This window comes from Erigeron canadensis, chromosome 6, assembly GCF_010389155.1.
Source record: "Erigeron canadensis isolate Cc75 chromosome 6, C_canadensis_v1, whole genome shotgun sequence".
Taxonomy (NCBI): Eukaryota; Viridiplantae; Streptophyta; class Magnoliopsida; order Asterales; family Asteraceae; genus Erigeron; species Erigeron canadensis.
This window is the reverse complement of record NC_057766.1, coordinates 7,773,614-7,917,792: the sequence shown is the minus strand read 5'-3', so window position 1 is coordinate 7,917,792 and position 144,179 is coordinate 7,773,614. Positions and strand designations below refer to the sequence as shown.

General features: G+C 33.6%; 12 protein-coding genes and 2 pseudogenes across 16 annotated transcripts; 4 read left to right on the top strand and 10 right to left on the bottom strand.

The window, feature by feature from the left end:
- Nucleotides 1–11,270: 11,270 nt before the first annotated feature.
- Nucleotides 11,271–22,375, top strand: LOC122605427 (uncharacterized protein At3g49140-like). Its single transcript, XM_043778379.1, has 10 exons — nucleotides 11,271–11,466; nucleotides 11,558–11,771; nucleotides 17,723–17,825; nucleotides 17,920–17,987; nucleotides 19,028–19,207; nucleotides 19,293–19,406; nucleotides 19,971–20,291; nucleotides 20,886–21,038; nucleotides 21,763–21,858; nucleotides 22,124–22,375. Exons 1-10 carry the CDS (start codon nucleotides 11,375–11,377, stop codon nucleotides 22,223–22,225), a joined length of 1,443 nt encoding a protein of 480 aa, XP_043634314.1. The 5' UTR covers nucleotides 11,271–11,374; the 3' UTR covers nucleotides 22,226–22,375.
- Nucleotides 22,376–23,155: 780 nt separating this feature from the next.
- LOC122604251 lies at nucleotides 23,156–24,915 on the bottom strand (annotated as a pseudogene).
- Nucleotides 24,916–26,649: 1,734 nt separating this feature from the next.
- Nucleotides 26,650–28,054, bottom strand: LOC122603994 (protein SAR DEFICIENT 4). The gene has a single exon (XM_043776872.1). It carries the CDS (start codon nucleotides 27,967–27,969, stop codon nucleotides 26,953–26,955), a length of 1,017 nt encoding a protein of 338 aa, XP_043632807.1. The 5' UTR covers nucleotides 27,970–28,054; the 3' UTR covers nucleotides 26,650–26,952.
- Nucleotides 28,055–28,885: 831 nt separating this feature from the next.
- LOC122605224 (cytosolic enolase 3) lies at nucleotides 28,886–36,929 on the bottom strand. Of its 2 annotated transcripts, none has more exons than XM_043778132.1 (14): nucleotides 36,827–36,929; nucleotides 36,417–36,667; nucleotides 34,531–34,685; nucleotides 34,259–34,433; nucleotides 34,097–34,168; nucleotides 33,873–33,992; nucleotides 33,613–33,693; nucleotides 33,455–33,531; nucleotides 33,279–33,382; nucleotides 32,948–33,046; nucleotides 32,753–32,838; nucleotides 32,207–32,293; nucleotides 30,120–30,317; nucleotides 28,886–29,147 (listed from the first exon to the last, which is right to left on the bottom strand). In XM_043778132.1, exons 2-14 carry the CDS (start codon nucleotides 36,534–36,536, stop codon nucleotides 29,079–29,081), a joined length of 1,443 nt encoding a protein of 480 aa, XP_043634067.1. In that variant the 5' UTR covers nucleotides 36,537–36,667; nucleotides 36,827–36,929; the 3' UTR covers nucleotides 28,886–29,078. The 2 variants fall into 2 exon arrangements, with proteins under 2 accessions (XP_043634067.1, XP_043634066.1); XM_043778131.1 differs by having other exon boundaries at nucleotides 36,759–36,919.
- Nucleotides 36,930–45,081: 8,152 nt separating this feature from the next.
- On the bottom strand, nucleotides 45,082–50,266 carry LOC122603432 (THUMP domain-containing protein 1). Its single transcript, XM_043776131.1, has 7 exons — nucleotides 50,132–50,266; nucleotides 49,905–50,024; nucleotides 47,797–48,231; nucleotides 47,138–47,277; nucleotides 46,694–46,814; nucleotides 45,870–46,010; nucleotides 45,082–45,376 (listed from the first exon to the last, which is right to left on the bottom strand). The coding sequence occupies exons 1-7, from the start codon at nucleotides 50,195–50,197 to the stop codon at nucleotides 45,293–45,295; spliced, it is 1,107 nt and encodes a 368-aa protein (XP_043632066.1). The 5' UTR covers nucleotides 50,198–50,266; the 3' UTR covers nucleotides 45,082–45,292.
- Nucleotides 50,267–56,636: 6,370 nt separating this feature from the next.
- Nucleotides 56,637–60,498, top strand: LOC122605105 (T-complex protein 1 subunit eta-like). The gene is made up of 15 exons (XM_043777984.1): nucleotides 56,637–56,755; nucleotides 57,097–57,131; nucleotides 57,237–57,272; nucleotides 57,354–57,467; nucleotides 57,547–57,786; nucleotides 58,039–58,202; nucleotides 58,285–58,378; nucleotides 58,456–58,575; nucleotides 58,705–58,821; nucleotides 58,938–59,033; nucleotides 59,133–59,222; nucleotides 59,370–59,409; nucleotides 59,863–59,900; nucleotides 59,976–60,053; nucleotides 60,294–60,498. Exons 2-15 carry the CDS (start codon nucleotides 57,129–57,131, stop codon nucleotides 60,315–60,317), a joined length of 1,254 nt encoding a protein of 417 aa, XP_043633919.1. The 5' UTR covers nucleotides 56,637–56,755; nucleotides 57,097–57,128; the 3' UTR covers nucleotides 60,318–60,498.
- A 2,345-nt stretch (nucleotides 60,499–62,843) lies between these two features.
- LOC122605106 (T-complex protein 1 subunit eta-like) lies at nucleotides 62,844–66,493 on the top strand. Of its 3 annotated transcripts, none has more exons than XM_043777987.1 (15): nucleotides 62,844–62,964; nucleotides 63,183–63,222; nucleotides 63,351–63,386; nucleotides 63,468–63,569; nucleotides 63,658–63,897; nucleotides 64,154–64,314; nucleotides 64,423–64,519; nucleotides 64,598–64,717; nucleotides 64,801–64,917; nucleotides 65,034–65,129; nucleotides 65,230–65,319; nucleotides 65,410–65,449; nucleotides 65,862–65,899; nucleotides 65,975–66,043; nucleotides 66,289–66,493. In XM_043777987.1, exons 2-15 carry the CDS (start codon nucleotides 63,220–63,222, stop codon nucleotides 66,310–66,312), a joined length of 1,233 nt encoding a protein of 410 aa, XP_043633922.1. In that variant the 5' UTR covers nucleotides 62,844–62,964; nucleotides 63,183–63,219; the 3' UTR covers nucleotides 66,313–66,493. The 3 variants fall into 3 exon arrangements, with proteins under 3 accessions (XP_043633922.1, XP_043633920.1, XP_043633921.1); XM_043777985.1 differs by having other exon boundaries at nucleotides 62,845–62,964; nucleotides 63,468–63,581; XM_043777986.1 differs by having other exon boundaries at nucleotides 62,845–62,964; nucleotides 63,180–63,222; nucleotides 63,468–63,581.
- A 1,771-nt stretch (nucleotides 66,494–68,264) lies between these two features.
- Nucleotides 68,265–70,501, bottom strand: LOC122604250 (sulfite reductase 1 [ferredoxin], chloroplastic-like). Its single transcript, XM_043777140.1, has 5 exons — nucleotides 70,235–70,501; nucleotides 69,694–69,828; nucleotides 69,474–69,590; nucleotides 69,219–69,377; nucleotides 68,265–68,795 (listed from the first exon to the last, which is right to left on the bottom strand). The coding sequence occupies exons 1-5, from the start codon at nucleotides 70,499–70,501 to the stop codon at nucleotides 68,589–68,591; spliced, it is 885 nt and encodes a 294-aa protein (XP_043633075.1). The 3' UTR covers nucleotides 68,265–68,588.
- A 7,432-nt stretch (nucleotides 70,502–77,933) lies between these two features.
- On the bottom strand, nucleotides 77,934–82,299 carry LOC122604325 (sulfite reductase 1 [ferredoxin], chloroplastic). Its single transcript, XM_043777213.1, has 8 exons — nucleotides 81,981–82,299; nucleotides 80,859–81,641; nucleotides 80,466–80,762; nucleotides 80,083–80,280; nucleotides 79,365–79,499; nucleotides 79,145–79,261; nucleotides 78,891–79,049; nucleotides 77,934–78,468 (listed from the first exon to the last, which is right to left on the bottom strand). The coding sequence occupies exons 1-8, from the start codon at nucleotides 82,170–82,172 to the stop codon at nucleotides 78,262–78,264; spliced, it is 2,088 nt and encodes a 695-aa protein (XP_043633148.1). The 5' UTR covers nucleotides 82,173–82,299; the 3' UTR covers nucleotides 77,934–78,261.
- A 4,303-nt stretch (nucleotides 82,300–86,602) lies between these two features.
- LOC122605504 (zinc finger protein ZPR1-like) lies at nucleotides 86,603–94,590 on the bottom strand. The gene is made up of 16 exons (XM_043778458.1): nucleotides 94,383–94,590; nucleotides 93,708–93,752; nucleotides 93,396–93,436; nucleotides 92,827–92,908; nucleotides 92,640–92,684; nucleotides 92,142–92,198; nucleotides 91,405–91,464; nucleotides 91,177–91,304; nucleotides 90,320–90,563; nucleotides 89,388–89,454; nucleotides 89,093–89,163; nucleotides 88,902–88,991; nucleotides 88,644–88,752; nucleotides 88,310–88,401; nucleotides 88,031–88,136; nucleotides 86,603–86,973 (listed from the first exon to the last, which is right to left on the bottom strand). Exons 1-16 carry the CDS (start codon nucleotides 94,494–94,496, stop codon nucleotides 86,870–86,872), a joined length of 1,455 nt encoding a protein of 484 aa, XP_043634393.1. The 5' UTR covers nucleotides 94,497–94,590; the 3' UTR covers nucleotides 86,603–86,869.
- An 8,549-nt stretch (nucleotides 94,591–103,139) lies between these two features.
- Nucleotides 103,140–110,130, bottom strand: LOC122603184 (phenylacetaldehyde reductase-like). The gene is made up of 6 exons (XM_043775822.1): nucleotides 109,936–110,130; nucleotides 109,357–109,526; nucleotides 107,862–108,053; nucleotides 106,961–107,123; nucleotides 104,697–104,883; nucleotides 103,140–103,465 (listed from the first exon to the last, which is right to left on the bottom strand). The coding sequence occupies exons 1-6, from the start codon at nucleotides 110,045–110,047 to the stop codon at nucleotides 103,309–103,311; spliced, it is 981 nt and encodes a 326-aa protein (XP_043631757.1). The 5' UTR covers nucleotides 110,048–110,130; the 3' UTR covers nucleotides 103,140–103,308.
- A 3,540-nt stretch (nucleotides 110,131–113,670) lies between these two features.
- LOC122602682 (E3 ubiquitin-protein ligase RFWD3-like) lies at nucleotides 113,671–122,514 on the top strand. Of its 2 annotated transcripts, XM_043775270.1 has the most exons (14): nucleotides 113,671–113,974; nucleotides 115,027–115,102; nucleotides 115,180–115,269; nucleotides 115,351–115,395; nucleotides 116,186–116,266; nucleotides 116,521–116,617; nucleotides 116,733–116,791; nucleotides 118,012–118,080; nucleotides 118,857–118,961; nucleotides 119,087–119,223; nucleotides 119,321–119,360; nucleotides 119,629–119,691; nucleotides 120,473–120,666; nucleotides 121,865–122,514. In XM_043775270.1, the coding sequence occupies exons 1-14, from the start codon at nucleotides 113,679–113,681 to the stop codon at nucleotides 122,331–122,333; spliced, it is 1,821 nt and encodes a 606-aa protein (XP_043631205.1). In that variant the 5' UTR covers nucleotides 113,671–113,678; the 3' UTR covers nucleotides 122,334–122,514. The 2 variants fall into 2 exon arrangements, with proteins under 2 accessions (XP_043631205.1, XP_043631206.1); XM_043775271.1 differs by lacking the exon at nucleotides 118,012–118,080.
- Nucleotides 122,515–128,447: 5,933 nt separating this feature from the next.
- LOC122605812 lies at nucleotides 128,448–132,780 on the bottom strand (annotated as a pseudogene).
- A 1,061-nt stretch (nucleotides 132,781–133,841) lies between these two features.
- On the bottom strand, nucleotides 133,842–135,833 carry LOC122604249 (pentatricopeptide repeat-containing protein At1g08070, chloroplastic-like). Its single transcript, XM_043777139.1, has one exon. It carries the CDS (start codon nucleotides 135,831–135,833, stop codon nucleotides 134,004–134,006), a length of 1,830 nt encoding a protein of 609 aa, XP_043633074.1. The 3' UTR covers nucleotides 133,842–134,003.
- Between the last annotated feature and the right edge of the window lie 8,346 nt (nucleotides 135,834–144,179).

The following is a 144,179-nucleotide window of genomic DNA, read 5'->3' as shown; positions in this document are numbered from 1 at the left end:
GTACCAAGTGAAATAAAATATTGACAATTGACTTCATCTTTTGATGGGTGAGAGATTGAAGATCTTTACACCTAGATGTTTTAGATTAGGTATAAATGTATACAAAAGAAAAAGGGGTTTACCCGAAAAATGCATAGGGACTTTACAGACCTCCGGCCACATATTCACGAGGAAACATTCACAAGTGCCCCATCCTTTGACCCGGTTAGCAGTCTTGTCTGAGGGTCAAACCAGGTAGCAAAGTAATATATATCAAGAAGAAAACAGTAAAGTGTAAGCACCTTCAAGGTAGTCTAATAGTTAATATCATGGACATCTTTACACGAGGTTATACGTCCAAATCCTTCTAGGTATAATCTTGGAGGTGGCCATGAAAAGTTCAGACATGGTCACTGGATACCCCAGTTAGTGTGTACATCTAAGTAAATAGAAAGACTCAGGTCCCCAGTAACCCTCATCCGTTTACCCATTTACGCAATAAGTTAAGTGTCACTTAAAGAAAAACCCCGAGGCTGATAAAATGGGCAGAAACATGTAAGAGCATATTTTTGTCTAAATGGGTAATAGTGTTGCACAGGCTATGGATCAAAATTGTGTACAATGGGTCATCCCACAAACTCATCTTTTCGTTGCTTATCTTTAAGATGATATCTTATGCTCTATTAATCTGGTATGGATAAATAAAAAATTATTATGATTATGATGTAACTGTTGAAATAGTTCGATTTGAGGATTTAATAGTTAACAGGGAAAACTTTATACCACCATTTATGAGGATTTATGTGCTTGTATAAAATATGGTGGCATTCGATGCATTTGACCCGTATAATGCAAACAGAATCCAATAAGTTTCGGATTAACTAAATAGCATATCAGAAAATGAAAAACCGTATCCATTTTACCTGCACTAAACTCAAGTCAGTCTGGTTATTTGGGCGGTACTCCGGTGTTCCTAACGCCCTCTGTTTAACATGTTTCGATCTTTATATTGCATTTAGTTTAACCATCTAATCCTTTAGAGACAAACTATAACCGGGATCGACCCATAAATAACTCAAAATAGCCACTTCTAGAAAAGTAAAACACAGTAGTCTAACTGTGGCAGCAGATGGCGCGGACAGGGGATAATACCCGCAAATTGTAAACACGGAACATTCATTTATTCTTTAATATAACATTCACTCAACTATATAAAAATGGGAAGAAAAACTAAGATAAGAAGAGAGATCAAACCTGAGGAAGTGACAATAGGAAGTTTATAATAAGGCAGAATTCAAGAGTGTCTCACTGTCAGGAAAAAAATTATCAAACAACATATTGCATAACAATACAGTGTCCAATAATAATATAAACCGAAAAAAAGTGTTTGGAGAAAACCATTTAGAAGTGGATAGATTGGAATAAGGCTTCCAGCATTGGACCTATTTAACCTGTTTCCTTTTGGCCAACCTTTTTGACTTTGCCCATTTGAAAAGAATAAAAACACAAGAGGGAGCCTGGGTCAAAGCACTGTTATAGAAAACCAAACTCACACTAAAAACCCAACAAAATTAGCAATATCAGTACAAACTGAATTTATATACCTAATAAAGTTACAAAGCCTTGGAGTGTTGCGATATAACCCAAGCGGCTAAGCTTACTAAGAATGCACCCTACATATACACTACTTGATAGGTATTTCAAACCAGTAGCAAACTGCAAATACCGTAACAAAAAGACCCCAAGACTTGAATTGATAACTCTATACTTCCCAACCATTAAATACCCAACCCATAAGTAAATGTTGCTAGTAGGTAGCTTAATCATCAGCATGACAACCCTAATTATTTTTTTTGAAAGTTAACTTTTATTCACAACGGCCAAAACCACCAAAAGTGGTCGGCACTACTATACAACCAACTTATACAAACTGAAATTTACACCAACTATCCCATGTTAAAGAACTATGCTTTGATCTATTACAATACCATTAATAACTATATGAACGTATATCTTGAAAAATCTTCTCCACGCAAATGGTCCCATTTGCAAACCTTTTATTATTTCGGGCTTTCCAAATACACCAACAAGAGACGATTAAAATACCTTTTGTCACCATCTCCGTACCTTTCCTTTGCCTGGGTTGCTCCTGAAACTCGTAGATATCTTTCAGTGAAAAAAAGAACAACGGGGGCAACTTACACCATATACCCACCCGGTGCCAGATCTCCATGGAGACATTGCACAAACAGAACAAATGCTCACATGTCTCGTCTTCCTGATCACATAACCCACACAAATCAGAACCAAAATGAATGTTTCTTTTCTTCAATGCTGAAATGGTGGGGAGCCGTTCCAATGCGGCTCTCCACATTAAAAGATTGCATTTCTTAGGGACCCATTTAACCCATGTAAACACGACCCGATTACTGAAATCCTTATCTTTGTTCAGGAACTCCTTGACAACCTTAACAGAAAAAATCTTATCCCTCCTACCGATCCATTCCCATTTGTCTCTATAACCGATTGAACAGATGATCTCCACCTTGTCTTTAAGAGTAAGATACTCCACTCGATTATCGTTACTTAATCGGCGTGTATCAATTTCTCCAAGTACCTCGAGACCCCTGTTTGTTATCTTTTCATTCACAAAACACTTCTTATTCTTTTCCAATTTAAAGATTCTAGGGAATTCCTCTTTAAATGGAACGTTACCGGCCCATACATCTAACCAAAAACGTATACGAGAACCATCACCATATACACCTTTTAGCATATTATTCAGTTCGACTCCTGAAACTTTCACTTTTGCAATAGATTTTACAATCGACATCCAAACTCCATTTACCTTCCTGTTGAACGGGAGAGGGGTCCAGCAGCTTCTCGTATTGTGGATAGCATCAATGACCCTCCTCCAAAGACCATCCGGTTCATTCCTGTACCTCCACAGCCACTTTGCCAATAACGCAACTTTAGCCTCCTCTAGTTTACAAAGACCCAATCCACCAACTTTGATCGGGGAGGCCACTACATCCCAAGCAACCCAATGGATCTTACTTGCATCCGATGATCCACCCCATAAGAATAGTTGTATCAGAGCTTCCAAACCCTCTATCACTTTCAGCGGAGCCTTGAAAAGAGAGAAATGATAAGTCGGAAGACTTTCCATCACTGCTTTGATAAGGGTCACACGTCCACCTAGTGATAAGCACGAGGCTTTCCACCTAGACAATTTATTCTTGAAAATCTTGATGAGGAAATCCCAATTTGTAATTCTGTTCATGTTGCATCCAATTCGAATACCGAGGTGAACAAAAGGAATAGTACCAGCATTACAAGAAACTACCGCTGCTGCTCTCTTCACTTCATCTCCTTCGACCCCCACCCCATACAAAACTGACTTCCCCATATTGATCTTAAGACCGGAATAGATATGAAAAGTTCTAAGAATCCGGGCCACCTGTTTGAAATTGTCATCTGACCATTCCCCCACAAACGTGCAGTCGTCTACATAAAGCAAATGCGAGATTAAAGGCCCGTGGTTTGCCATTTGAAGCCCTTTAAAGGTACCACTGCTACAAGTTTTCCTCATCATACTGGATAATGCTTCCATAACAATCAGAAACAAAAAGGGTGAAATCGGGTCACCTTGGCGCATTCCTTTTGTACATTGGAATTCAAAAGTCGGTGACCCGTTCACAAGAACAGCGGACCTGGCAGATGCTAAAATCCCCATAATCCAATCGCACCACTTAGTAGGAAAACCCATTTGGCGCATAATAGAAATTAGAAAATTCCAATTCACATGGTCGTAAGCTTTATTGAAATCCACCTTGAGGATGAAAGTCTTCCTATTACTTTTCTTAGTCCACGCAATGATCTCATTGAGCATGAGCGGGCCATCCAAGATCAATCTGCCTTCCAGAAAAGCGGATTGATTGCTACAAATAATCGAGCCCAAGACTTTCTTGAGCCTGATCGCGAGGGCTTTTGAAATTGCCTTACTTATGACACCAATAAGTGTAATGGGCCGATAATCATTCAAATGGCCTGGGTCCATAACTTTGGGGATTAGGGTTATAAATGACGACCCACACCCCCTATTTATTATCCCTTTATCATGGAAAGACTGAAAAATATTCACGAAGTCACCTTCAAAGAATCTCCAAAACTTTTTAATAAACTTAAAAGTGAATCCGTCAGGTCTAGGGGCACAATCATCCCCGCAAGAGAAGATAGCTTCTCTTATTTCATCGTTCGAAAACGGGCCCACCAGATCTTGTGCTTCCTGTTCCGTTAGCCTGCTGTCCAATTGACAGTCAATGGTGGGTCTCACTTTCCAATCTTCCTTGAATCTTTCCCTGAAAAATTCAAATACATGTTTCTTGACCAATTTCGGTTTAGTTATCCACTCATCATTGACAAGCAGCCCTTGGATAGCATTACTCTGTTTCCTGTTATTAATTAAACCGTGGAAGAAACGAGAGTTTTCATCTCCATCCACTGCCCATTTGCAACGTGATCTCTGCTTCAAATCTTTGACTTTGTGACCCTCAATCTCATCGATTTTTTTCTTACATTCGGTACGTGTCCATGCATCTTCTTCACTCAACTCATTCAGCTCTAGTTGTAAATCCAATTCCTCCAATTCTTGTTTACAGACCTCTATCTCCTCTTCTTCTTTACTGATTAGATCGTCCCTCCATTTTTTTTATATGAGCTCGAAGCCACTTGAGCTTCATAAAAGTTTCACATCTGGCTCCCCCCTGAATTCAAATTCTTCCAGCGCCCTCCCCACCATCTCTTCGCAGTCCGGCCTATCCAGCCAAGAATTAAAAATTCTAAATGGTTTGGGTCCAAAATTCAGGTCCACCACTTTCAATAGCAGTGGATTGTGATCTGAGTGAAGTCTAGGCATTGCTCTAAGACAAGCTTCAGGCCACATATCGATAACCTCTCTACTAACCAGAATTCTGTCTATTTTGCTCAGCTTCTTCCCTCTTTGGTCCTCCTTAAAGTAAGTAAATTTGTTACCTTTCATCTCATACTCATGCAATTCAGAGTCGTCAATAAAGTTATTAAAATCCCTAGCACAATTATGTCTAAACTCGATCCTTTTCTTTCATCCGCCGTTCTGACAGAGTTATAATCTCCCATCATAAACCAAAAACCTTGCTTTCCCCTTTTAATGTCTTTCAACCTATTCCATAACACTTTTTTCTCACTGTTTCTTTGTGGAGCATAAACATTGACCACATACACAGCCTCAACAAACCCCCTAACCACACCTTTTATCATCAGGAAGTTATCCTGTTTGACACACTCTAGTTTTTTAAATACACTAGGTTCCCAAACGCTAACTAAACCACCAGATCTTCCAGTGGGTTCGACAACCTCAAATTCCATGGCACACTTTCCCCAAAACTTCCGAATTATCTCTTCCTTTACACCCCCACTCTGAGTTTCCTGAATGGCGATGAAAGAGACCTTTTCTTTGTGTTTTATCCCATTTATCCAACTTGCTTTATTTACCCCCCCAATTCCTCTAATATTAATCGATAAACAATTCATTTTGAAACCACATTATTACCTTCACGTTCGCCTATGATTGTTATTCTGACCTTATCTTTGACTGAGGAGAGGTTGGCACCCGCATCCTTGCTAACTTCGATTGTTGCATCTACCTCCATCTCTAACTCGTCCGTCTCTTTGGTTGTTGTATCTTTGCTGCCATCATTATCATGATGAGGATTTGTTTCTATTGCATCTGAAATCCCTTGTGCCTCTTTTTCAATCGCCCCAACTGGGGAAACATTTAGGTTTAAACCTTCTTCATTATTATCAGCTTGAGAGTGTGTATACCCGTTGACCCCATCTGCTTGATTATTTAAAGGCCCATTAACTTCTTTGTTTCCATCCTTGTTATTATTTACTTCCATTGGGCCCAAAAACTCATCCGAAAAAAACGAGCCCATGTCTCTAGGCCTTTTTCTCGGTCTCATAGGTGAGGAAATAAAATTAATTTGAAAATCCTTTTGGGAAATTCCTTTAGTACCCTTACTCCTTGCACGTGACCTTGATTTAAAATTAACATTAACAAAACTTTTTTAAACTCTCTGCCACTGACTGTATCAACGTACCCAGAGGAATGTTCCCCATGCTCATCATTAATGACTTTTCCTCCTTTCCCATGCATAGACTGTCCATTTCCTTCTCCTGCGTTTGTCACCCGTTCATCTTCTTTAGCCGTTTCCGGTGATCTACCGGCGTCACCATCATGCGACCCCTTAGAATTTACCCGGCCACCTCCCTTGATAGCGTAATTTGGGACCCAATCTACAGACTTCTCCCTTATCCATACCCTGTATTTCTTATCCCGCCATTTCAGTGACACCATCTCGTTGACAGCTCCACCTTCACCAACCAGGACTCCCACCCCTTCAACTGTTTTGTTCAAATCTGCCTCAGTAGTGGTAGAGGCATGCACGACCTTACCAAATCTTCCTTCTATTTTGTTAAACAATTCAGCGGTTGGCAAGTGCAGTGGCATGCCATAGATACCCAACCACGCTATCCTTTCGAAAGGCAACGATTGACCAGACCATTCCTCCACTTTCGTGAACCAGTTCCTCCATTTATTGATTTCATAGATAAAAGCCTGGGCCTCCTCACGACATTTGAAGATGAGCATCATATCTAGACCTCCAAGATATCTTAACTCGAGATCTTGCACTCCCAAATTCCCCCCAAGTGAACTGATGGATGACAGAATTTCAAAAGACGAACATTTTGCCACCAAAGATCTTCCATGAAAGTCCGACATAAATTTAACGTTGGTGTCAACAATGATCTCCTTTTACTGTGAACCACCACCTCCATTTCCTTTCACAATATCCCTGAATGAAACACCCCCAACAGTACCGCTAAAAACACCACCAGAACTAAAGCGATATGGTTGGGGATATTTTTGCTTGAAACCCTCCTTCCTGCTCGGGCCCTTGGGGACCCTGATACCAGCCTCTTCGTTCTCTAAAGCGTGTTTTGCCACATTAATAGCCAGTGAGTGTTTACCCAATTTAGCATTCTTCAACTGTTTTTCAAGATCTTGCCAATCTTTAACCCCTTTAAAGCTTACAAACCCGAATCTCAAACCGACTTTGCTTCGTCTTCTTGCTATGTAAACTCCCCCTATATCCCCGAAGCACTTCAGGGCAGACGCCAGATCCCACGGCCTGCAACCGTCAGGAATGTTGGTGACGAAGAACTTCACCAATTGAGATCTCTTTTTACCATTGATACTGTTCTTGAATCCTTCATTTAGACGTGTTTTCCTGTTGATTACCTCTTCCCAGCCTTCTTCGTTTTCCCAGCTCTCTCTTTCAGAGTCCTCTCTCTTTCCACTCTCTCTCTCACACATAGTTAAGCTATTAAAGAGAAATGGTTTAAATGAGTCGAAAGGAATAAACGCATGACAACCCTAATGACCCATCAACTAAATATCAAGAGAATCATTAACTATAAATAATAATAATCTTAACTTTCAAAAAAAATAATAATAATAATCCATTCGACCCCCATAGTACAAACTTCTAACTACAATAAATTAAGGGGCTTGATAATTAGACCCATAAAAAAAACCATTTGTATCCAAAATTCAACCTTTGACTAACTTTTCATAATAATTATTAACTTTTACTAATTTTTTAGTTAGATATAATAAAAAGTAATGATTATGTTTTTTTAAAGTAATGATTATGTTTTTATTTATCTTTAACCAAAATTAATATTTTAATGTTTCATTTTTTTCCCCCATAATTTATGTATCAACATGATAACATGAAAATATAAAAATGTAAGGTTTATTTTAATCTCTAATAATAACAAGATAAAAGTACAAACACTAAAATAATTAAAATAATTAATAAAATAATAAAAGTACAAAAACACTAACTTAATTAATCAAATATATTAATAACACCACTCTCACGACGACAAAGACTGATATATAGATCTAGACGCGACCTATACATGATTTCCCATCCGGCTGCACACGGGCCATGGTGAAATGTCCAATATGGCGTGATAACAGACATTGGGTACTCGCCTGGTAACTCTACCATGACAAAATGTGATTCTCCATTTACAAGGGCAATTGTAAGAGCTCTGTGATGTTGAACATCTTCCGAACCACACCAAAACGGAAAAATCGTCGTACTGCCTCTCTTGTCTAAAGAATGGACGATCACACCAAGCTTATTAGCAATTAAAACACCTGCCTCGGGCATTTTCATCCAATGTTCCGGTGGACAAGGGGAACCAAAGAAACACAGGTCTTGATACATTGAATTTATATCGATAACGAAAATCCTCGAGTATAAATCATATCGATTTTGCTACTCTTCTCTCATTTGTTGCCGAATGTACTCATAAAAATTGTCTTCATTAAGTCCAAGACCGACAACTAATGCTCGATATCCACAATTTCCATCACCGAAAACATTTTGTATATTCGTAATGTATGGATGAAATACTTGTGGAATATCGTCCATTAAATTTGAACCACACTTCAGTGGCGCTTTATTTAAGTCCAACATGTGTGGACCCTCAAACTCATATAGGACCTCGTTCAAATCTATATTTGGCTCCTTGTTCAAGTAAAATTCAAATGTACTTTGTCTGGCAGGCTCCCTAATCGGCTCAACAAAATCAGGCATGGTTGAACAACTAAATCTCGTTGAACAAAACTCGGTACGCTTTTTTTGTTGCGATTTCTTTGGTCGTCCACGAGTTTTATTTTGAACTCGAGGTTCCCAAATGGCAGTTGTATCTGGACTGAAAATATTCATCAACTTTCTTAACCAACTTTTTTTCCCAACTTTGGACTGCTTGTTGTAGTTTTATTTAAAATGTTGCAGTACATCATCACAGCTAACATCGTCTTTTTGCGTAGATGATGGTGAAAGATCTAGCTTCCTCCAAAAAATGTCAATCGAATCCAAAGTAATATATTCACCTATATTTATATATAATTAAGTATTACTTCATTTAAAATTTTGTAATAAATAGTTTAAAACAATAAATTGCATGTAAATGAGAGTACTTACGTGAACTTATATGCATTGAAAGTTCGCACGCACATGGTAACCCATAAGCAGTGCGAAGTCGACAACCACAGTCTCCTTTTTGTTACAATGACAACACCAAGTGAGTATGCCAACTTCTGTACCCAATTGACTAATTCTTCACGAGATCCGAACACCTACAAACGAGTTTACATGTGTTACTTTTAAATTTTGAGAAGTTTAACAATGATAAAAATTACATATTAATATAATATAATAAACTTAAAAACAATTATTATAATAACAAATGCTTTTATTAATAAAAACTCCATATAAACATATGAAAATAATGATAATAAATGCATATAATAATAAAAGATTTACAATAATAACAAAACTAAAACATGAAGTAATAAAAATAACAATAAAATTTTTTGATAAAAGTTATACCTCATTAGTGACAAATTCGGGTGTTCTAATAAAAAAATCATCTTCACCACTTGAGTCATATTCGGTAGAACCTGACTTCTAAAAAAACCCAGCATGGTATAAGTTATTATAAAAATTATAACAAAAATATAATATCTAAAAAAAAGAAGTGTTCATATTTAAAATAATATTTTGATTGATGTTTTAGCTAAAAAATAGAAATAATGTTAGATAGATTATAAAAAAAAAGTAGTAAAGTTTAATCCCTTAAAAAAAAGCCTTCCACAAAAACCTTCCTATTCCCCATATATAATAACTTCTTAACCCTAAAAAACACAAAACATTTCTTCCCTAGAAAAAAAGCCTCCACTCTCTCTCCCCCAAAAAATTCCGGCCGCCACCTTGCTCTCCCCCAACCCCGGCCGCCACCCTGCTCTCCCCCAACCCTAACCGCCACCCTGTTTCTCCCCCAACTCCGGCCACTCTCACCTCGGTCGTCCCTTTTTTTTCTCTCCCCTAAGTGGTGGTTGTTCGATCTGAAAAAGGGTGGCGTTTAGATTTGAAAGTTGCGGTCGTTGGTGGTTGATGAAAGTGGCCGTCGTTGGTGGTTGTTGACGAAAGTGGCGGCGGTTGGTGGTTGCGTTTGGTGGTGGTTTATGAAAGTGTGGTGGTTTAGATCCGAAGGTCGCGGTGGTTGGTGGTGGTTGATGAAAGTGGCGGCGGCGTTTGGTGGTTGTGGATGAAAGGGTGGCGGTTTAGATCTGAAGGCCGCGGTGGTTGGTGGTGGTTGATGAAAGTGGCGGCGGCGTTTGGTGGTTGTTGATGAAAGGGTGGCGGTTTAGATCTGAAGGTCGCGGTGGTTGGTGGTGGTTGATGAAAATGGCGGCGGTTGGTAGTGGCTGCTGAATCTGGCGGCGATTCAGGGTGGCTGGAGGTGGTCGAGGGTCGGCAGCTAGACAGGTGATTTGCGGAAATATATATATATATATATATATATACAAAGATCAAGTTTGATATCGCCAGAAAATAGAAGCTTGCCGGATTTTTCACCGGAAAAAGGTTGCTTCACTGGAAAACAGATGCTTACCAGAATTATGTTATTATTAATTTGTTTTGTGGAAATAATAGTGTTAATTCACTATTTATAATATATCTTATTTGTTGGTTAATACATGTATATAATTTTATTTTCTAACTGTATTGTATTGTTTCAAAATTCTAATTAAATTACATCTCTTTTCAAAACAAAATTATGTTTTCCATAATTTGACTGCCTGGGATAAAGTTAGACTATTAAAATTTTTAATTCATCTCTCTAACTGTATTTAATTTTATTTTCTACTGTTAATTTCATGTTTTGTTTTTTTTTTTTTGAACATTGAAATTAACTTACCAGCAAGTTGTTGAAAGCCTGAAAGTACAAAGAAGAAAGATGCATACAAGATAACTAGGAAATAGTTTTTCATGTTTTATATTTAATTAATTTAGAAAACAAAAACCTACAAAAGTAAAAAGTTTTCAAAATATAAATTTAAATTAAATTAAAAGCAAAATTTAGTTTGACTTTTAGGTACAAATAACAATCCCTTAAATTAATGAAGCAATAGTAAGAAATTGAATACTGTAGTTTCTTTAAATTCAGGTTCAAACCAACAACTCAATAAAGGTAATTGAAAGACATCGATTGCCCAATCAATTTTTAAATGTATTCAATTGTCCAATAAAAATGTTCCACGTATGCTGAAAAAATTGGGGGTATTTCTGTAAAAGTAAGGCTCTCAGATATCAGGATAAGAGAAGTGCGAGAATCGGATAAAAAACAGGAACCACAATAAGTATCTCCTCCGACGACCACCACTTACCGGAATCTTTCTTACTCCGACAACCACCAACTGAACACGGAAATGCTGGTAATTGAACCGGCAACCGCCTTCTATATCCAGACCGGCCGTCATTCCCGCCTTCTCTCACACTCTCGCAGCATCATCATTCCTTGGTAACTGCCTTACATGCTATATATATATATATATAAAACTAATTTTGCTTATGATGAGCTTAATTTGAGTTTATATTTTTGTTATATTTAGCAATAATAAGATTACGTCAAGGAAGAATTTGTTCAAGAATAGAATTAGGGCTTCAGCAGCTAATGAGGAGGAGCAATCGGTCGTTGGTCCAGTGAAACAAGCGAAGAAGCCACAGCGGTATCATCCGTCTGAAGATATTTCGGATTCCGAAGATTCGGATGAGAATGGAGATGCTATTCTTGGACCTGCTGAAACTAGCAGGACTGTTATTGAGGTATTCTATTTCCATTACCAGAACTTACTGTTATTTTATTGAAATAAAATACTCCAGATCTTGACCCTTAGATCATAGTTAAATTGATGCGCAAATTTTCACGAAGCAATTGATGTACGATGAATTTTATGATGCGCCGTGATTTTTGCTGATGTGAAACCTATTCTTTTATTTGTTTTACTTTAATACTTGTTTTATTTTACCTAAAATCTCTCTCTCTCTCTCTCTATATATATATATACATGTGAAATGATCATTTGAAAACTAAAATTTGTGTGAAGACCAAACTGACCATGTGATTTCAAACTTAACACAATGTGTTTATAGTTACTCACCACCACCGTCATCTCCGACCACCACCACCATCATCTCCGGTCACAGTCGCTCTCTCTCTCTCTCCCTGCTTCTCCTCCTCCGGCGACGCCATGGCAGTAAGGGGAACGCGTGTTCCGTATCAAACCACCACACTATCTCTTGGATCACCGCCCATCATATCCAAACCATTCCCATATGCATCTTGCTTCCAACCCCTTTATAAATGCCTCGAGGGCGGCGACCGAGAAGGGCGAAGACCCCCTGAACGGCGCAACCATTCGATTAAGGGCTTCTTCCGTATAACAATTTCCGGCAATGGTGCTAGTGGTGGTGAGCAGCTATAAACACATTATGTTAAGTTTCAAATCACAGTGTGTTTGGCCAGTTTTCTGGTTTTCACACAAATTTTTTTTGGTATAATAGGGTAGAAGATACCCCGGGTTAGCTTGTATTACACCAAAAACAATTAGAGTTCAGGCGATATGACTCAAATACCATATCGACAATACACAAGGATTTAACGTTGTGCAACAACCAGCACCAAAAGAAAAAAACAAAGGCAAACAAAGCCACTACCAAAACCTCATCTAGACCCTATGTACATACAAAACAATACATAAACGCCTAGTCAACACTATTTGTCCTTCAGCAAAGACAAAGGGATCTTCCATTCTGTAAGTGCACCTTCCATGTGAGCTGACTTCATGTAACGAAATGTGAGTAGTTTAAGTCTCACAACCTCGACAATCTCCTCACCAACTCGCATAGCAGTCTTCTTTTGTTGTTTAAACAGCCTTTCGTTTCGCTCTTTCCAAATGTGATACACTGAGGCTGCTAGGATCAGTCTAGATGTTATTAGTCTAGATGTTATTGCTTTGAAAGATTTAGATTTTGCAGAAGAAAGTAGATTATCCACGATCACATCCCAAGTCGATGAGACATAGGGAAGACCAGCTTGAAAAATAAGTAAATAACTTGTTTCCACACCTGCTTAGAATATAAACAATAAAAAAAAAGGTGGTTATGTGAATCAGCTTGTGTTTCACATAATGGGCACACAAACACCGTATTAGAGGGCATGTGTTGAACGTCCCATGGCTTCAACAAATCCTGAGTTTTGAGCTTCCTTTTGAACACTAGCCATAGTACAAAGGCATGTTTCGGGATACAATATTTATGCCAAACCAAATCAGTCCATGCAATCCTTCGATCTCTTGTCCTTATATCCTCCCAAACTGTTGCAATCGAGAAGGGTTTGACGTTTCCGTTTCTGTCTTTCCACAACACTTTGTCTTGAATGTTATCTATAAGAACCGGAGGCTTAAGATTCTGAAATCTAGCATTCCAATCCAATGGCCACCGCCATTGATCTAGAGCAACAATTTCAGAAACTGTCGAGTTGAGTTGAAAACCAGAACTAGCAATCATACGAGGGGTAATACCATCTATGAGTGGCCCAAAATCAGACCAAATACCATACCATGCAGATGTACTTCGCCCATTGCCAAGCTTATGCCAAAAGAATTTACGCACAACTGGTCTAATTTGTAACAACTTCCTCCAACTCCATGTCATGCTCCCTTTTGGCTCTACATCTCAAATATTCTAACCTCTTAATTTATAGGTATGGATCCAACGAACCCATAAGGACTCTTTAAGAGTAATAATGCTCCACATATGCGAAGTTAGTAAAGCAATATTAAACAAGTCTAACCTGCGAATGCCAAGTCCACCCTCATCCTTGGGAAGACAAACCAATTCCCAAGCCACCTTAGCTTTACCTCTGCAGATCCGGCCTTGACTCCAAAGGAATGATCTTAAGATCTGTTCAATCTCTTGAATAACTCTACCAGGTGACATAAAAACCGAAGACCAGTAGACATGCATAGAAGAAAGTACAGACCGAATGAGTTGAAGTCTACCTGCAAAAGAAAGAAATTTGTTCTTCCAATCTTCAACACGCCTTTTTACTCTATCCACCAACTCCTTGCAGTCTCGATAAACCAATCTAGTGGATACTAAAGGAACTCCCAAGTATTTGACCGGTAGTCGCCCCTCTTCAAAAGGTAGAATTCCCAAAATATCCGACTTGACATTATTAAGGACATTACAAAAATAAGCCGTGCATTTTTGTAAACTTGGTGCCAGACCAGAAGCATTCTTAAACTCCATAAGACCATCCATAATAACCGATGCTGAATTCAAATCATCATGTAAGAAAATGAATAAATCATCCGCAAAACAGAGATTGATTATATCTGAACACTTTTGGTGATAAGTAAATCCCCCGGAATCACGTACTCTACGGCTCTACGCTGCAAAATCAAAGTAAGAATCTCCATGATTAGAGTAAACAAGTAGGAGAAAGAGGATCCCCTTGCCTGAGACCCCTTTGTCCTTTGAAGAAACCATGTAGCGAGCCATTTATACTAATAGTAAAAGAAGTACTAGAGACGCATTCCATAATCCAATTAATCATTCTTTCCCTAAATCTGAATCCCATCAAAATACAATACAAGAATTTCCAGTCCACAGTGTCGTATGCTTTATGGATATCTACCTTAAATGCACAACGGTGGACTCCTCTATCAAGGTGGTAATTATGCATAAATTCTTGGGTAAGCAAAATGTTGTCTATAATTCTGCGACCCGAAACAAATGCTGATTGATTAATGCTAATGATATCATTCAAACACCCTTTTAAACGGTTAGCAATAATCTTATGCATTTAAAAATCACATTGCATAGTGAAATCGGTCGAAAATCAGTAATGCACGTAGGAGATAATACCTTGGGGATAAGAGCAATAATAGTATGGTTAATCTCTTTTAACAATCTCCCTGTTCAAAAAAATCGCGTACAGCAAGTGTAACATCCACCCCGACAACCTCCCAAGCACCTTTATAGAAAGCCGCAGTAAACCCATCTGGTCCTAGAGATTTGTCTTCCCCCATAGAAAAAATAGCTTCTTTAATTTCCTCATCCGTATAATGTCTCGAAGCATATCATCAGCTTGGACATCAGTAAGCTTTTGACTGAATAAACCGTCAACATTGAGTGGCATAGTAGAACCAGCTTTACCAAGGAAATCAGTATAATGATCAACAAAAGCCTTTTGGACGCTATCACCGTCATGTTTAACACCCCGCAGATCAGTCACCGTATCAATCCTGTTTCTAGCAACCCTACTTTTAACGGCTTTATGTAAATACGCTGAGTTGCAATCTCCAACTCTTAACCAGTGCACTTTCAACTTCTGTTTAAGAAATCTTTCTTCTGCTAAGGAAGCCTCGTTATAGGCATTAAGACAGGCCAAATGTTCATCTCGAAGTAAAGCATTTGTTGGGTCTTTGTCTATAGCTCGCTAGGCCTCATCTAGCTCCTCTCTTAATTTGGTAACCTTATTGTGAAGATTACCTTGGTCAAACATCAAGCGCCTAAGCGGTTTCTTTAATGCACGTAATTTAGAGACCACCCTGTACATATGAACCCCTTTTACCTGCTTACTCCACCCACTTAAAACCAAGTTCTTGAACCTGCCATCGTGAACAAGAAAATTAGAAAATTTAAAATGTTTTGGTTTTGACTTTGACAACATGGGAAGCTTTAGAACAGCCGGTGAATGATCGGAGGTCCTATAAGGTTGAAAAACCGCATTAGCACCAACAAAATCATCGAACAATGCAATATTTGCTAAAATGCGGTCCAACTTTTTTAGAATACCAAGGCCCCCTCCCGGTTTTTGATTCCAAGTAAAGTGAAAACCGGACATATTCACATCCATAACTTCAATGTCTTGTACACAATCATTAAACTCGCGCATTGCAATGCTTGAACTAGACGGTCCAACAGTCAGAATCCTCAAGTTTTAGTGCAACATTAAAATCCCCCATAAGAACCCATGGTTTGTCTTTAATGAACTGTTTATGGACCATCAAATCCACCCATAGACTACGTTGTTCAGTGTACCTATTATGAGCTTACACAAACGAGCAGTACAACATCTTCTTATCCGACTTAAAAAACAGTTGAGTATGCATAGACTGGTCTGACTGAGATAGAATCATAAGATCTATAGCATCAGGATTCCAACCCACCACAATACGTGACCCTTTATGACATAAATTATCATTAGAAGTCCACATCCAATTCCGAAATACCTTAGAACAAATATTTTCAATATGGTTAGAAGCTACATGAGATTCCAAAATTGCACAAACTGAAAGTTTATTTTCAGAAATCATCAAACGCACCTCGTTCTGTTTTGGGGTTTGGTTCATACCCCGTATATTCCATGACACGATGTTATTCATTGGAAACCGGTGACTTGGGAGTGCTTGCCCCCTCAGATTTCTTCGTATTATCCATATAATCTGCCGTTTCCTCAAACACAACTTCCACCTCACTCTCGTCATCTACCTCTACAGATTTCTCTTTCACTTTAGGTTGCTCATTATTAGAATCATCATCAAGAATAACCTCAGCATTATTACCAGCTAATACCTCATAAGAGTTATTAACAGGGATTGAAGCTTTTGATGTTGAAGCAGAATTGGTTCCAGAAGCATTCGAGTCCTTAGGTGGTTTCCGTCTATATACGAACTGGGGTTCGGTTTAGTAAACCTCATACCTTCAACATGTTGTGGTTGCCTTTCATTACCATTTTTCTTTTTACCTTTTCGACCAACCACAGTAAAACCCTCATTATCAGCCTTTTCATGTCCATCTAATTTTTGAACTATTATCTTTTTTGGGCAGTCTCTATCAGAGTGACCAAAAATCTTGCAGTCACCACACCTCGGAGGTTTCCACTCATACTCCACTGTAACAATTTCCATTGAATGCCCCTCTCCATTGAGTCTTGGAATAGCTACAACCACTTCTTTGCACAAGTCCTTCTCAGAATGAATTTCAATTAAAGCACGAGCGAAACTATTCCTACCCCACGAATCCATACACATATTAGTATAGGCATCAAGCATCTTAGGATTTCCAATTTTTGTTGCTAGCATACTTAAACCGTCCTCTGTATAGGCTACTAGAGGCACATTATGCAATTTAACCCACACCGGAACACTAGTAATATCCTGTTTTGTCAAACAAACATTAGGAGACAGATCGAATCAACCAAGGTCCCTTTTCCAGAACCTGGTTCAAGCCCTCCTTGGAATCAAATTTAAAAAAGAAGAACCCAGTGGAGTTCATCATTACCTTCTGAAAACCATACTTCGCCCAAGTATTTTTGACATAAGTTTCGACAATAGGAAAGGCCAATCTTGTACCAAGAAAATATCCATAAAGGGTGTTGGCAAAACGACTATTAACCTCTTCTTATTGTTTCAAATGATCACAACCCACACACATATATATATATACCCTACTGTTATATATACACATAATCCGTAATTGTTTGAAAAAAATGCTGTGTTCGTATGTGGATTGACAGTTGGCTTTTATGCTTATGTTGTATCTAATGTAAATCGGAAAACCAGAACCCTTGGGTTCTTTCTCATCTAGAAGCATGTAAGCTGAGTTATCAAAGATAGAATCTTTTGGACGACTACAAATTGCGGATTATGATGTCGTCCATATCGTTAGATGTAAGATATTGATTGCAAACTTTTTATATCTGTCAGGTTAACAGCAAAGCAATGCTTATGTTCTCAGGGATGGTAGGTGATGGTGTCCATGAAAATATATTCTGGCCAGATTTGCCATATGTAACGGATGAACATGGAAGTAAGTTATCTTGCCTATGATTCTCAAATACTTCTTTTCCTTTTTCTAAGTAAAATCTTTTATTTAATTAACTTTCTGTTATGATGTTTCTTAGATGTATATTTTCAAGTGAAAAATGATGAAGATATTCTCCAAACTCTTACCTCTGAGGATATCCTTGTGGTAAGGAATATGAAATTTAAAAATTACTAGAACTTCAGATCTCACTAGACTGTGGAATTGTATCCAACATGCTTCATAACGTTGAATGCCCCTGTGAGATCAAGGTGAGGAAACTTGTGACTCGGGATTGGATTTTTTTGTTTTGTTTTTGGGGGGGGGACAGGATTTTTTTTGAAAATCGACTTCGTTCGGGGATCTGTATTATAAGTACATTTCGTATCATCTTTATTACGAAGTATAATAAATCATTTCCCTAGAGGAAAATGATTTATTATAATAAAGTCTGTAATGTGATTGACCATTTGAATTTGGCTTTCTTCGGCAATCACTTTCATAGACGCAACAGTCAGACAGTCAAATAATGATACTGGAAAAGCGCAGATCTGCAACATGCTTCGCTTATCTTACTATTTATATGACTTTTCCACCCTTTACAATCCTCTTCTAGAAAGATTCACCTTTCTCAATTCAACACAACAGGTTCCCAACTTAATAAAACAACAGTCATATCTATCAAACTTCCTGTCCTCATCCCATGACTAATCTAAATTTACTTGAGATGGTATACGTTAGGGTAATAATTACGTTACTTCCATCTTAGTGTTCTTTCTTCACTATCTCATTATTCTTTCCCAATGGAAAATGTTTGATGTTTCTAAATGATAAGCCTAAAGATGTGTCTAACAAAGAGTAGACACATGGCAAAATCAATGTGGGGATTACGAAAGAGAAAATGTGTAATACATTTGTCAACAAATGAATAGAGTAGACATATTATTAAGCTTCTTTTTTAAGCATATGTATCATTACTGATATAACAGATGACTATATAGAATTCTTTTTTCCTTCTAAGTAACTATTTGTTTTGGATCTGTGATGCTATATACTTCTTGACCACACACAACGCTCCTAGTATCTGGATTAGAATTTTTGTACAAAAACGCCTACCACCGAGCACAGTGTTTTTTTTAGAGTTGGTGCATCTAAAGAGTGTAGATAATTGTTGTTTACAAGTTAATTAATTAATAAACTCAATGCAGCAAGTCATAATAGGCTTAGATACAACTGAAATGCTCAGTGAGATGGAGTTAATAGGCCAAGCAGAATCTGATTACGATATGGAGGAAATCGAAGATAATGATAGTGGGACGGATGATGATGACACTGATGACGATGGCGACGACGATGATGATGACGGCGAGAATGGTGGCTATGAAAATGTGACAATCTTATTTTGTTTCACTTTTTCTCTCACTCACGATGACAGTTGCTATAATCTTTCTTTGTCATGCCTAATTGCGGTAGGAATGGGTTTCACTCCTAGAAGATGAGGACGATGATGAGGATCCTGGCGATTGGGCAAAGTTAGAGACCATGCGTTCATCTCATCCAATGCATTTTGCTAAACAGTTGGCACAAGTAAGTTATTCCAGGCAGTTTTCCACTTAAGTGTTACAGTATTGCCACATATATGTCTGGATAACATGGATACGAGTGGACCAATTCGGGTCATGTTTTATTGTTAATGGTCAACAGGTTTGCTAAAAGCAATTGCTTAGCATGAAGCACTTTGAATGTTGTCGAGATTGTAGATTTTGTGCATAAAACCTCCTAAGTAACTTTATTTCAAAAGATTATAGTAATCTTATTATCGAGACAAATGTATTTTGGTAATAAAAATCTACAAACCGTATATTTATAAAACAAAAGTAGAAAGTGTGGACAAAACTTGTTTTAGGTCAATCGAGGTTGAGCAGTTATCTATATATGCATCTTGTGCTATATTAGTAGTAAGATTATCTGTCAATGACCCGTAATCTAGTTGGCCTATTTTACCTATCCCTGCATCATGGAGTATATATAAGTCTACTTTCATGTTGGAGTCAGTTATAAGCACCTGTCCGGCATTTGTTTTTATTGGCTAACTTGCTATTATATATACTGGCTTTTGTTGTTTTTGAGGTAACTTTTTCTCTTCCTCAGTTTGTATTAGATGATCCAGTAGACTACATGGATCAGCCTCCTGCTGGTCTTGCTATTCAAGGCGTCCTTAGACCTTCATTTGTTGAAGAAAGTTCGGTGATGAACAAATATATGCTTGACGATAAGTCTAATGATGAAGAGACAAATCAAATTTCTGAAGGCCAAGAAGAAGAAGAGTTGGGCGTTATCAATGGCCATAGGCATGAAGATGGTCAAGATATCGAAGAGGGTTTGCAGAAAGATCAAAATTTAGGAAATGGAACTTCATACTATAAGTTGGAGATTGTTAAAATTCATCTGATCTCAGCACATGGAAATCAGGTATATTTGGAAATCGACTTCAATTGATTAGTGTAATTGTATGCTTCTTTTTCTTGCATAAAGGGGAATGTACCCCAGGAAATGTAGTTCTTTTGACTTACAACGTTCATCTAAGTGCTTCTGAAAGAGATGCATTAGAGTTAGAGGTCAAGTTCGGTAACATGCCACAATAAGTATATGTAAATGTGGGCTAATAACCAGCGGGGTTGTGCTGATGCATAACACTTTTTTCTCCAGTTTTATCTCAAATATAAAAAGACGTATCGTTATGATATAAAAAGTCGTATCATTATGATAGTAATTTGCCTTTTGCAAAAAAAAGCGATTTTTAGGTTTTGTACATTGACTACACTTTGGATGACTTATCCCTTTTAGCTAAATATTTTATCTTGACCAGTGTGGCTCAAATCTTGATAGAGGTAAATGAGTTCAAATTGCAAAATATAACCAAAACAGATACTAGTAGTGGTCATTAAAAATTCTAAGCTTCTTTGCTTGATGGAATGAATCTATTGTATTTGAGTGCCTTGATTTATTGTTACATAAGAAATACCAGAAGAGTGACATTTATATTGTTTAATGTATGTTCTATAGACTTTAGTCGAAGTCGAAGATTTTAGGAGGGCTCAACCTGATGCAATAGCACATTCGGCTGCCAAAATAATATCCCGTCTAAAATCTGGTGGAGAAAAGACTACCCAAGCCCTTAAATCATTATGTTGGAGATGTAAGGGTCTTCAAGTGGAGGTAACATGTACTCACTTTGCGTTTTTTTTCTCTTCCAACATTGTAGAAGATTGGCAAAATGGACTGATTTGGTTGGATTGGGTTGACATTCTACAAGGGTCTGGTCTTCAAACAATTTTTGGTTCATGTTAATTTTTTTTATAGATAGAGCTTCCGGTCTTCTCTCATCGGTTTTGGCTTTGCCTTGCCGTCGAGAATAATTTTTGAAGGGTAAAGCCTATGCTGGATATCCTTTTGGAAGCAGCCTCTCTACCTTTGGGTAGAGGTAAGGCTGTCTACATCTTACCTCCCCATACCTTGCTTTTGCCGGGAGTGGGTACCGTTGCCGTTGTCATTGCCAATGTTCAAGTTTTATAAAAAAAAACAATAGTTAATGTGTTACCTTAATTGTAGAAATAATTTTGTTATAACTACAATTTGAATCGTAAAATAGAAAATTTTAGGAAGTTGTATGCGTAAAAAATACACTTTGGCAACTTCCAAATCTTTTTGAACCAATTTGACCGTTCCCCATTTTTGCCAATGTGTTTGACTTGGTTATCATCAAAAACAACCTGAACTGATCTAGCTAGAAGAGAATCTGTATATGTGCAACTTGATATTTATATATGATGTCTCCTATAGAAGTATGGTTGTTCTATCCAGATTTCAATTGTTCATTTTGATTCTGATTGCTGCATATGAGATAAATCATAATGTTGGGTAACCTTGCAACTAATGACAGGAGGTAGCTGTTATTGGAGTGGACACCCTGGGATTCGACGTAAGAGTGTGTTCTGGAAGACAAATTCAGACATTACGATTTGCATTTAAGAAACGGGTAATGACCACCTTCTCCTGAATGCAGGTTATATATAATTATAATAAATAATAGTTTTCTGTAAAATCCTCTAATGTAACCAAAAAAAATTAATAAACCTAAACTAGATATTTTTGTTTCTATTATGAAAGTGAGAGCAATCAGCAGCTTCTCCTGAATGCAAGTTATAAAATTAATATAGTGCTAGTATAATCTTTTTGGTGTAACAAACGAAATATGTATAATGTCGGGTTTGCGACCGTGTAACATCTTTGTTGCATGACAGGCCTCTTCGGAGTATAGTGCTGAGAGACAGTTGAATAACTTGCTATTTCCAAGAATCTCCAAGCAACAGAAGCAGAAAGAAGCCCGGCAAACAGAACTCTAATCAAGGGGATATAACAATTTCGCAGGCAAATGTTTGTGCTTTTTATGTACATAGCAGGCCATTTTTTCTGCGCAGTTTCAGTCATTCTTTATTATCTAATAGATTGTAAGTTTAACACTTAACAATCATTTAATTCACCCTTTCATAGTTCCTCTTGTGTTCAATAAGTAAGCATTGAACACAAACCTTGTTGCAAATTACATGACCCCCCCCCCCCCCCCCCCACCCCCACCCAAAGAATTCACTCACATTACTTGCAACAAATAAAATGGTCTGTTATCAATATCAACCATTGAACACATATAATCGGTCATAACATGTTGAGTAATATGTTGGAAACTTGAAAAATTTATTATTGTGAATTAATGGTGGTTTATATATCGTCATTAGGTTAATCTATTGTGAATACTTCATGACTTAAGTGCATAAATCTACTATCTATCTATATAAAGCCATCGCATGGATCGTTTCTTAAATGAATCATGAAAGCATAAATAAATTTTAATAAATCAAATTATGGTGCGTCTATTTATTATCCGGATATTTATTATGGTTACAATTGCTAACAATACATGTCAGGTTTGTGTGGGAGACATTATTACGATCACAAATGCAGAGTCCCTTTATTTATCAGGTTGTACAAATTCTTCTTTCATGATAGTTTCTATCAATGGGACGCTGTTACCCTAAAAAAGCTCTCCAAACTCTTTCTTTCTCTCTCCCGGTCTAATCCTTTGCAGGTACGTTTTCTATATCTATACATGTTTTTTTTTGTTTTTTTTTTTTTGTGTGTGTATGTGTATAGTTTCTTACCATGGATCTGCTGTTCAAAAAAATTTTCTTACCATGGAAAACAGAAATACTAAATCTAAGCACTAGACTCACACGATTATCAAGTTTGATGTGAGACCACCATACATCTATGATGATCTATGTAGTCTTAGTGTGTGCTGTTGTTATTCCAAACTCAAATGGGTATAATGGGTCATAATGTGGTCCCCAACATACATCGGTTGCTGATCAACATACTTAAACCAAGTACGAGCTAGCTTTCCTATGAAACCATAGTCACCAAATAGGATATCTGTGATACCAAGGCCTTCAGTTCCGGGCAGCCAAGCAGCTACAATCGCATCTATGGTGTCAATAAATGGCTATACCACCACTGGCCGCCCAGTTTTTAGGACCGCCACACATTTTACAAAGCTACACACATTTTTAATAGTGCTTTGAGCCGACTCGGAGATTGTCAGGTTTGAATTGTCTCCAAAAGTCTCGGCATATGGAGGCTCTCCTACCCAAACTATAGCATAGTCAAAAGAGTTTTAATTTACAAAACTTGTGTTGGGATTTTCATTGTATACTACTTTAGTGTTTTGATGAACGGTACTTTTGACAGCAGAGAGGATTGTGATACCAGCGGTGATGTTTCCCGAAAGTCCTTGACACTCAATTGTCCACCCGCCACATTAATAACCAATACTGTCAACATGTGATCCTGCTACTAGTATCTTTGATGTTTTCTTAGGGAGTGGTAAAAATGGCTGCACTGACAATTTACCGTTTTTCAGTAACACAAGCGATTTACCGTTTTTCAGTAACAATGGCTTGCCTTGCTAGGTCTTTGTGTTCCTGACATCCTAGGTACTTGCCCATGCTGTAATCAGCCAACGGTGTTTCAAACAGACCCATCGTGAACTTCACCCTTAACTTTTTCTGAAATGCATCATCTACTCGACTCATGGGTATGAAATTATTTTTTACCAAGTAATTCAGACCATCAATAAACTCTGTAGTTAATTGGGATATTGACCATGCCAATCCCAGCATTCATTCCAGCTAAAATGGAATATGTGTAATTAGCATGTGGAGTGGTGATCCTCTCAGGTGCTTGCCAATCTGATATGACAAAACCGTTAAATTTGAGTTTGTTTTTAAGATAATTGGTAACAAGGTTACGCTTAGCGTGCTTTATAACCCCGTTCCAGCTAGAGTAGGAAGTCATTATTGTAGCTACACCCTTGAGAATGGCATCATTGTATGCTGGCATGTGTATCCCGAATAGTGTTTAGCACAGGATGCAACTTTTTGTGTTCCGTTGACGAAGGGATTACCCTTTTTTGAGCCCTCATGGATATGTCCTTGTAAACCTGGTATGATTTCGGTCAATAGTTAACAATTTCAGGATCTTCACTGTAGCTTTCGTAACAACGACCCCACCTGCGATCTCTACAGACTGCAATACAAGGTGCAAAAGCATACTGTATGCCAGTGGCTCTAACTTCAAGTGCTGTAGCAGCTCCAATTTTTTTTTTTATACTAAAATAGCATCCTTGGTAACTCCAAGACCAACATTATGAAGGAAGATTGTAGATTTGTAAACATTGTTATGACCATGGATAGCATCGATTCTGAAAATCATTGGGATTCCTAGATGGGTCGATAACGAGCCCATCGGAAAATCATTGACCATGTTGAGCCATGCCTCCGGAGTTGCCTGCTTAGATGGAACACTTCCTCCTCCACTCAACAGACTCCCTATCAGATGCTTCTTCATGACCTCATTGGATGCAATTGATCGTTCAATTTGAGTTATTTGGCTTTTGAACAATCTTTTCCTCCAATGTCATTCCGTTCATCAAGTCATTTATCCTAATTCCCAACGGTTGTTTTGGATCTTTGTATAGCATAATAGCATATAGTTTGGATTAGCCATTGAAGCCCAACAACAGATAACCATCAAGAAAATCGAACTTCTAACATGAGAGCTCCACCCTTTTACAAATGTACACAAACAGGATGTTTTTTTTTTATGGAAGAGGACGGTACCTCTAAATATTATTATTCACCAAAGAAAATTACGAGATTAATCTAACCCTATTAATCACCCTCATATATGTGGGAAGTGAGATCGAACCCAGATGGATCCTACTAAGGTCAAAGACCTTACCAACCCCATTGATCATAAAGACGTAATATTGATCAGTTATGATGACTGCAGGTTGCTTTAGGTGGCTGAGATCGCTAATTGTGAAGTAGTGAATGTGCAAGAGACAAGTTACTGAAATTTCTAGCTAGGGGCATCCAATAGGATTTGATCATGTGTGTGTGTGTGTGATTTTTTTAATTCCGTGATGTGTTTCAATAACATTATGATGCTTTTCGCTATTTGTTAAAGCCTACGGGTTATTTTGTTTTGGTCTACATATAGCTGTTGGTTGGAAAATTAGACTCCTCTTGACGTACGCTTGTCATTTCGGGCTATTTCAATGTGAAAGTTCCTGTTTCGTTTGATGTTTATAATGTTTGCTATATTCTCTCATTAATTTGTTGTTTCGATTATCGCGGATTACATGGACTCCCAAAGATATATGGAATGGGTCTGGCTAACAGTATCACTACATCTTCAAGATGAAAAAAACCCATATGTAATTATGTATATATCACAGTGAAAGTGAAGATCTGTAAGTGGTCTACCATAGTGTCTCTATGTCTTTTTAACATTCCACCTTTCCTGATGATACCACTGTCAAAAAGCTACTCAGATTATGAAGTATGAAAGATCTTGAATAATGTTATTAAAATGACTCGAGCACTTATTTTTGCAGAAAATTCAAGGATACAAGATCATTTAAATGGATGTAGATTTCCGTAGAATTTAAAAAAAAAGTTTGGTTTTGATAATACAGATGGAAAATAATTCACAATAAAATGTTTAAAGTCGAAGCCATGTCACACGTATATCCCCTGAAACAACCATTTTGTGGAGCATAATTTAACAACAAAGCAACAACTAAAATGATGAATAGCACAGGAAGAGCGATGTTTTATATGAAAATATGATTAGATACCTACATAAAGAAGGAACAAGACCTCAAAACAAGATTGTCAAGTTACTCTTAAAATGAAGAAATGACAAATGAAAAGAACAAGAATGCATATCTCCTGCTATGACTGCAAATCATACAGAATACATCAGAATGGTTTCCAAAATCTACTTCAAAGAATCTTCACAGTTTCCTTTGGGTAAAATGAGTCTTAACAAAGGCGGAACATTTAACCTATATACCAAAAACGGATTGACTTGGGTTATATGTTATCTCTAAAGGGTCACATAGAAACACTAAAACAAATTAGCTATTAATGAAACAGACAAAATGGGTCAAGTGGGTCAGAATTCACTAAAAGGGTATTCAAATGCATACAATTTCTCCTAATGTGTATCTTGACTTCAGGTTGGATGCAGGCACACAAGTTTACGACAATAAAACAAGGATAAAATATTTTCATCTTTTGGTGTAAGACTCTCTTTATTATTGTTGTATTTAAACACAATATATCAAGCTTGTTACATTCGTTTTGTATATAACTAATGGGATCATCTTTGGTATCTCAAGACCGGAAAAAATAAACTGCAGGGAGAGTTAATAGCTTAATATGAAGCACTCTCATTCAAAACAGAATCAAAAGAAGAAACAAACTACCCACTGCAGCTGGAAAAGTTTTGTTTTCTTTATTATTCACCTATCCATATATTTCTCGATTACATCACGCCAACAACATGAAACGAGTGTGTGATTGAGCTCTCCCCCTAGTACATATATATAAGTATATAACTAAATTTGGGGAATCAATTGCGTTTGTAAGTAGACATACAAATTCACCTGCTTATTTAAATGGTTGCATATCTGTGAGTGCGTAAACTAACATTTGTATATGTGAAGTGTCTATGGTTTGCCTGCAACGGTTTCATATGCCAACTGAGCACTCAAAAGATCAACCACCGCCGACCCAACCGATACAAACAGAGTAATCTCCTTATCGTCTCTCCTCCCAATTTTCTCCCCCTTAGTCAACTCCACAAGATCACCTTCAATCTCATCTGTCTTCATCACACCTCTTTCAAACGCCCCGACCAACTCCCCAGCCTCAACCATAGCATGCTCATTATCAACAAAAACCCTCCCTCTCGTCATAGCTTCATCATCACACTCCCTCATCGACGGCTTATACGACCCAACCAAATCCAAATGCGCCCCGGCCTTCAACCACTCCCCCATAACCAACGGCGTCTCACTATTCGTAGCACAGCTCACTATATCCGCTATCCTAACCCCAGACTCTAAATCCTGACAAACCTCAAACCGTACCCCATCCATTCCACTTTCCTTTCCAAAATTTTCAACCAAATTATCACATCTCCCAACATTTCGGTTCCATATCATCACATAATTGATTTCGGGCCTAATCGTTAAATGGGCTTTAATCAAATGTGGCGCCATGGAACCTGCACCAACCATTAACAAAACTTTGGAATGTACATTGGACAGATAATGTGACGCCAGAGCGGATACACAAGCCGTTCGGCGGACAGTTAGTTCGGTTCCGTCCATTGAAGCTAGAGGTTGGCCAGTAACCGAGTTAAAAATGAGATAGCTAGCATGAACACCAGGTAAATTTAAAGCGGAATTATCGGGATGGACGGTAACTAACTTGACACCGATGTAAGGGAAAGTGGTTGGAGATTCAGACCATGCCGGCATCAAAAGAAGATTGTTAGTAATATTAGATGATGATGATGAGGATGTTTGGTGGGAGTGTCGGATCGGAGATTGGATGACGGAGGTGGTGGTGGGGATAGATGTTTGGAGGTGGTTGATTAGGGATGTGTACGGAAGGACTGATTGCGTCGTGGTTGCGTCTATGAAGATTGGTCCGGCGGATGGGTTGATTACTGTCGCCATTTTGGTTTGATTAAGGTAGGGTACGACTGTAGCAGATATTTTTGTTTTTTACTGAATCGATGAGGACAACGTTGACTTGTACCCAGATTTTTTATGACACTTGAAACAAAACCACATAAATATATTCCCAAATATGTACTAACATCCAAGTTACTTTACCTTTTTCCTTTTCTCTTTCTAGGGTTGAGCTTAGTTTTCAATACTAATTATGGATTGTTTTGAAATTAATATAAGATTATTAACTATGGATGTATCTAACTATGATAAAATGTCTATGTTATATAATGATCTCGTAAAATGTCTATGTAATGTAATGAAATTTTAAATCCTGATTATTGGATGTACACAGATATATGTATGACTACCATATAAGCTGTCACATGTAAGCACTGTTGTAAAACTCACCGAGTAAAGTACTCGCTACAAGGTAGAGTGTCGAGTCGGCCGATTCCTCCGAGTACTCCCTGACTTGACCACTTTCACCCCGAATACTCACCGCATACACCCGAGTACTCCTAACTCACTTGTCAACCGACCTGGGAGCGATTAGCGACTTCTGCAACCTTGCATGTAAGTTAAGTTTTTTATTGATGAGATGCATCTAATAATTAGGATTTAAAAGTTCATTACATGACGTAAACATATTATAAGATTTTTACATAACTTAAACATTGGGTCTTTTTTTTTTACTTTTTGTGTTGGTATACACATTGAACAGTTTAGTTTCCAAAGTTTGTAGCGTGTCAATTTGAATCACAAAGAAACACTCACATTGCAATTTTTTTCTTGTGGCAGGATATCCCACCAACCTGGTATCTATAACAGAAAAATGTAATTTGTCAACAATCACATATTCAAGACTTCTCCTAACTTTGGAAACTAAAATGTAATTTCAAAAGATTCGGAATCATAGCTCTGTAAGAAAATTTATGTGGTAAATACATTAGAGAGACATAACAATAGTTTAGTTTCCAAAGTTACAATCACACTTACAATCCATCTCTCAAATATTTCTACAAAATTGGTAGTGCTTTCTATGTAAATGAATAATAATTTAGCGGTTCTTTTACTTCTTTCTCTTTGCTTCATTTTCTTTGGGAAAAGAGGGATCATGACTGCCTCCAATCATCACCAACATAACTAGCTTGATCACCAAGTTCTTCCTCGATTCTGATCAACTGCATAAAAAAATCCAATGACTATTACTCATTCGCACCAAAAAAAAAACTGAAAGAAGTCAAATGAGTGAGTTTAGCTTCATATTCAAGAGTGAAAGAATCAATTATAACATACAAAGGATATTACAAATTTCCTCCACGAATTTTTTTTTTAAAAGATCACATTACATTTACTGATTTACATTGTCTTATCTTTCTGAAGCGCCCTTTCATTTTGTTAACTCTTTCTAGGTTTTGCATATTCCCCACTAATTGTTAAGTTTTCTTAACATCATGTAGCAACGGGATTTATGGTAATTGATTCTTAGTCAATCCGACTTACTATCAACGGAAATGAGTAAACGACACAAAATACCATTTTGGGTGGCAAACTTCTTTTCACACATACTGTCATTAAAATACATGCGACCTTACTATTTTTCTTTTTGTGGAATATGTTGATCAACTACAAAATATGGGGAATAAGAGATTATTCAACAAACTATTTGCAACATATATTAACGGGCAATATGGTCACCAAAGATAAAATTTGGCAAAAAGAGAATATTTGAACAATATTTGGGAAAACATAAAAAGGATTCCATTAGTCATTTTGGCACAAAAGGTTAATGAGTTAACTATTTTAGTTCTGCATCCTGAAGCAAATTAAAGAATCTAACGGGATGAACACATGAATTTTCTTCATATTTGGCTTATGCTTTACCCCAAACAGGTTGAATGGCTTAGTCAAAAACATTACCTTTTTAACTAAAAAGGAAACAGCACAAACGGGCCGAACAGGTTGTATATCCCGTTTGATAAATTAGCATATTTGTATATTAAAATAAGAAGGATAAAAAGTGGTTGTTCTCCCAACCTGTTTTGACCAAAGCAAGATAATCAACCTTTTTGAAATATAATCCAACACGAACGCGTCGACCCACCAATGTGGCTACCTCTAGAAATTATTAATCTATAAGATACAAGTCATACCTGATTGTATTTGGCTAATCGTTCGCCTCGGCAAGGCGCGCCTGCTTTTATCTGACCTGTGGCAAGGCCAACCGAGAGATCAGCAATGAAAGAATCATTGGTTTCTCCACTTCTTTGGGATATTACAACCCCCCATTGTGCATCCTTTGCCATTTTCACAACTTCAATTGCTTCTGTCACTGTCCCAATTTGGTTTATCTGCAATCCACGACAGCACTATCATATACTATAATGGATGCAAAGATGCCACATATACACATATATGTTTTGTTGGCAGACGATGCTTAAATCTTTTCTTTATTTTTAACATCATCGGTGTGTATGCTCTAAATACCAAATAGAAGGATATCCTCCATCACATCTTAAACAGATTAACGAGGTGTGTCACAACATCATAAAAACATATAATTTCTATCAATAATTATCAAGATAAAATTTAAGATAAGTGTTGTTACCGATACGTATCATTTTTTGCTATTATATCACTGGGATAACTGTTATAATGGAAAAGTCAAGAGTCCACCTTATTTAGAGTCCAAAAAGGGTCCATTGATTTTCTTTCATCTCCTGAAATTCCAACCACCTCCTACCACCACCACCATCATCTCCGACCACCACCATGATTTTCCGGCGACGGCGACCACCGCCACCACGACTTACACATATGTAACGAACCTGATTCTCGCCGGAAAAGTCACCGGAGAAGATGGACGCTCTTACACATGTGTAAGTTAACTTACACATGTGTAAGTTATATGGACCCTTTTTGGACTCTAAATAAGGTGGACTCTAAATAACCTGCCCCTATATAGGGAATAACCTGCCCCTATATATATATATATAACTTCTTTTTTTTTTGAACAGAAACTTTACAATTAAATGCCTAAATAGTCCTAGAATACCCCATGATAAGATTTGAACCTTGGTCTTAAGAGGCAAGAGTCTACCAAGTGGGCTAATCCCACATTGGCAGAAATTTATATAACTATAGCCTGAAATCTAAAGCATGCATCTAACTTAAAACAAGACTTGTGAGTACCCACTTTTAAATATTGCTATTCTATGAATAAGACCAAACAAAACCATGCAAACTCAGAACGTGACATTAGACGTGGCAGCTTATATGGATTCCACGTCCAACCCAACCGGATACATATATAATATTTGATAATTGTTGTATGGAAAGAATAGATGCATTTAAAGCTATATACATACTATAGACTTTAGGTTGTAGTTTACAACATTTCTAAGCACTTAAGTCATTTAGAAAACATCTATCATAATTCTTACTCTTAATATATATATAGAAGTCTTAATATATAGGGTAACACTTCGGTAAGAACACTCTTAAAATAAGAACGGTGAGAACACTTAAAAACATCATTTTGATGCATTAAAAGTCCATAAAACTAACATAGTGCATAACTAATTATCATTATTTAAGTGTTTAACAACACATTGATCCGTCAAAATCGAAAAAATCACGTTTTTGTTGGATGCATCATTTTGATGAATATGCATCCAAGATGGATGTACAAAACAAAAAACATGATTTTCTCGATTTTGACAAACCAATGTGTTGTTAAACACTTAAATAATGATAATTAGTTATACACTATGATAGTTTTATGGACTTTTAGTGCATCAAAATGTAGTTTTTAAGTGTTCTCACCGTGTTCTTATTTTAAGGTTGTTCTTATTTGATTGTCCCTCTTAATATATATATATATATATAGAGAGAGAGAGAGAGAGAGAGATGTGATCCTTAAGTGTGATAAGAATGTAAGATGAATAAATAAAAACAATCACCCTTAGATTAGACACAGTTAACTATCTTGGGAGCCATTCTCAAGAGATCTACCATTTTTTGGTGCAAAACCCAAAAAATATAATTCCTTATTTAATTTTCCAAATTATCCTGACCTTGCTAACACTATCTTGGATCACATTTGTTCATATGCATGCAATTACTCAATAAGTAAAGCTTCAACCAAAGATTCAACCTTTTTAGAGCAATTGCTTTAAAAGTACAAGGAAATGAATGTTATAGCAAATTCTTTAGAAAACTTTTTTAGATCAGCATCTACCTTAAGAAGAAGGGCATTACAAGCATGTTCATGGATGGCTCTTTCAATACGCTTGGAATTTGACATGAGCAAGCCATCTCCCACAACCTACAAAAGATTAGGATGTCATTCCGGCATAGGAATATAAAAATAAATAAAAAGAGAATTAATAAACATAAAAAGATGAAAAAGGGCACACAAAACTTAATTAAGCTTCTTAAGCACTCGGTTAGCAAAAATTGAGTAGTTAATTAAACCTTAAAGTAAGGGTCACTGGACCAGCTCACATTAATGTATGCGTTAATCTTCCCACAACAAACTAATTTGTAGAAATAAAAAACCTAGTTTGATCATAAATAAGTAAGCGCGCACAGATGCGAATATGTATGGTCTTTCCATGTAAACAAAACATCCTATCATAGTATACAACTATACATACATACATGGGTTTGATATTAATAATGATTCGCATCCATGTCAATCTAACGATTACACAAGGCATAAGCAACCAAGACCGGCACAGACCAACAAGATTAGAGCCAACATGAAAACAAAATGTGAACAAACCTGGCAGATTCCAAGCCCAGAAAAGTATTTGACTTGTTCCCAGTCCTCCATATCAAATGGATCTTCAATCGACACAATAGGATAGTCTAACACCACCAAAAGTAAGATAATTAAGCATATTTATAAAAAGACATGTACTTTCATCAGGTATCAACACAAAGTGGCAAACCTATCTTCAAATAGTCAGTCATATACCATTACATAGTTCTTTATACATCTCAACCATATCTTCTCCTGACTTGAAGTTTTGTCCAGACCTATTAGGAGATTTGTAATCTAAATCATACTTTGTACCTGACACAAGGTAAACAATATATGTCAAGTTCTTAAAAGCAAAAATAATCATGCATAGACAGCAACTTACTATAAAGTTGAGTTATATCTTTATCGGTCGACAAAAAAATGATGCAAGTAAATTGCAATGAAGGAACAAAAATATACTACAAGAAAGCTGTTATTAATACATGTAAAATGTTTAATATTGCACTAGACGAGGCTTACAATTAGCTAAAGCAGTAAACATTACCTATGCAAAAATCAGTAGCAGCAACATCCATCGCAATCTTAATTTTATCGTTATACCCTGTTCTGTCTATGGCCTCCTTAACAAGCTCAAGTGCTTCTCTACAGCTGCAAAATCATAGCAACAACTTTACAGATAGAACTTTCAGAGGATCACACCAAAATGATGAAAGACTATGCCTTGATATGTCAGGAGCAAAACCGCCATCTTCACCAACATTGCATTGATGTGCACCATATTTCTCGGTAATAACAGCCTGCTTATAAAATGAGCACAGATAAACAATAAAGTCCTAAAGTTACCATATATGATATAAGACATCCATGTAATTAATCACCTTCAAGTGATGATACGTCTCAGATCCCATCTGCATTGCCTCTTCAAACCTCCTTGCTCCGATTGGAAGAATCAATATGTCCTAAATTAATACATAAAAAAACAGAGCAAATCTTTTATATGTTGGTAGGTAGGTTGTTATACGTGTAGATATTGATGTCATCTAATTGAAGACACTAGAAACCAAGATGTATGTGGCACGATGAGAATGTATTGTAATAGAAAGAAACAAAAAGAAACAGGTGAGAGTGGGAGGCCTACTCTTATAGCCAAATTGTTGGCAGCATGTTTGCCACCACTTATTAAAGTGAAGGCAGGGACAGGAAGAAGAACATTGGTTCCTTTGCCAGAAAGATCAGCAATATGTTTGTAAAGTGGAACCTGCAAACGTACAATCCCTGATTATAATTTTAGGGTGGGGGATAAATATGATATGAATATACAAGACAAAGACATGGAGTATGCATGTACAGTGCGTGATATACCTCCTTCTCGGCAGCACCAGCTTTGCAAGCAGCAATAGAAACAGCTAAAATTGCATTTCCACCGAGTTCACCCTGAATTATAATATTAAAAATGAGAATACATGAATGGGAAAAGAAAATTCTAGTAGAGAAACAGAATTATGAAAAAAAAAAAAAAAAAACCTTCTTCTCAGTCTTGTCCAAGTCAATCATGGCCTGATCAATTTGATTTTGAAGGGTAGGATCCATGCCAATAATAGCTTCAGATATCTTATCATTTATATTTCTAACGGCTCTAGTAACACCATTACCCAGATATGTCCCTTTGTCACCATCACGTAACTCGATAGCCTCATACCTTTCATCATTAAATCAATGTACAATTGATTCATAGTCATAAAGATAGAAGAAACTTAATAAAATGGACGAAGACGAGATCAGAACAAAAAACGTACAGTCCAGAGGGGGCAGCGCTCGGAGCGGAAGCACGAAACATTCCTTTATTAGTGTACAAATCAACTTCGACAGTTGGAATCCCTCTGCTATCAAGTATCTGCCTAGCTTTCACTTTTGTTATTACAGATTGAACCCCTTTCTTCATATGATTTGACTGCATTCACATCAAATTATATATAATTGTTATTATTATTATTATTATTATTAAAATTTCCTAACACCAATATTTATTTTATTTAAAAATCAAGTTTACGACAGAATAAGTTAAGGCGAGAGTGGGGAATTGGAAGAATAAGTTCCTGTCTTATGCAGGAAGAATGCAATTAATTGCTTTAGTCTTACCCTCTATGAAGGTGTTTTGGACCTCTATTTTTCTTATTCCTAAGCATATTGTGCATGAAATAGAGCAAATATTCAAAGGATTCTTATGGGGTCAGGGAGAATTATCTAGAGATAAGGCTAAAATTGCATGGAAAACAGTTTGCCAGCCTAAAACAGAAGGGGGTCTGGGAATAAAAAGCGTAAGTGACTAGAATGAGGCTCCGCTGGCTAAACACATTTGGAATATTGCTAGTAAGAAGGATAGTTTGTGGGTTAACTGGGTAAGTACTATTAAGGGATAGCTTTGTGGGTTAAATGGGTAATTACTATTAAGGGATAGCTTTGTGGGTTAAATGGGTAAGTACTATTAAGGGATAGCTGGATGTGGAAGACCTTACTTGAGCTTAGAGAGAAAGTGAGGCCTCATATTTGGCATCAGGTGGGAAATGGAAGGAATACATGTATCTGGTATGACTGGTGGAATAGTAAAGGACCACTCTGCAGATTTATTAGTCGAAGAAAAATGTTTGAGGCTGGTTTTGACCCTGCAATGACTGTTAATAACATGATGGATAATGGTAGATGGATGTGGCCACATGAGTGGATCACTCAGTATCCGGCTCTCAATGACATACCAGCTCCTGTCAATACTGAAAGGAATGATAAGTGGTTTAGAAGAAGAATGATGGGAATGAGGTTGAGTTTACCGTTACTAAAGTATGGAAGGATCTCAGGATTGTTGGTTCTGGTGTACATCGGAGTAAAGTTGTTTGGTACTCATAAGGTGTGCCTAGCCACATGTTCATTCTATGGATGGCCATACATGGCAAATTACAGGCTCAAGATAGGGTAATGGCATGAAGTAATGACACTACTATGAAATGCTCCTTGTGTAAGGAGTGTGCTGATTCCCATAGCCACTTGTTCTTCCAATGCAGATTTTCTAAAGAAGTTTGGGAAGACATGTTTCAGAAATGGTCTGTTAAGGGGATACAGGGAGATTTAAGGGATATTGTTAGGTTCATGGCTAAAACCAACTGGGTTGGATCAGTGGTTGGAACCCTTGCTTCTAGAGACAGAGGTCATGGGTTCTTTCCTCATGCCTAGCAAGGCTGGAGGTCCTTTTCTACCTTTAGTAGGGGTAAGGTTGTCTACATCTCAACCTCCGCATACACAGTCGAAGAAAGTATTGGGACCCAAAACCCATGGAAGACGGCATTGGGAGTTACTTTACTTTGTTAGGTTCATGGCTGATAAGTAATGCCGTGGCTAATGTAGTAGGGAGGCTAATACTTAGTGCTTCAGTGTACTACATCTGCAGGAGAGGAATAAGAGAATATCCACAAGTGAAATTACAAGTCCAAAATTTATGGTTCATTGCATTAGGCAAACTAAGACTAAAGGGATTAAGAGTTCATTAAGGAATACCAGAATTGGGGAATCCAACCAAATTTTGTTGAAAATGTTTGGTGTGACTGAAATCGGTTAATTTAGATTACTAATTATTAGTATAATAATAATAAAGAAAATAAAAAACAAGCAAGCAAGGAAGGAAGAGAGATACAATGAAGAGAACTGGATCAGGAGTTTTAGCCCTAACAGCAGCATTCACGGCATCTTCTATTTTACGTGAAAGCATGTGTTTCTCTAGATACTCCTGCACCGACGATGATGATGACGACATCTCCTTTCTCTTATATTTCTTGATTTCAAATTTCAATTTCAGTTTCTCTCCCTCTGCTTGATTTCTTTCTCTCTTCGATTATCAAATTAATATTTTGCGGATTAGAGCTGGCATAACACCTCCGACACGACCTGTTCAGAAAACGACACGATTAGACATCTCCTGTCAATGAATATGTGTGTGTGTGTGAGAGAGAGAGAGGATAGCAAATTATTTTCCAACCTTTATATTATCAAATGATTTAGACCAGAAATAACTGCTTTGTTACCAAGCCGTTGTAACCGACTTACCTCTTAATTGGTGTCTAAACGAGGGAGTGGTGGCCGGATATAGATTCAGGGATTTAAAAGTACGTGGGTAGAAGAAAGGGATGTGAATTACGATATTAGGGATCTCCTATACTTTTAAATTCTATTTTTATATTTTATTTTCCATTAAAAAATCCGGATATTTTTATATTTTATATTCTATTACTTGCACCCCTCCTTCAAAAGATATATAGATGCTGGACCACCAAGTATATATGAAACCAAATGATTTATAAAGAGATTTTGATTTGTACAAATTGTAGAGTGTACTATACTATGTGCAAAATGTGTGTATATCTATATTTCTGAAGTGTAAAAGTCATCACCAAATGTTGGCCCAAGTCACGGAGTACACAAACATGTAAATTAATTTACATTATGGTATTTGATACTCATATTTTTATGATAATAGAGTTCTAGTCTCTAATTGACAACAAAGTGAAATTATGTTTTTGATGAAATGGTTAAAAAGGAACAATAGATAATATTATATCATTTTTCTAATCATCAATATTAATACAAGTTTTCACACCTCCTGAACTACGATTGGGAAATTTAAGTTGATTGTACACATTTTGTCTATGCAAAAAAAGAGTTTCCCATGCTCGGTCGAATGTGTTGCTAGACCATAGTGGATGAGTAGGAGGTATCGGAAAATCTCCTTGAAGTACGAATCTTACAAAATGGTTACCATTGACAAGTGCAATTACCCAAATATCATGCGGTTGCGAATTTGGTGGGCTACTAAAAAGTGGTAAAAATGTTGCCTTTTCGTTGTTGCTTAAAAAAACTACATTATACCTTGAAGCAATGAGTAACCCCATGAATAACATTTCCATCCAATGTACTTCAGGTGCAAATCCCTCCTTAAAGTAATTCAGTGCATACTAAATTGCTTGTGCGCCTTCTTTGTTAAACATATGCTCGTATGTTGTATCATGCACATATAACTCTCCCAATAAATCCATTCGAATTTGACGCCATGTCTCCTGATGATGACCCATACATATAGTTGTCGCTCTAAATCCACAATTTCCATCCCCCAATACATTCTGCACATGTGTGATATATGCAAGAAACATTTCAAATCCTTGGTTAATTAAAAAAGTTGTATTGTTCATGGCTGGATCTACATCGTACGGTAGAACTAGACACATATAGGCATTTTGATCTTGATCTTCCGGTTCTTCATTTAAATCGAAAAAGTTGGTAGAAGTAACACCAACAATCTCGAAAAGAGGCATATCAAACTCCAATGTATTGTAAGTAGCATCTATCAATAAAATATCGAGATAAGCAAGCCATATTTTTAGTGATATCGGATGTACCCAAAATAATTCTTCCAACTTGTTGGTTGAATCATTTGTACGATACTGAAAGTGATATTTCTTTTCTTGTAAAAAATCAAAGACAACTTGAATTGGGGTTCGACCGTCATGGTCAGCCAATCGTACCATTTGTTGGGCATTATAGATGGTATTGTTTGTAGACACATTATTCTCATCTAATACCTTCAGTGTTGAAAGAATATCATGTGCTTTCATATTCTGGCTAGTCATTGTTGCAACTAAACTAGTTTCATGACTAGTCAACCTTTGTGCAAATTGATAACCCTTCATAAACAGTGCAGGTTCATGATTATGTTCATGACATTTCACTGTTAACACCCATACATCATTAGTTTTATAATACTTTCCCACTAATTCAAATTTGCAATCAATTTTTTTGGTTTGAGTGTCTCTAACAACAGGATTAGTACTTCTAGACACACACCGCCACGATCACATATAACTACAATTTTAGAACAATAATTACACTAACTATAATATAAAACAATCTACATAAACAATAATTACACTAACTATAATAAATATAAAACAATCTACATAAACAATAATTACACTACAATAATATAAAGTATTAAGATAAAATAATGAATAGTTACTATAAATATAAAACAAGTATTCTTGACGTATAATGTAAAACAATCTACATAAACAATAATTACACTAACTATAATATAAAGAAGATGAAAGACAATACATACCTGGTCGGTTAAAAATTCTGATTCATTCGTCATTTGTTTTCTATTAAACAATCTACATAAACAATAATTACACTAACAATCTACATAAACTATATGATCAACTTTATCGACCTTCTTTTCTACTTCTGGTTTTTTGGTTGGATTAGTTTGTATGTTTGTGTAGAAATTATACAAAATATATAATAGTTGAAACATTTATTACAAAGTATATTTATTACATAATAAATAGACTGTCAAAATATCAAACGAATCTATCACTATTTTGTATAAAATCAATGTCACTTTATTAAAAACATATTTATTACTTAATTTATGAAAACTGAATGAAGTATTGTCCTCACTTTTCCTGTAGAACCTGCAAAATCATATCATTATTTTGTATAAAACTAATGACAATTTCTAAAAGTGCATTTGTTTTTAACTCGATTTGATTCTCATAAATGTCACCTGACATTTCATACAAATGTATAAAATTAATGACCGACAAAGTTATACAAAGTTATAGGCAATGTTTTAAAAGATTGTTTCATTAATGTAACAATAGAAATAGAGATGTATATGTCACTATCCTTAAGTTTTGTCCTCATTATTAATTTTATAAACATGACAGAAACAACTTTCTCCAATGGTCCATTTTATCTTGTGGTCCATATGCCATATTTATGTTGTCTTAGCCTCTTTATTTTCATTTTATACTATATAACATGACATCAAGCTAGGAGACCGGTCAGTATCTTGCCCTCTTTATTTTTATTTTGTACTATATAACATGACATCAAGCTAGGGGACCGGTCTATATAAGATGACATTAATGGTGTTGTAACGTTAGTTCGACACCTACATATTGTGTATGAGCTGATAACACTAATGGCAACGACCACAATGATCTAAATGATCGTTAAAAAACAAACTTTTTCCTTATTTTAAATTGTCAAACAATAAAATTGTTAAATCGTTAAAAACACAAGTGAGCCAGTTTAGTTGAATTAAAAACTTGAATCCCAGCCGGTTAATTTATAATATTAAAATCTAGGTTATCTAGTCTAAGTGCCTAGTTCAACATAAGCACTAACCGTTTAAACCAAGCATGTGCATTAGTTTAAATGTATTCACTTTGATGCCACAACTACATATCAACGAAATAATCATGTAAGTTTTCAGTTTGTTGATTCCACTAATGTTTCAATTTGAAGTTAATGTCTCATGCACTTACAATGTCAAGATACGCCCATAATTCTATCTATGATTTCAAGTCTTACTCAATTGTAATATTTAATGTTCTTTAATATTGAATCATAGAGATATGTCGTATTATATTAAATACATTTAAAACTGAATTGGATCAAGTGGTTGGAGCTCTAGTTTTTAGTAGAATCTGAAAACAGTCTCTCTATCTTTGAGATAGGGTAAAACTGTCTATATCTCAACCTCCCCATGCACCATTAAAAAAGATATTGGGACCCAAATACCGTAGAAGACCGCATTGGAGTTACTTACTTTTTTATAGTAAATAGTAAATACACTAGAAGTTGTACCTCTTGCCGCGGGTACGAATTCTTTAACGTAGTATTCAAATGAAAAAGAAAGTTCCGTTATTTAAAACACGTAAGCCTAATAAGAATTATTTGTTCAAAAGCATTTAAAGGTATTTGACAAAAAGAGTTGTTATCATTTTTAATTACAGCGAAGCTGTTATCATTTTCAATAACAACCAAACTACAAATTTTAATATGCTAATAGGTATCATAATACTATAAAAAAATAGGCAACTATAAAAAAATGAAGGTTAAAACCATATTACAATCGATCGAACTATTTAGTCCATCCCTAATTGATGAAACTTAAGACTTAACAAATTACAAATCTTAAGTTAATTTATATGTTTATCAGCTATTAATTACTATGATATAGAGTTATAAATACATTGAAAAATATTGTATTTTAAAAAGATAAAAGATATGCATTATGGCTCATTCCGTTGTTTATTTTATTTTATTTTAATTACAATTTAAAATCACTACAATATTAAATGAAAGAGAAATTATCACAAATCGTCCCTGTAGTTTGCTCGATTCGCATTTTCATTCCTGTACTTTTTTTTATCACTAAGTGTCTCTAGGCTTTTCCAATTCATTGCCAAACATCCCTACTACAAACGTTCGTCCCTTTTTAGCCGTTAAGTCCCTCACGTGCTTGCCACGTGAGGGTAAAATTGTCCACCTACATTAAAAACAAACCACAGGGACTATTTATGATAATGATATAAAATACCCTTCTTCCTCCGCTTTCTTCTCCCTTTTTTCAACCACCACCATCACCATCACCATTCTTTCTTTTCTTCCAAATACAATAACAAATCCACCAGTTATATCACACAGATATACATATATTTCTTATAAAGCGATTCATCACTAATGAATAAATGATTAAATGAATACACATACATATTTGGAAACACAAGTTACACTTTACAGTGGTGTAATAATTGATTAAATGAAGCTGAAACAGGTATATTGTATGCACCATTACATGAGAACTATAAAAAAAATAAAACACTAAACCTACCTAAGGATAAAAAGTATGATCCATAATTCGATCAATTACCTAACGTTTCCAATTATATAAACTCAAATACTAATTTATACGAGTATACAACTGACTCATTTTGTTTTGAAAGAAAAAAACGGACCCATAAACGACCCACAAGTGAAAATTAAACTAACACACCATGCTATATCGAGCCAAAACCCGGCAAGTCAATCCGCCGACGTATGTATCTATCCTGGTTACCGTATTTTCCCGACGAATAAAACATATTCCCATGTAAAGGAATAAAGGGGTTGTTTAATAAGGTATATGGGAATGGGTTATGAATCGGGTCGGGTATCTTGCACCACCGGAAAAGTCGCCGGAAACTGAGATCCACCACCGCACTTCATCATCTTCACCGTATATATATACATCTCAAATCCAAAATAAAAGAAGAAGAAAAACAAGATGACGATGATGATTAAATCTCTAATCAACAGATGAAGAAAAATAAGCAATACAAAAACACAAATCTATGTGTTGAGAAAAAGAACATAAAAACAAAAACGGCGATATTGATGGTGATTAAAGCTTTAGAATAGTAGTATAGTAGTATGGATAGAAATAGATATTTAGATTGGATGGGATAGGGTTCTGTGAATTTAAAAAGTAATGTAGGGAAGAAAATAGAAATCATTTATTTATAAAGAATGTATTTAATTTTTATAAAGAATGTAACCTATCAAGAAATAGTCCATGTGATTTGTTTTAGTGTAGGTGGACGATTTTACCCTCACGTGGCAAGCACGTGAGGGGCATAACGGCTAAAAAGGGACGGACGTTTGTAGTAGGGACGTCTGGCAATGAATTGGAAAAGCTCAGGGACACTTAGTGATAAAAAAAAAGTACAGGGACGAAAATGTGAATCGAGCAAACCACAGGGACGATTTGTGATAATTTCTCTAAATGAAAATTAGTTGTATGTAGAATCCAAACCTCATTAAAACCCAGTTTATTTCTCACCATATGTCTATGGTGATAGAAATTAGAAAAATTATCACAAATCGTCCATGTGGTTTGCTTGATTTGCATTTTCGTCCATAAACTTTTATTTATCACTAAATGTCCTTGGGCTTTTCCATTTCATTGTCGGTCGTTCTTCCTACAAACGTCCGTCCATTTTTAGCCGTTAAGCCCCTCACATGCTTGCCACGTGAGGGTAAAATCATCCACCTATACTAATATCAAACCACAGGAACTAAATCTCGATTCTCGATATATAGGATCATCAAATTTAATATAATTATATAATAGATATATGTATATGTATACATATAAAATCACAGCACACACGCATCTCCCTCAATACATTTTCTGATTCCAACCACCCCACCGCCATCTTTACCAACACCCCCGTCACGCCGTAGCTGCCGCACCACCTAAAGTTCACCACTTCGTCGCCACAACCCCCCAACACCACTCTTTCTTGATTTTTTCGGTATCTAGTAAAAACCCATCTTCTCATTTGCTCAAAATATTTAGTATCCTTTAGTTCAATAATATGTTTAGATAATATGTTCAGATCTGTAATATATTCCGATCGTGTGGTCTAAACTTTTTCTGGCGATGGTGACCGGAAATGGTATCCGGCGACAGCGATTATTACTAATTTTCTAGTTTGATTAGAAGTCACCATCTCTGAGCTTGATATCTAGTATTCAATGTTGGCAATGGCGACTATGGTTGTTGGGTTGCGGTCACGGTGGTGGAGATGGCGGTTGGCCGTCATATTCGTGGTGGAGATGGTGGTTGCTTGCATGTCTCAACACCAAATGGACCACCAGAAACTTCACAAAATATATGTCTAATTAATGGTAACCGTTAATAAAGTCAGTTTTGACATTGATTTCTTGGTATCGTCATTGGTCAAAATCTTGTTTTGACTCATCCAAGAAACTAATAAAAAAAGTAAAGGTTTTTATGGTTAAAAAAGTTGATTTTTTTTCTGAAAATTAAGGTATAGACATGATTTGTAATATGGGTTTTCATTGTTTTGTGAAAATCAATGGGAAATGGTATTATACTATCTGTTTCTGGGAAATGGTATTGTTTTGTGATATGGGTTTTGATTGTTTTCTGAAAATTAAGGTATAGACTTAATTTGACTTTTATTTATAGCAAGGTGAGATGTGAGATTGTTTAAGAAGTTGAGATTGTAAAACAAGATGCAATCTTTTTCCCCCATATGTTGGCAACCTGTAATTGAGAAGAAAGTAAAATAGGTTTTAGGAAATAATAGAGATATAAGGAAGGAGAAATAGCCCATGTGGTTTGTGTTTATTGTAGCTGGACGATTTTACCCTCACGTGACAAGCACGTGAGGAGCTTAACGGCTAAAAGGGGACGGACGTTTGTAGGAGGGACGACTGGCAATGAAAAGGGAAAGTACAAGGACATCTAATGATAAAAAAAAGTACAGAGATAAAAATGTGAATCGAGCAAACCACAGGGACGATTTGTGATAATTTCTCTAGAAATTATGTGGCTTGTCTACTACCCCTTTGACTCTCTTTATATAAAGATTTCTCATTTTCTTTTAACTATCTTATTACTGAGTATATCTTTACTTTTAACTTTTTCTCCAAATTTTTGTATTTTATGTTTAGATGTTAACCACTTACAAAGGAAAATCTAATAGTATAATTGATCATCATCTTCTTTATATCCATATATATATATGTATGTATCAATATCTATCAGTCCTACTTGATTTCAGTTATATTCCTTCACCATTTTTTACAATCTTGGTTAAACATCCCATCTTTTTTACCACCACCTAACAACGTTGCCGCTGCCACGTCATAACCATCACGTCATAACCAGATTCTTCTTACAATTATTTGAGCCGTTGTTGTTAATGATTACTTGTATAATATAGTTGTACATGTTATTTGTTGTTTGTTTGAAGTGGTCGGTGGAAGACGGTGACCGGCCCGAAGTGATGAAGTTGAGACGGTAAGTAAGTGGTCGGCAGAAGGCGGTGTCCAAAAGGAGGTGATGACGGCGGCGATGGTGTAGATTCCTACCAAAAAGCCCTCAATATAAGAGAGTTAATTACACACAATTAAAGTGGCTTTTATTCTGGCAATAAGAAAGCTTTTGTCTCCTTTTTATGCTTATTACTTTTTTTTTTGTTACCGTGGTCCGTGGTGGTTGTTACTGGCAGTTAATGGAGATCGGTGGTTCTTCCTATTGATTATTCCCGGAGAAGTTAAACTGCGGTGAAGGAGGCTGGTGTTGATTACTGACGACGGTGGACGTTGATGGCTGTTCCCGGTGTATATGTATATATATATATTATGTATGTTGTATATGTATATAAATATGCCATAGAAGTTGTACCTTCTGCAAAGAAAGTGGTAGATAGTACATCATGCATGAGTAGTTGTAAAAAAATAGTTGGTTTTTAGTATATAGGTTAATTTAAAACGTAAACTACACGGTTTATGTTTCCAATCATGTGCTTTCAAATGTGTTCCTTTCCCTTTAATGGTTTGTTTTTTTGGCATTTGTGCATCATGACCAATATAAAGCAACTAAAAGGTAAGACACATGACCAGCTAAATCGAAAAAGATTGGTTTGGTCCGACCAACGTGACGGTTTAATTGAAGACATATATGTTTTCGATTAAACTGCAGAAAAGGTAAGACATTTGTCCAGGTTTTTTCCGGTCATTAAGAGGTTTCCATTCACCATAACACAAAACAGCCTTTGCTAATACATTACGCCAAACATATCCCAGACACTTTATCCAAGCAACTTTAACATTATAACTATAATAAAAGGAAAAACAAAAACCCGAAGGCTCCTTCTACTGTTTTGGTGATGTCAACTGCCTCAAATTATATTTAGCCAATTCCTTGTACTTCTCAACTACACCGACGCAACAAACAGTCTGCATTGACATGACAAAACACACCCATTTAGCATGTCAATGTTAAAAAATTGAAACCATCATCATGAAAATTGAAAGAATTTCTGATCCTACTTATTTTTTTCTAATATAAATTACTTGCCCAGCATCAATGTTACAAAATTATCTTGTAAGGCCCGTGCTTATAGGGCGTCCTCATGCTCCAAGACGCAAGACACCCTAGGCAGCGAGCGTCCAAGAGGCTGCGTCCTCTAGGTGGGCGTTGTTTGGAAGAAGTTGGAGGACAGAAATAGGTGGGGTCGAGCAGTTCTCTTTTTCTTTAGTAATGTACAGGTGTATGTATGTATTGGTTTATGATTCACTGAATTGCCAAAAATTTTGGTTCTAAAAGTTGTTATGCAGATTCACAAAATGACAATGACTACTAAGAGCAACTAAAATTGTGCAAAGTATTTGTTCATTAATAAGATGAAAAAAAGAGTAAGACTTCTGAGAGAGGATTGCATTTGGTTACCTTGGCAATTTGGACCACAATAGTCTTTTCAGGATTAGTGAGATCAACTTTGTGAGGTTCTGGAACAGATTTTGCAACTGCATTGATAATTTTCATTCTATCAAGGCCACTGTTTGCACGGGCCTCACATAGCACTGCAAACTGAAGAAAAGGAGAGAAAACAATTTAGACAGCAATTTGACAGTAGGTTGCTATAATAAATAAACAAGTATTGTTCAAGTCCAAACACGTAGATGAAGAAGCAGAGAAGAAAGGTGGAATAAATAATAACTAGATGTTGTAATTGCAGGTAGCAAGCCAATTAGTTATAGATGGGTCAATCTGTGTTGTGTTTAATCTCTGATGGGTGAAACAAGCGAAATCAACTTGATTAGCCAAAAAAGAAATCGGTGAAAATTGGTGGACTTAGATTATGTTTATTATCTAACGGGTAAAAAAGTGAAACCAAAATGCATAGATAAAAAATGGATTATATGGGTCGAAAACATCAAACATTGCTTCCCCAAATGATATCTTTACTGCATAAAAATTCCTAGATCATTTTAATCATAAAACTGGACTACTTTGTGCACAGAACAAAAGATTTATACGTAAACTATGTTGGGTCAAGCACAACTTGCTACCACAACTTACCTGATTTCACCTGTTATCCAACCCACCTGACCCGCCCATTTCATCACTTATACTCTTGACAAAACCAGCACTCAAAGTCAAATGAGTTTTTTCAAATGCGTACCATAGAGTCCGAGTACCATATACACAGATATGTAGATAGATATCGATCTACCTTTTGAAAAATGCATATACAAATGACTTTAACAAACCTTAGATGGCGTTTCTGGTTCCGTAGGGAAGTACTGGGCAATTAAAGGTTTAATTGCTCTAGAAATTTCTTCTTCTGATGCATAGCACGTGACTTCAATAGGCAGCACTCTTAAAATAAACCTGAGAATCCATCAACAGCAAGTGGCAAGTATGCTTAATTTACTTATGAATGTGTTGAATTCTGTTATGTTGGATCCTAGATATGTCAATAGGAAACGTTCGACTAAAAAAAAGGGAAGTAGAAGTCCCAGTGTGCACTTTAAATGCATACCTCATAACAGGCTAGATACAACCATATACTTTATGTGAATCATATTTAGCACATTAATTTTTATTAAAAACATTTAAAAAGTGGGAAAAAGAAAATGTTTGCACGTCGACCAAACACAGCCCGTTTCGACAATAATGATTAGTGTTAAATAAACTCACTAATGAAACATCACCTGGCCATGTGTTTTCTTGTTGCGGCAGCAGAGGTTATCATACGCTGGGCAATTTCTTTAGGTGTTGGATCTTTATCTCTCTTCCGCATTTGAACAAAGACTACACCATTGCACCCAGAATCCAGGTAGCTGAAACGCCTCTGTTATAAAAATAAAAATTAAATGAACATATATGTAAATTGTGGTTTTATGTTTGACAACAATTGTTTCTTTAATAAAAGATACAATTAAAACTTCATATCAAATATATAAATTGGGACTTTTTACATTGAAGAATGACTTGTGAAAGAATATACTTACAGTTGTTTAAAACTAGCTTTTGCCAAGAAATAATACATACGTATCCCAGTTTTGATCCAAATACTCCATCTATTCATAAAAAGTAATCATACTTATATAAAGTTGGTGTACGCTTGAGTTCATGAATTACTAGTCTGTTAACATGAACAAAGGATGGATGATCTTTTAATACTTTCTTAAAAAATGGTATAGGAGGCTTCAACCATTAAACATGCACTTTGGGGACTTTCGACGATTTTCCTCTTAGTTGTGTTTAGTTTACTTCACCAGTTTTAACAGTTAAAAATAAGAACGTAATATTGTCCTAAAGTAAGTAAACTGGTCAAAACTGCCACCCCCAATTGATATTATAAGCTCACCTTGCTTTTGTCTTTCAACTCTTCAAGTTCAGCCTCAATTAACCTGTCCACAGACTTTTCCTCCACCTTGATCTTTATGACTTCCTCAAGTTTAGGCTCATCTTTTTCTAGGCGTTGTTTCTTTTCTGGTTGCCTATCATCTTCAAAGTTTTCATTTTCATGATTTTCATCACCATTTTTACAAACTTTTTCTTTCTCATCTGACTGGTTCTCAGAACCAACTACATCACCATTGTGAGCAGAACTTTCATTATTTGCATCACTCGGCTTATCAGAAGCTACTAGGACTTGGTCCTTTTCAATGTTCTCATAATCATGGTCATCATCTTCTTCAGAATCAGAATAAGTGAACTTTATCTTTTTATTTATGGGTTTATTAGGGATCACTGAGTGTGTCACATCTGATTCATGTCCCTCGATTAGCTCTTCCAAAAACTGCATATATAACAAATGCAATGCCATATTTATTCTTTTGTACAATATTCATATCAGAATAACAAGTGAGTTACAAAGAGTAAAAATCCATGCAAGATTTATAACAGGGAAATATTACTCATGAAGTTGTAGAACTCTTGTAGATAACATTAATAAGACCTGAGACAATTATAAATGAGGGGGTGCTAGGGTGAAGGTTTTCTACCAATATTGACTATTGTGATTTGAAGTCATAATGATCAGTTTTATTGTGTTCGATAAAGGTGATTCTTTTTTTTTTTTTTTTTGAACGCGGAGCGCCATTCTATTCTACTCCTACTGTCAAATTACACGTATGCGTGGAAACCATGACTCTCGAAAAATCCCTATTAATCCACCCTCACAAATGTGAGAAGTGGGACTCGAACCCAGGTGGATCCTCCCAAGGGCAAAGACCTTACCAATGGGCCACCAACCCCATTGGCATAACTGATTAATAATATTAACATTACGTATATACCCTACTGTTGCACCACGCTACCATATAATCATTGGAATTATATGGGAAAAAAAAATTAACTAACAAAGATGTTAACAAATAATTTGATACAAACCCATCCCATAATAGGCTCGCATCATGCCCTAAGCTAGGTGTAGAACTCACTCCTAAAAGCTAGCTCTAAGGAGGAGGGGACACCTTGACTAATAAACCACTAACCAATCTCATACTTGGCTGATGTGGGATCACATCATAATTTTATATTATTTCAAAAAAAAAAAAAAAATTTAAAAATCATACTTCCATTTCGAAAGTGCCAACAAAATATAAGAATATCCGTTTTGGTCAAATTATCTGTTAAACCATCAGAAGTTGTCAATCAACACCAACAAGGAAAGTGATTATCTTATTTGACAATCCAATATCACATAATCAGTTTTACAACCACATATGCAAAATACTTTTGTCTGGAAATTGAAAATTGATTTACAGATGGGGACAACAAAATGCAACTGAAAACAAAATATTGATAATATAACAATTACCACCATTCTATCATAACTGGTCATTTCAGAAAAGCAAGGGGAAAAAAAAAGTCTTTTATATTTTTTGGACGGAACACGCCACATGGTAGTATCAACACCCTCTTTGATGGGTCAGTAATCTATGCAACTTATGCAAAACACCCCTTCTAAATATAAAACTAGAAAATCTCCGTTTGAGCTTATTTTTGTTTAGTGTCGTAAAACCTCGGTCAACTCAGCCGAGTAATCAACAATTACTCACTAGAAGGTCCGTAAACCGTATGCAAGTTGAGCCAAATCTCCAAAAAAGATCTTTATGGTCAAAACTCTGATAAAAGAAAATTCGGTTTGAAGTACTTAACAACTGCTTTAACATATTTCTAGGATCCTAAGAGCAATTCTAAGCTCCTACGAACATGTCAAGCATACAATTTCGAAATTTACACACACAAAAATGTCAACCGGAACACTCTCCCAGTAGTCCCCGCCTACGCCGATTAATCACTACAAAGTAGCTAACTGCTCGAATACCACTTATCGAGTTTCACAACCATGTCTAAAAAGCTAATTTTGTCATACCATATTGAAGGAACTAATTAAATAATAAACAATTAAAAGTTAAAGGAAGTATATGTATATATATATATATATATATAGATACATATACATACAGAATCAATAACTTGAACAGCTTCTTGAGAGGCCTGACGCTCTCGACCGCCATCACAAGTAATGAAGAAACCTTCAACTCCAGGCTTCAATGGGTACGAACCTTTCTTCTTCACACTTTTCTGTTACCAAATCAATCATCATCAATATCTCAAACATATATATATATATATACATACAGTCAATACATAATAATATATATAGAGAGGGAGAGAGAGAAACAAGATACGTTATTGGGACGGTAATGGTTCTTCCTCTTCTTATTATTGTTAGTATTGTTGTCGTTACCACCCATAATCTTTTTTTTTTTTTTAATTATTTTTTTTTGTTTTTAGGGCTAACTGGGTACTGAAACGAAGGCAAAAAAAAGCAGCAGCAGCTGCTGATGGGGAGAATCACCCCCTCACTCTACTACAAGATTACGGGTATGTGCAACTACAATCCCTCAATATTCTCATACACCCAATGCTTACCCCCCAAATATTATGGGGTGTTTGGTTATGCGTTTAAAAAGCGGATTTTGCGTTTTGAAAAGACATGTATGTACATGTTTTTAAAACTGTGTTTTTATAGCAGATAAAAATTTTTTTAGATTATTTGTATTTTACAAACGTAATAATCAAATAATCACTTCAGAACATAATCGCAAACACCCTCTAATACTCAATTACTCATGCTAATCTTCTCTATTATACATACATTCATCGTTATTGTTTTAACGGATGTTTGATTTTCTTATTTATTTGAACAGCTTCCATTAAATAGAATATGCCCCTACGCCTTAGCTATCATGTAAAGCGACAACCTATTCAAACCAAAACAGCGTAAGTCAATTTTTTTAAACCGGACCTTATAGATCCAACACTAAGTAAAAATCTAAAGATACACCCCCAATCCCCCCCCCCCTCCCCAAACAAAAAAAAATGAATATAGCTAACAGGGAACGATCCCGTCTTCTGAAATAAAACATAGATGTCTCACTGGTTCATCTTTAGATGATTGACTTGTTTTTTACTCATTATTATTATTATTATTTGTTAGTTGATAATTAGTAATAAATGAACTCTTAAAAGTTTCTACTCGCGTAAAGGTATCCATTTCAAATTTTATAACGCAATTGTTTTAAAAAGAGTTAATTGCAAGATTGGTCCCTATAGTTTGTACGTTTTAGCAATGGGGGTCCTTGTGGGGTCGAAAGTACATAAATACCGACATACGTGCACACTTGACGACCACCTTTAATGGATCCGTCAAATTTGGACCATTTTTGCAAAAAATTCTCAATATAGGGACCCCCGTTGTAATGATTCTCGAACAAAGACCCTCTTTGCTAAAATGTAAAAACCACAAGGACCAATCTTGTAATTAATTCTTTTAAAAATAATGTAGTTGAAATGTTGAATACCAAATTAGTAATTAGTTCATATACATGACACCATGTATATAACTTTTATACTATAGTTATAGTTGTGTAACCACATAAAAAACGGCGAGATGTATTATGTTGTAGTCAACTGTGAATCTGTGATACCAATTTATGGTAATTTGTATTTGTTTCAATGCTTAGAGCTAGTAATTGACATATCTACATAGTATATAAATTGAAAAAAAAAGTTATGTGTATTGTACTTTTGTAATTGTGTGGAAGATATGCATTAGAAATTATATATGTATGATCTGATTGATATATATATACTAACAAGTCCATTAAAAATCATAGAATCTGGATGTATTATTGATTATGTCAAACGAATTTTAACCATTTCTTACTAACTAAAATGGCTTAATAGAACATATCCACTGTAGTATATCCATAAAAATTAAAATGAAAAAATAAGTAAGAAATGAAAAATTAATGAATCCCCGATTACCCATGGGAAACCTGTTACCCGATAATTAATAAGTAAACAGAGACCCGTCGGGTCCTGATCCGGGTCTAGGATGGATATTTATTAACGGGTCCAGGTCTGATATTGCTTAAACCCGGACCATATCCGACCCGTTGCTATCCCTACTTACAGCCACATAGTTGCATATATTTAGGTACATCATCAACTCATCCATTATATTTGTTTTTTAATCGGATAATTGGAATAACTTTTTTATAATAATTAATATTATTTTTTATGATCTTCACAAAAACAGACGGTTATTTATAACAACCTATACTAATGTCGACTAAAAGCTTTAAATATACTAAATGAAGAAAAACTATCCAAAAAATGTAGAACAAAAAATGTCTATCTCTTTATATAACTAAGAGAAGATATATTTTTTCTTAGGTGATACTTCTCTTTTTGTGCCAACTAGGCTTTTTTCCTAGGTGTCATTTTCTAATAATTTTAAAGTTTTTTTTAGATATATTGAAATTTAGATATATATTTTTTATAATGCTCATGTGACACTTCATTTGCCACGTCATCATTTGCATACGTGGACATTTTTTTTTTAATTAATCTTAAAAGCAAATTAAAAAAGTCAAATACAAGATTAGAACTCATGACCTCTTACTTTTAATATTATGGACAAACCACTTGATCCAACTTAATATTTATTTATATTTTGCAAACTACGGTAGATATTTATTGAATTTTAAAACTAATTAAAAGATATTGATAATATATTGTCGATCTTTGTAACTAATCTCTTTCTATCTTCCTTTGTATTAATTATCTTTATACGTGGAATATAATATAGTTTAATATAATAAGACTAGATTATATTGATAATTACATCTAATATTTTACTAACCGATTATATTATCAATGTTAAATTAGATATTTACTTTATCAATTTCACACATATATTTTTGATATTTAAATCTATATTTGTAACTTATCTTCATATAACTAAGATTCTGTATTTTGATAATATATGAGCGCAAAGATGTTTATATATTCTTTAGACCGCGTCTTTTTATTAATTCAATGATAATTATCATTGTGCTATTCTAAAATAAATAAATAAAATAATGATTACTGTTTTAAGTGAGATTATTTTTTATATTATATTTAATATATATAGATCATAGAAAAAGAATTTTATATTTAACATATTTGGTATAAGTATATATTTGCATCAGTTGTAAATTAATTATTTTTTATATTGTCATAATTTATGAATAATAATATAATTATCAGTTATTTTTTTATTTACGTTTTCAGTCAGTTTCGCACAACGTGCGGGTTTAATCTAGTTTATATACATATAGGATATATTTGTAAATTTGTGTATTTATTTCTCATTCTTTTCCTTTCTTTGCAACTTAAGAATATGAATAACTTATCCTTTTCTTTTTTTAAAAAAAAATTATTTTTTCATGTAACTAAAGAATGTAAATGAAATAGTTATATATATATTTTTTCTTTCACTCTCATTTCTATCCCTCTCATTTCTTTTTCACTTATTTTAAACTTAACAATACAGTGATAAAGTTAAAAACAATTTTATAGGTAAAGTTGGGAGATATTGATCATTGAATTAAAATTAAGAGTTAAAATTCAATAATCATCTTTAAATCTTAACCCTTGATTTTAATTCAATGACCAATATCCACCAATTTTACCTATAAAATTGGTTTCAACTTTAGAGGATTTCTATTTGAGATTTTTTACTAAAAGGAACTTGATATGTAATCAGATTCATTTATATTTTTTTTTATTGTTTTAACAGGTTTTTAAGATAATAAAAAAACTACTAAAAATCGTCATGTATTTGTTTTTAGTCTTACACCAAGAGGCCTATGTTATCAATTTCGGTGAAATTTCGGTGGTATTTTGGTTTTCGGTGGTGAGACATAATTTCGGTTTTGAATTTCAGTTTTTATATCGTTTCCGAAATTTTCGGTGGTTTTGACCGAAATTTGACTGAAAATCAACTATCTAAATTTCGGTGAAATTAGTGATTTTTTTGGTGTAATTTTTTTTTCTTCTGCTTTAGGCCTAACTTAATAAAATAAATGGGTTGCTTTTTTCTTTTTAATAGCCCATATTTCAATTAAACCCATGAGTAATAAAACCCACCAAAAAAAAAAACCACCTAAACCTAATTTCTCATAAAAACCGATCGGATCAAGATTCAAGCATCAACAGCAGTAGCGACTTCAATCAGACTTCAAGCAGCAGCAACATAAACATCATTTTCTATCTTAATTTCTATTTTATGAAGTAGCAGCAACATAAATAACAATCAGCAACATAAATAACAATCTACGATTATGTTTTTCAGTTTCATGTAGACGTTCTGTTTTCAGTTTTTGGACTTCTGTTTTCTGCTTGCTGAAGTCTGTTTTTCAGTAACTTGAATTCTGTTTTTTAGTTCGAGTGTTTTCAGCAATCTGTTTTCTACATTCTGTTTTCAGCAATGTGAATTCTGTTTCAGCACTTCTAGATTTTATCTTTTACTCTTATATATACATATATATAATATCATAATCACCGAAATACCACCGGAAAAAATGATATTTCGTATACCGGTCCTTGACCAAAACACCGAAATTTATGTTCTTAACTACTTAGCAAGAGACACCAAACAATTTGTGATACATAAGCTAGCCCTAGAACAATGCTCATAACTACAACTAGAAACGGGTGTAATGAACCAGAGTGACAACAAACTTCCAAGTTACAGCCACATCACCGAGTAACAACGAACTTCCAAGTTATAGCCACATCACCTGGATAATTCAATGGGCAAAAACTAATACCATTTCATGGTACAGGTTCACCACGTGAAATAATCTTAGCCACTTCACCTTCTCAACACCGTCGTTGATAATTTTTAAACCCAACATTATTATATATATATATATATATATTGTAGATACAGGGTAGGGATGGCAACGGGCCGGGTATAGGCCGGGTTTAGGTAATCCCATAACCGGACCCGATTAAAATACACCGTCCTAGACGCGGACCCGACGGGTCCCCGTTTAATTACTAACTGTCGGGTAACAGGTTTTCTCGCGGGTAATCGGGGATTTGTTATTATTATTATTATTTTCAAATTAAAGATTCATCTAAACATTTGGATGATGCAAAATGTTACTGGGTAACTTCGGAGCAAACTTAATAAATGCATTATGATTTATGAACTTCTGGTTACAGTGTAACATCGACTTCGATAAGAAAAAAATGCTAACTAAAATATTTGTATGTGATTTCAAGGGGCTGAAGTATTGAATTTGATATTTTGATGATTCTAACTAATTGTATTTGGAGAACCATTAAGGAGTATGCTTTAAGATGTAAACATACTATTATTATGTAATTAATATATACGAGTCGGGTATACGGGTTCGGGGCGGTTTCGGGTATACGGGTTGGGTATGCGGGTTTTCAATCAAAACCATCCCCGGAACCGAACCCGGTTAAAGTATTAAAACAATCCTCATACCCTGCCCTAAACCCGCATACCGGGACCCGAACCAGGACCAAAATTGTTGGGATTCGGATTTACCCATCGGGTACGGGTTCATTTGTCATCCCTAATACAAGGTGTTACGACATTATTAATATTCAGTTTTATTTTATTATGGTTTAAAATATAGCTTACTATTTTTTTATTAATAAAAAAATTGATCTATATATTTTATATGAAACATATTCTAAATATTTCAAATTAAAATTTGATTTATTTTTTTATATGATATTAACCATTATTCTATTGGAATAGATATAAGATAGACAGTATTATTTTATTATTAGGATATATATTAGCTATTAATTTATTGAATATATTGTATTAGAATTATTGGGTAAAAAGTGTAAATTTGTGATGGAAAATCAAAAAGTGTAAATTAAATATAAAGAGGGATTTTTTTGTATAGTTGTAACAAGTATAAGTATTAGTATTGTCATTTAATAAAGATGAAATAGTTAAATTTGATCTAATAATTCTAAGTCAAGATAGAATCCATCTAAGGATTCTTGTTTGTTTAAGAATAAATTTAGCACCTTGTTATATATATATTGGTAGATCCAATTCAAAATGCAACATCGGTGTAAATTCCTACAAGACAAATAAACAATAAACATGCTAAAGACCCCATGAGATATGAATAGAATCATGCTTTTATGAAGATAGTATTAACTTGCCTAATTGATTTGTAGTCTATGATGTATAAGACAAACAAAAAAATTGACATTTAACTTAAGGTTCCAAATTAGACCAAAAATGGAGACTGGGTCTTCAAGGAAGATAAAGGTAAGTTTGTTTCTATGTTATATATATATATATATATATATATTAACACTCCGGTAAGAACACTTTTAAAATAAGAACGGTGTGAACACTTAAAAAACTCATTTTGATGCATTAAAAGTTCATAAAACTAACATAGTGCTTAACTAATTATCATTATTTAAGTGTTTAACAACACATTGATCCGTCAAAATCGAAAAAATCACGTTTTTTTGTGTGCATCCATCTTGGATGCATATTTATCAAATTGATGCATCCAACAAAAAACGCGATTTTTTGAATTTTGACGAATCGATGTGTTGTTAAACACTTAAATAATGATAATTAGTTATGCACTATGTCAGTTTTTAAGTATACACTTAAATATGGTATTTTAGTTTTCATATTTTTTGTTCTACCATTATTCCAAAGTTGTTTATAACGTTTTGCAGTTACTCGGCGGTTGACCGTGTAAGTCCCTCGGGTCTTACCGAACCGAGATTGACTTAAGGATATGTCAAAGACGGTCGATTCATATAACATTTAAAACAATGAGAGTCAAAGACGGTCAATTCAACTGGGACATCAAAAACCCCTAATTTCTTTCACTCCACCTCCTCGTTTCTCCCTTTCCCGCGCCTATCGCTCATCATCTTCTTCTTAAAGATCCAAGGTAAGAAATCAATGGGTTAAGTCGGATTCTATACAAATTTGTTCATCTAGTCGGATTATATATATATATTATATATATATGTTTATATACACACACGAAATGGATCCGACTTTGCAAAATTAGGCACAATTTTGTATTTTTATTTATAATATATATATGGATCTGTATGTATTTGTGTAATATATATTTTTTATTTATTATATATTTGTGTGTATTAATTGTATAATATACTCCAACTGTTGTGTCCATATTTGATAATCTTCTTACACCAGTTTTCTGTTTTTATATATGTGTCTATTAATTGTATAATATATGCTCAAACTGTTTTGTCGATGAAGCAGGAAGGAACCCCTCTCATCGGTGATCGATAACTATGGTAATTCGGCATCCTCATTATCACTAGGTAGTGTTTATTATTATTATTATTGACTAGTAATTAACAATAGTTTGATTTTATTATTGAATTTGGCTGTACCGTCAGTCTGACACAGAAGACTACTGTTTGCTTCGTGATGAGGTGCGTATGACATTTTTCATTCTTATATCCCCTAAACTATTATTCGTTCATATTTCTTATATACATATGATCTGTTGGCAGGATGTTGTAACACCTCTTCTCAGGATGGAGCTTAGAAAAGCGGCCCAAAGCTTGATTCTAAATGGCGTCCCACCTGAATTAATCGCTAAAGTTTTCGAAAATGTTAGTCGTAAGGTACATGCAAGTTTGTTTTTATTGATTATTATTTTTTTTTACTTAACATCATCATCATTATCAATGCATTATGTTCTAGGTCGTTAAACAAATCAATAAATACACTGTAAGCATGGAGGATTTTGACATGAAAGACGTACTATCCAAATATTTTGCCACACAACTTCCGACACAACTGTTTGAATCTTCTCGAAGTCATATGGCAAACATTATTGTTGATGCTGTCTATGCTTCAGGATATGATTATGAGGATGCTGGTCCTTATGAGATTGGTATGGATGATTTTGATGATGGGTTCAACCTGATTGGAATAAAAAAGGTACATGCCTATTTAACCAAGTATTGGTTTTCCACTCTTTTCCTGTTGGTTTTATTTACTTTTAATTTTTCTAAGTATATATAAGAATTTGCGTGATGCGTTTGCTTGCATGTTTTGTTGAAAAATTCTTTGATTTTTTATGGTCAGTTTGATATATACAACTCCACGGTGCAACTATTAGAACTGTTATGAGAATGCAATGTTATTTGATTATTTAATTCATATGCATCATTTAAGTGTTCTTTTCTCTAGGTTTTGGGTGGTTGTGTGGAAAACTCCTTTTCTGTAGAAGGTATCGGCATCGTGTTTAAACCATATGTTGATGGTTTTGAGAAGCTGGATGTGGTTGAGAATCCAGAGATCCTGATCATAAACATCAAGCCTCATCTAAATTCCCAAAAAGTGAAGGATATGAGGTAAATATAGTTTTTTATCAATTTGTCTTGCTTATTAGGTTTCTTCATGGGGTTTTGACACTATATTCCTTTGTATTAACAGTGAGTTAATCCTAATTGATATACTGGAGAATTTTGAGAATAGGCATCCCAAGGTCGTTTTGACAAGTCGAGCTATGGACGAGGATACAAAAAAGGTGGTTAACATCGATTCTTTCATGCCAATGAAACCCATTTCTTATATTTTAACTTTTTACTTATTTTTTATCATCAGGAATTGGCAGAGCGATGTATATATTTTGCTGATCTAGTTCCTGAAGATGATCTAGATCGTATTGCAGTAGCAACTTTGGCTAAAAAGATATTTTACAACGGTACATATCCACTAAGAATGGTAATCCCCTTCTACTTTGAACCCCTCCCTTCAAATAAAACTATATGCTTGTTGATATCCTGTTATTGCATGTTTTTGTATGTATAACTTATCTGAAATATATGATGTATTTTAAATTCGTGGAAAAAGCGTATTGGGACTTGCAAGAGTTTTCAGCCAAAGACATCTGGAAATGAAGTGTTTGGCATATTTAGTGGATGTACTAGAGGCAAGGCAGCCACTATTGTTCTTTATGGAGATGACCAGGTTCTTCTCCATAAACTAATTAATCTAGAGTATACATTGGAGTACAAAAGGTTTTAGCTTCTAAACCAAAATAATGTTGAATTAATATTGATTATGTAATCTTGATTTTATAACAGTATATTGAAGAAGCAGAGATGTATGTACGTGATCTGATCCCAGAAGTGAGGAGTTTCATGAAGGAACACACATTAGTTGATGGTCGTAAATTATATGTATGTTTTCCGTACTTATTAGAAAGTGATCACAAACTCGCTATGTTGATGGTTTAATGATTCTTATATTATTATTTATTATTATCATTATTATTGCAGTACAACCTAATCCAATATATACACGAAGAGGCAGACATTGCAGACGAAGACTTAAAACCAATTATAAATTCATTTGCTAAAGCAATTAAGGTAGGTTTTTGTCAGATTTTTTAAGATGTGTTTATTTTTCCGTGACTTTAGAGATTATAGGTTTTGCCTTTTTTTTTTCTTTTCTGATAGTAATTTTTGTTAATTGTGATTGAAACCAATTGAATATCATGTTGGTATGTTGAACAGGTTGTATCAGAATCAAGTCAGAATCATGCAATCGCTCATGGTGTGTCTCATGCACTGCTTGTCTAATTTTTCAGTTTAGTTGTATTTAATCAGAAACCCACAACTTAAATAGAACTTGCTAGTGCAAAATATTCATTAATGTTATACACCAAAAATCATTATTAATAAATATTCAACATATGTTGTATAGAATTAGCATTTAATATTTCATAACTCATCAAAAGTCAATTTAATATTAAATGTGGGTCTTAACCGACCGAATGTTGTAAAAAGTGTAAATTAAATGCATGATAATCATTGTTATAATAAAATGTTTTTCACCTTATTTTCTTCTAGCTTATTTTTCCGCCTATTCATATCTTGCTTGCTTGTGACGGAACACAAGTAAAATTGATCCAATCTATAGGATAAGTGGTTGGCTACATTTTATCTTCTAGTGAGGTTTTGCAAGTGTTTTCATTGTGTCACTTATGTTGTAATATGCTATTAACAGGTGTGGATACCGTTGTGTGGGAGCCACCATCTGTAAAGGTAATACTTATTTGTTTATGTGTTTTTTCTTTGCTAATATTGGGGAGTTTCCTTACTTGATAATCATCAATACAGTTTTATGCCATTCTTCTTGCTGCTGATGTAGTCTGCAGTCAGTTACTCGACGACGACGACGTCGATTACTTAAAAGAGGTAGTGCAACTCTTGGTATTTCAACTTGTCAGCTTATTTCCAAACTTGATAATATGCATATCTGAAAGCAGATCCATAAGGAAAGAAGTCAAATTCAATGTGTAAGGGGAATACATTAGTCCTACATTGCTTTGTAATTGTACTTAAAAATATTCGTTTTCTACCTGAACCCGTTATCCAACCCGTTTATCATCACCACTAAGTTTTGGTACCAACTGTTTGAATGTCGTTGAATCGCAGATGATGGGAGCGACAAGTTCATAATGGAAGACAACTAGAAAGAGGAAAAGATGCCGAGCTTACAATGTTTGTGTGCTTATAACTAGTATTTATCATGTTGACTTTGACTTGATACCTACTTAATCACTTCCTTGTGGTCATCTAAGCACAATTTGGTTTTGTAATACTCTCGAAGCCCTTTATTATGTAGTCATCTTTATCTGGATATGCTGTATATGCCTTTTTCGAAGCATTTTGTGGGTTTTGCAAACTCATAATCTAGTTAAAGGTAAATTTCTGGTCACTTGTCTCTGAATTACATATACATAGACATCTAGATATAGTGATATACATGTACAGATTATATGACAGGTCAATTTTGAGGGAGTAATTTTTTATCCATTTATAGGTAAACAGGTCATCTTGGGTTAGTTATAGTTTTCTTTCTGCCGTATTTTACGGTCCAACCAAGCTCATAAATTTTAGTTTTCATTTTTGGTCAGCTAGCTTTGAAATATTTCGTGTTTGATGATCTCTTTACTGTATTACTTTAGTCCTTTAATCAAGCTGATCATATGTGTTACCAAGTGGTGCCTAAAACCTCAAAATCTTTTTATTTAAAAACTGAAGGCCGTTCCTGTGATGCTTATATAATGTTGATGTTTAATACAGATTTTGAGTTTGTGAATCCTCATTGTGTAGTTTGACTGCCTAAACACATTTAGTTTGAATGTGTATAATACCTTTTATGTAAGGAATTGTTTAAAGAAGATAACCTTGTGAGCGGGCTATAAGTTTCGAGGAAGGGTAAATGGTGGTGCCTTTTATGGTAAGAATTTAAGTTTATGGTTTCGTTTTTCTTTATGTGGTTTCGTTTTTCTTTATGTCACATAGTAATGTAGTTATAATAGGCCAGTTTTGGGGTAGGTCATAATTATTATTTTCCTATAAGTTTTTGGTTTTGTTATATCTTATTTCTTATTTGTGTTTGCTCATTAAATTTAGATTGAGGTTAGATAAATAAATTTGTATCAAAAGAATTCATATATGTTGAACAAAAATAAGTAATGGTATTGTTCGTGAAGAACATACAAATAATGTTCTATTTATTGAGTTAGGTGGCAGTCAAATATGTCTTTGCTAACTTCAATAAACTTTATACAATTCCCAGATATTAGATTGTGTAGTACATATTTTGTTACATTAGTTTGTGAAAATAGGTTGCAGAAAAGTTGACAACACGTAAACGAGCTTTAATTAGAACACACAAAAAAAAAAGAGGATATTTAGAAGTTTCGGGGGAGATCCTGATAATAGAAAGTAGCATTACTAGCATGGATGAAGAGACATATTGCCCCGCAGCTAAGCCTGAGAAACCTCAAAGAAGAACGCGGAAGAAAGGTCCGTCTTGTGTTAATAGAAAATGTTTGAATAAATCTGGAACATTAGTTTCTTGTCTTTTCTTGAAAGAAAATTGTTCTTGCAAAATGAAAAAAGGGTTAAATGTAAATTTCGTCCCCGTGGTTTTCTGAAAAACTACAAGGCCGGTTTTTAGGTGGTTCATGTGACACTAGAGGGCCAAGCCCACCTTTTTTTGGGGCCCACATTTATTTTTATAAAATTTGGTTATATATATATATATTTAAATTTTACATATTTAGTACAAAATATATGAAATTGGTGTATGTGGGTTAATATAAACTATGAAATGATATAAAAAGCCCATGAACCACTATTAACATGATTACAACTGACATCCTATTCCAAATTACCACTGATTCATTGATTGAACAATTCATATTATATGTATAAAACTAGATTTTAGACTCGTGTTCAATACTGGACACGAGACTTACGATATTATTAATATCAGATATTAATATATGTAACTCATAAAAGCTTATAAGTTCAAAGTTTATTAAGTGTTCAATTCAAATGTCAAGAATCTTAAGCTAATAGAATGAAAACTAATGTAATAAAAGAATATTAGAAACATATACTCTCCTTCATCACTTGAAAGACTTCTTTATAGACTAAATTTGTTGTAGTCTTTTTTGTCTTTTTATCTTTGTCACATATAAACACCTTAAAGTCCCTTCTCGACTTAACTCGAGATACTACAATGTACAATTGTCACGTGGGGATATAACAGAGGGATGTTGATGGTAAAGACAAAAATTCCACCACGAGGATGAAAAAAAATCAAAAATCAACAGAGAGATGAAAGACTCATCTTTCAAATAACCACATAACGAAATTTGCATTCAACCCATGAAAAAATAAAGAAAAGATGTTCAAAAAGGTGTCATTTCTAGATCTTTTCTTGACCATCCAACACTTTGCAAATGTTTCTATGATGTTGTTATTGGTCTATCACTTCTTGCTCTTGTTGGAGTGAGCTAAAATGTAAGTAATCTTTTGATGAAACTAGTTTTCGTATCTATTGTTCTACCATTATTCCAAAGTTGTTTATAACGTTTTGCGGTCACTCGGCGGTCGACCGTGTAAGTCCCTCGATATGTCAAAGACGGTCAATTCATATAACATTTAAAACAATGATAGTCAAAACAATGATAGTCAAAGACGGTCAATTCAACTGGGACATCAAAAACCCCTAATTTCTTTCACTCCACCTCCTCGTTTCTCCCTTTCCCGCGCCTATCGCTCATCATCTTCTTCTTAAAGATCCAAGGTAAGAAATCAATGGGTTAAGTCGGATTATATATATTATATATGTATATATACACACACGAAATGGATCAGACTTTGCAAAATTACGCACAATTTTCTGTTTTATTGTTATACATATATGGATCTGTATGTATTTGTGTAATATATATTTTTTATTTATAATATATTTGTGTGTATTAATTGTATAATATACTCCAACTGTTGTGTCCATAAAAGCAGGAAGGAATCCCGGCCCTCTCATCGGTGATCGATAATTATGGTAATTCGGCATCCTCATTATCGATCAGTCGGTAGTTTTTATTATTATTATTATTATTATTATTATTATTGACTAGTAATTAACAATAGTTTGTTTGATTTTTTTGTTGAATTTGGCTGTACCATCAGTCTATAGAAGAAGACTACTGTTTGCTTCGTGATGAGGTGCGTATGACATTTTTCATTCTTATATCCCCTAAACTATTATTCGTTCATATTTCTTATATACATATGATCTGTTGGCAGGATGTTGTAACACCTCTTCTCAGGATGGAGCTTGGAAAAGAGGCCCGAAGCTTGATTCTAAATGGCGTTCCACCTCAATTAATCGCTAAAGTTTTCGAAAATGTTAGTCGTAAGGTACATGCAAGTTTGTTTTTATTAATTATTATTTTTTATTACTTAACATCATCATTATCAATGCATTATGTTGTAGGTCGTTAAGAAGATCAACAAATACGCTGTAAGCATGGAGGATTTTGACATGAAAGACGTACTATCCAAATACTTTGCCACTCAACTTCCGACACAACTGTTTGAATCTTCTCGAAGTCATATAGCAAACATTATTGTTGATGCTGTCTATGCTTCAGGATATGATTATGAGGGTGCTGGTCCTTATGAGATTGGTATGGATGATTTTGAAGATGGGTTCAACCTGATTGGAATAAAAAAGGTACATGCCTATTTAACCAAGTATTGGTTTTCCACTCTTTTCCTGTTGGTTTTATTTACTTTTAATTTTTCTAAGTATATATAAGAATTTGCGTGATGCGTTTGCTTGCATGTTTTGTTGAGAAATTCTTTGATTTTTTATGGTCAGTTTGATATATACGACTCCACGGTGCAACTATATATTAGAACTGTTATGAGAATGCAATGTTATTTGATTATTTAATTCATATGCATCATTTAAGTGTTCTTTTCTCTAGGTTTTGGGTGGTTGTGTGGATAACTCTTTTTCTGTAGAAGGTATCGGCATCGTGTTTAAACCACATGTTGATGGTTTTGAGAATCTGGATGTGGTTGAGAATTCAGAGATCCTGATCATAAACGTCAAGCCTGATCTAAATTCCCAACTAAAGGATATGAGGTAGATATATTTTTTTATCACTTTGTCAGATATATTTTTTTTATCACTTTGTCTTGCTTATTAGGTTTCTTCATGGGATTTTGACACTATATTCCTTTGTATTCACAGCCTTGAGTTCATCCTAATTGATATACTGAAGAATCTTGTGAAGAAGCGTCCCAAGGTCGTTTTGACAAGTCAAGCTATTGACAAGGATACAAAAAAGGTGGTTAACATCGATTCTTTCATGCCAATGAAACCCATTTCTTATTTTTTTAACTTCTGTTACTTTTTTTATCATCAGGTTTGGGCAAAGCGATGTATATATTTTGCAGATCTAGTTTCTGAAGATGATCTAGATCGTATTGCAGAAGCAACTTTGGCTAAAACGATATTCTACAACCATAAATATCAACTAAGAATAGTAATCCTCTTCTACTTTGAACCCCTCCCTTCAAATGAAACTATATGCTTATTGATATCCTGTTATTTAAATTCTTGGAAAAGCGTTTTGGGACTTGCAAGAGTTTTCAGCAAAAGATATATGGAAATGAAGTGTTTGGCATATTTAGTGGATGTCCTAGAGGCAAGGCAGCCACTATTGTTCTTTATGGAAATGACCAGGTTCTTCCCCATAAACTATTTGATCTAGAGTATACATTGGAGTACAAAAGGTTTTAGCTTTTAAACCAAAATAATGTTGAATCAATATTGATTATGTAATCTTGATTTTATAATAGTACATTGAAGAAGCAGAGATGTATGTACGTGATCTGATCCCTGAAGTGAGGAGTGTCATTAAGGAACACACATTAGTTGATGGTCGTAAATTCTATGTATGTTTTCTGTACTTATTAGAAAGTGATCACAAACTCGTTATGTTTATGGTTTAATGATTCTTTTTATTATTATTTATTATTATCATTATTATTGCAGTACAATCTAATCCAATATGTACACGAAGAGGCAGACAATGCAGACGAAGACTCAAAACCAATTATAAATGCATTTGCTAAAGCAATTAAGGTAGGTTTTTGTCAGAATTTTTAAGATATGTTTATTTTTCCATGACTTGTGAATGAAACCAATTGAATACCATGTTGGTATGTTGAACAGGCTGTATCAGAATCAAGTCAGATTCATGCAATCGCTCCTGGTGTGTCTCATGCACTACTTGTCTAATTTTTCAGTTCAGTTGTATTTAATCAGAAACCCACAACTTAAATAGAACTTGCTAGTGCAAAGTATTCATTAATGTTATACACCAAAAATCATTATTAATAAGTATTCAACATATGTTGTATAGAATTAGCATTTAATATTTCGTAACTCATCAAAAGTCAATTTAATATTAATTGTGGGTCTAATGTTGTAAAAAGTGTAAATTAAATGCATTATAATCATTGTTATAATACAATGTTTTCACCTTATTTTCTTGCTTGCTTGTGACGGAACACAACTAAAATTGGTCCAATCTATAGGATAAGTGGCTGGCTACATTTTATCTTCTAGTGAGGTTTTGTAAGTGTTTTCATTGTGTCACTTATGTTGTAATATGCTATAAACAGGTGTGGATACCGTTGTGTGGGAGCCACCATCTGTAAAGGTAATACTTATTTGTTTATGTGTTTTTTCTTTGCTAATATTGGGGAGTTTCCTTACTTGATAATCATCAATACAGTTTCATGCCATTCTTCGTGCTGCTGATGTAGTCTGCAGTCAGTTACTCGACGACAGTTACTTAAAAAAGGTAGTGCAACTCTTGGTATTTCAACTTGTCAGTTTATTTCCAAACTTGATAATATGCATATCTGGATGCTAAAGCAGATCCATAAGGAAAGAAGTCAAATTCAATGTGTAAGGGAATACATTAGTCCTACATTGCTTTGTATTCGTAGTTAAAAATATTCGTTTTCTACCTGAACCCGTTATCCAACTCGTTTATCGTCACCACTAAGTTTTGGTACCAACTGTTTGAATGTCGTTGAATCACAGATGATGGGAGCAACAAGTTCATAATGGAAGACAAAACAAGTAAGAGGAAAAGATGTCAAGCTGACAATGTTTGTGTGCTTATTACTAGTATTTATCATGTTGACTTTGACTTAATACCTACTTAATCACTTCCTTGTGGTCTTCTAAGCACAATTTGGTTTTGTAATACTCTCTAAGCCCTTTCTTATGTAGTCATCTTTATCTAGATATGTTGTATATGCCTTTTTATTAAGCATTTTGTGGGTTTTGCAAACTCATAATCTAGGTAAAAGGTAAATTTCTGGTCACATGTCTCTGAAATACATATACATCTAGATACATTAGTGATATACATGTAACAGGTCAATTTTGCGGTAACAATTTTTCATCCGTTTATAGGTAAACAGGTCAAGTTGGGTTAGTTATGGCTTTACTTTTGCCGTATTTTACGGTCCAAGCTCATAAATTTTAGTTTTCATTTTAGATCAGCTAGCTTTGAAATCTTTCGTGTTTGATCTCTTTACTGTATCACTTTAGTCCTTTAATCAAGCTGGTCATATGTGTTACCAAGTGAATTCAAAATGTGCATAAAACCTTAAAGTTCTTGTTGGTTTTAAATGAAGGTTCCTGTGATGCTTAAATAAGATTGATGTTTGATACAGATTTTGAGTTTGTGAATTGTCATTAATAGTGTGTAGTTTGACTGCCTAAACATAGTTAGTTTGAATGTGTATAATAATACCTTTTATGTTAGGAATTTTTAAAAAAATATAACTTTGTGAGCGGGCTATTAGTTCGAGGAAGAGTAAATGGTGGTGCTTGTATGTAGGTGTGTACAAAAAAACCAAAACCCCAAAAGTGAACCCGTAACTGAACCCGGTCAACACCTGGTTTTGACCCTAACCGGTTCGGGTTTGATCCAACCCGGCGGTTACTAACCGGTTTGGTTTTGGGGATTTTTTTCGGGTTGAAACCGGTTGAGATCGGGTCGGGTTTTGACCAAAAAAAACGTTCAATACCCTATCAAAGTTTGACTACAAACCGGTTCGGGTCGGGTTGAGTAGAAACCGGTCTTTCTACACCACTAGTATGGTAAGAATTTAAGTTTATGGTTCCGTTTTTTTTTATGTGCATTGTAATGTAGTTATAATAAGCCACTAGGTCATATTTTGTTATATTTTATTTCTTATCTGTCTGTTGTGTTTGTTCATTAAATTTAGATTGAGGTCAGATGAGTAAATTTTTATCAGAAGAATTCATATCTGTTGAACAAAAATAAGGGTATTGTTCGTGAAAAACATGCAAATAATGTTTTATTTATTGAGTTAAGTGGCAGTCGAATATGTCTTTGCTAATTTCAATAAACTTTGTACAATTCCCAGATGTTAGATTGTGTAGTACATTTTTTGTTACATTAGTTTATGAAAATAGGTTGCAGAAAATTTATCCGCTGGAGAAGATGATGACTTGGAAAATAAGACAACACGTAAACTAGCTTTAACTAGACCACGAAAATAAAAAAGCAGATTTAGAAGTTTCGGAGGAGATCCTGATAGAGTGATAGTAGAAAGTAGCATCACTAACATGGATGAAGAGACATAATTGCCCACAGCTAAGCTTGAGAAACCTCAACGAAGAATGCGGAAGAAAGGTAGTCTTGTGTTCATGGAAAATGATTGAATAAATCTGGAACAAGTATCAGGTTAAAATGAGTGTGAGCAAAAAATTTCAGAGGCCGGAAACGTGAGTTTTTCTTGATATCACCGGATTTCCTTTAGAATTGAAAATGGTCATGAAAGGACAACATCACAACCCAAGTTTGCCGTTATCAAAAAAAGATCGTTAGATGAAGTAAACAAAATTCACACGGATATATAGGCATATAGCATTATTCTGTTAATTGAAAACAAATCGCATTTTACAGTGATCAAACAATATTCATAACAAGTGAAGAATGACATTTCATACATAATTGATTGAACCACGATCGAACAGGCTTTTAACATCTAGAAATTTATTGATATAAACACCAGATGACAACATCAGACTACTTCAAACAAAACCAAATCCATTTCCCTTGGACCTGAGAACTCAGATCCTCATTTGGGTCAGACTCAAAACCAAATACTACTCTAAGAAGATAGAAAAACAAAATGTCAAAACAAGCGTTCCAACAGTAACGACATACACAGATATAAATCTGAATCAACGGCTAAATTGAAACACACTAAAACATACTCTTATTCTGGTCATTTCCATGAATATCGAGAGAAGAGCAAAATGGTAGAACAAAAATACTCGCTGCTCTGACATTCATGATCTTACTGGCCTTTGCCATTATGCTGGGAAGCAGCATAATTACGAATGACCTCCATTGCCAGTTGGTGAGCACTCTTATTCTCAATCCTTGCAAGTGCATCCACAGCTTCATATGTTTCCTTGTCTGTAAAAAGCTTCAAGTAATATCTTGATGACGATTTTGGTACTCCTTGGCACTTGTCAACTACTTCTTGAAGTTTCTCAAATCCCTGTGGGCAAAACACATCAACCCATGTTATTCCAAAAAACGACCAGCAGAGATAGATTTCTTCATTATTGAGAAGGCAATTTTGACCCATTCACTTGCTTATGTCTTGTATCAATTGAAAAAAGGTATAATAAATGATTTGCTAAAAGGAAACGGGTCAAAAGTCGTCTCGTTAATACATAAAGCCTCTAAAATAATATACTACAAAACATGCATTGTAACTGAGAATATATAATTTCTGTCATCATGTATGACACACCAAATACTATCAACTATAAAGCTTCAAAAAACATTTTCGGACTAACCAACCTGACCCATATTGACCTGCTCAAATACTGAACCACTAAGACCCCTTGCCCAAAACCTGCCTGACCCACCCATTTCTCCACCTCTACTTGAAAATAAATTTGGATATGTGTCTCACCATGCGATTTGTGAAGTCGCCAAATGATTCCTTAGATTTCCTGTTCAATCTCCAGCTGTAGAATAATGGTTCGAACACCTTCTCAAGGTCGCGAATCTTAACCTTGTTCATGAAAGTTCTGGCTAGTGAAGTTTGAGCTGGTGTCCCCCCAAGCCAGATCTATAAAGATACATCATTTTCAGTTACATTAGAAATATTAACAACAGCATGAAAACTCGTTGAACCAAGTCAAAAATGAAACGACCGACAATTTACCTGATAGCTGTTAGGACCATCACCAACTAATCCGAGTTCAGCCATGTAAGGCCGGGCACAACCATTAGGGCAACCAGTAACTCTTACTACTATGGATTCGTTATACGGGAGACCCACCTGAAATAGCAATATGCACGCTTATTAATAAAGATTATAAACAAACTTATAGAACACAATGACCAGTTACATCTTTTATATTAAATTCCAATTAGAGTAATACCTTCTCAAATACAGCCCGAACCCGCTTAAGGAGGTCAGGAATCCCACGCTCAGCTTCAGTTATGGCAAGAGGGCAGAGAGGCAGAGCAGGGCATGCCATTGCAGTTATGTTTAGGGGATCCACATAAGTAGGGGGCTGCCAAAAAATAATAATTTCCGGTATTTAATATCAGTATTCAGTAACACTTCCTACAGAAAAATATATCAAGTCCTAATGAAAATTAGCTAGTAACTTAGCAAGCTTGTCACTAACAGATGAAACGGGTACTATTTTGAATCATCATTTTCACTATATAAGCATTGCATATCAATGCAACCCATATCACAAACATAATTAGCTCATTGGTGCTTCATCTCAAGTATTAGATTCCACGTCAGCGATTCATACTGATTACATCAAATGTTGGTTGTCAAAAAAAAACACATCTTGTACCAATGGGTTCTTTCTTCAACCCTGGTGGACAAGGAACAAGTTCTCATACATTGTTCCTTTCGAACTGGATAAGCTCTTCTTGTATTGCTTCTACCCAGCTTGGATCTGCCATAGCCTCGTCAATCTTCTTCAGTTCAATCAGTAATAAGAAGGTGACGTTTAAGCCATGTTTACTTGTGGTTCTTCTAGTCTCCCCACTACTTGGATCTCCAACGATCTGTTCAATTGGATGAGCTTTAGTCCATTTAGTGCAAGTAACATGGTGATCCTTTTCCGTTGTAGCAACTAGAGGAGGATCAGCCCAAACTACTTCAACATCCTCATCAGAATCAATGAGGTCACGATTTACATCATGAAATTCTTCAGTTAAATGCATATCTTGAAGAACTGGAGGAGTTTGAACTGGTTCTGATGCTAGAGTGACACGTACATCAAATCGGGATTCATGATTTTACTAACGAATGTATGTCTAGTATAGTAGATATTATATGCAGGACTAAAGTTAAAAACGTGTTATATGAAGAAAACGTGTTTCAACGGATAGTATACCACTTCATCCACAAGAATCGGGATTGATAACAGATTTACCATGTGAAGAATCACTCACAACGGTCATCTAAGCAAGTCCAGGAAAATTCCAGATATTTCGGAAATATGGTTCAACATCTAGCTCTATAAATAGAAGAATGTCTCACTCAGAATAGGAGGACACCACTAACAGAACACATACTACATGCACCAGAATTTATCATACAAGCAATCATCCACTCAACAACAACAAATTAGTCACTTGGCAATTATTAGTTGTATTATTCATTCATTCATTCATTTCATTGTAATCGTTCATAAACAGAACTAATAATAAATAAACAGGTAGAGGGTCGATTGAATCCTCCCGGGGTTTTTTACCTAAGATTACTTAACTGGATCAAGGGTTTTTCCTCGTCAACAAAATTTTGGTGTCATTATCCTTTATATTTTTTCTTTAAGATCATAGCATTAATTTACAATACTTTATTTTGTCTTCAACAGTTTTTTTAAATACTCGAAGTAATTCTGTCTCAAAGTCTTTCTCAAAACTCTTTTTAGTCAAAACTCTTAGTTTTAATTATTATTGTTAAGAAAACTTTTCTTTTAATTGAAGATCTTTGGACACCAAACCTCACTTACAAATCTTCGGTTCTTGAGTTGTCTAAAATCCTTTCTAAAATTATCTTAGGTAATTTTTGACCAAAACACCTTAATTTTGCAAATTCTTAGATTTGGAAGAAAAAGGAAGAGGAAGAGAAAATACATTCGAGACTCATACCCTGATCCATCTTAGATCTATCCCAAATTATGCTTATAATATATACATTTTCGGTTTTTAAAGATTTTTGTGTTTATACACAACATATATATACAATCCGATTAGATGAACTACACACACACACACACATATATATATATAAGAATATTATGGGATTGGTTAAACCTTAATTTTGCAAACTCTTAGATTGGGAAGAAAAAGGAAGAGGAAGAGAAAATACATTCGAGACTTATACCCTAATCCATCTTAGATCTATCCCAAATTATGCTTATAATATATATTTTTTCAGTTTTTAAAGATTTTTGTGTCTATACACAACATATATATACAATCCAATTAGATGAACTACATGGACAAATTTGTATAGAAAACGACTTAGGGTCGAAAACCAATTGATTTCTTACCTTGATGATGATGAGAGTGAAAAAAATTATAGGGATTTGGGATGGAAATTCTGATCAAATTTGAGATGAGTTTTTTTGATAGACTTACAAAACTATTTACATGGTTAAATATATCTTATCACAATACCACCTACCTCATTTAATAAGATAAAAATATCCAATAAAATGATGCCAAAGTGTATAAGATTTTCTATCTTTTTTTCAATCCTTATCATCAATATCATATATTCTATCTCTTTTGAAATTTTTATAGAAACGCATTATATTATTTTATATATATATATATATATATATACTAAAAACTTATGTTATTATATAAGTTCTTTATGCATAAAAGGTACAAGTTCTTATAACGCATAATAATTTTTATTAGTTTTTATTTTAACCCTTTAAACTTTATATTATTTCATTTTTATCTCACATTAAAATTTTCGTTAAGTTGTCCTTTTTAAATTTTCTAATTGAATATTTGACATACATTTGGGTTTAAAATATTGTTGTGTAAAAAACGTATTTTGCAGCAACGCGCGGGTAAAAAACTAGTTTTATTTTTAAGATGGGATCCTCTAAAGTTAGTGAAGTTAAACAATTATTAGCCATTAAGTTAAATCAAAGGCTAGCATTGCTGGTGGACAAGGAACAAGTTCTCATACATTGTCCTTTCGAACTGGATAAGCTCTTCTTGTATTGCTTCTACCCAGCTTGGATCTGCCATAGCCTCATCAATCTTCTTCAGTTCAATCAGTAATAAGAAGGTGACGTTTAAGCCTTGTTTACTTGTGGTTCTTCTAGTCTCCCCACTACTTGGATCTCCAACAATCTGTTCAATTGGATGAGCTTTAGTCCATTTCGTGCAAGTAACATGGTGATCCTCTTCAGTTGTAGCAACTAGAGGAGGATCAACCCAAACTACTTCAACATCCTCATCAGAATCAATGAGGTCACGATTTACATCATGAAATTCTTCAGTTAAAGGCATATCTTGAAGAACTGGAGGAGTTTGAACTGGTTCTGATGCTAGAGTGGCACGTACATCAAATCGGGATTCATGGTTTTACTAACGAATGTATGTCTAGTATAGTAGATACTATATGCAGGACTGAAGTTAAAAACGTGTTATATGAAGAAAACGTGTTTCAACGGATAGTATACCACTTCATCCACAAGAATCGGGATTGATAACAGATTTACCATGTGAAGAATCACTCACAACGGTCATCTAAGCCATTTCTTCAACGTAAAGAGCAAATCCAGGAAGATTCCAGATATTTCGGAGATATGGTTCAACGTCTAGCTCTATAAATAGAAGAATATCTCACTCAGAATAGGAGGACACCACTAAGAGAACACATACTACACGCACCAGAATTATCATACAAGCAATCATCCACTCAACAACAACAAATTAGTCACTTGGCAATTATTAGTTGTATTATTCATTCGTTCATTCATTCATTCATTTCATTGTAATCGTTCATAAATAAAACTAATAATAAATAAACAGGTAGAGGGTCGATTGAATCCTCCGGGGGTTTTTTACCTAAGATCACTTATCTGGATCAAGGGTTTTTCCTCGTCAACAAAATTTTGGTGTCATTATCCTTTATATTTTTTCTTTAAGATCATAGCGTTAATTTACAATACTTTATTTTGTCTTCAACAGTTTTTTTAAATACTCGAAGTAATTCTGTCTTAAAGTCTTTCTCAAAACTCTTTTTAGTCAAAACTCTTAGTTTTAATTATTATTGTTAAGAAAACTTTTCTTTTAATGGAAGATCTTTGAACACCAAACCTCACTTACAAATCTTCGGTTTTTGAGTTGTCTAAAATCCTTTTTAAAATTATCTTAGGTAATTTTTGACCGAAACACCTTAATTTTGCAAACTCTTAGATTAGGAAGAAAAATGAAGAGGAAGAGAAAATACATTCGAGACTCATATCCTGATCCATCTTAGATCTATCCCAAATTATGCTTATAATATATACATTTTCGGTTTTTAAAGATTTTTGTGTTTATACACAACATATATATACAATCCGATTAGATGAACTACACATATATATATAATATATATAATATATAAAAATATAATATATATATATATAGGTGTTTGTTCATTTACATCCTTAAATTTCTATGAATCTCAAGGGCTTAATCTTAGCCTTTGGATCATTCCCATCAATGGTTAAGATTAACATTTACCTCTAATTAAAAATAAAACACGGAGGGGTATTTTCGTAATTTACACTCAAAAAAAGAATCTTATCTTCCAATTCTCTCATCTTCTCTATTCACCTGATCAAAAAAAAACACACACACACACACAGACTCTCTCTCTCTCTCTCTCCCTATCTTCTCCTCCTTGGACAGTGACCACCACCACCACCACCATATCCGACCGCCGCCACCACTACCACTACAATCTGGATCTTCATCTCAAATCACTAGCAACAACAACAAATGGAAGATGATGTTTTAGATATTATTAGAGTGATATTTTATGTAGTTTATATAAAAAATGGATAAACAAACCATTTTTATCCATGATTTGTAGTTTGTTCTCTTATTTTTGTTTTTTCATATGATAAGAAGTTGTATCTTTAGTTGTTGTTGTTTAAAATTTTTATAATGAGTTTTGCCCACAAAGTGTTTGATGAAATGTCTAAACCAAAGTGTATGTACGAAATCAAATTTTGAATATGAAAGTGTATGCTAAAAATCATTTTTGATTTTATATATGATTTGTTTAAGGAAGCCATTTGTTTTAACTAAAATAAAATCATATATGATTTTGTATATATTTTCCCAAATGCATACGTATAATCATTCTTATGGATAATTCAAAAATGATTTTGTATAAGTATGAATAAAATCAAAAATGATTTTGTATGGATAATTCACACTATGTTTAAAATCATATATGATTTCAAACGGTTATATTTTTATGCAACTTATTTTGGTTTTGACTCGATGTAATAAAATCAAATATGATTCTAAACAATGATTTTAAATATTTTTCTTTGTAATAAAATCAAATATGATTTTGTATGGGTATGTCACAATGTTTGCTTAAAATCATTTATGATTATGAATAAGTTTCAATGTAAGAAACTCATTTCATTTTGTCACATTGTGCTATACAGAATCATATATGATTTTCTATAACTATTACCCATGTATACGTAAAATCATTTTTGATTTTGAATAGTTGATCTTGTATAAATTATGATTGTGTATGGAAAGCATATAGAAAATCATATATGATTCTAAACAATGATTTTAAATATTTTTTTTTGTAATAAAATCAAATATGATTTTGTATGGGTATGTCACAATGTATGCTTAAAATCATTTATGATTATGAATAAGTTTTAATGTAAGAAACTCATTTCATTTTGTCACATTGTGCTATACAGAATCATATATGATTTTTCTATAACTATTACCCATGTATACGTAAAATCATTTTTGATTTTGAATAGTTGATCTTGTATAAGTTATGATTGTGTATGGAAAGCATATAGAAAATCATATATGATTCTAAACAATGATTTTAAATATTTTTCTTTGTAATAAAATCAAATATGATTTTGTATGGGTATGTCACAATGTATGTTTAAAATCATTTTTGATTTTGAATAGGTTTTGTCACAATGTATGCGTAAAATCATTTTTGATTTTGAATAATTCATTTTATATAGGATTTTCACACTGTAAGAGTAAAATCAAATATGATTTTAGGCATAAGAACACAAGTAACTAAAACGTCAATACAAAATCAAATTTGATTGTACAAAACAAAGTTACAAAACACAAATCTATAGAATCTATATACAAAATCAAATATGATTTTACACATACTGTTACAAAAACAGAAATTTCTATAATCTTTATACATAATAAACTATGATTATGAACATAAAAGTAAACAATAACAGATAACAAATCGAAATTGATGTTACTCATACATTTTCACAAAACAAATGGAGTTTATATCCACAAACCTATACACCAATTTAATATAAAATCATTAAGTTGATTAAATCACAATATCAAACATTGATTTAGACATTTCATCAAACACCTTGTGCAATACTCAATCAAATGTGATTTGATATTAAATCATATATAAGAAACTTTGGTTCAGACATTTCATCAAACACCTTGTATGCAATATTGTACCAAACAACAAAGTCAATTGAATAATTAATAAAATTTAACAAGTTCAAATGTTAGAATAAATCTAATCACATATTATCAAATTACATTTGATTATCACCTGAGAAAATTAGAATTCACATAACAAAAAGTCGTAATGTTCGTATTCAATACATCCTTCAATGATATTAACTTCTCAAGATCCATTGATGATGAATGATGAAGATGATGATGACGACGGAAATGATGGTTGTGCCATTTCGATTGGAACGCGACGGTGACCTAAACACGATGAGGGTAGTGGTGGTGGTGGTGATTTCCCAAGAGGGGGAGTGAGAGAGAAAGAGAGATCTCTGTTTGTGTTTGGAACTAGAAAAGAAAAAAGTGGGATAATGTACAAAATTACCAAAGTACCCCTCCGTGTTGTTTTTTTTTTTTAATCTCAGCCGTGGATTGCTTTTGATCGAAGGGCTGAGATGCAGCCCTTTGGTTTCACCACTTTTTGTAGTTTCACATGAGTACAACTCTATATATATATATATATATATATATATAAAAGAATATTATGGGATTGGTTAAACCTTAATTTTGCAAACTCTTAGATTGGAAAGAAAAAGGAAGAGGAATAAAAAATACATTCGAGACTTGTATCCTGATCCATCTTAGATCTATCCCAAATTATGCTTATAATATATATTTTTTTCAGTTTTTAAAGATTTTTGTGTTTATACACAGCATATATATACAATCCGATTAGATTAACTACATGGACAAATTTGTATAGAAAACGACTTAGGGTCGAAAACCAATTGATTTCTTACCTTGATGATGATGAGAGTGAAAAAAATTATAGGGATTTGGGATGGAAATTATGATCAAATTTGAGATGAGTTTTTTTAATAGACTTACAAAATTATTTACATGGTTAAATATATTTTATCACAATACCACCTACCTCATTTAATAAGATAAAAATATCCAATAAAATGATGCCAAAGTGTATAAGATTTTCTATCTTTTTTTCAATCCTTATCATCAATATCATATATTCTATCTCTTTTGAAATTTTTATAGAAACGCATTATATTATTTTATATATATATATACTAAAAACTTATGTTATTATATAAGTTCTTTATGCATGAAAGGTACAAGTTCTTATAACGCATAATAATTTTTATTAGTTTTTATTTTAACCCTTTAAACTTTATATTATTTCATTTTTATCTCACATTAAAATTTTCGTTAAGTTGTCATTTTTAAATTTTCTAATTGAATATTTGACATACATTTGGGTTTAAAATATTGTTGTGTAAAAAACGTATTTTGCAGCAACGTGCGGGTAAAAAACTAGTTTTATTTTTAAGATGGGATCCTCTAAAGTTAGTGAAGTTAAACAATCATTAGCCATTAAGTTAAATCAAAGGCTAGCATTAAACCAAAAATATTTTTTTAGTTAATTGATTTACTTTAAAATTCAGATTTGCTCTTTTGACCTTATGATAGGAACTTGCGCAATGAGGCTGAGAACAATACATAGCATCCGAAGCCATAACAAATTTAACCCTATTAACGTCATTTTGACCAACCATCAACTTATAGATCGGTATATATGAACTTGAGACTTTAAAATATCCCGTTTAAATATGAGTGTGAGCAAAACATTGCTCGGGTTGATAACGCGAGTTTTTCGTGATATTACCGGATTTCCTTTAGAATTGAAAACGGTCATATGAAAGGACAACATCGCAACCCAATTTTGCCGTTATCATAAAAACAAATCGTTAGATGAAGTAGACAAAATTCACACCGATATACAGGCATGTAGCATTATTCTGTTAATTGAAAACAAATCACATTTTACGGTTATCAAACAATATTCATAACAAGTGAAGAATGACATTTCCTACTTGATTGATTGAACGAGGATCGAACAGGATTTTAACATCTAGAAATTTATTGATATAAACACCAGATGACAACATCAGACTACTTCAAACAAAACCAAATCCATTTCCCTTGGACCTGAGAACTCAGATCCTCATTTGGGTCAGACTCGAAATCAAATACTACTCTCAGAAGATAGAAAAACAAAATGTCAAAACAAAAGTTCCAACAGTAGCGACATACATCGATATAAATCTGAATCAACAGCTAAATTGAAACACACTAAAACATGATCTTATTCCGGCCATTTCCATGAATATCGAGAGAAGGGCAATATGGTAGAACAAAAATAGTAGATGCTACGGACATTCATGATCTTACTGGCTTTTGCCATTTTGCTGGGAAGCAGCATAATTACGAATGACCTCCATTGCCAGTTGGTGAGCACTCTTATTCTCAATCCTTGCGAGTGCATCCACAGCTTCATATGTTTCCTTGTCTGTAAAAAGTTTCAAGTAGTATCTTGATGACGATTTTGGTACCCCTTGCCACTTGTCAACTACTTCTTGAAGTTTCTCAAATCCCTGTGGGCAAAACACATCAACCCACGTTATTCCAAAAAATGACCAGCAGAGATAGATTTCTTCATTATTGAGAAGGCAATTTTGACCCATTACTTGCTTATGTCTTATATCTAACGGGTCAAAAAGGTAAAATAAATTATTTGCTAAAAAGGAAACGGATCAAATGTCGTCTATTTAATACATAAAGCCTCTAAAATAATATCATATTACAAAAGATATACATTGTAACTGAGAATATATAGTTTCTGACCTCCTGTTTGACAAACTAAATACTATAAAGCTTCAAAAAACATTTTCGGATTAACCAACCTGAACCATATTTACCTGCTCAAATACTGAACCACTAAGACCCCTTGCCCAACCTGCATGACCCACCCATTTTTCCACCTCTACTTGAAAATACATGTGAATATGTGTCTCACCATGCGATTTGTGAAGTCGCCGAATGATTCCCTAGATTTCCTTTTCAATCTCCAGCTGTAGAACAATGGTTCGAACACCTTCTCGAGGTCGTGAATCTTAACCTTGTTCATGAAAGTTCTGGCTAGTGAAGTTTGAGCCGGTGTCCCCCCAAGCCAGATCTATAAAGATGCATCATTTGCAGTTACATTAAAAAATTAGCAATAGCATGAAAACTCCTTGGACCAAGTCAAAAATGGAACAACCGACAATATACCTGATAGCTGTTAGGACCATCACCAACTAATCCGAGTTCAGCCATGTAAGGCCGGGCACAACCATTAGGGCAACCGGTAACTCTTACTACTATGGATTCGTTATACGGGAGACCCACCTGAGATAGCATTATGCACACTTGTTAATAAAGATTATAGACAAACTTAAAGAACACAATGAGCAGTTGCATCTTTTATATTAAATTCCAATTAGAGTAATACCTTCTCAAATACAGCCCGAACCAGCTTAAGGAGGTCAGGAATCCCTCGCTCAGCTTCAGTTATGGCAAGAGGGCACAGAGGCAGAGCAGGGCATGCCATTGCAGTTATGTTTAGGGGATCCACATAAGTAGGGGGCTGCCAAAAAATAATAATTTCCAGTATTTAATATAAGTAACGCCTCCCACAGAAAAATATATCAAGTCCTAATTAAAATTAGCTAGTAACTTGGCAAGCTTGTCACTAACAGATGAAACAGATACCAAAATTTTGAATCATTAATTTCTCTATATAAGCATCAATGCTTCATATCAATGCAACCCATATCACAAACATATTTAGCTCATTGTTGCTTCACCTCAAGTACTAGATTCCAAGTTTGAGATTCATACTAACTACATCAAATGTTGATTGTCAAAAGAAAAACCCAGAGATAAGCGAACTCTAAATGTAAATCGACAGGACACAATTACTCTTCACCATTTTTGAAGGTTAAGAATGAAACAAGTCATCTCTGTCTAGTAAATTTTAAAGAAGACATTGAAATGTATCAAATGTTACACATGAACTTTCAAAAAAATATTGTCTCCAACTCCTATTATGATATATGCAGACCCACAACATACATTGCACACTAAACCTATTCAAAACTTTAAATCAGTCACAACTTAAATATATGCACAATTTTATATGAAAGCTCTTTGAATTACAGTCGTCTTACCAGCAGACCACCTTGTGCTAGAGCTACAGTGATTGGGCGTTTCCAAGAGGGACGGATGTCACAAAGAACAATGTTTTGGTTTGGCGTGATCCGCACATTTAAGTTATACTTCTCAATTATTTCTCGTAATGTCTTCTTTGTTACCCCCTTAACCCTGCCACTATCAACATGGAGCCCACAAAATAAACGCCCATCACCCTGCACAAATAAGCCTAAGTCATCAACTGAATAACAATGTGGAATTACAAGTATGAGCTTTCTGAAAATTATATTGGACTTAAAACAAAGCCATCAATGCAAACCAAACAATGTGAGCAGAATTTGTAAGAAAAATGGACTTCTATTTACATGTCGATGTATTCTGAATTTCTGATAGAACTAACCTGCTCATGCCATCCGAGATGGCTTTTAAATTCCCACTCAGGTAACTCCCGGGTTGGTTCAAATTTCCTTCCATAGTACCCTTCAACAACAGATCTAAACTTTTCAATCCCCCATGAATCTATCAAGTACTTCATTCTGCTATACCTGCGGTCATCTCTCCTGCCATTTTCACGTTGTGTAACAACAATAGCCTTCACTGCATACAAGATATCCTCTTTAGGGACATAACCTATAGGATCTGCTAGGCGAGGAAAAGTGGTTTCCATCCTATGTGTTCTTCCCATGCCACCACCAACCTGAAACAAGATATATGCGCTTAATATTACTATCTCCAAACCTGAAGTAATATATATAAAAAATGACCAAGACAAAAAGCGGGTAAGGTGGCATACGTATATGTTGAAACCCTGAGGTTCCCCGTTATCGTCAGAAACAACAACAACACCAATATCATTTGTGAAAAGATCAACAGAGTTATCCGTAGGGACAGTAACTGCAACTTTGAATTTCCTTGGTAAGAACTGAGTTCCATATATGGGTTCAGCCGAATCAGGGAAATTAGTCCCATGAGAATTATCATTGCGAGCTTTCACAACTTCCGGAGGTTCTGCAGTCATAAACTGTTCTCCATCCACCCACATATCATAATAAAATCCCGACTGTGGGGTCAAGAGGGCAGCAATATTATCTGCAGTTTGCTGCGCAAAAAGGTAATCTTTCCTAACAAAAGGAGCAGCAGGAGCAAGAACATTTCTATTAAGATCACCACACGCACCGAGCGTTGATCCCATATTTCTAATAATTGTGCTCATCACAGTCTTAAGATCCTTCTTAATGACCCCATGGAGCTGAAAAGTCTGTCGGGTTGTCAGCCGAAGTGTCCCTATCCCAAACTGATCAGCAAGATCATCCATTGCAAGGTAAAGTTGATTGGAGACTTTCCCACACGGGTTCTTAGTACGAAGCATAAACGAATACGACCTTCCACCTCTCTCGTCTCTATCATATTGTTGATAGCTTCCATGGAACTTTATGAGTTGGGTAGCCGCCTCGTTTATATTCGGTGCATCGGTTAATAACTCCTCGTTAAGAGGGTATCGTATGTAGTTACTTTGTTCTTTAAATATCTCAACCTTACTCCGTTTTGTCTCCACAGAAGTTTCCGGCTTCACTGGCTGCAAACACGCAATTAAAAAAAGTGTCACCTATCTCCAAAAGATGTGACATCAAATTTTCAATTGCAGACTTAAATAAAAAGCTTATTATTAATTTAACTTTTATATATATATATATATATATATATTATTTTAATGCATCAAAATGATTTTTTTAAGTGTTCTTATTTGATTGTCTCCATATATATATATATATATAAAGGGAAAGTAAATATATACATATATATTGTGTCTATATGCATGTAAGTATCTGTATTTGTAGATCTATCTATCTAATCTATATTATCGATAATAATAATATATATATATATATATAATATAGAGGGAGAAGAAATGTACAGTAGAAACAGCTCTGATAAGGGAAGGGGAGGATGAAAAGAGACGTGAGGGAGTTATGCGTTTATTTCTCTCCAATAAGAAAAGAGAATAAGTAGATGAGTAGTAGCTGCTGCTAATCGAATTCATTTTAGGTTGAATTTGGGTCGGGTTACCGGCCACAATCGATGCCGCCGCCGCCGCCGGTGCATTCATCGCCACCAACTTTTACTACTATTTATTACAAATATTATATATTGTTATAATTTGTTGAATTGAATGAATTCAAAACACACACACAAAATAGGGTTTATAAGAAAAAGGAAGGAAAAGGAAATATGAAGGGGAGTGATGTATAGATAGATATACAAAGTGTATGTATCGGATGGATGGTGGTTGTTTAAATGGCGACTGATGTTTGTGTGGTGGTCCTTTGCTTTTTTATACTTAAAATTAGTGCGTCTTTCTTTCTCTACCTCACGTGCCTGTCACACTCCTTTTATTTATTCAATCAGCTCAGATGCCTCTCACCCCAAAAAACCCACGCGCTCCATTTCCCACTCGCCTTGCATTTGTTATTCCCCTTTCTAACTTTTCCATTTACATTTTTATTTTTGTTTTTATTGAAACACAAGACTCTTTGGGCACGTTTGGTTATAGAAAATATTTTATAGTTTTTCATTTTTAATTTTTTAGAAAATGAAAACTAGAAAACAAATAAAAAATTTAAAAACGTATTCTAATTAGAAAACTTGAAAACATGTTAGAAACGTGAGGGGATAGGAGGAATGAAATGGAAAATGAAAATGAAAAATAGAAAATATGAAAAAAATGTTTTCAAGTTATCTATGGAAAAATGAAAAACATTATTTTTGTTTTTTTGGAAAAAATTCTTAGAAAACTATGATTAGAACGCGTTTTCTGTTTTTCATGTTTTCTTACAAAAGGAAAACAAAGGGTTTTCCGCAACCAAACACCTCCTTTATATCTCACTTTTTTTATATCCCGCTTATAGGAATTAGGTACTATTGTCAATGTTCTAAAAACCATTATTTTAGTCATATCGGTGTACAAAATTTTCCGATATTACCGGTATTATCTATATTACTGGGTGGTACGATTATTTTAATTTATTTTATTTTATTTTTTTAATAAAATCCTATAAAACTTTTTATAATTTAATGAAAATAGTCAAAATACAATTACAATTCACACAAAAATAATACCAAATAGGTATTTCATAACAAAATATAAGTTTTAAAGTTACAAATAACAAAAAAGAATAACATTAAAGTATAAATGCATAATAATAAATAAAAAAAGATTTAAAAATTCAAAAGAATTCAAAAAAATGAAAATACCGGAAATACTGGATTGGTAATACCAAAAATACTAGAATTACCGTAAATACCGGCTGATATTGAATAGTAAAAGTATCGAAAATTATCGGGCTTAAAAATACTATAGTACCTTCCGGTATCGGTATATACCAATATTTAAAACATTAACTGTTGTTGTATATTATTTGGGGATGAATATCCGTTAAAGTTACAAATAGCTTTATTAGTAAAGTCGGGTGAATCATGACTTTTGAATTATAATTAAAAGTCAAGATTTAAACTCATATTTAGATTTAGACCTTTTATTTTAATCCAAAACTTAAGATTATTAACTTTATTAGTAAAGTTGGTTTCAATTTTAGGAGATCTCAATCCATCATTTGATTTTTTTTAATTTTTTTTTGAAGTAATTAAGAAATTGATTGCAATTAACTACAGACATATAAGCAAACTAAAATCGATTAAAACATCTTATCTTAGACTAAAAAAGATCGTCATTCTATATAATTTGAATTGAAAAAACCTTTTCCACTTTTAAATAAAACAGTGATATTTTTTAAAAAAGAATTGATAATATGATTCAAATGTTATGTTTAAAATATTAACATATTCACAAAAGGTTGATCTCTATTGTCTAATGTGTAGGTTATTCATCCATGAAATAATATTAAGCATCCATGAATAACAATCCATAAATATCGAAAGTGATTATGTTTAATGTGTAAGTTATTCATCCATGAAATAATATTAAGCATAACTTTGAATATTATGTTTATAATTATCATATAGAATATTGTGTGTTAATCTTTATTGTCTTATAAAAAAATAACACTTTTAAAACGTGTAATATTTTACTTAACACCCCTTAAAACATTTCATCTACAATACCCTTTTAACGTTAATAATTGGATTACACTATCAATTATTCATATTTTAAAATATCTTCATTAACCTTTTACATAAGTTATCTATATCACTCGACACCTTTTCCATTACTAACATTCGTCTCCATCATCACATCATCACCGTCATGGCAACCATAGTGTTATGTGAATACTCTGGCAGTTTTAAACTTAAAAATATGATTATTTTTTCTAGATTGAGTAAATAGATAAGGCTTAGTGACCATAAGGTCATGAGTTTAAAATCCACATAGGAGCTTTTTCATATTTTATTGAGTTTCTTTTGAATTGGTGTATTGACAATATTACATAATATACTACAGTGACCCGTCAATGATCCAAATTTACCGTAAAAAATAAAAATAGGGTATACAGATGAAATGAAACCCCACAACAAAATAAATGGCCTTTTCTCGATAGAAAATGTCGGATGGGTTTGTTGGAGAGGCAGGTAAAGGGCGCGTGGATGGAACACGGGTTTGTTAGAAACACAAGAATATATATATTGAATTTGAGGAGAAGACAAAATTTATTTTGAAAGATGAATGATGAGTAATGTGGTGGGGTACATTGAACTTGGACGCTTTTTTCTTGTTGGTAGATTAGCCTTTTCTTTTTTCTTTTTTTCCCTTTGCATACATAATTCCTGACCTCATGGTCAACTAAGGCTACTCTCAAGTCTCAAAATGTAACTAGCCAACTCTTGTTCGAAGGGATCTCTAGTTTTGGAGAATTTGTGTTTTGCTAGATAAGTTTTACAAGATATATTTTTACATGTGATGTGATTCGTATCGGAGTAATAAATATAAAACAAAATATAAAATTTTTCTCAGCTCTTCTTCATTGTCACATTACCACCACGTCACTTATTTCTTACATATCTGACATACTTTTTCCAGCAACATTTCTTACTCACTTCTTTCTTACTTTTTTAAAATATTTTTATTTGAAACATAAAAAAATAAAAACATTACACTTTTTATTTAATATATTTTTATTAAATAAATGAAACATTACAAAAAAAACATTGACAACATTTTGCCGGGAGGTTCTAAATGTGTTCAGCTAGATTTTTGCGAAGTCGATGATGCGTTTTTTTTAATCACGTAATTAAACAATATTCTGAAATCTTAAAATTGCACAAAACAATACTCGTATTAATTGCATTAACAATATTGTGAAATGAACAAAATATATATTCCAAGGTTGTGATATATCGCACAAAACAATGGAAAATGAAAATTCTCATAACTAAATAGCCTAATAATCCTCCTAATACATTAAGAAGGTGACATGCAGTATCCACTAATTCTTTTTCATAATTTTGCCCCATAATTTTTCCATATGCTATCATCTCATAATTAGAATGATTATTAAGATAGTTGGTTAGAAAGATTAATCTCTATTACATTAAACAAAACAATATCTATTGTATGAAAGTCCGTGATCTCATCTTCAATGTTTCTCCATGAAGAAATATATTCTCGTGACACGCTGAAGACACAACGCTACCAATAGTGTCACGTTGTGACGAGGACGTTACACACCGTTGGGAGCGGCCTTAAAAAATATGTTGTTGAAATTAGAAGTTAGTCATAATTTAAGTGTTAAAATAAAAAGTAGTATAAGATTCAAAATCTAATGGAAACTAAGACTACAAAGTTCTAAAAGTTGATATGGATACTGAATGTGGCAGAGCTGCGTATGTTTGTGGTTTGGACAAATTGAAACATTCCGCTTCAATAAACAAAGCATTGTTAGATTCGGTTTTAAATTGGTTCAATATTCCGGTTTTTATATTAAAATAAAACAAATAAGATAAAATTTGACTACTGTATTATCGTATTAAAAAAAAAGAAGATAAAATTTGACTATTGTATTATCGTAAAACCGATGTACAAAAACTCATTAGAACAACGAAGATTTTCAAGATACACATACACAAAATTATGTTTGCACATGTACATATACAATATCTGTTAATTATCGAGTATGATTTGAACTTGTTTTGCCATCATTTACACGTCGGAAAATGACTAATCTTCCTAACAAAATAGTCTAAAACTCCTCCTAACACTCTAAGAAAGTGACATGTGGTATCCACTAATTCTCTTTTTTAATCTTACCCCCTGTTTTTCACATATAATCATCCAATAAAAAAATTTTTAGGCTATTTTGTTAGAAGGATTAATCATTTTCCTTACATGTCACAGTTTTTTTAATGGTCACACTGGTCTAACTAAATCAATGATTACTGGTTTTACAATAATGTGACATCATAACAAGCAGATTTAGCTCGTTGGTGTTTTGGAACCGCGTATTATCCTATTCCAATGATTTATCACTACACTATGAGTCTATTTGTACTTGCTTGTCGCAAATGCATCAGTGGCAACAACAAAAAAACCACCAAAAAATAAATAAATTGAAACCTTTCTTCACATATAAATACACTTTTCTCAGAGTGCTGCTTTAATTTAAGGTTTTCTGTGATAAAAAAATAAACTACTAAAAAGTTGTAAGTAGTTGTTTTAAGTCGATTGATCAGCCCACTTGATACTACAGCAACAAAAACAGATTGTCACTGCTCACCAAGAGGCACCAAACAATATGAGATACATAAGCTAGCCTTCGGTTCAACCTGGAAGAAATAACAGAGATCGTAGTGGTATCAAGAGGAGTTGATTGAGTTATAAGTAGCATCGGCCGAAGATGTGTCCATATCATTCAAACCTAACTCCTCGTTTTGTTCCCAACTCCTCTCATATTCCTCAACTGCATAAGACACCAAAACTACATCAATTAAAGCAGAAAAAAGACGACAAAAACATAAAGGACATAAAGAGAACCTTCCTCCTAGGTGGCAAAGCGATTTGCTCTACAGGTTGAGTAATGGGTCAAGACTAGTGTGGATCAAAATACATCCTTTTTCATATAGGTCAAGTTGGGTGACCTGGAACACTTTTTTTTAAACCATTAGTTTGTCAAATAACTTTACAAAAGTTGTATAGGAGTGGTAATCTAACTTTTGAATTAGATAACTCTAGGCAGTTTTAGAAATAAAAAAGCTAAAGGTAACTTCTAACCACTTTGACCTGTGCATTTTAACTACATTTTATATTTTATAAAAGCATAATAGACTCGACTTCATTTTTTGACATGTGCGGATCAAATATCACACCGGAGGTCTGGATTATGTTGTCTTGTCTTAACCGGGTCCACGCTAGAGAGCCTTCTAACCCAATACCTAATAGGAGGAAAAACCCCTAATAATCCGCCCCAAGGCACGACATATTAGGGGAAAACCTTGTCCTCTTAGACTCGAACCTGGGTCTCCCCAAATCCAAACCCTTATAATAGACTCGACTCATTCATAAGTCAACTGGACAAAATTGTGATTTCTAATATTATATAATTTGAGTAAGGTAAATGAAGCCGGTATAACATATAAGTATTAGTTGGGGAAAAAAAAAATTAATCAGCTGTAAATAAAGGATATGATGCATTTCTGTTCCTTTTGACCTCCATTTTTCAAGTATGTCAACTGTTGCAATCAAAGTATATTAAAAGGCACAATTATTGGTGGTAATCTACAAAAAGAAAAAGCCAAAAGTTTTGTGGGTGTCTTGTATGTTTCTATACACACAAATCTTTACTTTTGTAAAAATGTATAGCAAAATTGTCACCATATTAAATAAAACGTACTGGCCAACACAAACAGGCTACAATTTCGGTTGATAACTACAACTCTCAGCAGAAATTTACGAAAATCTCAACAAAAAGACGTTAATTCATCTAACACAGGTTATTCGAAAGTCGAAAGTAGACTTACTTGTTAGCTGTTGGTCATCTTTAATGTCATCACAAGCTGGAGCAATAAAAGAATTTGCCAGTGCATCATCCATAATTAAAGTCCAGGGTTCTTCAAGACTCAAAAGCTAAAAAAAAATTATATAAAAACAATTTTTTTTAGGTGGTCAAATGATTGGTACTGGAAGGAAGAATAACTTCGTAACAAATACAAACATATCAAAGAGCAAAGCAAGTTAAACAATGTATAAAGGAGAGAAGATACACAACTTAAAGAGCTAATGGTTCGGCCAATTATTACCTTAACAAGTCTTGCTCTGAAATCCTGCCACTTCTCTTTTTCGCCCTCCTCCAAACTATCTCCAAAAGTAAACCCATGCACTCTCTCAAGAGCTGTCATACACAACCTTTTTAATATACCATGTGATTGTATTTTATCAATGTCTTGTATCTGCTTTTGATTTCAGAGTTTGTTTCTGATCTTGTGGATAAAATTTTTAGAATGTTTATAATAAATGGGATGCTCATAAGCCCATGACATCGGATCTTCATAGTGATATATGATGGGAACATCCTCTAATAGCCAATATAAATATAAATCAAATGATAAAAAGGGGGACAAGGAAATTAATTACCTTCACTTATCTTAGTGACCAAACCTTCAACGGTCGTCACAGCACCTCCCAACGTGCCACTTTCTAACTCCAGATCTATTTCTGGAATTATTACACTGGCAGTGTCTGACTGAGATACCAAAACAAAAACACAAAATACTTGTGAAGAGCTGGAACATCGAATTAGCTACGAGCACTAAATGTCTAAATGGCTTTGACAGAAAAAGATTTCTGATAAGTTAGTTGCAGACTTGCAGCTTCAACTTACAAGAGACATACCTTTATGACATCACGGCCCAAGTCACGTATGTCCTTCACAATAACGGAAACTTTCTTGCCTTTAGTGGGAATGGCACCACCAGCCTTCAACTGTAAATTAATTGAGAATTCTGTAAGTATATCAAACAAAATATACATACCTCAAAGTTCCTGAAAAAAGGAAAATATACGAAAATGAAATGCGTAAATACCTCAGAATTACGATACCCGCAAGCATCACAGGTAGATGCCATGATAATTACTTCTTGAAAGTAGGGGATATCTTATAGAGTCAAGTTGATCAAATATCTGAAAATAAGTATTCTCTCACAGTATCAAGTTAAAGACATGTTAAGATAATGGCTTTTGCAAAATGGTGATTTAATATAATCAATATCTGGTGATTCAGCACAGGTAGATACCATTAATATTGTTAGAATTTTTTCTTGAAGAAACAAACCTAACAGATTTCATCTTGTAAAAGATGAAGACAAGAAAAAAGGATACTGGTGACGAACATCCGAGTCTCACAGCTTACAGCACAAGCACCGCATGTTGATGGAAAAGTCATCACCTGTCAACAGAATACTAAACGATCACAAATAAACCCTAATTTGCTATCGTAACTCAGACTTTGTAGATATTTCTGTTCAAGCATGAAGAGTCAAGCTGTTGGCCTAGTAATCTAATGTAAAAGGGTAAATGGATGGGAACCCTCTGGTCCCATGTACCATCTTGGTACCCAGGGGGACAACCGCATAGAACTCATACCCAGTGAAGCCCCATCCTCACACATGGAGCACGAGATATATTTTCTCCACTTGCCTTTGGCAAGGTTTGAACCTGTGGTCACATGGTGGCGGTACCAGTTGATCTATGATCAATTGGTCCTAGTAATCTAATGTATCAAGAAGATGATTTTTTTCTCTAAAGTTCATAGGATATTCTATATCCATAAACAATTTAACGGTTGCATTTAATTAATAAAGAAATCAGATACCCGTTACAATTAGTTGCTGAAATTGCTTCTGATTTTTGACGATTTAATAATCATATAATCTGTTTTAAGGCCAGTTGCTGGTTGTGATTCTGATTTTGAAGGTGCGATAATCATATAATCAGTTGTACAAGTGATTGAACATATACTGATTATTGACAAACTATTAATAAACTGGACAAAAATCAGACACTTCTTTAAAAGTATTACAGCTTGACAAAGATATGAAAACATATCTCTGACTACCTTTTTCTAAAAACTCATTAGTACAGAATACTATAAGAAACATTTGTAATATACAGTTCCAATAACAATAGACGGCAAGTCTGTTATTAACAAATTGATTTCGATGCGTCGTTTATGATACAGTTTACCCGAAACTAATTTGTAACCCCAAAATAAGTATGAAGTCATGCAGAGAATCAATTCACCCCTAATGTACCTCTTCTGGTGCAGTATAGCGACATATTGCTTCAGCAAATTCTGCACTATTGCTTTGGGCAATTGCTCGACGGCCGGCCACAGCTCCAACAGATCCATGTGGTCCAGCATTACTATTTAGTGCTGCTCCAGTGCTGACTTCTGATGCCTGTGGTGGACCAACAAGATATCCCAACAATGCCTGTTGCTCACGAGTTCGCTCATAAAACTCAATACTTAATGCTGGATCTTGTGACGGAGCAAACCTGTTGTGCAAACATGTAAACTAACTTAACAGACAATTTCAACCCAATAATGAGAAAATGGGTCAATCATCGTCATATTTTTTTATCTTTCGACATGTCAAATGGATAAGCTTACTAAACTTATATGAACAAGAAAGATGGGCTGAATAGACCAAAACTCACCTCAAAGTGTATTTAAAATGTCTAAGACCTTAGGAAAATTTTGAAGATGATTATTATCGTAGACGATATAAAACAAATTTAGTGTTGAGAAAATACAATAATGAAAAGGCGAGAAAAAAGTGCCCATAACTCAGCAGTCGGCCCAACACACTTCAATATGTACCAACTTTCTTACACGTTTGACGCATTACCCTATAGTACTAAGACCTAAACTGCTCACTTTGTCACCCAAGTGATCTCACATAAAGTTCAAATAATGAAATAATTATTTCAATAATTCTGAAAACGAATTCCCCTAACCAAACAACCACAATATATAACAGAATCTAGGAATCTTATTAGATATCTTTTCACAGAAACCAATCATAATGTTTTTAAATTGCAAGATGGTGTTCCCAGGTATGCTTTTTCACCCAAACATCACATTATTTAACTGAATACAGAAACTTACGGGTTTTCCACGAAACTGTTACCAGCAGGATCATCAAGAATGAAGGTAAAAGATGAATTTCCTGCTGCGCATTCTTTTAATTTAAGTATAAACTGGTCAATTGCTTCTGCAGTTTGGGGATCCACTTTCTGAAGACAACAGATAAAGGTCAGGCCACACAAGAAAAGACAGAGAGAACAATATGGAATAATTATGATGAAGAAACCATGCGCTAAACAGAATACTTACCTTTCTCTCTTCTTGAAGGGCTTGCAATTCGTTAGAAGCTCTAAGTAATATCCCTTCTACCTGATGCAGATAACTTGCACATATCAGTATGCTCGAAAAACCAAAAAACTATTCCACTAATATACACTGTATTTTGAGCAGAAATGGAGAAATAGGCTGCTCAAGTGGCTCAGGTAACGAGTAAACAAAGGAAGTGTTGGGTTGACCAGCAACACTTCTTCACAGAAACAACTATACAGTTTCAATAACAGTATAACTTTTTGTATAAGATGATCTAAGAGGATTTATGCATTTGGAAGACTCTTTGCAGACTTTGAACCTATTCATAAGTAAGTTGGGTCGAAATTGCTACATCTAACGTTGAGCCAGGGAATACAGCTAAGTAGAAAAGTTAACAAGCTGAACTTGAGCACACATTGCATGCTCATAGTGTAAAAGACACATTGCAGTCATTAAATGCAAACATTTGCATCACAAAAGCAGTTGAAAATGCATATACATGAAAATGAAATGAGTATTATATAGAAAATGGACGAAAGATTATCACAACTTTACAAACATGATGAAACAATCAAACAAATAAATGCTTCAGTATTAACATCTAATTATCAGATACAGATGGAATAATCATGCAATAATCATGCAACAGCATAGTCACAGGTCCAAGTAATGCAAGAAGCTAAACTTATAATATTACTTGCTAAATAAACTATCTATGACCATGATATGAAACATACCGTTGATAACGATCCACGTTGTGCCTCTGGGGGAATCTCAAACTCCAGTTGAGGAATCTACAATAATAGAAGCGGAAGTCAAATTTCAAGTTTTCAACTTACCTCTGAAGCAAGGATAACAACAGCATTACAGTATTCCATCATTTATAGATCAGTCTTACAAATACTACACTTTTTGTACCACAAACCTTAGACATACACTGCACAAGTATATATAGATCGACCCGGAAGTCTACGAAATTAATTACCAACACTTATAGTTTAAGTAAACTAGTTTGAGAAAGACGTTTTCATTCCAATTAGCATTGCCAATATCATAGTATAGCTTGACATGTTTAAATCAGTGAAAGAAAAAATGGCTTAAAACAACCAAGAACTTAACTCGTTTAATTTACCTGGCTCACCCACCAGAAAATCGAAGGCAATAAACTTCATTTGGAGATTGAAAGGTACATACAGTGCTTTAATATTGCATGTAAAAGGAGCTCAGTGAAGTACCTTGATTGTTGCAGTCTCGGATTTTACTACTTGCCGATTAAGCATCTGCATTTGATTCGGGTACAGAAAAAACATTAAACATCACCATCCTGTTTAACTAAATCTAATTATTTGTAGGGCAATTAACTAAATTCTGACTGAATAAAAGGGATTTATTCCCTGTGCGGTCACTTTTACTGCCTACAACCTTTTGATCACCAGACGAAAATTCCACATGGTAACGAGAGCCTCTGGGCTGTATCTCACCAGCAAACTGCACCTCATTATTCCTTGCACAACAGACAAAATTAACATCTTTAGCCATTCACAAAGCGTTAAGTCAACTTATCCATCACCTAAGAGTAGAGGCAACGGTTTTGACCCATTACGTACAAATGAATTAAGGTAAATCATGTTTTATCTCTAACAAGCCACTTAGGTTTGCAAACTTTATTTTTAAAAAAAAGATTCAACTAAAAAGGGGAATCGGTCAAATGGGTGGCGCAGCTCAAATGGGTCGTCGGGTCAAAGGCCACCCATAATGTATCCAAATGCATTAAACCTCATAGATTGCTTCATAAAAAATATAGTAACTTCAGGACTTTGTCCCATTACAAAACCCGCCCGTTTTCACACCCCTACCTAAAGGAGTAAGCATAACCTAAAAAAATTCATTAAAGTGCGGTTCCACTTTGTCAAGTTGATTATGTTCAGACATGAAAACTAATATGAATCTTTTCCAAAAAGATAAACTACATTATATTTGAAACAACTTACCTCTCACCACAGTGGGGGCATTCAAAGGCTGACAACAAAATCTGCAATAAAATATAACAAAATTAGCTCTTGCTAAAAAATAGATATTTTCTTAACTAATTTAACTTTGATAGGCTGTTTTTCCATCTGCGATTACAAGTTCACCATTTAAAATACAACGGCTAATGTTGTTTTATCTTAATCAGGGTTTGGAAAATTGTAGCAAGAATGGAAGATAACATCAGGTTGTTGCTTTTTCATATAGCATAATGCAACAGATAACTTGGTTCAACCTACGGATAATTAGTTGAGAGCAGCAAAAATTAACTTTACCTTTCTAAAGTGTGGAATCAATGTCAACAAAAATCGTGTTGTCCCCTGAGAATAAGATCAACATAAAACAAGTGGTAATTAAGTAACTGCAAACACAGATGCATACATGGACAATCCATAAGCATATACAGCACAAGACAATACAGCATTAACATAAATGGTAGTGGGTTAAATTTAAGTTAATATAACCAACACGTGTTAGATGCCCATACATTTTATTTTTCTAATAAGGCAGTTTACCCAACTCATGTCTACAAGGACAATTGTCGAACTATGGCCATGTCAAATACATTCATGCTGATAAGAGAAATCTATAAGAGCTGTTTGTCGTTCTAGCCTATCTATTTAAATATTTAAATTTCATTTGTCTCACTGCCGTCAACTTCCTACCTAAAGCGCGTTTGGTGATATACGGCTAAAAAAAAGTGGTGTACCGATCATCGCCCATGAAATAAACTTTAGACTAAATTTCAATGCAGAATTTAAGCACTTGTCCACTATATAATAAGGGGAAAGTCAATATAGTGTTGTTAATATTTTGATGTGATAGAAACAACAACAAAAATCACCTGTTTATTTTGTAAAACTTACTACATCGTATAGTAAATATATATACATACATATATATTGTTTTATGTGGAGATAATGATGAAAAGAGAAAGAAGATATATATACGTTTTCATAGCAGCGCATACAGAGGCTTTCGACCTGGTAAACAGGGGAACTATTATTATTGCCGTCAATTGATTCAACGACTGACCGAACATCCAGTATTGGTGTCGCCTCCATTGCTCCGGCCGCACACCCAACACAACCTCCTGTTTTATGTTTAACCTAAAAAAAACTTAGTAACGGTTTGTATGTGTGTTATTTTGGGGTTTTAGAAAGGGACTATAATAAGTTTGCCAAACGATATATTTATTCGCAATTGCATAAAATCAACACGTTTCAAGATATTTCGTATACCAAAAGTAACCTATAAGGGTGGAAGGAGTGATACCCAAATAGGTTAAGTTACTTAAATCATCTTTTAATCAAAACTCTGTGATTCATATCAACTTAATTTTACTCAATTCTTACCTAAATCATTATAAATATATACCCAAATTCATTAAACTTACCCAATTTCTTTTTTTTTTCTTTTTTTATATTAAATCATCAATTTAACTATATAAATGTAAATATAAATATTAAATTCAATTAAAATTCAACATAAAAATAAATAGTTCACCACATTACAAGTAAAATTAAACATAAATAGTTCAACACATTTAAAAATTACAAGGCCATCCGGTTTTTTTCGAGTGCGCATTTTCCTCGAGAACACACTCCAACAAAGCGGGATCAGTAATGTGATCACGGGGCTTCATAAAAACATCAAATTCACGTTGGCGGTTCTTGAACATCTCACCCTCAAGTTGTGTAGCCATCAAACGCTTCGTCAATTCTTCTTTCTCTTCCTTCTTGTCCATATAGCTCGTCCTTCGTTGTGTGTACTTAGTGATTTCCTCGGCTAGATTTGACACCGAGCTGCAAGACGAGGCGGGTTGCTTCTTGTTCATCTTTCTTGGTTCCAAAGGCGGGGATGGGTCTTCATTCATGTTGGGAAGGACATTGTCGTTGCTTGCCGATACATAAACCGCTGACTTTCTTTTTGAGGATCCACTAGATGAACCGATTCCCATTCCTACAATATCAGCAAAGCAATCTTGTTGCTTCCATTTATCATGAGTTTTTACCACATGCTACGCCGGTAGATGCGTAAAATGCTTGTCCAATTTGGTGTGGTAATCGGACAAAGCGGTCGTTGTAACATCCAAGTCATTGCATCCACTCCCTTTCGCACGAAACTACATAAATCAAACATTCCAAAATTACTCCACAATCCAACATAATCGACAGTTTATTTAGATATCTATCACAACTCAATTTACACTCAAAAAATCAATTCGACATAATCAATTACCAATATATGCTTGTCCAGTATATATCAATTCGACATAATCAACATAATCAATTCGACACTGTATCTATATCTATATGCTTGTCGTATATATCACATATATACACATAATCAAAATCAATCCAACAATGTACTTAATCTATAGCATCAATTCGGTTTTTCAATGAAACACATATATATATCTATATCTAAACAATCAAATAGTTCACACATATATGTCTATATCTAAACAATCAAACAATTAAACAATTGCAATGAAAAAGGTGTAAGTATATGTACCGCTTGAATCCATAACCCGTTGAAAACACCCATCTCCATATTCATCGTCTTCCACTTTGTAGTCAAGCTATGAAAGGTTCGCGTAGTCGAACCCAAAGTGGTCGCATAGTGTTGAAGAATTCGTTTTCAAAACCCTTCGGCCTTTTGTTCGTTGCCATACTTTTTACACTCCGATATTTGAATCCATGCTTGAGCCAAGGCGACCTCTTGTTCTTCCGTCCAATGTTCACGCGGCTTCCTCCCGAAACACCTTTTTCCTCCCACGACAATCGACCTCTTCAACTTCTTCCTGTTCTTCAACCAGTTGTGTTTCAGGTATAACGTCGTCGTTCCCGAGATTTTCAAATGCAGAAAAGTCTCCCGTTTGCGCGAGTTCAATGTGTTGAGGTTCGACGGGAGGTGGAGGACCCATGTGGTAACCGTAAAGTGGGCTAGCGGGTTGTGGTGTATAGAATTGCACCTGTGGTTGTTGGGAATATTGATTCTGTGGTGGTGGTTGTGTATGGTTTCGACGGTAGACTAGATTCTGTGGTGGTGGTGGTGGTGGTGATTGAACAAAACCTTGATTCGGTGGTGGTTGAAAATACCCTTGATTCGGTGGTGGTGGTCGTTGACGATAACCTTGGTGGTGGTTTCGTTGGTTACCTCTAGGTAGTTCCATGGTGGTGGTGGTATGTATATAATCTACCTGGTGGTGGCTGTGTGTGTATATATATATATGCACAGGCTATGTATATATATAAATGGTGAAGAAGGAGTAATAAAGGAGGGAAGTGATTTTTTTTTTTAATGTTCAAACTAGCCGTTTCCACTAGGGCCCACACTTCCAACGTTCTAAAATTTTGAAACAAAGCTCGGTTTCACTACTCAAATTGCTACCCGATTTCTCTTACCCGAATCCTAGCCGATGAGTGGAAACGGTGTACCCCATCGTGGTCCATTTACCCGACCTCCTACCCGAGACCCATTCCTTCCACCCTAATGGCATGGATTTGGTCTCAATACATTTTCAAATGTTTATGAGAGTGGATGAGATGTAGAAAGCTTTCATCTTATCAAGGTAGAAAAAAGTCTTACTGGACACGAGGATCGAACCCATGACCTTTCAAAAATAAAGTGTTATTTTTTGGGCTAATTGTTTAGAGAGTGCTCCAACTTTGACATTTTTGTTTTTCTGAGACTCCAACAAAAAAAGTTTTATTTTGAAATCAGTTAAAATATCTTTAGTGGGGTTCCATACAGATAACCAGTCACTTTTTAGTTTTTATTTCAATGAATATCTGATTTGTAATGCCACGTAATCACAATCATGGCACGTAAGTTACCAACTCGTATGCCATGTCATTATCTTGTCCTTCGCATAATATATCCTATTGACACTACTTTTTCCGACTATACCCCTTTTTCCGGTGACACTGTTTCAAACACAAAGAATGAAATTAAAAATTATCGTATACTTGATTTGAAAGCAATACAACGAGCCATTGTCAAAGAAGAAAACCACAATTCAATTGTATCACCAAATTATTCTCATCAAATTATTCTGCTTATATCTAACACAAACACACTATCACACACATATACGTATATCCACATATATATAGTCCCAAATATATATCCAGTAATTGTATAATATACTCCTACCCTTAACCCCGAATAAAGTGGTCAGCTCTTCAAAAGGAAAGTGATCAGAGGTGGCGGTGGCGCCAGCACCGGCGTTGGTGGTGGGTGGCACGTTTAGTTTCATTCATATATTTTCGTACCATACGATACATACATCCCTACAATCACTCTCAATTTCTCCCCTTCTCTTTTGTGGTGGTGTCGCCGCGCACCCGTGGTTAAACAGATTAATTAGATAACGGGAAGATTATGTGTGTGATCCAGCTACCCACCACTAAGATCCGGCCACCCCATCACTGCAACCATCAAGATTTGGCTACCCTATCATTGCAATAATCAAGAGTCAACCACCCTATCTTCATCACCGCAACTACAAAGATTTGGTGGCTTTGGATATATTGTTTGATAATATTAGCGAATCTCCAAACTTAATTTCCATTTGGAAGCGAATGGGAGGAAATATATATTATGACAGTGGGTTAGTTAATATGATAAAATGCATAAGAAACCCAGGTAACTATATTTATTTAATATATTACTGTACTTATATTGATAAAAACTGGCAAGTTATAGGACACAGTAAGCAAAAAATGTACGGAGTCTCACAAAAGTCGTTTTATCCGGTTTCAATCCCTTTAATAGAATTTTTTTTTGTTGGAGCCACAGAAAAACAAAAGTGTCAAAGTTGAAGCACTTTTCAAGCAATTAGCCCTATAATGAAGTACGGATACCTAAATGTTCAACCTTTTTAAAATTTCAATATTTCAAAAAACAAATTACAAGTCTTTAGACTGGAAAGTTTAAAACCAATTACATAAAATGAAACAGATACTTAAAAATTATTCAACTTTTTTATTTAAAAAACTGACCTTGTTAACACAATATTTTACACCTGATAAAACAATTTTAGTGGTAAAAATATACACACATACTTACTTTCTTAAAAACAAGGCAAACTTACTTATTAAAAACAAAATCATGGTAACATAAACGGTTTTTCAAACCACCCTCTATCAATTTGTTGTTTTTCGTCTTTGATTTGCGAATCCACAAACCATAGGTGGAATTGACGAGGTTATCAGTGATAAATTGTTTATGTCAAAAAGTTACTTAATAAGAACTATCTTTTCATATCATATCTATAATACCTTATAAAGCAAACTGGATTCCTCTCTTAACTTAATTAAGAACCTGATAAGACAAAAATGCCCTTAAATAATCTTCTTTGCTAAGCATCATCTCACGTGATATACCAACTATGCCCTTCAACCATTTTCGTCTCTAGCAAAGTAAAACCCTATCAACGTCACCACCAGATTGTCTTCCCCACCACCGCCGCATTGCGCGGGTACCATGCTCGTACTACTAAAAAACGATATATGATAATTGTTAAAGAAAAGAATATACATGTTTAATTGCAAGTGAAACTTTTTTCTCATAATATCAATTTAGATTTGAAATTTGCAAAAAAATAAAATAAAAAATGAAATATCATTTATAGGATGGAACATTGTGAAGAAAATAAAAAATATCTATAAAATAAATATTACTATAGACTGACAAACCAAATTGAAATTAAACGGTTCAAAAAAAGTCACAACCACACTGATCTCCATATATGGTTGTTAAAGTGAATAAACTTCTAAATACATGAGGTGAAGACATTGATTTAAACGGCCAAGGAATACAAAACATGCAGTCGACATCATGAGAAGTCCCTAATATTTTTATCTTACCCTTAAGTCTCTCCAAAATTTAAATAACCTATAATAGTAGCATTTTTATTATTTTACATTCCACTTGAATATAATATATATATTGGATAACTGCTTACAAGTAGAAAACAAAGAACGTTGGGTGGACTACATATTATATTGAAACGAGTTGATCAGTTAACCCATGTAAAAAATGAAATGTTTCCATGGTCGCTTAAATTTTTGATGATGCAACATATGAGTAATAATGTTAATATTAGATAAACAAAATGTAATTTGTGTTGGCTTCTTTGATGATGCAACACAAATGGTTCCTTTTTAAATTTCAAACCTATTTCAAAAAGTACATCAATAGTATAGCATTTGTGTTGGCTTTAAGAGTAACATATTTTTACAAAATAGTAATTTTATGTAATTTATTTTTTTTTGGTCATTTAGGTCAATATAACACAAATTATAACATATTTTCAAAAAATACCACTTATATAATCTGTTTTATTTTTGGTCGTTTAGATCATTGTACTATTAAAATTTATCACCAAAATATAATATACTTTCATTAAATGTCTCGATATCTAGATTAACTAAACAAAATACTTAAAAATATACGATAATACCCTATTTTTTTTTTCGAGTTTTCACAAATACGCATTAATATCGCAAACCATGGCTTGTGTATCTTGCATTATTGCAAAATCGCAAGCCATGACTCGCAATTTTTATTATAGGTATCTTGTGAAACTAAAACAAATAGGATATAATTGTGCAGAGACGGAGCCAGAATTTAGCGTTGAGGGGAGCTCCAGCCTCCAAAAACGCAGACAGTATTTGACAAACGTTGAGGGGGCTCATATGTTTTTATTTGCCAATCATTGTCTACAATGGACACACACGTATCTTTTTACTAACTTATGCTTAAACATTAATTTATTATGTTAAAGAACTCAGAATTCATTGATAAGCAACTAGTTATTTCACTTCTAATTTATACTTTGTATAAAAATTTTGAATACTAATAGTGGTTTTTTACCTTCACCAAAACAATGATTTGTTGGGTTTAAAGCTATAGATAATTAGTTTCATGATTTATCGATATTGATATTAACACAAATTAAAAAAATTGAAACCTTAATTTTGTAACATGAACATTATATATTTATATTGACTTATTATGCTAAACAATTTTTGCCATTATCCTCACTAAAAGTACTAGCTAAAATATCATTTATATCAAAACTAGAAAACACCTTGTATTAACTTTTTAAAAAAGATTATATTATAATAAAAAAAGTTTATTTAAAATTTTTATTAATAGTTACAATAATAACTTAACTAATAACAAATAAAGTATATTTTACAAGCATAAGGTTTACAAAAATATTAATAATAAATGAAGGGGCTAAAAGTAAAATTGGTATAAGATATCTATGGTTGAAAAGTCAAAAGGCATCTCATCTTCCTTTATTATCACCTGCAACCTGCAATCTTCGATGAATAATTGAATACAATTGGAAAACAACAACAAAAAAGTTATACTTCTAGGTGATTTCAATTCATTCGTATTTAAAAAGCCATAAACATATTCATGTTAATAATGTTGGTTGCAAGTTAGGGGTGGCTTAACACATACCAACTCCCCATCTCTCCGGCATTCCCTAACACTTCCGGCGAGAATATGGTTGTTGGGGTTGGGGTTGGGGGGGGGGGGGGGGGGGGGGGGCTCAGCACCGGCTAGTCTCCCCTAGCTCCGCCTCTGTAATTGTGTATTATTCATGATTTTGAGGTTAACCTAAATGAATACACTTTTTTTCAGATGGTGACTAGGGTCGTTTCTGGGTTGCGATTTTGCAAAAAATGTCAGTCATAGTGCATGATTTTGCAAAAATGCAAGTCATGCATGATATATTCAGAACCACAAGTCATGACGTACAATATTAATGCATTTGTAAAAGCTCAAAAAAAAGTAAGGCATTATCTTATATTTTTGATGACTTTTAGGTATTTTGTTTAGTCAACCTAAATATCGAGACTATTTGAGAAAAGTATATTATACTTTAATGACAAATTTTAATAGTAGAATGACCTAAACAACTAAAATTTATGTAAATTATAAAAATTGACCATTTTTTAAAAGTACATTATTCTTTTTGTTAAATTTAAAAAATACAGTGACCTAAATGATAAAAAAAAAAAAGTTAGTTAAAATGACTATTTTTTAAAAGTATGTTACACTTTGGTGACTTTAAGCCAAAAACAAAAACAAAAAAATAATAATTGTATTTTGGTATAATCGCAGGCACCAACAACTACATACAGTAATAATGAATTAAGTATCTACTATTAACAAGTTGAAAGGTTAAATATACTAGTTTTAAATCTCCTAGCTTAGAGTAAAAACAACTCAAATGTTGGTTTTTACTCCACACTCAATACACTCACACACTCAAAATATATGTATGTTTTTTTTTTAAAGTTTATGAAAAAAAAAAATAAAAAATCAAAATGTTGCACTCTCTTTACACTCTTACTTTCTATTTAAACTATTAAGATATAAACACAAAAAATACGAAAAGTAAATCTATCATGTTAACTTAAACCATGAATAGGTCAAAGTCAAGAAGGATACAAAAAAAAAATGTCCTCTTTTTTACTCCTTAGTTTTTTTTTCCCCTTTTTTAACGGCATTTTATTCTACTCCTACTCTTAATTACACGTATGCCTGAAAATCAAAACTTCAAAAAACCTTATTAATCCACTCTCACAAATATAAGAAGTGAGACTCGGACCCAGATGGATTCCCTGACCTTTACTCTCTTACTTTCTACCTTAAACAATGAAAATATAACACGAGGATAGGGAAAACTGGAAAAGAAATATAAAACTTAACTGACTATTCTAAAACTACATATGAAACTAGATTACAAAGTAGATGTGTTTTGTGTTTGCAATTAATTGTATTTCTTATTTTTATGTGATTGTTCACTTTGTAGTTTTTTTTTATCGAATATAAATATTTGTGTTTTTTTTTCTTTTAAATATCAAGGACGACATATAATACTTAAATACATCCTTCACAACCAATATTATTTTCAACCGTCACAATTAATATTTGATCATGACATATTTACCCACCCGCCACTATATTTGGTTCCTTATTATTCATTTGTAAGATTGAACATTTTAAGGAATGAGCAGGATTATAAATAGTATATTGCTTTCAAACTATAGACATTTGATATGCAGAAGGAATACATAAAAATATAAGAAATAGATTGCTTCAAAATGCGTACAATAACCAAATGAAGAAAAAATGAGTAAGAATACATAAAAGAAATTGCTTTAAATGACTTTAAATTAAGAAAAGTGGACAAAATGAAATGTACCTTTCTAACCTTATGATTTAGTTAAAATAAAAAATAATGTATTACTCGTATAAACAAACTACAAGCAAAATACCATGTGTTAATGCATATGAAACTTGTTGATAACAATAAAAAAAAAAAAAAAAAAAAAACCCTTGAATGAAATTAAATCAAATATCTGGACATGAGCCCAAGTATTGGATCAAAATAAGGGGGAAAAAAACCCATAAACCCTTTAGGGGTTTAAAAAACCTATTTTCAGGGTATAAAATAACTATAAATTGGGCACTAGCTCTTGTATACGACTTAGCATTTTCAACCTCAAAACATCCATTTGATTAGGGAAGTGATATTAGTACCATTCGTTTTGATTGATGTACCACACTTGTACAATACTAGCTTGTACAGTCAGCTGTAAAACTTGTATATTGTGGTACATCAATACGAATATCACTTCCCATTTCATTATGTTAAGACTTTCCACAATAAGTTAAGAGTAATTGGATCCACTCCCCACAATATTATTAGGACCGACTAAATTGTTTATAGGTCCATAACTGATTTAACACAATACACATCAGGTTCTGATTTTAAATTTTGATAATCTAAAGATCTTTATTCGTTTTTTGATATCCAGGACGGGTTTTGAGAAAGCGACTTCACATGTTCGATGAGGTCCCAATAAAGTTCTTCTCCTTCAAGCTATCCACAGTTTCCTTGAGGCTTTGTTCCAAGGGAATGTAGTCGATGCCCAAACTCTTTGCCTTCTCCTTTGACACTTGATATATGGGAACAAAAGGCTTGTCGTCCGCACACCTGCACACCACAACCCAATTTTCAGCTTATGAAACAGCTGCTTGTTTAGCCAACAAAAAGAACATATACCGTGCTCCAAAGGTTAATGGTTTTCATTAACCCAAAATATAACTATGACTTATCTTAAAATGGTACTGATTTGGCTTGTATAGTTTCACTAGTGAGTCAAAGTGGAAACCTTAGCAAAAAGAGTCCATTGGATAACACATGTTTTATGTAATCCGAAGTAAATTAGACTATGTATATACAATACTACTAAATTGTTTTTATGCAAGAAATGTATGTTATTATTATTCTAGAAATATAGATGCGTATCATATACATTAGTTTTCTATCATAATAAGATAATTACAACAGTAAGTGGTTTGGCAGGTCTACTTGGTCTGCCTACTTCGACCCTAACAAAGGTTTCTATTTTGATCATAACCCATTTTAAATTTACCACAAACTATGAAAATTTTGCAAATTCCCGTGTTAGCAAATGCTGAATCTCTTTGGTTTATGTTCACAGTTCAAACTCTCTATTCTTAAACCACATCATGATTGGCTACTATATTTCTATTGTATAGAATATGACAGGCCTACCTAAAATTGCACGGTTCAAACAGGATCCTTAATCATATAGTATTTTTCAATATGATGGTAAAATTGATCTTACTTCTAAATACATGAGGTGAAGACATTAAATTAAACAGCCACAAAATGCAAAATATGCGAGCTAGCAAGATGAGAAAGTTTTCAAGTCCCCAATATTTTTCTCACCCTCAAGCCTCTCTAAATATAACGTAATATGAGCATTTCTTATATTGCAATCAATACACTAATTGTGTGTGTGTTCAGGTCAAATAGAAAACACCTAAAACTGTGAATTAATAATGGTTGCCTATAGGTGGTCAATTAAGAGCGTTGAGCAGACTCAATACCATGTTGAAACGAGTTCAGTTGAACCGAAAGCTTTCATTTTTTGTCCATAGTTTTTTACGAACAAAAAAGACCTATATTATTACCAAAAGAAATGAATTGTTTACACTAATCCAAATAGGAGGTTTACATGTCAACATGTTTGGCTCATCTCCTCTCCTGTAACTTTTAATTTCACCTTTTTTTAGCGATAAAACCATTACCCATAACAACCCATTTATAAGCAGTCACTATGTATATCAACTACTCTATGAACAGTATTGATATATTTTAGAAGCAACTTCAAGCATAAAAGTGGGGAGAAGTTTACTTTGTTGGAAGGTGAGATGAAGGATAAAGCTTGCGCAATATCTCAACTACTTCTGAAAAGTGAGCAACTCTTTCCACCAAACAATATCTCCCATTTGCTGAAGGAATTTCATAAGCTTGGATGTGCGCATTTGCAACATCTTTCACATTAACCCATCCAAAGCTAGTATTCGGATATGTTTGTGCCCCTGCATAACGATGGTATCACCATGTGAAGTAAAATGCATAATCAAGGAATCTAATAACTAACATATAGGTGATGATCTAGCAGAGCACAATGATCGCCTTAAACATTAAACATACCACCAACGGTATCAGATGAGAACTGTGTTATTTTAAACCGAAATAGAATTACAGCATGTCAAAGCACATCATCTTCATTTACTAAATTTGTGGGAGGGAACCCATCATCGTAATACCAAGTTACAAACAAACACACCAGTACACCACATCATCTTCATTTCCTAAATTAAGTGTGTAGGGGGCATAATAAATACAAAATCAAAAACATAGCCAGTGCACTGGAGCAGGAGTAATGCTTTTACCAAAAAAAAAAAATGATATACATTTTATGGATGTGGTCTCTGGGATACGAGAACACATACATTTTAGTAAAGAAAAGCACCAAAGGTTCAACTACCTAATTATTAGTAAGTATTTTGCTTGTCTGATTCATATGAATTTCGCTTTGCCATGGACATTTAACTATTAAACTGTCCTTGTAATCAACTAAATTTACAAAAGTCACCCTAACATCTCCTACCAAGTACATTTTGAGAGATCTAGAAACATATGTTTGACATGCAACATCAATACATACCCTAAACAAGAGGCCGATATAGAGTTTGTGTTCTTCATAAGAGGAGACCTGGACAGGTATAGTAAGTATAAGAAGCTTCTCTCGGCTGCAAACAAGTTCAGTTATATCGACTAACTCAAGACTAGAGAGTTTCCAACTGGTATAGTGGTATCCAAAAACTAAAGTTTGCCTGAAAGTGTCGAGTTCGTTATAACTTGAGGTTGAAACATTTAATACTAATTGTAGTAACATAATAAACTTTTATTTAATTTGTATAAGAACCAGACTTGAAATCTTATCAATACATATTTAAACCTTAGTTGCTAACATGTTGAACTTTACCGAGTTACTCCAGGCTCCAGCTCGAACTCCACTCGACCTAGTCACTCAACCTAGTCCATGTCGAAGATCATTCAGAGCTCAAATCAAGCTTGCTTAGCCGTATATAGTGTCGATTGGATATTTTTGAGCTTAATGAGCTCTTGAATCTTACTGAAGTTGCTCAAGTTTGCATAATGAAGACTCTATAAGCTATTAAATCGAGTTTAAGCATATTTTTTTTGTTAGAACGGCATTCTATCCTACTCCTACTCCTAAATTCCGCGTATGCCGTTGGGGGGGGGGGGGAGATGTTGTAAAGTACACAAAAAATTCAATCATGCCATTTTATGTCTACAAAGGTAACAAGCAAAAAGAAAATAATACATATCTCATTTTGCCTTTTGACTTTTTCAGTACGAAATGTCAGGATAATTGGTCTTAGTACAATAATACCTTTTTAATCTGATCAAACCAAAAAAAGTCGACTGCATGGTTCTTTTTCAGAATGTTAGAATAAGGATGCAAAAAATGTCATTAGCAGCATGATTATAAACTATTAAACCATTTGATTATGACTTACATTAGAGTTGGCCATTTTTGACACAATTACTTATGATTGGGTAGATTTAGATAATGCTTTACATTTAAAGCTTAAAACAGACATAAATAAAATACATAGCATATAATTATTACTGTGATCATATTTGACACGCTGGTATTTCATAAACCTTATTTAAAATTCTGAACATAAAGTGTTTTAGGTCAACTTGATCCAGATTATTTTTACTGGACACCCAAATTTTTTTTATCCAATCCCCTTGCCCATTTTGAGAAGTCTATCTTACATTAGACCTAAAAGATATTGTGAGGTTAGAAACCCAGGAAATTTCATGGTATGTTCCAGTGTGATACCCCATCTTGTATTCTTTGGATTGCTGATAATCTCATCTTTGCTAGGAAGAATAACAGTGGACAAATATAAACACTCCCAATCAAATTCATTGACTGTATCTGAGATGTAAATATATGAAATGTTGCCACACCAACTAGTGAATGCAAGATGATATCCAAGCGCAATAGTTGGTGCTGGTATACAGTTTCTAGCTGCTTATAAGTAAATCACAAATTTAACAAAGCTTACATACCATTCAATAGATTTGCAATTGCTTCAGCACTGGTATTGAGTGTTGGCTGTAATAGAGGACCAATCACCATTGCTGGGTTTATGGTGACTATGTCTAAACCTTTTTCTTTTGCAAATTTCCATGCAGCATCTTCCGCCAAAGTTTTGGACAGCACATACCACATCTTGTCATACAAAGTACAACATTAGAAATTAGAAAAGCATATAATATATGAAAGAGGGGAGGAAAAAAGATCGCAAACCCTGTACAAAATAACTCATCTAGAAAAAAATTGTTGCATAAGTTACACTCAACCAGACAGCTATTCGCTAGTAATTTCTGATATGATCAGATAGACATGTATATTATGTTTTAACAACAATATTGTGCTATTCATGTGAGCATGGTATATGTACTGCTGGCTCCTACAGCCCACAAAACTTACACTCCAGGCCTCCGGCAAACACAAACCAAGGATACTTTTTGTCAAACCCTACAACCAATATTCAGCTTGAATGTCTTTCTATATGACTTTTGAAATTATGCAAATTTTTGTAAAGCTGTTAATACCTGTAAACATATAAAAGAATGTTTATATATATAAGCACAGAGTCGGAGAAACATAAAGACCCATGGCAGGTTTCGCACTTACACATGCCAAAATAATATTTGTGATTATAGGCGTGCAAAAACATAGAATTTTCTCTTACAGCTAGATGCAAACATTCTTTTCTGCTATTAGAAGCACGAGATTTCTTATCACTCTTTATAGTACTACGTACACATGAATGTAAATATCTTTAATATTCTATAGCAGTAAAAAACTTGATATCACCTAATCCGTGAAAAGAATCTGTGAGCAAATTGCATATCGTTGTAGGAATACAAAGGTTTACACGCAAACTCATAAAAGTACACATACCTTTGCTTCCTTGCAAATGTCTGGATCAGAAAACCAAGTCTCATCAACTACAACTTCAGAAGTCCTAGGCTTGCCGTTGTAAGCAACTGCAGCTATAGAGGATGTCACCACCACTTTTTTAACAGATGAGGCCTTTACACACGAACCAAGCACATTTAGTGTTCCTTTCAATGCAGGATCAATCAATTCTGCCTGAAACCAAGAGTGATGTGTTTAGGTATTAATTCAAAAGGTCTTCTAGTCATATAAAAAACCACTGATCTTTTTCCTTGAAGATGGTTGGGCTAAATCTGCAAAGGTTATGAATGTAAAACCTATCATCTAAGCCCAACAAGCCAAGCATAACGGATTCATGTTTACTTAACAGTAAATTTACAGTTTTTATCAACTTATATTCAGGTATACAGTAGGCTTTGCCCACAAACATGGTCCCAGGGCAAGTAAATACAAAGGCTGAAAGGCAACTGTGTTAAATAAAATAAACTGTGTTGGTACTATGCATTCTGATATGTTATACTTCTGATATTGTTTTAACTGGAACAATAAAAATTCCAACGAAATACAAATTTTGGATTGCGGCAGTTGTCCGAAATGACCAACTTTTGACAGGTACATTCTCTAGTCTCTCCAACGATGCTTATTGCTTAACAAAACATGTAACAGTAAATGCCGTGGGTCATTTTGAGATTTGGGAACAATAAAGATTTTGGCTTGTCGAAGGATAGGAAAGATTTTTTGTTTGATTCTATAGTTCATTTCTCATTTTATGGTATGTCAATCAAAACAAAAAAGTGAATTATGTTTGTGACGTGTGGAATAAAAATTCATTTCTTAAGATGTATTTTTTAGATTTTGGTTGGACTCCTTCAACCAATTATAATTAATAAACATCTGTTGTTCAGAAAAGAGTATGCCGTGATTCAACCTAAGTAACCTTAAGCATACAAGCTTGAAGACTCGCCGGAGTGGCCTGGAAGGTGAGAGTGTGTCTGCCTTACTACATATCTATGTGTTTCTCTTAACTTGGAAATTACTTGCTAGCTTAAAAAAGGGCCACAATAGAATATACAGATTAAATATCATTATTGTTGGGCTCTGCAATAAGTTTAAAATAGTACACCAGTATGAAATCCTTTATAAAATATCATGCATTATAATCATCAGAAAAGATACGTGATTCTAGTATCTACATATAATTTATATTCGGAGCAAGTTACTATATTTTATACTACATTATAAAGCATTTGACCCATTTCTTAATCCCGTAATGTTCAACAGATAAAATTACAAATAAAGTCTAATGCAAAAGTAAGTCCAAAACAAATCTTCATAATAACATATATCAGTAGAAAAGTCAAACTATTTAACAAATTCGAACAGATTTTAGTTTTTTTTATACGCAGATTACACTGTATCCAACTATTCTCACAGCATTCCACGAGCATTTGGAAGCCATATCTAAAAAACCAGTGCATAATAATACTGTCGAAAATACCTGTGGATCAGTGACTTTATGGTAAAAGGGAGATGCTGTATGAAAAACACCTTCACAGCCTTCAACTGCGGCATCAAACGAGCCATCTTCAAGCAGGTTCGCAGCGAACAAGTGAAGCCTTTCCTTTGCTCCATCAAGTTTGAGCAAATGGTCTACCTTTTTAGAGTCCTCTGCAAAATATGTCAAAAGTAAGATAATTACACAGCACATTACTATTTAAAAGACACACGGAGCCCAAAACGAAATGCCTTTTCAGAAACGGAAAACCCCTTGCGTTTTCCAAACAACGCGTCTTCAAAATTTTCTTGAAAAATAAATTCGGGAATACATCCAAGTTTTCCGAAACTAAACACAACCGTTTTCACAACTCCTTTTTTTTTTCCCCAAATTTTTTAAAGTAATTAGCACACAATAATTAGAATTTAGAGTGATAGTATCTGCCAGCAACACTATCACAAACAAGGGACTTAAACTTAGGGGACAAATGAAATTTGTCATCCTTAAAATAGTAGACTAATAATTAATTGATGAATAATAAATAAATAAAAATAATAAAAAGGTGAAGAGTGGAATAGAGACTAGGATCGCGAACAGAAGCTTTGACAGTGTAACCGCGTTGAAGTAAGAATTTGACGAGCCATGACGCTATGTATCCTGACGCTCCTGTCACACACACTATCCCCTTTCCCATTTTTTCCTCAATCGATTATTCCAATAACAATATATATATTTCTGTCTGAGTAAGTTCACTCCGTCACTGTAATTATGTAACAATATTATTGAATGAAATAAATTAGAATAGGTAGGTATGTAGGTCTTTCTTTGACTCTTTCTTTTATCTGGCCAGGGTTTTTTTTGGCTCTGGTCCCCAAACTCCTTACTATACTTACTTTTCTATAGTACGAGTATATCTTTAAAGAGGGAAAAATTACCGAAAAAGGAAATATAAAATTTAATTTTTGAAATAAAATAAACCTAAAATTATATATATATATATGGCTACCATAGCCAAAAGAAAAAATTAATTTGAAGATTAAATCTTGATCATTGAAAATATAAAATTAATCTAAGCCATTGAAATAAAAAGTCAAATCAATGTTTTGTAAATATAGAAACATGAAACATAAATATAGAAACGTAAACGTAAAGGTAATTAAAAAAAGATGTTTTTCACTTCCTTAGTAAGAGATCCAAGAGTTTGTTGACTTATTCAACATTTATTTCTTAACAAGAAAAAAGCATGTATACATACATACAATATATTATTTATATATGAGATACGAATTTTAAAGATAACAATGAACAAATTACAACCGTAGGAATAAATTGTCAGAAAATTGATCCTAGAATATCAGACATATACTTATCAACTGGTTTTACTTAAATACGGAAGTTATATTATAGCCAAGAGAAAAAAATAAACAATTTTTTAACCTAGACCATTGAAAATAAACCAATAAGTTAATCTCTACCATTAAAACTAAAAGTCAACTTTGATGGTTAATTATGGCAATAATGCATTAATCCATAATTAAAAAACCAATTATTAGTTATAAATAAATAAATATAATATAGATAATAAAGGTGCATCAAGTTGGCGTTCAAAAAAAATTACATCTCCATGATAGATTTATGTTATCCAAAAGAAAAAAAAGAGTTTGTATAAAATCCAATTAAAACATATTGAAAATTTGATTCTAATTAAAACCTAATATATAAAAAAAGAAGAAAGTGATGTACCTTTTTGATTAAGATATATAATAAATCTTGAATGGGTTTTATATTCATTTGGATTTAATATTCAAGTATCCAAAAGAAAAAAAAGAGTTTGTATAAGATCCAATTAAAACATATTGAAAATTTGATTCTAATTAAAACCTAATATATAAAAAAGGAGAAAGTGATGTATCTTTTTGATTAAGATATATATAAATCTTGAATGTGTTTATATTGATTTGGATTTAATATTCAAGTAACTCTTTGTCATAAATCATGCTTTGTTCTGTGATCGTCTCATGTTCAGTGATTCCTATTGTGTTTAGGATAAGGATGTTGTATATCGTCATCTGCTATTATGTTTGTGATATGTATTTAGAGTTCAAATTGTGTTTATATTAAATATTAAACTAAATATGAATATTTATTATTTATAAAAATCTTATTTAATATTTGTTACTAAGTCATTAGGTTTTGAAATAATTTTTTATAGACAATATTTTATATGTTGAATTTTTTTTAACTAACTAAATGATTATAAATTTAAAAAAAAAATCTCAAGTTGATGGTTAAAAATTAATATAAATAAAGTATTTAGGGTTAAAAATGTAAATTATTGATGGAAAACAAAAAAGTGTACATTGTGAGACTTTTTCTACAAAATAATAGAAATACTAATATAATAATATACTAGCTAATCAACTCGGGTTTAACCCGGACATTTTAAATAATATTTTAAATAAAAATAAAATGTAAAGAAAAATATATGTAATTTTTGTTATTTAGTACATTATAACTTGGTTTGAAGATATTAAACTGACTAATATAATATTTATATATAAATACTTATTGGATTAATAAAACATAATAGAATATTTCCAATCAAAATTAGAAATTTAAATAAGTGTTTAATGGGTTATTTATAAGATTTTATTCAAAAACTACAATAGTATCCGTGCAATGCATAAAATGATAAATAACGAAAAAATTTAAATTTAGATTTAAAAATGATGCTCATAAGTTTTTACTTGGGAAAACGGATGAGGGTGATGATGGTTAACTTTATCAACCGTCAATTTAAAATTTTAATGCACGAGTAAATAACTTTATATAAAATAGTAACTAAGACAAGTATAAGTATAATTATAAAATAATTAATTGGGATTGACGAGATCGGTTAACGAATTGATAAAATCCAACACGAACCCGACCTCATATCAATATCGAGTTTGAAATCTCAATTTAAATCTGTCAATCCGTAAACCCAAATCCAACCCAACCTAAAAAAATTGGGTTCACAGGTTAAATGAATAGGTTAATTGATTTCAAGTCATATGAGTTGATGAATTGGTAGATTAGTGGGTTGGCTTCAGATCATATGGGTTAGTGCGTTGACCCGGTCAACGACCTGGTATTGATCTAGTTTGTTAATGTGAAAAAAGAAATCCAAAATCCAGTTTATATAACTCGGTGAGCCTGGGGTTCCCATTTCAACCCTTCTTTGCTTTTAAGTTTTTTCCTATATTTAAAGAATTAGAGACATATGATGTAATGATTTCATTAATAATATTATATGTATATTAGATGACAATATTTAAATTAATGAATAAATAAGAGGGACAATTTGAGAAGATAGAGGTTAAAAAATATTTTAGGTTATATTTAGTAGATCTTGTGTGTGGGGTGAGAATGAGTTAAAAGTTGGTAGACAATTTAAGTATTTTATAGACTGAAAAGTTAAAAAAATAATGAGTAATTTGTTTAATATAAAAACTAAATATATAGGACCAAAGTATCATCAAATAGACATTGTACTCACACGTTACACGTTACAATGAGAATAGCTTTTTAAATAATAAAGTTTTAGATACAAACACTATATAGTAGTAGCATTTTATGATAATAAAATATTTATATATATAATAATTTGATGACGGTTTTGCACTATAGTGTCTTATTTTGGATGTTACACAAAATGTAACGATAGTGAAAATACATAAGAAAAAGTTACATATCACAAAATGAAGATAAATAATCAACATCATCAAATATTTAAAAGCAACACTCTAAATTTTGAAAGCTATTTGATAAAAACATAAAAAGCGTTGTACTTCGTCCACATATGTACTATGATGGTGACAAATGTTGAAAGATATAAAGTTAAGGGAAGTGATATCTATACCATCTCTTTTGATTAATTTATCATACTGTACAGTTTTTAAAGCATATTATACAAGTTTTTAATACATGATATTGGTAAATTAACTAAAAGAAATGGTACTATTATCATTTCCCTAAAGTTAGAGGGTAATAGTGAAGAAAAGAAAAAGTTAAAAAGTATTATACTTCGTGCATAAATACTTGTACCAATGTATATACCAGAATAAATAAATACGGTTTCCCTCCAATTCGAAAGCCAAAAGAGAGAGAATATTTGGGGTAAAATTTGGGCGAAAATTTGGGCGCTGAAATCAATTAGTAATCTTTTTTGATAGAAATCAAATCAAGTCAATTAGTGAGAGTTGTCGTGTGTGTGTGTTTGTTATTAGAGTAGTTAATTAGAATATATATGTATTTAAGTGAAATATTAGTATCTGATTGGAAGAATGGACAATTATAATATAGTGATTGAAATTGGAGACGAAGATAATGATGACGAAACCGAAGAAGAGGAGGAGGAAGAAGATAATGATAGTGAAGAAGAAGAAGAGGAGGAGGTTGCGACGGTTGAGTCTAGGGTTTCACCGGGTCCGGTTAAAGGAAAGTTTATGAGTCAGGATATTAATGAAAATAATAAAAATGGTAGTAATGATAATGAGGAATTTGATGCATCTGGGATTGATGGTTTGTGTTGTCCTATTTGTATGGATGTTTGGACTAATGGTGGTCTACATCAAATTTGGTACTTCTTTTACTTTTTACTCGAAACTAGTCGTTTTGTACGTATATAAATGATTACCAGAAATCGATTTTAGGGAGATAAGTAGATAGATACTAACCAAATTGTGGTTATGCTACTAATGAGAGAATATGATTTGTAGTCATTAGTTAGAAATTTAGCAGGAACGACATATGTATGTAAGTATGTTAGTATACAGGATGATGATAAGTACACCATCATTTTTAAGATGTATGCCATCAAACATGAGTCAATGTGTTGTACAGTACAATAATGTAAAACATGTTTGGTTGTGTACGTCTAACGAAAGGTGGTCATGGGGCGGGGCAACAACGTTTTTAAAAAAGGAAGTGCAAACATAAGGATTTTTTTTTATCACGACAACCGTTTTATAGGGGTTATGAGGGGTCAAAATATTGAAATTTTGTTATTTTACTTAAAAAACATCAAAAAAATTGTGGGACAAGTCGACCACTGCCAACGCTGCCTCCATGATCTCTCTTTCCTTGGCCAGACATGTATTTTGTTGATTCATATGATATGTTTAGCTATACCATGTTGATGGAAACTTAGTTAAGATTACAAATATACAGTATGCCGATAACATCCAGACATATGTCGCTCATGAACAATTCTATGTGTAGTACTGTCATATGTATGCTTAAAGGCTACACGGATGTTCTGAATCTTCATCTTGGCATTCATTGGAGCTTTACATGGTTACATTTGATGCTGTGTCTTATGCTGCTCTACTGCTTTACAGATGTGTTCTTGAACACTTGAAACTTATTTTTATTCATCAAGGAGGAAGATCTTGGTTTTTACTGACTTCATTAACATAGGGTTAGATGTATATTACGTCCAGTCTTTTGGGGTATATATCTGTATATTTTTGAGATTATTGATGAGGCTGCTATCTTTTTCCGAATTTCTCTCACACATAATTTGCTGTTTAAAGTAGATTGTTAGATAAATATGATCATATTTTGCAAGTGTATGTGGTTTTGGTCAATTAATGTATTTGGCTAATCTTTCCTTCTGGGTGTGGACTGCAGTTGTCTTCCTTGTGGGCACATATTTGGTATGTCATGTATTAAAAAGTGGCTTCAACAACGTCGAAGTTCTGGGAAGGTTGGTTTGTTATCAACTACATATGTGCTATTGTTAATCACCTGTCTTGTATTAAGTTTATCTTTAATTGTCACCAGTGTCCTCAATGCAACAAAAGATGTACACTGAAGGATATCAGAGTACTTTATGCGTCACGGCTTTGTGTTGCAGATGCTGCATTACAAAAGGTAATCTGTTGGTAGTGATCTCGTTGAAGAGGAAGTATTTCTATTGCGTCTTCTAATCTATTAAACCTTTTATGCTCACAGAAAGTGCGGTCACTCGAAGCTAAATGTGCATCTCTTGAGAAGAAGGTAGTTAGACTTGCCAGGGATTTGTTGGCTAAATGTGTTTTCTCTGAGCATTATATACATGAATCATATATCTTACTCTCTTGCAACTCTTGGTAGCAATTTCTTGCTTTCAATTCTATCAGTATTGCAGAGTTCCAAACACTTTGATATGTTATGTGGATTTCATTTTAAGTTTATTCTAGGGTACAACTTGAAATTGAGTAAAAAGTTAGCTAAAAAGTGTTTAAGTTTACTGCTTTATCAGCCTTTTTGCTAATTAGCCATTGGAAGAAATTAGATGGCACAGTATTGAAGACAGATAGTAGCAGAAAGCTTTGTATCAACTTTAAAACTTTTTAATCAAAGTTTTACCATTGGCACCACACACCATTAGGTCAATAGTAGCACCGACAAAACATCAATTACATATAGTCTGGAACAAGTAACAGTTTCTGCTGTATGTCTGACTGATTTGGTCTCTTTTTTCCACTATTTTAGAAGTTTTCATCTGGATATCTTATTTTGATGCTAATCAGTTGATATATTACTAATACAATTAAATGAATATGATTCGATAACATGCGCAATTGGGTACCACCAGTAGAGAAAATTCTATTCGTCATCACATCATTTGAAGTATTTTACTCAATATTTTGATGAATAGTATATTAGTATCTCATTGAAACTTTTGATATGTTTTCATCTATTATCAGAGGACAAAATGACTGAAAATATCGCTTTCTAAGGATGCTTTTGACCTTGTTATCATATTCTGAAGGAAGCTTTCATTTGTGTGTTTATTTCTAAGCAGAATGTTGACTGCTGCAAGAAAGAAGTTAGATCCCAGGAAAGAGAAGCTGATTTGCATCTTGAAGTGGAGAGGCTAACAAAGGCATGTTATAACTTGTTTCATGTTAATTCTTTAAGATTGCCACTCTTTCCTTACTTAACAGAGTATATGAGTACTGGTTTTAAAATATTCTTCCTATGACTGCATCTGGATGGCTTGTCTATTCTTCCTTATCTTCTAAAATGTCTTGTGACTTTCTGTCACTCAGTATATCTGCTTGTACCAATCAAGGGAATGATTTTGTTTTGAGACACTTTCTATGTTTCTCACGCATGTTAAAACACAAACTTATGCAGAAAGCAAAATGTTTAGAGGGGTTACTAGAAGATGAACGAAGAGAGTCACAGCGTTTGTTGACCGCCAATGAGGACTATCAAAGAAGAGTGATAAGTGGTAACATTTTAATAAATAACAATCTGAAATTTGTTAATGATATCTGTTGATTCTTGGTCTAGTGCCCATTCATATTGAAACTTTTTAATGTTTTATGCTTATATGTGTCTCATAGGAAATGGCATGGGCAACGGGTCTGGAGGTCTTGTCTATTCAACAATATTTACTCTCCAGGTGTGTAGTTACCGTTAATCACAACCGACAAAATAAAACAAGTGACATTCAAGTCTTCTTCAGCATTTAAGATCTATCTGTGTTTGTTGATAGATATTAAAAATGATTGGATTATACATAACTGTTATAATGAATGAGTATGAGTAACTCAACTTTTAAGGAAACTACATATACGCGTAGATCTGCTGGCTGCAATCTTAGTTGGTTGTGCATTAGACCATTCCCATCGAGGATTCGAGGTAAATTTGGGCTGGTTGGTCGTCTATTGTGGGAATCTATTGGTGGGCCCGATCTAAATTGCATCCGACTTGTTCACTTTATCAAACATAGTCGGACCTTTTTTTATAATATAAAATATGTAGTATAAACTTATTCAATGTATATTCTCTTTTCAATATGATATATATAGTTCGTTGTGATGTGTGAAAGAAGTTCAGAACATTTCTCACTACAAAGTAAACAAACATTTATCGGATTAGTAAGATTCTATGTTACTTTTCTTTCTTTAGTACATGCTGAAGCTAATTTATAAAATCAAAAGGATTTTATTTTAATTAAATCTAAATAAAAAATATTTTAATAATGAATATTTTTTGATCTAATTAGATATATTTTTATTTATGATGATAAACAAAGTTACTTCTTTTTAAAAAATATATTACTAATTTCTTTCAAATAATTAACTTTAAACAAAGAAAATATTAACTACAAATCATTATTATTTGTTAAAAAAATAGTTTGGTTGGGTTGCTACTTGCTAATGGGAGTATAAAAACTGGGTTTGGTTGGGTTGGGTAGATATAAAAGAGAGAAATTAATATTCTAATGAATTGTATCGTTGGGTTGTGTTGCGAAAGGAGATGGTCTTATGAAGAATTCCCAAAGGTCCAACATATATGCTGTTCAGTTTAAAGACTGATTATTCCAGTTATTTGGGAATTTATGGTTATCCTAATTTCCAAATGCTTATTTGTTGAGATATTATAGGTAAATTATGCTGGTATATAAGCATAGAGTTAGAGTTTATATTATGTTGTTTCCTATGTATATATTTAGAACTCCAGATCATAAAAGAAATATGTTTTTCATCCCAAGTTACATGGTATTGGGGTGTGTGGTAACTAAACAATCCACCTGGGTTCGAGGTGTGCAACCCTCAACCGACTCCATTATGGGTATTCTTCACAGGAGAATTTACCTGATGCACAAAGGCTTGCCAGGGGCTATGTGTAGGTACCAATGCAGTACATCGGACTAAGGGGTTTCCATCAATCTACCTTTTTTTTCCGGTAAATTCACATTGATCTTGTATACTCTGGTCAGTATTCATCTTTGGGCAACCCCTCAGAGTGAGTGACTTTTTGCTGTTATTTTCATCTCATTATTGCTACACTAACATGTACAGGCGTACAGCTAGTTGACACCTTTAAACTTTAAAGTGCTTTAAGCCGCTAAGTTTAGGCTTTCCATCTTTCTGTTTGGACCTGAAAAAGTTGAAAACCAAACCAAACAAATTACAAAAATCGAATATAATGTCTGAGTTTTGTTTTTGAATCATAATTAGGTTGATATCCAAAACCTTTGGTTCTTAGTTACTTTTTGTACTGGACGCATTTGATTTGAAATGAAACAAAACCGTAGGGTAGTCCCGAAACTTTTTACATTTGGTAGTTTACTTGATCTGCTTTGTTTCACTGTTGGCATCAAATAGTGCTCTGTTCTGACTAGGAATATGTCATTTCATAAATGTAAATATAAGGAAGGTATATATGTGTATGGGATTACGATGTCATAAATATTCATGTTAATCTCTGTTGGTGGTTTTATTCTATCTGCCATTTTAACTCTTCTGTTTATAGCTAACAAGAATAGTAGTTCATAAAATGATGATTTAGTTGTTTATTAAAGGGTAATGTAGTTTGTAATAGCTTTGTGTGTCCTTGAATAGGAAATAGTGTACTTATGGCTAGACTTCGTACAGGCTGCATGAATATGATATGCAATTGTACCTTATTTTCCCACAACTATCAGGCTTCCTCTATGCTGATTGTTATATTCATTCTAGAGAGAGTTCCAGGTAGACGGAGCTCGATGTTTTGATATGGATGCTTCTGGTGAACTTATGATAGTAGCTCGAGCTGGAATGGGAGGAACGAATCTACTTACAAAAGTAAGTTTGTACCCTGATATCAAGCTACATTTCTGGTCATGAACTCATGATCTCACTAGAACACTGAACACAGACTTTTGTAATTGATGTTACCTGGATCTGCCACTAATCACTCTATTTTACAGATAAGTTTGGCAGCTCCAGATGAAAGAGAAGATATTCAGCTTCCCGGGAATACAAAAGCTGTTATGTCTCTTTGTGTTAGACCTTGTAGCCGGCTTGCACTGCTTGCTTCTTTGGGGAGGAAGTTATCAGTTGTCAGGTGATAATGCCTCCTTTCTGTGTACTAATCTAATATTTCTTGGGAATCAACGTTTCCTATTTCTGAACAAATTTCATTTTATTTATATTGGCACCAGTACAGAGAGCAGCAACACTGTTCTTACCTATGATTTGCCGGTAAACGTCCTTTCTATTTTGTCCACATATGTAACTTGATACTTTGATAGTGCTTTTCCCTTTTCTGTGTGGCAAATTTATAAGTAATTATCAACAATTTAACATACATGTTTTCATATCGTTTCTTCCACTAGCAATGGTCTAGATATTTGTATGGTTACATTAATTTAAAGATTTTTTACTCTTGAATACTTGAATTGATCATCTTTTGAATATATCATCGTATTAAATACAACTAAGGATCCATGTTTGTTGCCATTTATGTTAGGCTCCTGCTTGGTCATGCTCATGGGATATTGACAGTTCATATCATGTTTATACAGGATTACAGGTACTTCCTATAATTTTCATCTAGTTAGCTGGTTTTGTTTGACTTACATGTGGCAAAATTAGGTAGGCTAAGCATGTTTTTTACCTAACTTTTGTGTGGTTCAGGTAGGCTTGACCCGGAAATTGTGTTCAAAAAAGTTCTATTTTTGTAATAAAAACTAGTGTGTCAATACGATTACTCTATACAAAATATAATAATAGTTGCCGTATATATTTGATAAGTTGATTTAGGGAGGTTTTATGCATAAAAGAAAACACACGTTCGGGGACTTTTGACATGGTTGAGCCGATTCTGCTAGTCTTTTAATTGCCTTGTTTGACCCATTAGAGATAAAACATTATGTCATTACCCGACTCTTCTCATTCACAAGAATCTGAATTGCAGTTTTTATTTCTAGTTGTATTGCATTTCACCCAGAAGCGAAGCCAGAAATTATACTTTGGACAGGCCAAAACGAAAAAACGAGTAATAAAAGCTACAAAATTTTTTAAAAAAACACAGCATAACAAAATAAAAAGATAGATTACAATATAGCTTTGTCTGATGCATAAACTTATAGAGATAATGTGTATCCCAAACTCCAAAAGAAACAAAGAAGATATATTTTTACTTGAGTATATTTGGTTTTATTTTGACTGGATGGGCCATCTAAGTTATGAGCTAAATTTGATAAAAAACATACATATAAATACTGTTAGTAAGAGGGTGGCGTGGGGCTTGGCCCTTCCACATACAAGTGTGGCTTCGTCACTGATTTCACCATTTGGTTTTCTACATGCAGAATGGTACTGTTTTGGCCTTTGATATACGTCAAACCAGGATACCCTTGGAGTCCAGGACTGGGTTGTCCGGCAATCCCGTTCACACTGTGATCTCTGTTGCACCAGGGCCGTCTCTTCCTTCTGGCACAAAAGCCCTTCTGACTGCCTCACAAATTGGTATATGTGAGTGGAACTTTGGTAGCGGTGAAGAAAGGTACTATTTTCGCCCCTTTTGAAGCTTGCAAACATTTAGTTTCAATCAAATAGGAAAGAGAGTATTTTTTTTTCCATCTTGACAACTTTTCATCAACTTGGAAAATGATAAACAGGGATGGGGTTAGTTATAAAATCAGTTATGAGAAGTGCGGAATCGTTATTTGCGTGCCTACTAATATTCCAAATAGCATTAATGTGTCACTTGAGATAATCTTATTGCCGTGAGTGATAAACGCTCTGATTAAAGGTTTTTCTAAATTTACCCTTGGTAGATAATTGAAATGAAAATTTATACTGATTGCTCTCTCTCTATTCGCCCATCCATTTTTTAGTTGTTATGACGACCTCTAATATGGACTATGATCTTATTTATGTGATATATTTTGGTAGTATGGTTTAATATATCAAGTATATTAGATATATAAGGGAGATGAGTATATAAGGCTGTTAGGTACCTTAGCTTAGATGTGGACCACTCACATATTAATTTTTTAATCTATAAAATTCATGGGGGCCCAATCATTTATTCATTAAACAAAAAATATTAAAAAATTAATATGTGAGGGGTTCCACACCTAAGCTTAGGTGTCAGACAACCTTATATTTCTTTTTCCCTTAATATAATCATCTAAATATGTTTAATAAAAACAAAAAGATGCTTATATTGCTATAGGAAAGAATGTCTGCATATTAACTTTTATTATGTAATGCCCCTATCTTACTAAGCATACAAAATGATATCAAAAGGAACTTAAAAGACAAAAAGGGCGTTAATCTTATTCAAAGTCAAACTAGAGTCAAGCCAAAGTCAAATCAAAAGTACTAAACCAAAAAAAAGGTACTAAGCTTGGAAAAAAAGGTTCCCTTGTACTAATCTTCATAAAGTAAAAGAGTTAAAAAAGATGCTAAGTAACATGTATTTTATAATCCTTCCTACACTTTCAAACTATACTTTCAAACAAGAACCACCTCCATTGAACATTTAATATCTTAGTTTATAGAAATATACCTCCTGGCGTGTTATGTTGCCCAAACAACGGAAAGCCGGAAACTAAAAATTGTTTGATTCTCTCTTAATGATCACATGTGCATGACAGCTTCCTGCATTCATCTGTCACATTCATTATGATGTATTATAATTTTTGTTAAAGTTTCTTGTTATCTAACTAGTTTACTTCAATTTTTTTCTATTAAAGGCCATACCTGATTCCTGAAACGAATAACCAAGGAGTTTGTATATCTCTTGCGCACACTGGCGGTGATGACTTTGTTGCTTCATTTCGTCCAAAGATTGAAATGCCAACTGCTGTTGGTGTATCTCAATCACCTCCTACTCCTTCCACCTCTTGTGGAACTGAGGGTTCTCATATATTTTACAAGAGGACCGGGATGCAAAGTTATCTAAAAACTGGATCCTTCTTGTCCCAAATGGATAGCATACGACTACCAAGATCTACCATCGTTAACAAACCATACCATAGCCCCATGTTCGTTTCTGCAAATGACGTGACGGCTGAGTTGGTGTTGTATGACATGTCAAAACTGGTTGTGGCTCAACGTCTTAAAACTTTTGCAAGACCTGTACGAGATGTGAGGTGTACACATATTTGGAACACTTGTGTACTGGGGTGTGTAAGTGGGAATGTGGTACAGCTTTTTTCTTGACCTAATTTTTTTATACTTTTGTAGTTAACTTTTAGCTCTGGCTTAAAGATTATACAGTTAGCATAGTATTAATGTCTTGAAAGTTGATACATTTAGCGTAGTAGTAATATGTTTTGAAAGATACAGTTAGTAATATTAATGTCTTGTAGTGATAAAATAATTTGAAGGTTTTTTATTTGTATAACTTTTTCCCCCTTGGTAAAAGGTTATCCTGCAAATGTGACCCAAATTTTGGCTAATTGTAGCAGTCTATCAGGGTGGATGGAGCGTCCTGGGGAGGAGACCAGTACCTATCCTGTACCGGTTTGAACACCGCGCCGACCCCCTGGTATTGGTAGGGTGGGTAGCGAATTGGTGACCACGGTGCCGCTTTTGTTGCCTATCTTATTTTGTCTTTATTTGCTTCTTTTTTGTCTTTTCTTCCCTCCTTTTTCTTTATTTATTTCTTTATTAAATAGAAAAGGGTGGGGATGGGAGGAGAGGGGTGGTGAGACATTCATAGCATTAGGCAGCAAGAGGGGAGGAGAAGCAAAACCAGGAAGGGGAGGGGTCGTAAGGCCCTCTGTCCACCCTCAATGCTTTGCTCTTAACCAGTTCCAGTCACTTTTGTGGCCACCCTCATTTCCATGGCTACCCTCAGGATAATGCCTAGTGTAGGATTAAAACTCGAGACCGCTTGAATTGTAGTTTGTTTCTGTTGAGATTTTAAATTATTTGAGGGTAGGATTCAAACTTTAGACCTCTCAGTGGTTTAGTTTGTTTCTCTTGATTTTAAATTATAAGAAATTTCAGTACAAAATATAATGACTCAGATAGTAAGTTTGGCTATCGTTTACATTGTTTAAACTGGAAAAAGTAGAAAAATACATTTTTAATAAGATGAACTACGTATGTATTTTAATAAAATGTTTTATTTGTGTTTATGATGATGACGTCTGTATATAACCTATGGAGTAGTGAGGATTATCAAAACAAATAAAATAATAAATGAAACACTATAGGATAATAAATTAATAAGGTAGGTCCCTGGATGAGTAATGAGAATCCCATGAGATATGAGTATCTATGATTGAACATTCTTTGTGTATTCGAGATTGTTAAGTATGTGTATTCGAGATTGTTGAGTATCTAAGTGATAGGACGTCAGTCAATGGAAAGTTACTTTACCCCTGTGATGTTCGCCGAATGGCCTCTTGATAAATATTAAAAATTAAGTAAACACAAGAAGTTTATGCAAATCACATTTCTTTCATTTTCTGCTATATTCATCTGCTATAAGTTTTCTAATACATATTTTCTTGTAAACTGAATAACTATTGTTAGTGTGGTGGAGAATTAAGACTCTTGCGAAGATGGTGACTTCATAGTTTGGTGTCTCTTTGAACAAAAAAGATGATGTTTTCCTAAAAGGAGGTCTCTTGTTGAGATTTTGGAGGGTCTTGGCATACACATTCCAAAAAACGGGCGTGGCTCTTTCTTTGAACAGAAAAAAAAACGAAAAAAAAAGTTGCAATATGTATAAGATGAGAATGGCTACAACAATAGCTAAGTCCACTCCGGGGGCTCTTACTAGTTACTACTGAAGTACAATTTAAATTTTATTAATTGGGCTATGTAGTAGGGAATCATTTGTACGGACACTAACTTTTTCCGGCGATGTGGTGTAAGTACGAAATTTTGCTGAGAAATTTGTAAATCTACAAAAAACGGCGTCTTAGACACCGGTCTTGCTTCTTCTTGACATAGCCGGTGTCTCCAACACCGGTTTTAGCTTATGTGGGTGCCTAAGCCGGTGTCTAAGCCGGTGTCTCAAACACCGGTTTCCCTTGTTCTTCGCGTTTCTGCCACGCCGGATTTACTCCATTCCAACCGAATAAGAAAAGGGTCTTCTAATACATTCTTCCTAGATTGTATAGTATTGAAAATTTTTGGTTAAAATTCCGGCGGTAGAGATGGGGAGGAAAGAGATGGTGGGCTTGCACTTTGCAAGAGAATAAAGGGGAAGAGATTATTGGAATAATAAAAAGAAAATAATTGCATAGTAAAAAACTAATGTTGATTTGAAAATTGAAATAGAAAAAACTGTGTGTCAGCTGCATAAATGGTGAATTTGTTTTAAAGTTTGAATAAAAAAAGGAAAATACTCCGTAGTGAATTTTAAGGATTAAAGTGAATTTGATTTATTATTTCAGCTTTATAAACTTGAATCAAAAAATAAAAAATTTAGTACTATTTAACGATTAACATAAATAAATAGTATTTTATTTAAACATATTATTGAATAAGTTGAAATAAAATTGAATTATTTTTTCTAAAAAAAATAAAACGTAAAAAAGAAAAGGAAAGACCATCACCCATGTGGCCACTATGAGTTTGACTGTTTTACTTCCCTTTTCAAAGCTTATAGGGAGTATTATTTTAATCAAATAATAGCACAACTCATCCGTTTTATTTTCCTGCAAACCCATCATCTTTCTCCTCCCCCATTTTCACCGCCGGAGCTCAAACAAAACTCATGAGGAGTGGCTATGTATGATGATACCTCAATGTAAACATAGAAAAAGAAGTTTTAAGACCGGTGTAATTTGTTGAAACTCGAAAGTTATGATAACACCTTCAATAAGTACATAATCATGTTGCTTTTGTTTACACTCCCGAAAATGTGGACGTTATTTTGACTAAGGACGAACTATTTTTTTTCTTTTGACGATGACAATTGTCCACTCCTTTTATTGACTTACATGTATGTAAATTTGTATATTTGATTTTGAATAACAATGTTTTACACATGTATAAATTATATACTTTTGACAATATTTAGGCATCACTTTCACAAGAACAAGCAAATAAAAAGAGTCAATATTTACGAAAATGTCACTGCATAACTTTCAAATGTGTAAGTAAATAGGAAAAAAAAAAGAAGGAAAATACATGGGGGTTTTCACGTTTTTTTTAAGGTTTCTCAAAATAACTCACCCATATAAATCTAATTGGCTAATCCTATAGTATAATTTTGATTTACGTCGTGTATGCAAACTAGTGAAACGTCTTTATGTTTAAAAAAATATTACAATAGTGTTTTCGATACAAAACACCAACACATATATATATATATATATATATATATATGAGACTTACTCTGTGCTTTCTGGACTCACTTTGAGTTAACTTGAATTTATACTAGTGTGATTGTGATAGGCACGATCCCTGATCCGGGTTCACTAAAAGGAAATGGTAGACACAATGCTAGATGTCGAGATTAACGTGCCACATAGTGTTTTAATAAGCTTGCTGAAGGACATTGTTACAGATTGGGACATCGATTACGAGCTTCAAGTCAATCTTGTTGTTGATCTCCCCGTCATTGGTGAGTTTAGCATTCCAGTAACTTCCAGCGGTCAGATCAAGCTCCCTACGGTCAATAACTACTTTACCAAACTAGAGGGGTATCTGCGTAATGTGGCGGTGGTGGTGGTGGCCGGGTTGGTGGTGGTGGGAGTGGCATGGTGGTGGCGGCTTAATGTAAAAGCTTAAATGAGCCACAATATGCTTTATAAGTATAGATCACTTTGCCTTTCAAATAAACTCTTAAAAGTATTAGATTTTGAAGAATAAATTATTGTATCTATACAAAGCTTATATTAATTATCATACGTGTATTTGTCTTATAATTTAAAGTATACCACTATACCCCCAGCATTGTCTTTACTTTATATGTTTTAGAGTTAATTACATAAATCGTCCCTGTCGTAGAGCTCTACTTGCAGCTTTCGTCCCTAAGTTTAATAAATTACAGTTTTAGTCTTAAAAACTTTGTCCCGTCAACACTTTTGGTCCTGGGTAGTAACGTCTGTTTAAAAACTCATCACATGCCAGCCACGTGATGGGTATTTTTGTCATTTTTCATCTTTCATTTATTACACTTTTAGTCCATATTTTTTGATACATTTTTCCGGATCTTCAACACACAACAATCATTAACCATTATGACAATTTATACCTACTAAACTACTATTATCATCATCATTGCACCCAAAAAAAAAAAAAAAAATTTATTTTTCCAATTTTCACCCAAACCCAAATCTATCATTCATCAACAAATCTTTCAATCCATTCTCTTAAAATATAACCCACAAATTCATACACTAAAGTTTAAGAATTCATTCTTGGACAACAATCAACATGACTCCACATAACTCTTTTATTCCAATTTTAATTCCATTGACAATAATAATAGTAATAATAATATATAAGAAGAAAATGCCGTCATTTATGATTTGACTTGCGAAATTATTTAAGACGTCATCAGGGACACCCCATACCAACAAGAAGAAATGGTAGCATAACTATCTGGTCTTTCAATTTTATTATCTTCAAGTGTATCTATATCTACATTCATGTCATTTTCGGTTTTGAAGATGAAAATGGCAGCAGAGATCCAACCACCATCCATACCAACAAGATCTGCCACCATCCTAGATCCGACCACCACCATCTTAGATTTGCTGCCGCTACATCACGACGTTATATCCCACCACCACCATCCTAGATCTGCATGTTGATGTCGTGATATCACCACCCTTTGCCGGAAAAACGATTGCAAAGGTCTGCCAGGAAAAATATGAGTGTACACCAGATCCGGAAAAATAAAAAGTGATATTCTACTGCTGAAAAAACGTGACTATGTTTATGTATGTACATATAGACTTGTTCTTTTCATTGATTTTGGATTTTGGGTTTCAATTTTGTCATGTGTATATAGATTTGTGTAGATATTTTGTTTGATACATAAAAATTTTGAATGTTATCTTTTGTGTTTGATACATACAGTGAAAGCCACAATCTCTTTAAATTTACTTTTGGTTTTTTTGTTATTGATGAATATTAACTTTGGAAATGAAACAAAAGTAAGAGGAAAATGTGTATAGTAACCGGAAGGAAAAAAGGTAGGGTTGGATTTATTGAGTTAATTACAGTTTTGGTTATGTGGGAAGAAAAAGACTAAAATACCCATCACGTGATGGGCATGTGATGGTTACTATAACGTCCGTTTGGAACTTGGACCAAAACTATTGATGAGACAAACTTATTTGGACTACAACTGTAATTTATGAAACTTAGGGATGAAAGTTGCAAGTAAGAGTCGACGACAAGGACGATTTCTGTAATTAGTTTGTTGGGTTTAATAATATGCTTAAAAATTTATTATTTTTCATTTAACTTCTAATTTTTGATTTACCTTGTAAACATTAAATTTATAGACATGTTTATCAACCATTTATTATTTGTCTTGTATTTGATTAGCTCATAAAGCTTGTTTTGTTATCTTTAAGATGATTAATATACTTATTAATAAGGTATCTTCAATGGTAGTTTGAAGAAAAACTTCTTTTAAAAGAAAAAGCTTTGTAAAAGTTTATGTCATCGGAGTAAATAGCTTTTTTGATGAATAGACCTTTTAATCACAAACTTTTTCCTTGTCTAATGATGATAAAAGCTTTAAAAAGATTTCCATTGGATTAAATGACTTAATAATAGGTCCAATATGATGGATTAATTGGTCAAATAAAACTTTTTGCCATTGTATATTTATAGGTTCTACTTTACATCATTAATTAATAGGTTTTAGGTAAACTAAAACAAGTATTAAAGTAAAACAAATAAAACAATAAGTTTCTCTTCATTGAAAATCACTGTGCATCATGAAAATCATCGTGCATCAATTGCTTCGTGAATCTTCGTGTATCAATTTAACCATGATCTAATGGTCAAGATTTTGTCGTATTTGTTTTACTTTAATACTTGTTTTACAATACTCAACCCTCTAAAATACTTACAATAGTACAATACCTTATCTCGCCGCCAATATCACTACCACCCGTCACCACTCTCCTCCCACATTTCACTGTTTGTATTGTGTGGGTAACCAAGAACACGATGAGTAACGAGTGACCAATCCCATCAACGATGAGTATCTATGATTGAACATTCTTTGTGTATTCGAGATTGCTGAGTATCTAAGTTATTGGACAATCTGTTAGTCAATGGAAAGTTTACGCCTGCGATTCATGATACATAAGTTGTGTATCTGTAAGGGAGAAATCAAGCTCGCTTAATAGTCTCTCGATAATCGATAAACATTAAAAGTTGGGTAAACACAAGAAGTTTATGCAGATCACATGCATACATTCGTCTGCTATAAGTTTTGTAAATACGTATTTTCTTGTAAACTAAATAACTTATGTTAATATGGTGGAGAATTAAGACCCTCTTGAGAAGATAGTGAACTCATAGGTTGGTGTGTCTGTGAAGAAAATGAAGATGTTTTCCTGAAAGAAGGTCTCTTGTTGAGATGTTGCAGGGTTCTCTTGGCATACAGTTTCCAAAACACAGGCGTGGCTCTTTCTTTGAACTTGAGTATAACAAAGAATAGCAATCTGTACAAGATGAGAATGGCCGCAACTATAGTTAAGTCCCACCGGCCACTTCGAGTGTTCAAGTGAAACACCAAGCATAGTCTTTAAAATGAATTCACCGGAAAGTTTTGTTTCTCCGTCATATGGATCATCAAATTCCAGACCAATCATGTCATTCTTGTATGCCCCCTATGAAAAAACAAAATGATGTATGCAGAGCAACCAAGTAATGTCTGACTACAATGAATATATCTTTGTGTACAATATTTTACACGACTAATTGTGCTAATTTCTGTGAGGTTATTCACACTAGTAAAAGTGTACTAGGATACTAGATGTTAACATTACCAAGTACTTAGGTGCGGAAACTTGCATGCTTATAACTGCGGAAATTTTTTTAGATACAATTGCCATCAAAGCTAGCTTTAATGAGACTATGTACTTCACTAGGCAACATGTTTAAGGCGCATGCTTTATGGTGTGTGCAACTCATAAGTATGTGTTGAGCATTCTTGAGGCTTACCTGTAGTGCCCGCGACAAGGAATTGATGTAAGAAACTGGATACCTCCAAAACAGCTTTGGAAGATCAGGGAAGAGACGGAAGAAGCCTGCAGTCATCATCATTACACCCTGCAAAAGAAAAAATGTTAAGCAAATGTGTCTTATAATGCATTAAGCAAAGTTAAAGTCGATTCTTACAATGAAACCTGATCCAACGACAATGATTCCCATCATGAAGTTGGGAACAAGTGAAGCAACAACCATCATGAGACTCTCTATGACAGCCATAGAGAACAACATATCAAGGAAGGCATATGTAATGTGGGAGAAACCCGGTTGAAATTTCACCATGTTATACGTTACTATTGCAGTAACAAATGACATCATTGTCAAGAATGGGAAAGAAGAGATAAGTTTGAGATCATAAACACTCCTACTCCATAATGTCCGTTTAGCCTCTCTCTAGTGAATATCTGTTTATGGAGCCAAGCAAGAATAACTTAGATTCGGGTTTTGGGTTACTGATGGAGGCCCAAGTATAGAAGCCCAAGTATAGAAGCCCAAGCCCTATTGTATTTAGAAGACCAAGACATAATGAAAAAGAGGCCTTCATTAAAAAGAGCATAACTTGAGCTACAGGACTCCGTTTTGGGCCTATGACCAGTCAAAACGACCGCATAAACGAGACGAATCAAGGCGGTTTGGTCGGCCTTCGAGCCCTGAAATGTCCTTTTTCTATGAGTTTGGGACATTTTTATATGTTTTTTCGGTTTTTCTGGACTTTGTTTTGCTTGAAACTTTCGACCCATTTGTATTTTAGGGCCCATTCAAAATTCTCCTCTCTATTTATATGTAATAGAACCTAGGGAAATGAGCAGTTTATCATAAATCAAAAATTCATTTTTTTCCCTATTCACAATGTGTGTTTAGTGTGAGAATCCAGATTATCGGTATTCAATCTGTATCGATAATTTGAATAATTGTTTTCCGGGTATTCTTTGAATCAATGGAATCAATCAGTTATCTTAAATTTCCGTCTGCGTCAGTTACATGGACAATTGACCGTTGCATAACTCTTCAATGCATAAACATATTTAATCTTTCACTGAGTAGCTCAGTTTTCAAGTCCAATTTCAATTTACTTATAAATGAGCCAGCTCCGGTTGTGCTTTATCTCAAATGGGTCAAATTGGTAGAATAGGTCAACATTGGATTTCAGATACATAGCACTCCTATATCTATTTTTTAAGTCTTGTGAAATTACATGATTTTTGTAATCATTTATCAGACTTATGTTATATAAAATTTACTAATGTGAACACATCAATTTGGTTCAACCTAACCCTGCACATTCCAATGTTATATGATTTGACCCGTTACCTAACCCGTCCATTTTGTCATGTTTGCAGAACATGTTTTTGAAAGGAACTTGATAGCCGATACCTTCATTTCTTCAATGAAAGAAGGGAAGCCTCCAATGGACAGAAATATCATAAATCCAGAGATAAATCCTCCACAAGCTCCACGTGCATATGACGCGTGGAAGTTCATGCCCACGTTGAAATACACAGTACCAACACACAGTGAAACAACAAGATAGACCACTATCCTCAACCAGTAGTACCCTATATCTCTCGACATGTTAACGAGAGATCTTTTTGTCAATGTTGTAAGTTGCTTCCACCAACTTGCTTGATTCCCACTTCGCATTTCAATCGTAAGCCCATCCTATAAATCATATTCCAAAGTAGTTACATATTTTGGTCTTTTGAGCAGATGCTACTTACTTGATCATCCCTAAGCATGAAATTTTGATCAAGAACACAAGTGTTTAAGTTTTCAGACCATTGTATTTGGTTATAGTGTGTGAATATACCAAACAGACAGACACCAAGTTTAACTAGAATCATTCTCAAACTACTAGTTCCATTCTACATAGAAATATACCTCATTTGGGAAATTAGCAAAACATAATGATCTAGAGCTGTTTTTCCTAATAATTTCATGAACACAAAAGTTGTCAAACTTACGGTTGAGGAGAGTTCTTGAATTTTTTTTCTCGCAGCTGTTGCATACTCTGAGCAGTTATACTTATTAACAAACATTTTTTTGATCTCTGCTGCCAGTGCATGTGTAATGGAGATGGTTTCTCCGTACTGCATTGTACCAAATAAACTCAACTTTGTATTCACTATATGTAGTAGAGGCTTGTTTTAATTCTAGTTAGGTAAAGAAAGAAAAAGCTGGTACCCGAAGCCTTTGAGAACCCTGCAAAGTAGCATTGACCTTGTCGAAGTCTGAATTTATGCAACGAAGAAAGTGATCCGAAGGGTTTCTTCTACTCGGACATGGTATTCCAGCATCAGAAAGGAACTAGAAGTAGTCATACTGTATTGATAAGATAATTTATAAAATACATGGTTGTACCTTTATTGGTGTATTGAATATATGGTTGTACCTTTAAGGCCATTTTGGCTTCACCAAAGAAGACAGCTTCACCACCTGAAACAAAATGAGGTCATCAAAAAGCGCAAAGACTTCACTACTTGGCTGATGGATTGAGGAGACAACGGTTAGGCCAGCCTCTCGAGCCATGCTTCTGAGAGTCATTACAACAAAGAAGGCGGATGCACTGTCCAGGCCGCTGGTGGGTTCGTCAAGAAATAAGAGTGTTGGTCGAGTGAGAATTTCAAGTGCAATACAGTCTCTTTTTCTCACCACTACTGATTCCTCTACAATGCCAGTTGCCAATGAAGTTATTTGCGCAATCTTCAAGACCCATCTCCATGATTGTGGCATCAACTATCTCATTCATTTGACGTTTGCTTAGGCTTCCCGGTAGCCTTGGTTGTGCTGAATATGTAAGAGTTTCTTTCACGGTGAGTGTTCCCATCAGTATGTCCTCTTGGGTCACAAAAGCCTAATTTGAATAATGATATATGTGACTAATTTTACTCGGGTAATGACTAATGATATATGTGACTAATTTGATATGTCTAAAAAACATGCCTACAAATCTGGTGGTGACATATGAATTCCACTCATTAATCTCTTTGTCATTTTCATTTTACTCAAATTTACACAATAAAAGCGATTTTTCTCTTTAGATTTTTGGAAATGAAAATACTGGTGCAATTGTATACTTCATTTGCCAGAAAAGGAACAACAAAGTCTAAAAGAACAAGTGATAGCGATCTTTGTTTGTAATTCGGTATTATAATTTTGTGTATTTCCTTTGGGGCTTATGAGTTATATCTCATAGTAGCTACTTAATGGAAGTCCTATATTGTATTGTCACAGTTTTTTCTTATTATCTAGCCAGAGTAAAAAACCTGCACCAAAAAGAAAGAAAGCAGAATACAAAGTGTAATTGGTTTCTTTTCATGTCAATCAAGTCCATAGTATGCTTGTGACTTGTTTTCATCACTTTAAGCATGTGATTATACGATTTACTCACAATAGCACCATAGTCGAGTGTTCTTTTCTTGCCATTGAGAAGAACATTGCCCGTCATGATAACATTTTCGGGCAGCCTTCCTACATTTGAATTATTTTAACAAAAGTTAGGACACAAAAGAAAAACTACCGTTGAACTAAAACAACATGATAAGTTGCATTTTTATTTGTAACACAAAATAACCTAGTGATCAAGTCCAAGAGTAGTAAACTATAGGGATTAAATTCTCTATAGTTGATCTAAATTTATAGGTAAAGTAAAATCAATTTTAACCATTAGATTAAATCTAATGGTCATGATTAAAATATGATGTTTAAATCTTAACCATTAGATTTAATCAGCGGCGAAACTTGAACGACAGTATTGGAGGGGTCAAATTTTTTTGGGGGTTTTAGGTTTTCTCTTTTCTGTATCTATGTTTTGTTTCGGAGGATGTAAAAACACATAAAATTTTATATTTATCTTTAAATAATATATAACTGCTAAATATGACCTCAAATTTTGGAGGGACCATAACTCTCTTTGGTTCTTCATATCTTTCGTCACTGGATTTAATCCAATGGCTAAAGTTAATCCAACTTTACTATAAAGTTTATAGAAGACTAACCTATAAGGTACTCATTTTAGAACTTAATTATAATTTTTATAATTAAATTGTAATATTACAATATACATTGCATAGACACATACAAATATACAAATGTATATACATACCAATGTAATACAAATGTATATACCAATGTAAATTTGACTTATTTGATAGAGGCTTATGTTTTTTTTTCCCATAAAAGAAATCCAGGGTCCAATACCAAGGCTCAAGGTTTTTATTGGCAAGATATTCTCTCAAGTTTTCTAAAGAGATCTCAACCTTTGGATTAAATATAAGGGTCAAGATTTAAAGATAATATTTGAATCTTCACCATTGAATTTAATCCAAGGGTTAAGATGTTTTTAACTTGATCCAAAACTATAAGAGTTCTTAAAAATATTAACCTAATACCGCATATGCATTGTATTTGGTAGGATAGTAAACACTACTTCATTAGTGGAAAATTAAGTAGTTTGCTCTTTTGCATTCCAATAACAATTTAATAAATCTCTATGTCTCTTCTATATATCTTTGACAAGTTCCATTTTCGGCTCTATAAAAGAACTCGTTAAATTATAAAAGAACTCGTTAAATTACCGAAAACAGTAAGCATGGAAACTTCAATCGACGTCTACTAAACAGCTATAGTAGTAACTTCCATTTCTATCTATCAATCATCTACTGTCATTCTTTATGTGAAGTTTGTTCAGTCTATTATCTGTCCACTATTCTTTAAATGGTTTTCCATTATATCCAACAACATATAAATCTCTTTAGTCTTTCCGTGTGATTTATCCCCCTTTTGGAATTCATATACCACACCATCGACTTCAACTGAACTGCAGCCCGGAGTCTTTTTGATCTTCCTTTCTTTCATAGCCTCTCGTAACTTAAACGCATCCTTCCATCTATAAGAAGAGGATAATAAGTTTGACATAAGTATATACGCACCATCTTTCTCTGCATCCAGCTCATCTAATTTATCCATCACCCTTTCCCCAATCTCAACATTTCCATGAATCCTGCAACCGGATAGCAGTGCCCCCCAAACCAAATCATCAGGTTCTATAGTCATATGCTCGATAAAATCCTCTGCCTCTGTTAATAACCCTGCTCGACCCAAGAGATCAACCATACACCCGTAGTGCTCTTTCTGCGGTCTAATGTTATACACTGTCTGCATTTCAACAAAATGCCTGCAACCTTCCTTTACAAGTCCAGAATGTGAACAAGCCATCAAGATTCCAACATAGGTTACATCATTTGGTTGACTTCCCAATTCAAGCATTTTAGCGAAAACTTCCAAAGCCTTTTCTCCCTTTCCATTCATTGCCAGCCCGGCGATCATACTTGTGTACGTATAAACATCTCTACGTTTCATGTGATTAAAGACGAATTTGGCTTTTTCTACTAGTCCACATTTCATGTACATATCTATAAGTGCATTCCCTACAAATCCATCCACTTTAATACCTATTCTGTCTATATAAGAATGCACCCATTTCCCCTGTTCAAGTGTCCCTAAATTAGCACAGCAATTGAGCACACCAACTAATGTTACATCATCACATTTAACGCCTCGATTCTTCATATCATTAAACACGTCCAACGCAATTTGGAACTCTCCTTGCTGAACAAATCCTAAAATCATGGAATTCCAAGAAACAACATTTTTCACTGACATGTCATTAAAAACTTTACCTGCTAAACTCGCATCACCACATTTCATATACATATCAATCATAGCGTTACATATATAGACATCGTTGACATTTAGGCCATGATCATACATATACTTTTGCAATTTCATACCAAGTCTTGAATCTCTCAACTTGGCACAAGCCGAGATTAAAACCACCATTGTCATTTCATCCGCTATAAGACCCGTTCCACACATTTTCTCAAACAACTCAACTCCTTTCTCGAAACAACCAATATCGACATAACCTTGAATCAACGTGGTCCAAGTCACCAAATCTTTTTCACTACTTTTATCAAAAACTTTTTGTGCACATTCTATATGATCACATTCACTATAAAACCTGATCAACATATTCACAACATACAAATTCATAACAAACCCGTTCTTTACCACTTGCGAGTGTATCATTTGGCCGTGTTCCAACGTACATAAATGCGTACACGCCTTAAGGACATACGGGTACGTAAAACTGTCTCCATAAAAGCCTTTCTCAAGCATATCTCTGTAAAACAACAATGCCAGTAAAGGATGGTTACGACCGAATGATCTTATTATCGTGTTATATAGCTTGACAGTTGGGATGATGTCGAGTTTACTAAAAAGAGAGTGTATGTAGGCCAAATCGAGAATGTTAAATTTTGGAGATATAGTTATGATTTTTTTGTAAAACGATTGTTGTATTTTTTGATGGGGTGATAATTTTATGACATAGCAATGTATTTGTTTGAGTTCTTTTATGGATTTACAACATTCAAGCTTTACAAAAATGGAGTCCTGCTTATGGATGGGTTGAATGGAATAAGACCAAGGAGAACCATTGATGATATTTTCCATGTTTGTACAAAAGATTGTGAAGATAAAGTATTAGTGATAAGAAATGTGGGCATATTTTGTTTGCACTTGGCGCAAGTATTTGAGTTGATAGATTTTCATTTTATTTTGTTATTTATTTATCTATACTCTGTATTAACGAAAATTCCCCCATGTTGAAAGTTACATGAGACAAAAAGTCTAAAATGCCCTCATATGTAATATTTTCACCTATAAGGCTACAACCCTTTAAAATATTTTTACATATACTATTCTCTTAACATTAATAATTAAATCACACTATCAATCCTTTATTTTTCTAAAATATCTCCATTAACCTTTTAAATCAATTACTTTTATATGAATTATCTACGGCACTCGACGTCGCATCCACCACCAACACTCGCCTCCACCACCACACCGTCGCCGTCACGACCACCGCCGCATCGTGCGGGTACAATGCTAGTTTATTTATTAATAGTCGTGTTTTTGTGGTAGTAATAGTTGAATTTCAAGTTTCATTAGAAAAATAATAAGACTTTTTAATATTTCTTTTCTTAAAATATAAACTTCTACTGTTAGAATGTGATGAATGAAATTATAGAGTTATACTCTAGTCTTGTCATTTCAAAAAATTTTTTTTTAAGGTGTGGACGATTTGCTCGTAACAGGGGATCTAGCTTACGTTGTCTTGATCGGGTCTGCGTTAGAGAGTCCCCTCACCCTCAATACCTAGTAGGAAGAGAAACTCGTAACTGAACCGCCCGATGACACGATATTTAATTGGGATAAAACTCTGTCCCCTCTGCAGGACTCAAACCTGCTTTACTGGAAGACTTTATTGTGAAATTCCCTCAAATGTCCTTCCATGTCTCAAACTCGAGACCTCCAGCATATAAAGTTGGTGCTCAACCACTAAACTATAATCTCTAAAACTATAGAGTTTAAAGAAAATATAATTATTGTTTTTCTTAATTGATCAAATCAAATTATCACCTTAAAATGTATTCTGATAATTGTTTTAAAATTAACTAACGTTGACCTGGTCGGGAGAGTAGGATTCTTGGTGTGAATATTGATCACTTTAAATCTTGGTCCATGATGGCCTTTCGATTAACAGATTTATTGAACCCGTTTCTTCGATACGAAAAGACGACGTCTTAACCCTAAACAAAAGAATCAAAAAGCCATTTTTCAATTCATATGTAACTCAGGTAAAAGACTAACAGTATATCCCTTATAAATTATAATAAACTAGATTATTGCTCCGCGTAATACGCGGTTAAATATATTTTTATACTTATATATATCTAAAATAGTATTTTCTTAATTAATAGTTAACAAACTAAAATATTCAATTTCACTTTATTAACATTTGTTTTTTTTTTACCTTGATAATTTCACAAACACTTATTGTGTTGCTCATTAAGTCTTACTGATTAAATAAATTATTCAATGCCAAAAGTTATTGCTTATCCATGTCATCACAAATATCTCAATGTCCTTCGAATTTTCATGTCAAATCATAAAATATATCACACATGACACATTCTTTAGATGGTGCCAAGACATACAACCTTATAAACCGAGTTGAAAGATTGCTATCATCAAGCCAATGATCATTCCAAAATCTTATCTTATTTTCACTCTCAACTGTTCTTTAATAACATCCTAAGGGGGCTAGCAATCGGGTGTGGCACAGAGAATGAGGAACATATACTTTTCCATATATTATTATCATTTGTTTACACGGGAACACAGACTCAAAACCATGAATCACAGTGATGATTTTAAACCTCACGTAATTCATATTTTGAACCACATGTCATATTCATTTGTACATATCAATGCTAAATTAAGAGTATCTAGACCACCAAAACCTAAACCACCCACTTTTTTACCTGACAATTGCCTTCTAGTAGATCCATTACATTTTCCGAGTTCGACCCCCCTCCTCCCTTACCCTTTCCACCCAAAAAAATGAAGTTGTGATCTTTATCAATCGAAATAGAGAAAAATAATATATCCTAAATACTTTGAATTACCGAGTTAAAATATATCATAGACAACGCATTAGTATTGAGTTTAGATTTTATTCTATAATAACTTTGCAAATTTTTTGAAATATAACCTTGGATGGAGTCTCACTCCAATTTGGTGAATCTAGTCTTATTTTCACTTTCAACTGTTCTTTAATAACATCTTAAGGGGGCTAGCAATCGAGTGTGCCTCAGAGAATGAGGAACATATATTTGCCCATATATTATTACAATTTGCTTTACACAAGAACGCAGACTCAAAAACATGAATCACATTGATGATTTTAAACCTAACGTAATTCAGATTTTGAACTACATGTCATATATCCATTTGTACATATCAATGCTAAATTAAGAGTATCTAGACCACCAAAACCTAAACCACCCACTTTTTAACTTGACAATTGTCTTCCAGTAGATCCATTACATTTCATTTCCCGAGTTCGACCCCCCACCCCCTCATTATAAAATAATATATCCTAAATACTTTGAATTGTCGAGTTAGAATTCATCATTGACAACGCATTAGTATTGAGTTTAGATTTTATTCTATAATAACTTTGTAAAATTTATGAAATATAACCATGAATGGAGTCCCCACTCCAATTTTGGTACAACGTAAACTTTTCAAGGGCATATTTGTAATTTTGTTCCTACAAAATATTAATAAATAAAGAATACATACAAACGTTGACTTTGTTATCATAAGTCTTTTCTTTGAAAGTACATTACTTGGTTGGAAACATTATTTTAGAGATAAACCTCTCTATTGGTAGAGTAAAAATTTTAAGCTGTTTTATTTTTAATAGAATAGAAAAAAAAAAAGGTTGTAGAAAGGGTTTTTTCTTTGTTTGGGTAAATGTACAGTACATTGATAATATAGTAATCACAATAGTCATGTATATTTAGAAGCTAATTTATATATTATTAATTTCGATAATTTATTTTATGTTGTTTAATAAAGCGCAACTTTTCCGTCACCATATGCTCCAAAATTGCAGATCAATGTTAAAGGTTGACATTCCCAAAGTTGTCACTCACCTAAGCTAAACTCCGCCTTCTCAACACTATCGTTGATAATTTATAAACCCGATATTATTATTATTATTATTATTATTATTATTATTATTATATATTGTAGATATAGAGTGTTACGACATTATTAATATTCAAAATTTTTTTATTATGGTTTAAAATATAGCTTATTATCTCTTCTATAAATAAAAGAAGATTGTTTCTATAAATATTTTAAAATAAAAATCTTACGTGACAAATTCATATTATTTCTCACAAGTATTTTAAAAAATCATGACATCATAATTCATTTTGATTTTTTTTTTATTTGATTTTTTATAATTTAGTTTAATTTGGAAACTAAATACTTTTCAAACTAATATAGCTCTCATAAATGACAAATCTAGCAAATCTTCGTACTACAAATTTCATGCCAAGATTTTTCTTTATAGTTATTAATTATTATCATTATGTTAATGTTATTATTAGTGATATCGAGTAACAGTTTATTTTAATTTGTAGCTTAATTATTAATTTCTTTTAAATTGTAGCTTAACTAAAAGAATATAATTATGAATTTGTGTGTATTTTATAAGATTTTTAGCTTTAATAATGATTTTTCCTCTTAGACAGTATCGTAACAATTTTCATAAAGAGAATTCATTTCTTGAACTTGATTGTGTTAAGTAAATGAAAAGTTAATTGTATGATATCTATTTAGAGCTTTAAATACATTAATATGTTTATAACTTTATTTCTCATTTTCGTGTCCGTTTCTCTCATATAAGTGATATATAGTCAATGTGATTGCGTCATTTTCATTTATTATTGCATTATTTGATTAAGTATTCTTCATATATAAAAATAAAAAAATTTGCAGTTATTCATTTATTAAACATTATTGACTATCGACTAGCAAAATTTGTATTAAATTTTAAAATGCCCGGGTTAAACCCGGATTATTTAGCTAGTATTTTTATTAATAGAAAATTGATCTATATATTTTATATGAAACATATCCCAAATATTTCAAATTAAAATATGCTTTATTTTTTTTATATAATATTAACTAGTATTCTATTGGATAAGATATAAGATAGATAGTATTATTTTATTATTAAGAGATATATTAGTTATTAATCTATTGAATATATTGTATTAGAATTATTGGGTAATAAATGTAAATTTGTGATGAAAAATCAAAAAGTGTAAATTAAATATAAAGGAGGATTTTTTTTGTATAGTTATAAAAAGTATAAGTATTAATATTGTCATTTAATAAAGATGAAATAATTAAATTTGATCTAATGGTTCTAAATCAAAGATGGAATCTATTCAAGGGTTATTGTTTACGCAATATAATATGTACATTTGTTATAGATGACTAAAATGTGTTATAAATTTATCACTCATCATTTTAAATTATGTATTTGTAATATCTCTTTTAGATCTTTTAAATTTTGAATGATACAGAACAATTATATAGTCCTTATTTAACGTATCAAATTCTTAACAAAACTTCAACTTTTAAACTATTCCAATAAATTCTTAATTGCATTGATATCAAAAACTCTAGATTTTTACCATCTATATCTATAAACTCTTATAAAACATATTGAATTCTTTTATTAAAAAAAAATCAAAATTTTTTTTATATCCAAAATATTCCTATTTCTTGATTCTAATTCTCATATACACTTAATCTATACTTTTATACTATCTAATATAAAAACAACTCTCTTTTTAAATAAAATAATATATGATTAAATTACACTACTAGTGTTTTATCTTTTAAAATATCTTCATTAACCTTTTAAATTAGTTACTTTTACATCAGTTATTTATACCATTTGACACTGTTTCCACCACCAACAGTCGCTCTCACCACTACACTATCGCCGCTACAACTACCGCCGCATTGCGCGGGTACCATCCTAGTTAATTTAATATCTCATGGATTTTCTCTTAATTATATTAATTTAATATCCAAGTAAGTGATATCGAATAATATTATTATCATAAAAATTATATGGGGTTTGCTAAATACAGCCCTTAGGGCTGTGTTCAACGTGCATAAATTGTTTGTACATTTACCATGAAAATCAGGGGGCGGACTTTTAATATGAAAGGTACAAATTTTTTTATGCATGTTAAATACAGCCCTAAGGGCTGTATTTAGCATTTCCCAAATTATATTTGGCAAACTAAAATTAATGATATTAAAAGCAAAGGTAATTAAATCACGTAAAGTTGATCTTTCAGTGTGTTAAAATTTGTGTATGGAAAGTTTACAAAATTAAAACATTACGAAAAAAAAAAGAAAAAAAAATTATAAACAAATAATACATTAAATTTTTATTAACTTTGGTCTTACGATAGATACTCAATTCATATTTTCCTAATAAAAATATGGTCTAAGGGATGGTTTATGGTAGTTTATTATTATTAATAGGGTATTTTTTGTCTAATAATATAAACTATAAGTATTAATATTGTCATTTAACAAAGTTGAAATAATTAAATTTGATCTAATGGTTATAAATCAAAGATGAAGTTCATCCAATGGTTCTTATTTGTTTAAGAACGAATTTAGGACCTTGTTATATATATATATATTGATATATATATATATTGGTAAATTGAGTGGTAAAAATATCTTTCACATAATAGCGTTAACCAAATTTACCAATATATATATATATATATATATATAACAAGGTGCTAAATTCATTCCTAAACAAGCAAGAACCCTTAGATGATTCTATCTTTGATTTAAAGTCATTAGATCAAATTTAATTATTTCATCTTTTCTAATGACCATATTAATATTTATATATTTTTTATGATTATACAAAAAAATACCTCTTTAAATTTAATTTACACTTTTTTTTTCCATCACAAATTTACACTTTTTATCCAATAATTTTAATCAAGAAATCAAAACTAATATATATATAACTAATATATATATATATATAATAAAATAATACTGTAGTTAATATTATATATTCAATATGTATTAATAGTTAATATATATCCTAACTAGATTAATACCCGCGTAATACGCGGGAAACATATTTAAATAATGACATGTTAACTTTTTATAATATCATAAGTTGACAAATATTTAACCATGTAAGAATTAAACCACTAGAAAACATGAAGTTACATTAGTCTTCGATTAGATTTCGGTTAACAGTGACCACACAGTTGGCTTTTAGGCATGAAGTTCGCTTTTATAACAAACCTTAGTCATTGTTTCTCATATATATTTGTGCGTTATTTAACCACAGTTTTGAAAAATGGATACATCATCTATTAAAAGTCTCGCTAAGTAAGGTTTTCGTTTCTTTGGATGTCTTTCATTCATCCGGATATGTTTGTATTATCATTGCACTTGTGTTTTAACGTTTTGCTCGAATAATTTAGTTATACACTAAAATTGCTAAGCAATTTAATTATCAATCTATATATCGCATGTTGTGTTAATTTAATTTAAAATTATGCATAATATCATTGCAATTTTCATACAATTATTTTTCTAATATATAACTGTGATAGCTTACTATAGACTTCATATTTATCTTTTAGTTTTTTTTTTTATTGAGAAGGCCGGTTTGACTCCGGTCAAGTTTTCAAAACATTATAAAAACGTTATATGATAAAAAAAATCATATACAAAAATCCTTATAACCAAGTTGTATTTGTTATATGATAGAATTCCTATACAAAAATATAACTTAATAGAAACGTATTACATTAAAAAGAAAATTTTTATTGTAATAACATTAAAAGTTAATTTTAAAGATAAAAAATGATGTAAAATATAAAAATATTAGTTTTCATAATTATATCATTTAAAACATTAATTATTAATGTCTATAAACTTAAATAAGGAAATAATAATAACTTAAATTTAAAAAATGAAATTAAGTCTAAAAAAGTTAAATAAGATATATGACATCATCATTTGATTTAATGCCTCTAAATAAAAGTTAAAATTCATTTAAGGGTTCATACTTCTTCAATTATGAATTACGGTTTCTTTTTAATATATATTTAGATAATAAAATAATACTATTTATCTAATATCTTATCCAATAAATTAATAGTTAATATCATATAAAAAAAAAGCATAGTTTAATTGGAATAATTAAGAGATGTTATATTTAAAATATATAGAACAATTTTCTATTGATAAAAATACTAAGCTATATTTTAAACCATAATAAAGTTAAATTGAATATTAATATGTCGTAACACCCTGTATCTACAATATTGTATATATATATGTGTGTGTGTGTGTGTATATATATATATGGGAAAAGTGAATATTATGTTCGGTTTAGTCAAATTATCAACGACAGCGTTGAGAAGACCGACTTTAGCTTATGTGAGTGACAACTTTGGGAACATCAACCTTTAACATTGATCTGCAAATTTGGAGCATGCGGTGACTGAAACGACTCGACTCAATTTAAGAAAAATAAGATTTTTTTTTTTTTTGTACTGGCCGTAAATTTATGGTTGAGGGCTGTAAATTTACGGCTTAATTACAACTGGCTGTAAAAACACAACCGTAAAATTATGGCTTAAATTATAACTAGCCGTAAAAATGGGCCGTAATTCGCTCCTGGATTTTTTTCTTTCCTGTTTGAAAACAACCAAAATTTCAAGGGCCGTAAAATATGGTCAGGGCCGTAATTTTATGGTCCGACCTGAACATCTTCATTTAAGCCAAAAATCCATATTTCACTTTTCATGCTTCAATTTCTTTAAACCAAAACACCAAAATGAGTAAAATCATATATTACAACATAATTGATAGATTCAAAACTTTAACCATTGAAATATACATTAAAACGACCAAACGGGTCATTCGCCTAACCCATCAAACCACTAAATATGTATATGACCATTTACAAACCAAACAACTAGATACTTTACATAATTTCAAGTGTTTACATCAAAATAGATTATTCCACCAAAACAAAGTTTGTATCAAGAGCCAAATGGTCAAAAAGGGATTGACTATCAAATTACCCAAATTGTCAATTCTTCCGAACCTCAAGACTTTGAACTCTAACTTCACGTCATCGGTTCCTTGCTCTTGCTACTACTACCTATTCCTATAAAACATCAAACAACTAAAAAGTAAGCTTTAAAGCTTAATGAATGCATATATATTTATAACAATATATCCATATAACTACATCACCTTAAGATACATACAAACACTTACAAATTCATTCAACAATCAAAATACAACAACAAACAAACATGATCATGTGAATTCTACTTGGCCAAGGATTTATGC

Bases quoted from the DNA above. Each gene is read 5' to 3' on its own strand.
- LOC122604325 (XM_043777213.1), bottom strand. From the start codon at position 82,172: ATGAATGCACCGGCGGCGGCGGCGGCATCGATTGTGGCCGGTAACCCG. The intron at 79,500-80,082 runs GTAAGACGACTG...ATTTTTTGGCAG, and splicing joins TAGCACAAGGTGGTCTGCTG to CCCCCTACTTATGTGGATCC. The intron at 79,050-79,144 runs GTATATTGTCGG...GCATCTTTATAG, and splicing joins ATGGTCCTAACAGCTATCAG to ATCTGGCTTGGGGGGACACC.
- LOC122603994 (XM_043776872.1), bottom strand. From the start codon at position 27,969: ATGGCGACAGTAATCAACCCATCCGCCGGACCAATCTTCATAGACGCA.
- LOC122605224 (XM_043778132.1), bottom strand. From the start codon at position 36,536: ATGTCGTCATCATCATCGTCGGTGCAGGAGTATCTAGAGAAACACATG. The intron at 33,993-34,096 runs GTATATCACGCA...GTACGTTTGCAG, and splicing joins CTGGTGCTGCCGAGAAGGAG to GTTCCACTTTACAAACATAT. The intron at 33,694-33,872 runs GTAGGCCTCCCA...GTATTAATTTAG, and splicing joins CCAACAATTTGGCTATAAGA to GACATATTGATTCTTCCAAT.
- LOC122603184 (XM_043775822.1), bottom strand. From the start codon at position 110,047: ATGGGAAAGGGGATAGTGTGTGTGACAGGAGCGTCAGGATACATAGCG. The intron at 109,527-109,935 runs GTCTCTATTCCA...CATATTTTGCAG, and splicing joins AGCTTCTGTTCGCGATCCTA to AGGACTCTAAAAAGGTAGAC. The intron at 103,466-104,696 runs GTAAACTTCTCC...TGTGGTGTGCAG, and splicing joins TCATCTCACCTTCCAACAAA to GTGTGCGGACGACAAGCCTT.
- LOC122602682 (XM_043775270.1), top strand. From the start codon at position 113,679: ATGGACAATTATAATATAGTGATTGAAATTGGAGACGAAGATAATGAT. The intron at 116,267-116,520 runs GCATGTTATAAC...AAACTTATGCAG, and splicing joins AAGTGGAGAGGCTAACAAAG to AAAGCAAAATGTTTAGAGGG. The intron at 119,692-120,472 runs GTACTTCCTATA...TTCTACATGCAG, and splicing joins ATGTTTATACAGGATTACAG to AATGGTACTGTTTTGGCCTT.
- LOC122605427 (XM_043778379.1), top strand. From the start codon at position 11,375: ATGCTGGTAATTGAACCGGCAACCGCCTTCTATATCCAGACCGGCCGT. The intron at 17,988-19,027 runs GTAAGGAATATG...AACTCAATGCAG, and splicing joins CCTCTGAGGATATCCTTGTG to CAAGTCATAATAGGCTTAGA. The intron at 20,292-20,885 runs GTATATTTGGAA...TATGTTCTATAG, and splicing joins TCTCAGCACATGGAAATCAG to ACTTTAGTCGAAGTCGAAGA.
- LOC122605105 (XM_043777984.1), top strand. The intron at 57,468-57,546 runs GTACATGCAAGT...ATTATGTTCTAG, and splicing joins TCGAAAATGTTAGTCGTAAG to GTCGTTAAACAAATCAATAA. The intron at 60,054-60,293 runs GTAGTGCAACTC...GTTGAATCGCAG, and splicing joins ACGTCGATTACTTAAAAGAG to ATGATGGGAGCGACAAGTTC.
- LOC122604250 (XM_043777140.1), bottom strand. From the start codon at position 70,501: ATGCATTTAACTGAAGAATTTCATGATGTAAATCGTGACCTCATTGAT. The intron at 69,829-70,234 runs GCAGATCCAAGC...ATTTTTTGGCAG, and splicing joins AGAAGATTGACGAGGCTATG to CCCCCTACTTATGTGGATCC. The intron at 69,378-69,473 runs GTAAATTGTCGG...GTATCTTTATAG, and splicing joins ATGGTCCTAACAGCTATCAG to ATCTGGCTTGGGGGGACACC.
- LOC122603432 (XM_043776131.1), bottom strand. From the start codon at position 50,197: ATGGGTGGTAACGACAACAATACTAACAATAATAAGAAGAGGAAGAAC. The intron at 48,232-49,904 runs GTATGTATATGT...TTATATATGCAG, and splicing joins CTGTTCAAGTTATTGATTCT to TTTTTGGAAGAGCTAATCGA. The intron at 46,011-46,693 runs GTTTGTTAAAGT...CCTTTTCTTCAG, and splicing joins AACCAGAAACGCCATCTAAG to TTTGCAGTGCTATGTGAGGC.
- LOC122605106 (XM_043777985.1), top strand. The intron at 63,898-64,153 runs GTACATGCCTAT...TCTTTTCTCTAG, and splicing joins ACCTGATTGGAATAAAAAAG to GTTTTGGGTGGTTGTGTGGA. The intron at 65,450-65,861 runs GTGTGTCTCATG...TGCTATAAACAG, and splicing joins GATTCATGCAATCGCTCCTG to GTGTGGATACCGTTGTGTGG.
- LOC122604249 (XM_043777139.1), bottom strand. From the start codon at position 135,833: ATGGAAAATATCATCAATGGTTCTCCTTGGTCTTATTCCATTCAACCC.
- LOC122605504 (XM_043778458.1), bottom strand. From the start codon at position 94,496: ATGGAGGCGACACCAATACTGGATGTTCGGTCAGTCGTTGAATCAATT. The intron at 91,465-92,141 runs GTATGTTTCATA...TATCTGCATCAG, and splicing joins AACGTGGATCGTTATCAACG to GTAGAAGGGATATTACTTAG. The intron at 90,564-91,176 runs GTAAGTTTCTGT...TTTGCACAACAG, and splicing joins AACAGTTTCGTGGAAAACCC to GTTTGCTCCGTCACAAGATC.